Here is a 114,475-nt window from a genome sequence, read left to right as displayed (position 1 = left end):
TCGTCCATAATCAAATCATGGACGAGGGAGGTTTTATTATGTACCGATCTGGCATTAAAAAGCAGCAACTGGAGATCTGAGAGTTGGCTGAGAGGACAACCAACAACCCTGCGGATATGAGAAGGACCGGAACGAGGTACAGCCACTACATGTCTGGGCCGCGTTCCCCTTACCTGGCACGTCCTTCTCATAACACCATACCTCCCTCTGCCCGTCACTACGGCAATTGGGGCCCCCTCAAGTCTCCCCGCTTGATGGAAAAACCTCTTCCCCAGGCACATTGTAAACTATAAATGCAAAAAACTCATACACTTAAAAATACACACTCACTCATAACATATATTCATACAAATACCCACACATCCAATTCAAATCCGCACAGTAAACATAGTCCCGCACTCTGTACGAACGAACGCCAACTCTGGACCTCTCTTCTTCCATGATGTTATTGTGGCTCCGCAGAAGGTTGCAACTCAGTTCTAATTGTTACTTAGATTTTTTTTAACTTCATATGAAGATGTCCATATGTTGGAGGTGTAGAGGTGTCCACCACAGGCTTGGCTGTCTTGATCTTCCCAGTACAAGCAGTTCAATGAGAAGCGCAGCAATGATGACAATCAAGAGAAGACAGGAGCAAACAGCAATAATAGCTCTCACTCCCTGGGCAGCTGGAACAAATGCTGTGTGTAAGAACCAAAGTAGCAGCCACAGCTGCTCTCTTTCTCTAAGCGACAACAATGTTCCTCTTCCTGCAGGCAAAAAGGTCTCCACACGTCCCTCAGTCCGCAGTCAACATATCCCTCCAAAGGGTAGATGGAAAAAATAAACCATGGCTGGTTAAGGTTCCTGGGACCCAATCCTGCAGGATATAGTGCAAATCAAACAACAGCAATCCAACAGGGAGGGATGATGATCTTGTTTTACATTTCTTTATTGCTGTCGCTAAACTACAGATGCAAAGAGAGACACATCTATGTGGCATTGTTCTTCAAAGTAGAATCATTTTCTTGGTTTTGGTTTTACCTTGATATTGTTGTTCATGTCCTGTTTAAGATGGATAATGCTCCTTTCACTGCCAATAACCGCTTGTAAGTTAAGGCCGTTCGGCTTCCCACGCACAGCTGCTGATAAGGAAAGTTGCCGGGGACGCTGGAGAGATTAGGCCTTTCAAAGCTTTTAAGATTCACAAGGTTAGCAAATGAGTAGCAAATAAATTCCTTGGAAGCCTTAGATCCTCAAAAAATAATTGGATTAAACAGGTGAACAGTCCAGTGAAAAAAAGAGCTGGATAGCTGGTTAAACACTCGGTCGGCCGGGAGAAATTAGAGCCTGGTTATGCCTCCGGCCGCCATCTTTTTCTTTTTCTTTTGTATGGTAGAGCACCTACATTATGTGCAGAAAGTCCCAGGTTCAGTCCCTGGCATTTCCAGTTTTTAAAACGATCAGGTAGCACCTGATGGACAAGACTTAAGCTGGAGAGCTGCTGCCAGGAAGAGCAGGTAATATTTGACAAGATGAACAAAGAGCGTGTTCTGGTATAAGGGAGTTTTTTATGTTCATGTGTCATTGGAAGCCTCTTTTTGTGTTTGATGGATCCTGTTTATACATGCAAGTTAATTATTTGCAGCATGCAATATCGAGAGATGACCTGCACTTGTGATTGACCATCACAGATATAACACCTCTTTCCTATCATCAACCGCAGTGTCATTCAATACTTTTTCATATGCCAGTTCACATATTCTGTTTCCAATTTATAGACTACAAAGAAGATGAACTTTTGTGAATTTGAAAAAAACATTTCTAAAAGGGACCCAAAAGCATTTTACCAGTTTCAAGACAGATGGTGTGAGGAGAGGAGAGACAAAGAGAATGGGGGTGACAGGGTTGGATGTGTGTAAGAAAGGAGTATGCTTGTGACCTTGACCCTGCACACATTTCAGATTTGCCTCACCTATCTTTGGATTTGGCCCCACTCACTGCAGGTATGCAGCTCTTGAAGGGTTGGCCACAAGGGAATGCAGCCCTTGGGCTGAAAGGGATTCCCCACCCCGGTACAGATTAATCAACTGATGTGCTATTGTGCCTGTAAGACCCAGGCCCTAGATCAGACCATGTTCAGTGTCACAATAGAAACACAGGAAACTGCCTCATATTTGTCCATGTAGGCACAGTATTGTCTCTTGCAGAGATGGGGAACCTGTGGCCCTCCAGAAGTTGTTGGACAACTACCATCAGCCCTAGACAGCATTACCAATGATCAGGGAGCGATAGTCCAAGGAGCTTTTACCCTCACCTACCTGTTTCCAATGCAAATATCAAGGGTTGAACCTGGGACCTTCTGCAAGCAAAGCATGTGCTCTCCCACTGAGCTATGCATCTCTCCCCTAAGCCCATCAGTTTCTCCCTTTCAGACTGGCTCATCATTTATCTTCTTCCATAAGCAGGAGGGCAGATTCTCTGGGCTAGGAAATGTACTCATGTTAAGAAGGGCAACCTGTTTGCTTAAAAAAGGAAAGGGGGGGAGGAAGTATCAATACGGCTTTCAGATGCATCTGCCATCTGGTCACATGCAGATGGATTATCACTCTGAATCCTGTTTTTCTCATTAAACCTCATGCAAAGTTAAATTTCTCGGCCGTCACACAGAATGGCAATCACACAGAATGATGTAGCCTAGGACAGTGTGTGAATGCCGAAAACTGTCAAGGTAGAAAACAGTGCAAACTATGTGATGCAAGCAGAAACTGAAGTGTATTTAACTCTTCATGGGCTTTGTACCGCCTCAGGCAGCACATCTCTCACTTTCTTCAAATTTCTTCTCAGAAGCCACCCTGTGACACATCTTCCTAGTTTCCAGGCCCTGCATCAGAGATGGACAACTTGAGGCTGTCCAGATGTTGCCAGACTACAACTCCCATAATCCTTGCCTGGGGTGGGAAATCTTTTTTAGCCCAAGGGTCACATTCCCTTCTAGACAATCTTCCAGGGGGGCACATGGCAGTGATGGGTAGGGTTGCCAGATATCTGGTTTTTGCCCAGAGACTTTGGATTTTGGGGGTCCTCTCCAGGTTCTTGGGTGAATCACCTTAATCCCTGAACTCTCAGCTTTCATTTAAAAGAGAAATTAAGTTTATAGGTGGTCTGGTTCAAGAGATATACAACAAAATGTTGACTGCCCCAGCCGCAACTTCTGTTAAATGAGCTTGTAGCTGACTGCTCTAAGCCTACCCTTTCAGGTTTGTAGCCAAAAAGTGAAGTTGTGATTGACAAGGCAGTAGCTAGACCCCATTGCAATGCCAGAAAACTTGTTTATTCCTGCTGCACACCTTAACGTGGTGAGGGGAGTTAAGAGTGTCGAAGAAGCTGAGAGCAATGCTGTCAGGAGTCTAGACCAAGAGGCTAGACTCCTAGCAGGGGCACTCAAGGTAGAATGGTCAAAGCTGAAACATGCATCCACACTCAGAGAAGGCAATGGTGAACCACCTCGGAATACCTCTTACCATGAAAATCCTATGAATAGACTATCCAAAATACAACACGAGATAGTGCTAGAAGAGGAGACCCCCAGGTCAGAAGGCCACTCAATGAGCTACTGGGGAAGAACAATGGACACATACGAGTAGTGCTGTGATGTAATGACACCACTGGATCAAAGCCGAATGGAAGCCCAGAGGCTGATGCGCACAGATGCGAAAGGAGAGCCCAGAGTTGTATGAAGCACACAATAGGAACATGGAATGTGAGAAGCATGAACCAGGGAAAGTTAGAAATTGTCAAGCAAGAAATGGAGTGTATCAACATTACAATACTTGGCGTGAGTGAATTAAAATGGACGGGAATGGGACATTTTCAGTCAGGCAACTATAAAATATTTTATGCAGGAAATGAGAACTCAAAAAGAAACGGGGTTGCTTTAATAGTGAGAAATGATGTAGCAAAAGCAATTAGGAGCTATAATGCAAGGTCTGAGCGAGTGATATCAATGAGATTAAATGGGAAACCTATTAACATAACCATCATCCAAGTCTATGCTCCAACGGCAAACACAGAAGAAGAGGAATTGGAAAGATTTTATGCAAAAATACAGGAAGAAATTGATCACACACGAAAACAAGATGTGCTGATAATCATGGGGGACTGGAATGCAAAAGCAGGGAACAGAGAAGAACTAGGAATTGTGAGAAAATGGGGCTTAGGAGATAGAAATGAAGAAGGAGAAAGACTTATTGAATACTATGAAGCCAATAATTTGTTTCTTGCAAACACATTTTTTCAGCAACCTAAAAGACGACTGTATATGTGGACATCACCAAATGGTCAATATAGGAATCAAATTGATTATATAATTAGTAGCAGAAGATGGAGAAGTTCCATACTTTCTGCGAAAACAAGACCAGGAGCAGATCACGAACTAGTCAAACCAAAAATCAGAGTAAAGCTAAAGAAGAGCAACAAAGCAATCACAATGCCAAAATACAATTTAAATACCCAGGGCCAGCCCCAGGCATGCCGGAGCCCTTGGGTACCAGCCTGCCTTGGGTCCCTCTGCTCCCCCTCCACGATCCGCGGAAGTTAAGCATCCACAGACCACAAGACAGGAGCTTCCGTGCCGCCCAACATCCCCCGCTATCCCCACACTTCACCTACGTTTCCGTTGTTTTTTGTGGAGCACACAGGTTTGCCATCAATCAAGATGGCGGCCGAGGTTTCCCTAAAGGGCTGAAGCCTCTGCCGCCATCTTTGTTGATGGCAGCAACGCGCATGTGTAGCACACATGTGTGCCATCAGCCAAGATGGCGGCAGAGGCTTCAGCCCCTTAAGGAAACCTCGGCTGCCATCTTGATTGATGGCAAATCTGCACACCACAAAAAACAACAGAAAGGTAGGTAAAGCAGGGGGATAGCAGGAGGATGGCGGTCCATGGATGCTTCCGCTAATCGCGGAATGAGAATGGAGGGCCCCCTGTAGCTCCAGGGGCCCTCAGGCCAGTGCCCCACCTGGCAGTCCTTTAGAACCGGCCCTGTAAATGCCATCCCAGAAGAATATAAAGATCAAATAAGAAACAGATTTGAGGCTTTAAACTTAGTTGATAGAGAACCAGAACTATGGATTGAAGTCACAGACATTATCAGGGAAGAATGCAAAAAGACAATACCTCTAGTTAAAAAGAAAGACCTCAATGGATGACTGAAGAAACTCTTAAAATGGTTAAAGAGAGAAGGAAAGCAAAAGGAGACAGAAACACAGTTAGAACCCTAAATGCAACTATACAGTGACTAGTACGTAGGGACAAAGAGAACTATTACAATAGTATAGAAATAGAAGAGGACAACAAAAAGGGTAGAACAAGAGCCCTATTCCAAAAGATTAGAGAAATGAAAGGGAAATTTATACCAAGAGTAGGGATGTTGAATAATCAACAGGAGAGCACACTGACTGACTGAGATGAAATAAAAGGAAGATGGAAGCAATACATGGAAAAACTCTATAAAAGAGATGCAAAGATGACAGATTCATTCACAGAGGAACCATATGATGAAAAACCAGAAATTTTAGAATGTGAAGTCAAAGCTGCTCTTAAAATACTTGGAAGAAACAAATCATCAGGAACAGATGGCATACCAATAGAGTTGCTACAAGCTACTGAGATTGAACCTGTCCAAATGTTGACAAAAATTTGTCAAGAAATATGGAAAACTAAACAATGCCCAACAGATTGGAAGCATTCAATATATATCCCAATTCCAAAGAAAGGGAATCCCAGGGAATGCAGTAATTATCAAACTACTGCCTTAATATCCCATGCAAGTTAGTAAAGTAATGCTCAAGATTCTACAACAAAGGCTCTTACCATATGGAAAAATGGACTGCCTTCAAGTCGATCCCGACTTATGGCAACCCTATGAATAGGGTTTTCAGAGGTGGTTTACCATTGCCTTCCTCTGATTTACCATATATTGAGTGAGAAATGCCAGATGTTCAAGCTGGATTTAGAAAGGGAAGAGGTACCAGATATCATATTGCAAACATATGTTGGATAATGGAACGGACCAAGGAATTTCAGAAGGAAATCAAATTGTGCTTTAGAGATTACAACAAAGCCTTAGACTGTGTAGATCATGAAAAACTATGGAATGCTTTAAAAGAAATAGGGGTGCCACAGCATCTGTCCTGATGCGCAACCTATACTCTGGACAAGAGGCTACTGTAAGGACAGAATATGTGAGACAGGAGTGTATTTTATCACCCTATTTGTTTAATCTATATGCAGACTATATCATACAGAAAGCAGGATTGGACCATGATGAAGGAGGTATGAAAACTGAAGGGAGAAATATCAATAATTTAAGATATGCAGACGATACGATACCATACTACTAGCAGAAACCAGTAATGATTTGAAACGAATGCTGATAAAAGTTAAAGAGGAAAGCACAAAAGCAGGACTACAGCTGAATGTCAAGAAAACTAAAGTAATGACAACAGAAGATTTATGTAACTTTAAAGTTGACAATAAGGACATTGAACTTGTCAAGGATTATCAATACCTTGGCACAGTCATTGTCCAAAATGGAGACAATAGTCAAGAAATCAGAAGAAGGCTAGGACTGGCAAGGACAGCTATGAGAGAACTAGAAAAGGTCCTCAAATGCAAAGATGTATCACTGAGCACTAAAGCCACGATCATTCAGGCCATGGTATTCCCGATCTCTAGGTATGGATGTGAAAGTTGGACAGTGAAAAAAGCGGGTAAGAGAAAAATCGACTCATTTGAAATGTGGTGTTGGAGGAGAGCTTTGCACATGCCATGGACTGCAAAAAAAGACAAATAATTGGGTGTTAGAACAAATTAAACCAGAACTATCACTAGAAGCTAAAATGATGAGACTGAGGATATCATACTTTGGACACATAATGAGAAGGCATGATTCACAAGAAGGCATGATTCGGTAGTCGGGGAGGGGGAGTGGCGGTTATTTACTGAAGGTCCTTGGTTCTCACCAGACCCTCACTCTATGAGACCAAGGTGGCAGATTGCATGTACTGGAGGTTGGGACCAAAGGGCAGTTTAGGGATTCTGCTCGTGTACCGTCCACCCCGCTGCACGACGGACTCTCTGGCCGAGGTGCTGGGGGTGGTCTCTGATGTACGGGTGCAGTCCCCAAACCTTTTGGTATTGGGGGACTTTGTGATGTTCCTATATTAATGTATATATGGTAAGTGTTGTTGTTTTAGAAGATACATGGTAAGTGGAGTGAAAGAGGAGGGAGAGTGAATGGGCAGTTAGAATGCGAGATGATTGGCTGAGTGTTTAAAATGGCTGAAGGTATAAAAGGAAGAGTGAGAGTGGAATCGGGGGGGAGAAGAGAACTGAGTGGGTTGGTTGGTGGGGTTTAGAGAGTTGTTTGCCAGGAGGGAGGTGGAGTTCGGATTAGTATTGAGTAAAACCATATGCTTATGTGCTTTAAGAAGAAATCTTGTTAATCTTGTTAGCTTTGTTATCTGTAATAAATACTTAATTTGGTTTACCAAAGGCCTGATCCTTGGCTGGGGTTTCACAGACCAGAAGGGAGGGTAAGGTAATGACCAAGGCTGAAGGGGAACTGTAACAAATGGTGGCAGCGGTGAAGAGAATAACAATACCAGTATTCAGAGTCTCTGGGAATACTAGTATTGGGACGTTACTGGTGGTTGCCTAGCAGGGGGATCTGTTGAGATCTGTGCTAGAGCGGGGAGAGAAACCATAAGAGAGAGCGGTCCGGACTGGTGGAGTCCCTGGTGGTGCCTAGAGACAGGCAGTAACCACGAGCAGGTAGGAACCTGACAGGGAGAGCCAGGGAAGGACGCATCACATGTGGTGGCAGTAGCGGTGGGATACGAACAAAGGAGACTACGTCACATGTGGTGGCAGTAGCGGTGGGATACGAACAAAGGAGACTACGTCACACGTGGTGTCAGTAGCGGTGGGATACGAACAACAGAGAATCCAGATACAGTGGTGTGGCAAACAGAAATAACAAAACAAGATTTCTTGTGAGAGTGACTGGCAAAGAGTGTGTGGCAAAGAGTGAGTGAACTCAAACACCATGGCTGAATATATAAAAATGAAAAGAGAGGAGCTGGTGGAGAAGTGCATAACATTCAATTTACCTCACGAGGGTAAAGGGGTAGATGAATTGAGGGTAGCACTTATAGGATTTGCAACTGCCCAGCAAAAACAACCTGTCAGAGAAGAGACCCCAGAAGGATATTTAAGCAATCCCGCTTATATAGAGTACTTGAGAGAGAAGTTAAGATGGGAGGCTGAGGAAAAAGACAAGCAGAGGGAGTTGGAAGCTGAGAGATTGAGGAGGGAGGCTGATGAGAAAGAAAAGCAGCGGGTCTTTGAGGCTGAGGAAAAAGATAAACAGCGAGAGTTGGAAGCTGAGAGATTGAGGATGGAAGCTGAGAAGTTGAAGATGGAAACTGAGAGAATGAGAATGGGGTTTGAGGAGAGGGAGAAGCAACGAGCAGTGGATGCCGAATTACAAGTAGAAAAGTTAAAATTTGAAAGAGAGAAGTTTCATTCTGATGAAACAAGAAAGGACAGAGATGGAGCAAAAATAAAAATTACTCCAAAGGACTTTGCTGTCTATGAGCCTGGTCAAGATCCTCAAATTTACCTCAGCACCTTTGAAAAAGCAGCTCAGTTGTGGGGGCTACCTGAAGATAAATACATGCAGTATTTATCAAATCTGATTAAAGGGGAATTGGCTGAGGTATACCAATATTTCCCCTCAGACAGGCCCGTCACCTATGCTGAATTCAAAGAAGCAGTGTTTAAAAGATTCAGACTGGGGCCTGATTATTTTAGAAAGCTTTTCAGAAATTGCCAGATACAGACAGGGAGGTCTTTTGTGGAACTGGGAGCAAAGTTGATGGATATATTTGGAAAGTGGATGAGTAGTGCCAAAGCTCAGTCAGTGGAAGAGGTGAAAAGCCTCATGATACTGGATCAATTATACCATCAGTTACCACCAGAAATAAGGCTCCTGGTCAAAGACCGTTCCCCTACATCTGTGCAGGAGGCCGCAGAGATGGCGGATCACTTCGCCTCCAATAGAACTGGCTGGGTGGGGAAAACATCAAGAGAGTTTAAACCCAGACCATATAGTGCTGGCAGAAGGGATGTGGTACCACAGCGAGTGAGTCCTCCATTAAAATCTGAAGGGCACAGGACACCCCAGAGTGGATCTGTGTACCCTAAAAGTGAGGAGAAATTATGCTACAAATGTGGTAGACCGGGGCACCTACGTTTTCAATGTGAGGTTGCCAACTCCATTAGTAATCCTGCTCAGACAAGGACAGTGAAAACAGAGCCCAAGGCTTTAGAAACAGCGAAAAAGGTTCAGTTCTGCCAGATAAACTGGACAGAAGTAACAGACCTTGATTCAAGTCTGAGAGAGGAAGTGAGTGTACAAGGGGCAAATTATTGGGCATTGCTTGATACTGGTGCCGCTCAGACATTACTGAGGCCAGATTTAATAAAATCTGAGGTAATATTACCTCAGGAAACTGTGACTATCCAAGGAGTGAGAGGTCAACCAGAAAGTTTGCCTGTGGCCCTGGTGGATATGACTTGGAGAGGCCGAGAGGGCCGATATAAAGTAGGCATTAATGCCCAGCAACAAGAACCAGTAATACTGGGAAGGGATGTAATGGGCGCCCAAGGAAAGATCTATGTAGTGACCAGACAGCAACTTGGCAGAGAAAAAGAAGCCATATTAAGGGGGGCTGAAACAAACAGGGTGGAATCTGTTAACCAGCCTCAGGTCACCATAGCAACCACTAGCAGGCCTGCTGAAGGAGACAAACTGTATCAAGTGGTCTCTGGGGAAGAAGCAGATCAATTCAGGGAAGAGCTGCATAAAGATATAAGTTTGAAGCAGATAAAGGAACAAGCCCTGACCCAACAGATTCCTTTCACTGACAAACTGAGGAATCAAGTTGTGTGTGAGAATGGGATTTTATATAGACTGTGGATGCCTGCTGAGAGAAAGGATGAATGTGAACCAGTGAAGCAATTGATAGTACCTAGCAAATACAGAACCAGATTGCTAGAGGTAGCCCACGATGTCCCATGTGCAGGACATCTGGGAATAAAAAAGACCAAGAGGAGATTGGCTGCACATTATTATTGGCCAAATATCTCCAAGGATGTAAAACAACATTGTCTATCTTGTGGAATATGCCAAAAGGTGGGAAAGAGTGGAGTAAAGACCAAGGCACCCTTAAAGCCCCTTCCTATAATTGGACAACCCTTTTATAGAGTGGGAATAGATTTGGTGGGCCCTTTTTCCAAACCCACAAGGTATGGCAAGAAATATCTAGTGGTGGTGGTGGATTTTGCCACCGGGTACCCAGACGCAGAAGCACTGAGATCTGTAGAAGCCCCTGTCGTGGCAGAGGCTTTATTAAAAATCTTTATGAGGCTGGGTTTCCCTCATGAAGTGCTGACAGATCAAGGCAGTGTATTCATGGGAGAAGTTATGCAATGTATGTGGAAATGTTGTGGTCTAAAACATCTAAAGACCACTACTTACCATCCCGCCACTAATGGGCTAACTGAGAGATTCAATGGCGTTTTGAAGGGCATGATAAGAAGCTATGTTCAAGATCACCCACAAGACTGGGATGAACGTTTGGGATGCTTCTTATTTGCATACAGAGAAGTCCCTGAGGAGTCAACAGGCTTCTCACCCTTTGAACTAATGTTTACTAGAAAAGTGAGGGGACCTTTGGAACTGCTAAAAAATTCATGGGAAGGAACTCTGGGAGAGTACAAAACTTCTGTAGTAGATTTTGTATTGGAATTCCGCAATAAATTAACATCAATGATGGAAGTAGTGAAAGAGAATTTGAGTCATGCACAGGAGAAGCAAAGTTACTGGTATGACAGAACAGCCAAAGAATGTGTGTATGATGTGGGAGATATGGTTATGGCGTTCATACCCAGGAAACATGACAAATTACAGGCTAACTGGGAAGGACCATATACCATCAGAGAAAGGCTTGACACAGTGACATATGTAATCACCACAGACCAATTAAACAAAAGCAAAGTGGTTCATGTAAATATGTTAAAGCCTTACCATACCAGGGATGCAAAGGTGTTGCAAGTTACCTTATTCCCTGAGGGAAGTGGGCCTGAACTTCCAGATTTGGTACAGGAAAGCAAAGACAAAGGAGGGGTAGATCAAGTGGAATGGTCAGAGGAGGTAGAGGAGGAAGTAAAAGAAGAGATTCTGAGAGTTTTGAAAACCTATAGGAATCTCTTTAGCAACAAACCTGGCCGAACCAGTATAGTTATACATTCCATTGATACTGGAGATCATGCCCCAATCAGATCTGTTCCGTACCGTGTGAATGGGAAAGTTTTGAATGAGATCAAAAAGGAGGTGGAAGAGATGCTGGAATTAGGAGTGATCAGGGAATCCATCAGTCCCTGGGCCTCAAGTATTGTCCTGGTTCCGAAAAAAGATGGAACGACAAGGTTTTGCATTGATTGTCGGCTAATCAATAAAATTACTGTCCCAGATGCGTATCCTATGCCTAGGGTAGACGCAATGTTAGAGTTATTGGGGGCAGCAACCATTATCTCTACACTAGATCTCTGTAAAGGATTTTGGCAAATGGAACTAGACGAGCAATCCAGAGCCAAAACTGCCTTCAGTACACCAGATGGGTTATATGAGTTTGTGACCTTACCCATGGGACTAAGGAACTCACCAAGTTCATTTCAGAGGCTAATCAATACTGTGTTGCGAGGCATGTCAGATTTTGCAGTGGCCTATATCGATGACGTGGCCATATTTAGCAAGTCGGTGCCTGAGCATGTCCAACACCTGACAACAGTATTGGAGGCCTTAAGAAAAGCAGGCCTCACAATAAAAGCTAAGAAATGCCAGTTTGGACTAAAGGAAGTAATCTATTTAGGACATAAGGTGGGGAGCGGGAAAATCACCCCCTTATGGAGCAAGGTGGAGGCAATACAAGCGTGGCCAATCCCCTTAACCAAAAAACAAGTAAGGGCATTTCTGGGTGTGGCTGGATTTTATAGGAAGTTTGTGAGAAATTTTGGGGAAATAGCAACCCCCTTGCATGAATTAACAAAGAAGTGTTCTGAGCGTGTGGTATGGACGGATGAATGTCAGAAGGCTTTTGATCTACTGAAGCAAGCCTTGTGCCAAGGACCCATATTAATAGCACCAGACTATGAGAAACCATTCATCGTGGCTACAGATGCGTCGGACCTGGCGCTGGGAGTCGTCTTGCTACAGGAGAGAGAAGGCACCAGACATCCAGTGGCGTACCTGAGTCGCAAGCTGACGCCGAGGGAGAAAAACTATTCGTTGGTCCAGAAGGAGTGCCTAGCGGTCGTGTGGGGACTGAACAAGTTGCGCCCATACGTGTGGGGACGAAGATTCACAGTGACTACGGATCATCGGGCCTTGTTATGGTTGCAGACTATGAAAAACCATAACACTATGCTGCAGAGGTGGTCCTGGGCCCTACAGGACTATCAAGTGGACTTCCAGTTCATCAAAGGCAAGGACAATGTACTGGCCGATGGACTTTCCAGGCAAGTGGCTGGGACTGCAGTGACGTGACCAGACAGAGGAACAAAGAAAGACATTTTCCCCATAGAGACTTTTATTTGTTAACGCGACGTATAAATCCTGGAACAGGAATAATACTCTGCTGTTGTTTAAGGGGGGGGAAATGTGATGTTCCTATATTAATGTATATATGGTAAGTGTTGTTGTTTTAGAAGATACATGGTAAGTGGAGTGAAAGAGGAGGGGGAGTGAATGGGTAGTAGAATGCGAGATGATTGGCTGAGTGTTTAAAATGGCTGAAGGTATAAAAGGAAGAGTGAGAGTGGAATCGGGGGGGGGGGAGAAGAGAACTGAGTGGGTTGATTGGTGGGGTTTAGAGAGTTGTTTGCCAGGAGGGAGGTGGAGTTCGGATTAGTATTGAGTAAAACCATATGCTTATGTGCCTTAAGAAGAAATCTTGTTAATCTTGTTAGCTTTGTTATCTGTAATAAATACTTAATTTGGTTTACCAAAGGCCTGATCCTTGGCTGGGGTTTCACAGACCAGAAGGGAGGGTAAGGTAATGACCAAGGCTGAAGGGGAACTGTAACAAATGGTGGCAGCGGTGAAGAGAATAACAATACCAGTATTCAGAGTCTCTGGGAATACTAGTATTGGGACGTTACTGGTGGTTGCCTAGCAGGGGGATCTGTTGAGATCTGTGCTAGAGCGGGGAGAGAAACCATAAGAGAGAGCGGTCCGGACTGGTGGAGTCCCTGGTGGTGCCTAGAGACAGGCAGTAACCACGAGCAGGTAGGAACCTGACAGGGAGAGCCAGGGAAGGACGCATCACAGACTTCAACGTGCATTCGGAGACCAGTCTCACTGGAGCACCTCGGGACTTCTTGGAAACCATGGCTTCCTGGGAGCTGCACCTTATTTCAATGGGTCCCACCCATGTAGCCGGTCATGCACTCGACCTTGTGTTTGTCTCGGGAGAAGAGGGGAGTGGACTGAAAATTGGGGATACATCCATCATCCCCTTGTCATGGTCAGATCACTACCTGGTGAGGATGGACCTTTCGTTGCCGCAAACCCTCTGTGGGGTTGAAGGGCCCATTAAGATGGTCCGCCCCAGGCATCTGATGGATCCTGAAGGATTCCTGAATGCGCTTGGGGATACTTTGGAGCAAGCACACAGCCACTCGGCTGAAGCCCTGGTGGAGGGCTGGAATGCCGCGATCACCGGGGCACTAAACCGAGTGGCTCCAAAACACCCTCTCCCCCTGAATAGAACTCAGACGGCACCGTGGGTTACCCCACGGTTGCGAACTCTGAGGCGGGAGGTGAGACGGCTAGAGCTCTGGTGGCGAAAGTCTCGCTCTGAGGACGATCGAACACTGGTTAGAGCTGCTGCTGCAGCCTATCATGTGGCAATAAGGGCAACAAAAAAGGATTTTTATGCTGCCTCTATTGCATCTGCAGAGTGCTGTCCCAGGAGACTATTCCAAGTGGTCCGGAGCCTGGTCGGTCCAGTTGCTCCGGAACCGAAGGAACATGATAAGGTCTCCTGTGACGAGTTTGCTAAACACTTTGCGGATAAAATCGATTGTATTAAAAGCGATATTCCGTACACTGTGGATACAGGGAGTGAGCCAAAGGTGATCAGTGTTGCGTCGGTGGCATGGGATCAGTTCCAGCTTCTTCCTTCTGATGAAGTGGACAAGGTGCTTTCAACTCTAAAGGCAACCACCTGCCTACTTGACCCTTGCCCTTCGTGGCTCATTATGAGCTGCAAAGATAGACTGGGAGAGAGGATCAAGCTGATGGTAAATGCATCGCTTGAAGAGGGAGTAATGCCATCTGCGCTCAAGGAGGCGACAATAAAACCAATCTTAAAAAAGCCCTCCTTGAACCCTCAAGATTTGAACAACTTTCGCCCAGTCTCAAATGTGCCATTCTTAGGCAAGGCAGTTGAGCGGGTGGTGGCTAAACAGCTGCAAGCACACTTGGAAGAAGCGGATTATCTGGATCCATTTCAGTTGGGCTTCAGACCAGGACATGGGACTGAAACAGCCTTGGTCGCCTTGGTAGATGATATGAGAAGGGCATGGGATAGAGGCAAATGCACCTTCCTTGTCCTCCTCGATCTCTCAGCGGCTTTTGATACCGCTGACCACGCTATCCTCTTGGACCGCCTGCAGAGGTTAGGTATCGGGGGCACTGTATTGCAGTGGTTCCATTCCTTCCTCTCTGGGAGATACCAAAGAGTAGCTCTGGAGGAGGAGGTTTCAGATCCCTGGCCCCTCACTTGTGGGGTGCCACAGGGTTCTATCCTTTCTCCAATGCTTTTTAACATCTATATAAAGCCGCTGGGAGCAATCATCAGGAGATTTGGGCTGCAGTGTCATCAGTATGCGGATGACACGCAGCTCTATCTCTCATTTAAATCTTCACCAAGGTTGGCTGTGGAAACCATGTCCAAGTGTCTGGAGTTGGTGAGTGGCTGGATGGGAAGGAATAAGCTGAAGCTGAATCCTGACAAAACCAAAGTGCTGTTTGTGGGAGACAAGGGAAGGCTGGGAGATATAGACCTGGTGCTTAACGGGGTACGACTGCCCCTGAAAGACCAGGTCCGTAGCCTGGGGGTCATTCTTGACTCCCAGCTGTCCATGGAGGCTCAAGTGTCAGCTGTGAGCCGGGCAGCTCTGTATCAACTTCATCTGATACGGAGGCTACGCCCCTACCTTCCCAATCACCTGCTCCCACCGGTGGTGCATGCCCTGATCACCACTCGCCTAGACTACTGTAATGCGCTCTATGTGGGGTTACCCTTGAAAACGGTTTGGAAGTTACAGCTGGTACAGAATGCAGCGGCGCGTCTGATTGCAGGCAGCCGCCGTAGAGATCACATCACTCCTGTGCTGAAGGAGTTGCACTGGTTACCGGTTGTGTACCAAGCCCAATTCAAAGTGTTGGTCTTAACCTTTAAAACCCTATACGGTTGTGACCCAGCTTATCTGAAAGAGCGCCTCCAGCTCAACAAGATCAGCCTCAGAAGACCTTCTCTGGATCCCACCAGTCAAAACAGCTAGACAGGTGAGGACTCGAGAGAGGGCCTTCTCAATAATAGCCCCCACCCTATGGAATTTTCTCCCAAATGATCTACGCCATGCCCCATCTATAATGAGCTTCTGCCGGACCCTGAAGACCTGGTTTTTTAGGCAGGCTTTTGGGATGGATTAGTTTTTACTGTTTTTTAAATTTTTAACTGTTTATGTACTGTTTTATCTTGTACGTCGCCCAGACAACTAGCCAGATGGACGACTAACAAATTTAATAATAAATAAAATAAATAAATAAAAAAGACAATTATACGGGGAAAAACAGAAGGGAGTAGAAAAAGAGGAAGACCAAACAAGAGATGGATTGATTCCATCAAGAAAGCCACAGACCTGAAGATCTGAACAGGGTGGTTTATAGCAGATGCTATTAGAGGTCGCTGATTCATATGGTTGCCATAACTGTTCTCTCTTGTGTGCAGGAGTCAAACAAGTTTATACTTTCTAAGGCTGTTGAAGAGGGCAGTGTTTTGAAAACCTTCCCAATATGAAGCTTTAATCCTATACTCGCTTTTCTGGGAGTAAAGCTGCAGTGCTAATCCCACAAACCTCTGCAGTAAACCCCATTGAATTCAATAGGACTTACTTTTGAGTAGACATGGAGTGGGGGCAGATGCAAAATGGGCGGAGCCAGTAATGCTAATTTTACCGTTCCCCAATAGACTTAATTCTATACACGTCCACCATCCAGGCAAGCAAGGGGCATTCTCAGAGTTCAAGGACACATTCTAACCAGGCAAAAACACTCAAGCAAGGTGCAAAGTAGGGCCAGTGAGTGACCTCCGGAGATGCCAGAGGGCCACATTCAGGTTCCCGATTCCTGACTTTAACCATTGGCCATGCTGGATGGGGCTGATGGGAGATGTAGACCCAACAATACTCCTACAGCATCTCCAATCAACTCCCATTTTTCTCCATTCTGCAAAGAAGTGCTGCTTCTTAAACAGTCAGCAGGGGTCGGAGGAAATCCCAGCAAGCAGATGTCCCCCCAGAAAGTGGTCTTCTCCTTTCTTGCCCACCCCCCTGGTGCGACACAGGCGCAGCCCTGGCGTGGGCTCCCTGAGGGTCCTAATTATCCATCCACCCCTAGAGAGGAGAGGAGAGAAGGAAGAGGTTCTGCCCAGAACGCCGTGTATCCATCTGATTCACTCCCTAGCCAATAGCGGGAGAAGGTTTCGAGCTCTCAGCCAATGAGTGAGCGGCTCTTGATGGCCCGGATTTCCTCGTTCTCCAGCTCGCGTTTTTTGCAGAAGCAGCGGCAGGACCCGTGAGCTGTTTCAGCCGCCGCCGCCGCGCCGGACGTGGAAGCAAAACAAGGCGATCGGGCAGGACGATCAGGTAAAAAGGTTAGACCCGGAAAGACCTGGAGTGAGTCTTAACAGATCTTGGCGAGGGCACGTCCCTAGTTTTTGGAGGGGGTATAAAATTACAGGTCGCTGCTCCAGTTGGGCCCCTCCATGGGCACAGCTTTCACTTCTGTTGTTGTCGTTAACCTTTGATTTTTAAAAGATGCAATTGCACATGACCATTGTCGTCTTTGTTGTAGTAGCTGACCGCGCAGTTCTGTGCGTGCCTACTCAGAAGTAAGTCCTATTGAGTGTGGTGGAGCTTACTCTCAGGCAAGGGTGTGCAGGATTGCAATTTAAGATCAGCCCCTCTGTATCCTGTTTCAAAATCTAGCTTTGCTGATATCTGCTTTCCTTTGCCAACAGACTCTCCCCCCCCCCCGTTGACGTTCTTTCCCCAAAAGTAAGTTAAAAACATGAGGATGGGGGTATACCACAGAGGGATGGTCCAGCCACTAAGAAGAGTCTGAGAAGATCAGGTCAAAAGGAACGCCTCCAGTATCACCAGTTATGCCGCCAGACAAGATCAGCCTCACAAGACCTTCTCTCGGCCCCACCAGTCAAAACAGCTAGGCTGGTGCGGACCAGAGAGAGGGCATTTTCAATTGTGGCCCCCACCCTTTGGAATTCACTTCCTTTTGACCTTCGACATGCCTCCTCCCTGATGGGTTTTCGCCGAGCCTTAAAGACCTGGCTATTCAGGCAGGCCTATAGGATTTCTGGGGTGGATTAGTTTTTATGATGTATTAATTGAAGGATGGTTTTAGATTAATTGATAATTGTGGCTTTTTGATTGTATATTGTATTTATATTGTTGTACGTCGCCTAGAGTGTCCGTTAGCTCGGACAGATAGGCGACTAACAAATAAAATTTTATTATTATTATTATTATTATTATTATCCAGTCCAGCATCCTATTCTCACAGTGACCAACCAGATGCCTCTAGGAAGCCCACAAAAAGGACCTGATTGCTATAGTATTCTCCCTACTTGTGATTCTTATTCCTAGTAACTAGTTTTCAGAGGAATACTGCTTCCAACAGTGAAGTCATCATGGCTAGTAGCCACTGATAGCCCAATCCTCCATGAATTTGTCGTCATGAATCATCTTTTAAAGCTAGAGGACCCCCAAGGTGCCCTTCCGACTCTAAAATTCTGTTTTTGCCCTGTATGACCAAAAATAAGATTTCACATCCTAAATGCATGCTGTAGGGAGTAAGGCCCATGAAATTCTATATGAACTGCTTCTGAGAAAGCATGCTGTTGTAAATGTGGTAGCATACATTTGATTTACAGAGCAATCCTAACTGTAACAGCATAATTTAGGCCGTCATAAGTTACCCTATACCAAATCCTTTCAGGAGCCTGTGGGAGGGGGTATTGCCAGCTGAGCTGGTAGGTGAGTGTGGTTCTGTGTTTTGAGGATTGGGCCCAAGGTGACATGACTGAGCGGAACAGTTTGCAATAGGTATAAATCTCCTCTTGCCCCATCCTGCCTCCACCACTCCACTGGAATGCCCCTTTTTGGGGATTTATGCCAGCATAAATTGCACCAGCTTAAGTTCCACTGACAGAGCCCCAGATCAGCTGGGAAGAGGGATTTACACCAACGTAGCCCTGGCTTTCATCCTGGTGGGTTTGGATTGCACTGTATTTAGGTAATATGTAATAATGTATAAAATGTACATAAATATGTAATAATGTAACCCCACCAAGCATCTTAAGGCAGCATGCAACATTCTCTTTCCTGCCCCCATTTTATCCCAAAGTAAGTCAGACCGTAGTACCAGTGGCCCAAGGCTGCCCAGCGAACTCTGTGGCTGAGTGGGGATCAGAATATGTGTTTGTTTTTTAATTAATAACTAAAATCTGAACTGCCTACTCCACTGCAGAATGTCCCACAAAGAACGTATAAGCGGCTGCTTAAAACTTGCAAAATAGCATTTTTAAAGAAAAATAAAATAATATCACTATAAGTATACAAATAAACAAGGAGAGCATTAAAAACAGCAATTGCAATAACAATTCAAAGACAGATTAAAATAATGAGTATAATGCTTGCTGCCTTAGTTTATCATTTTATATTTTAATGTGCTATCAAAATATCAGCCACAGTGAATGGGTATCTGAAAGGCTGCCTATGAAATGAGTGAGTGAGTGAATGAATGAAGTAAATAAAGATACTTGGCATCCTCTCTGATACTTGGTCAGCGTTGCCTTAAATTGTTTGTAATCTTCAAACTGCTTGTTCTGTGGTGTGGCCAGCAGTGTATTGGCAAATTCAGAAGTGCAGGGTCCCTTCATAATAGCCACAGCCATGCCCCCTTCAAAGATTATACAACCTTCTAAGATTATAGAATAATCTGACAAGGTTTGAATACTGCTTCTGCGTCACTGTCATTTAACTGTCCTTTCTCATTGTCAGAGATATTGCTTTAATTACTGAATTCCTGAGAAAGAAGGGGGTGGCAGAGAGAGAGAGAATGGGAGGGAGAGGGAGAGAGGGGGTGATCCTGGTGACAGATGATGTGCAACCCCCAACAGATTACCCCCAGTAGACTGTGGCCTTCAACAGAAAAAGGTTGCTCATCCCTGCATGCATGTCTATTGAAAAGTAAGCCCCACTGAGCTCAATGAGGCTTACTCCCAGGTAAACATGTATAGGATTTCAGCCTTAAACCTTTTGTATTGCAGGCTGCAGCCTTCAATACTCAGCCTGAAGTGGGGAATTGGACAGGCTTTCCAGAAACTGGATTAGACCCGTGTAAATGCTTCTTTCCCTCCCCCTTTGTCTTTCAGCCATGACCACGTCCAGTTCTGTCCTGTGGGCAGTCGATATCTTTGGCAGAGTCTACACGCTTTCCACCACTGGCCAGTACTGGGAACTCTGTAGAGATGGGGAGCTGGAGTTTAAGCGGGTTTCTGCTATCAAGCAGTGCTGCTGGGGAATTGCGTGCGATCATCATGTTTATGTCTACATCCACTTCAGTGATGTCCCTATCCGATACCAGGAGGAAACCTATGAGAATCAGGTATGTAGAGACAAAGTGTGAGTGCTGCTCTAGAAGCTAGCAGTTAAAGATAAGAACATAAGAAGAGCCCTGCTGGATCAGACCAAAGGCCTATCAAGTCCAATATCCTGTTTCCCACAGCGGCCAATCAAATGCCTCTGGGAAGCTCACAAGCAGGGCCTGAGCGCAAAAAGGCCTGTCCTACTGTTCCCCAGCAACTTGTATTCAAAGATGCTGGTGCTGGAGGTAAAATTTTATTGTTTTTATTGTTATTTATCAGTTTATATATGACTTAATGCCAAAATAGTTTCTGAGCTGTTTATTATAAAAACCCATTTCACAAGCATTAAAATATAAGCATCCATAATTAAAATACACAATAAAATATATCGCAGTTCATGTACAGACAAAAGGTAGGACTTACTGCTTCATACAACACATGGTTAAACTGTGGAATCCTCTATCACAAGAAGTAGTGATGACCACCAACTTGGATGGCTTTAAAAGAGGATTAGACACATTCATGGGAGATCAGGCTACCATTAGCTACTAGCCGCTATGGCTCTGCTCTCCCTCCACTGTCGAATGCAGCGTGCCTCCACATGCCAGTTGCTGGGAATCACCAGGAGGGAGAGAGCTGTTGCACTCGGGTCCTACTTTCAGGCTTCCCATCGGCATCTGGCTGGCCACTGTGAGAACAGGATGCTGGACTAGATTGGCCTGATCCAGCAGGGCTCTTCTTGTATAGGAATAGCTAGAAGCCATTGATAGCCTTATCCTCCATGGGTGTGGCTAGGGACAGGGTGTGGAGTGATGTTGGCCATATAGACAGGCTTGGAGGGCCATATTTGGCCCTTGGACCTGAGGTTCCCCACACCTGTCCTAGTCTATCCACTATACCTTCCTGGCTGTGAGGATCCGAGCTGTTCCATTCCTAACAACATCAACCACTTCACCTTCTTCACTTAGTAACATCTACCATCTATCTAATAGCGCTTCCCTTTCCCTTCAGTACTATGTTCTGAACAATCTTATGTTCAATACAATGTCATCTGAGTGCAGAATGGGTTGAGTTTTAATTTGGCATTCCTCAATCTCTCTTGTGATGGGGGGAAAACCTTCAGTATGCTACTCGAAAGCACTCCACAAACCATGGATGGCCTGAGAACTGCAACTAGGAATTGCCACTCTGTTTTTAGAATCCAAATCTCTGCTATAATTTTATTTTTAGAATCATTTTGAATGACAACATGGTGAATTTGACTCTGGAAGCTGAAATCTTCTTTGAAAGAGGCTCTGAGCTACAACAACAACACTTTATTTGCTTTTAGCCATAGGCCATTGCACAGTGTAAAACAAACGATTAAAACCATACAGCTTAAAACATGCAGTCCTGTTGGATTTATAGTCTTTAGGCTCGTACATAATTTGCTCTTGTTTGCGGCTAGAGCAAAATTCGCCACCGCAATAGTAACCTGGTTATGGTTATCGGCCAGGAGCTCAACCACCAAGTTGCCGCAAGGTGTCCCCACTCTGGAGCTAATCAGAGGCGCTAAAAATTTATGTCTGGGGTTCCTGAACAAGGGGCAAATGAACATGTAGTGCACAACATCTTCGGGTACCTTACAGCCAAAAATGCAACAGCGCTCCTTGGTTGGGATACCTAAATACCTGCCTTCCAGGTAGGCCGTGGGCATTGTTTGGAATCTAAGTTCCGTGAACGCTCTTCGTAAAGAGGTGCATGTCAAGGTATCGAAGTACTGTGGCTTAGCGTGATTGGGTTTAAAGAGGGGGAACCAGGGTGAAAAAGGGGCCCCAACTATCGTTGCCCTGTCTTGGTTCGCATCATGGTCGAACACCCAATTTCGGAGCTCAGAAGGGTTGAGGCCTATAAATTTCCTTTGTGGGAGATCATAAGTTTCTAGTATTGCCTGACCCCCTTGAGCCCATCCCCCAATCTGATGTTGCTCCTGCCAGCAAAGCTTTGTGAGGGAGGTGTCCTCCATGGTAGAGATCTTCCTCCAGTACCTTAAGTGGGCCAGATCAATTTTGGCTGTCAATGAGGGGAGGCCTAATTCGGCTCTTAGATCGGCAGCCACTATGCCTCAAGGGAGGCCCAAAATCTGTCTCATAAATGTGTTTTATAGGGGCTCAAGCCTGGATTTAAGTGAGCAACCCCAGAGCTCCGATCCAAATAAAATTTTCGGCAGGACTTTGGCCCTGAAGATTTTCAGCATTGGGTTGATCAGCTGGCCCTCCCCAGGTATAGAAAAACCTTTTTATTTGACCAGTCACTCTAGCGCCCAATACTTTGGTGGCCTCCAAATGGGATCTCCACGAGAGCTTATCACTAAAATTTATACCTAAATATTTAAAGGTGTGGACCTGATCTAGGGGTTGCCCATTTAGGGTCCAGTTTGATTTTGTCTTCTTATGCTTCCCACAGATCATTATTTTAGTTTTGGAGTGGTTAACCTGCAGCCGGTGGTCTTTGCAGTATTCCTCCAGGCGGGTCAGCATTCTTTTTAAGCCAATTTTATTTAGGGAGAGCAGGGCCAGGTCGTCAGCGTATAATAAGGACAATATTTTCCTGGACCCCACCGCTGGGGGGGAAAAGGAAGGAGAGGCCAATGCTGTGACGATATCATTTATGAAAAAATTGAAGAGGAAAGGGGCCAGTATGCACCCTTGTTTGACTCCTCTCTCTACTGGAATTGCTCGCGAGAGAATTCCATTCCTCCCCAGTTGGACTCGTAACAAGTTTGCCTGGTGAAGAGACCGGATGAGCCATAATAGTCTTTTGTCAATATTAGATTGGCTTAATTTATGCCATAGCAGGTTTCTATCGATTGAGTCGAAGGTGGTGGTAAAGTCCACAAAAGCCACGTAGAGGGACCTGCTTCGCCCTGATACGGACTTTTTTATTAAATGGCAGAGGACAAAGGCCTGGTCTATTGTGCTCCTGCCTTTCCTGAAACCAGCCTGTTCTTGATGAATGATGGAGTACTTGGAGTCCCAATCAAGCAGTTTGTTTAACAAGTAACGACCATACATTTTAGATGTCATGTCTAATAGACTAATGGGTCTGTAGTTACGGGGGTCTGAAGGGTCGCCTTTCTTGAGTATGGGCACCAATATACTGGTGCGCTAGCCTGTGGGAATAGCGCCAGTAGAATTGATGTGTGTGAAAAGTATTGCTAAGAGAGGACCCCACCAGGTGATTTCAGAAAGAAATAATTCTGGGGGCAGCATGTCTTCCCCTGGGGCTTTGCCGGCTCGGAGGGTCATAATTAGATCCCCAATATCCACGCTAGTGATGAGGGGCCATGCTGGAAGAAGGGCTGGATCGTCAGGGGGAGACACCAAGGCAGATGCCGTGCTCCCAAAGGTAGCACGACAGTGCGCAACCCATGTTTCCGGGAGAATGGGGGGGATTGGCACAAAGTAATTTTGTGCCAGCCCCCCCTGAATTAGCCTCCAGAATTCAGAATCATTTCCTTGACGTGAAGCCCGGCCCAGGGCCCGCCAGTTATTAGAGAAAAATGCCTGCTTTTTCTCTTTAAGTAATCTTTTATATGCCCTTTTTAATAAGAGCAGTTGGGAAATTGCTTCATCAGTATTATCTCTCCTGGTGGTTCTAATTTGGGTGCATAGTTCTCTTTTCTTAATTCTACAGTCCCTATCAAACCATGATTTAGGGCCATTTGGACTCCTGCCTAGAGCTGTTGAAGTCACCAACGGTTTGAGGGCCTTAATAGTATCTTCATATACCCTGTGGATATCCTCCGGGGTGTCTAGAGCTGACTGGTGAAGCTCTCTCAGAGTGCTCGACTCTAATAATTGTCTTGTTGCATACCCAATATCTATAGACCATTTGAGGCGCTTTGTCCCTTGCAAACTGTCCAACAGCGAGGCAAATGTGTGTGAATGAGGGAGATGGGAAAAGCCACAGAAGGTTAGTCTCAAAGGGAGATGATCGCTGTCCGGTCTGGCTTCGACAGAAAATTCCTTGACAAAGGCGGCTAAGGGAGGCGACCCAAGAATATAGTCCACTACACTTACTCCCTTTCCTGTAATGGAGGTGTAATATCCATTAGAGATGTCCAAGTACGATCCATTGAAACAGATTAGTTGGGATTTAACAATCAAATGGAAAAGAGCATGCCCATTTTTGTTTACGGTCTTATCCCGGGATGACCGTGATAGGGTGGCCATATCATTTGTTAGGGCCCCAAGATTATTTTCTATGCTGGGATAACTAGCACCCATTCTGGCGTTGAAATCGCCACCGATGAGCAGGAGATGGGAAGGGTAGTCGCATAAAAGCTTGTCCAGATAAGTCTCCAATTCCAACCAGATAGGCATTGCGAGGTGATGACATATGAAGGGGGGGAAATCGGGGGTATGCATTATTAAGGCCAAACAGATGTCGGGGGCCGCGGTCTGAGGTTCGGTGACATGAACGTCCAGAGTTGTGGCAATCAAGATTGCTAAGCCGCCACTTCCGCGGCCCATGTTTTCTGTTCTCTTTGCCGGTTTTTCCCAAGCCTTGTAGCCCTGGAGACAAAGAGAGTTGGTGTCTAAGAGCCAAGACTCTTGGAGGCAAATGATATCAAAAGATTGTAAAAAGGCAGCGAACTCTAAATCAGCCTGCTTGTTTTTCCATCTGGCGATATTCCATGAAAGAAAATTAGTGTAAAGTCCCGGGGATTTAGGATGTCTTATAGAAGGTGTTTTTGGTGCTGATAACAGCCCCGAGGAGACGGTCGGGGGAGGTGGTAACCCGTTTGGTTTTTGGCTCTGTCATTCCGTAGAATTTCCCAGAGCTGTAATTTGCTCTATGTCTAGAATCAGGGTGTTTACATTGGAGGAGATTGGGCCCTCCTGGCATGCCGGTCTAATAGGTTGGGGTGCTGGCTTCCCAGGAGATCCCAGTTCCTCCGTGTCCAGATAGCACATTTCTAGCCAGGAGGGACCAGCCGCGGGCTTATCCCTATTGCTAGGGAGCCTGGCCGAAGCCGTGCTCCCCTCATTTTGAGCTGCATTGTTGGAAGGAATCAAGTTAATTTCAGCCGTTACCTGATGGGTGGAGTGACTTATAAAGGTTGACCTGGATTGATTGGCCGGCCACCCAGTTTGTAGGGCCGTATGTGCAGCCAATGGTTTGGGATTCTGGGGCCCTCCATTATTGACAGGAATATGGTTACCGTCTTGCAATTTTCCTAAAAGTGATTTTAGGCGAGTCAACCTCAGGACAATTGCACTTTGCTCATTCTTTGGTAATCCGCAGAAGGATTCAGTCAGCTGGGTTTCTTCTGGTTGCAGTGAGTCATCGAGAGAGATTGTTATACCTTCCAGATCTTCTAGTGGGGGAGAAGTCCGATGGGCCGAAACCCTGGGCAGAGTATGACATAACGGGCTTCTCGGAGCTGAAGAGGCTATGCCTTGCCTGCTGGTAGTTGAGTCCAAGCGGGTGGGGTCTAAGGATTGGGGTGGAGCCGCATTCTCAAAAAATCTCCTGATTGAAATCCCACATCCTGCCCAAGCGCCCCTGCTGTCATAAACCAGTGTGGCTAGACTTGCATTCTTGAAAGAGACAATGGCGCGTGCGGTCCTATAGTTGTTGAAAAGATAGTCAATATGTTTAATGTGGAATGCGCGAATCTGTCCAGGGAGAATAGGCTCCAATAAGTCCAAGAAATGGAGTTTCCGATGGTACTGTGATTGGAAACCACGTGGCTTTGGGTAATTTATGAAGGCCAACTTATCCTGGATCAGGGTCAAATTCCAGACTGCTTTGGGTGGGTGCCTCTGGACCTCCCCCCTGTGTAGTCCAGTAGTGGAAGAGGAACAGTAGCCTTGAGAGTGCCTCGAGTCATTGTCAGTTGATGTGGGGGGGGGCAGGCATCTGAGAAAATAGTGTAGGAGTGGCTGCCACCATGGGCTCGATTGCCCTCTTTCCCTTTGGTGGCTCTTTGGAAGCCTCGGCTGTGTACGTCTCAGGGGTCTGAGTAGAAGAATCGAGTAATTTAAAAAGCGGCTTGTAATTCAATTTCTTATACTGGGGAAATCTTGGGTTTTTTATGTTCTTAGTCTTTTTTGCAACTGTCCCCTGCCGTCTAGGAATGATTTTTATGCTTAGGAACTTCTTTCCTTGTCTGGGGGAACTGGCTAGTGGTGGGGTCCACCTCTTTGTCTCCTTTCCCTTGGAGAGCCTTCCCCATGCCATTCACCAGGGTACTCAGTAGACTGTTGCATTCAGAGATGAAGGATTTAATGAGATCGAGTTCCTCCAGGATCAGAAAGGACCAGCCTGCTAGGGAGATGTTATTTGTGCAAGGCGAAGGAGAATCCGGTGGTTTTTTTTGTGGTTTCGATATTCAAATTTCTCCTTTCAGGTGCAGAGACAATTGATTCCAAGACTTCTGGCTGTACAATCTCCTTGGACTGTATGGAAGCCTGGTAATCTGCATCCGCTAGTTCTTTTGCTAAATTTGAAGGGGGGGGATCTTCTCTTAGCCATAGATGTTGCTTTTAGTGTCTAGGGACCAATCGAGAATGGGTCCCACTGGCGATAGAAAATCCTGCGACACCTCCTGGGGCTGGGTCTCGCCCTGCTTGGGCCAGAAGAATTGCGTAATCTTTGCCTGAGAGTCATTTAAAGGAGCCTCTTCAATTTGAGGTGTTATACCTAGTTCTTTACACCTCTTCCTTGTAAATACCATGATAGTGGTGGTGGTCCCGAGACCCTCAACCAGAGCTCAATGAGGGGTGCATCGGGGTGAGGAAGAAGAGGCTACTTGGAATACGGCAAGCCTTTATCTATAGTTGTCTTTTATCAGTGGGAGGACAAGATCCTCCCTAGTCTTTCCGCGGTCTGGTGACTTTAATCCCTCTCCTCTCTCTTCGGAGTGAGGCCAAGTTGCTTCTGTTTTGTCTTTTCTTATCCTCAGGTCTTCCCCCCACCGCGTTGAATAATGACAAGGGGGGGGAGAACTTCAAGCACTTTAACGAGGGGCCATTAAGTTAATAGCCTTGGGGCTAACAATAAACAAGCAAACGAGCGAGCAATCAGGACTACAGCTGTTCCCAGGGCAGGGCTGGTGTATATCAGTGCTTTAAAAAGTAAGCGAGTTAAGACTATAGGAACTGTTAACACTATTAAGACTGATAAAACTGTTAAAAACTGTTAAAAACATCCAAACCTCGGGGAGGAAGTAAAACAGCCTGTGTTACTTGCCGCCATCTTGCCATGTCCCTCGGCTCTGAACTCTAAACGGTTGCATACCAGGCTTTAAAACTGTATTATGCTAAGATGTTTCGTAAAAGTGGCAGAATGGCTTCGACTGCTGTAATTTGCTGTCTGTGAGGTTGTCCTTGGACAGTTCAGAATCTGCTTCTGAAACACTATTGGTGCATGTGGGTTGGTGAGAACACATTCCATCTGTTCTGAATATCTCTGAAGCAGTTGGTTACTAGTTTGATTCTGGGTTTAATTCAGGTGGCTGGTTTTGATCTTTTAAGTCTGCAATCCTGTACACATTTACCTGGGAGAAAGTCCCATTGAACTCTGTGGGCCTTACATTTAAGTGAGCATATATAGTAAGTGTGCTGTAAGTATGTGGGGAGGGAGATCAAGATGGCTTGAATTGCATTTTGGGGACAAATATATTTTGGAGGCTTCACTCAAGATTTTGCCTTTTAAAGGCCTGTATATTTTATGCTTGTATTTAAAAAATAATCATCTGGGGAGGGGGGGAATCTACTGGCTGACTATTAGAGGTACATGTTCAGTTGTTCAAATGGTTTGTTAATTGATTTGATCTATTAAACGTTGGAGCCCTAAAACAGAGCATCCAAATAGGCTGTAATGGCCAGCATCGAAATCAGGAATGGAGAACCTGGTGCCGTCCAGATGTTGTTGGACTACAATGCCCATCATCCCTTGCCATTGGCCACACTGGCAAGGGACAATGGAAGTTGTAGTCCAACAATGTGTGGGGGCCTGGGGTTGGGAGAGACTGCTCAAGAGCAGAGGTTCCCAAACAGTATTCTGCTAGCTTCTGCAACATGTCGGGATGTAGACGGGAGACAGTACATCCATCACATTAAATGTTCGTCTTGATTTTTAATTGCATTTTTATTGCTTCTCTTATTTCTCATATTGTTTTTTATTTATTATTGTATTTTATACTGTATTCTGTAGAATTCAAATTGTAATGCAATAAACTCCAAGAAGCAACAGAAATGCAATTGAAGATCATACAACATCTACCATATAGTGCATTACAGTTGCTACAACACCCAGAAAAATCATTAAGTGGTCCGTCAAGACCCTCAGCAATTTTCAAGTTGGAGGGGGAAGTTTGAGAACCACTGCTCTAGTGTGCAATATTTATTTTATTTATTTGTATTTATTATTACATTTATATCCCACCTTTCCTCCAATGAACTCAAGGCAATATATATGGTTCTCCTCCCTCTCCATTTTATCCTCACAACAACCCTGTGAGGTAGGTTTAGACTGAGAGGCAGTGACAGGCTCAAGGTCACCCAGCCAGCTTGGCTGAATGGGGATTTGAACCCTGGTCTTCCAGGTCCCAGTCCAACACCCTAACCACTACACCATGCTGGCTGTTAATATGATGGATGATTGTTTTCTTTTTCACTCCCTGGCAGCGCTGGAATCCAGTGATCGGCTTCTGTGAAAAATTATTACCCAGTGATCGCTGGCAGTGGAGCAATGTGAGTGGGCTGAAGCATCAGAAGCTCGAAAGCTTTGAGTTGCCGTCGCCTCACTGGGAATGGGAATCTGATTGGTATGTGGATGAGAATTTTGGAGGGGACCCCACAGAGAAAGGGGTAGGTGAATAATATTCACAAGAGATCTACATCCTCTTGGTGGTGGGGGGGGATGTTAAAGGAGAGGGATTGCTTATTGGTCAGATCACCTTTTACACTTGGTACCAAGGGGGTGAAAGTTTGAACTGTGGTGGTATTTGTAATAGAAACCAGAGATCACTATGTCAAGAGTGGGTGCCCCAAAGGCCTTTCCAAGGAACTGTGAATGGAAGATGTTGTTCCAGCCAGTGGATCTGTTCCTGGAACACAGGAAGCTGCCCAATACTGAGTCAAACCATTGGTCCATCTAACTTCAGGGATCTCTCCCAGCCCTACTTGGAGATGCCCAGGATTGCACCTAGGACCTTTTGTATGCAAAGCAGACACTCTGCCACTCAGCTGTGGACATCTCCCTTGCACTCAAACCTCGGTCTTGAGTTGCTGGGGGAAATGCAGTCCCACCCTGCCATGGCAGCAGTAAGGACTGCATTGATAATAGCTGTACTGCTATATGGTCACCACCTGTGCCATCACTGCAGACTTGTGTCTCCTAGTACTATTTATGTCATTTTGAGGAGATTACTGTTACCATTTCAGTTACCCTTTCTTGTTCTCTTATCCCCTTTTTTGGTTATAACTGATTAATCTTTAGTTGTTGGATACACTCGAATATTTACAAAAAAGGAATTTTCTGCTTCTGTCCTTTTTTTCCCCTCCCCCTTTTTTTTAAGGGCTGGACATATGCTATAGATTTCCCAGCCACCTACACCAAAGACAAGAGGTGGAATTCCTGTGTGCGACGTAGACGGTGGATTCGGTACAGGAGATACAAGTCACGAGATACATGGGCAAAGGTGTCTGTCTCTTTTTCCCCCATTTCTTAAACGTCCGAGGTGCTCAGGGTCATCTCAAGACCTTTCGCAGTGGCCGTCCTGCATAATCTGCGAGGTGCCCCTCTGGATCCCTTGCAACTGGGCCTTTTTCAGTGGTGGCACCCTGGTTGTGATAATGCCAGGTGAAGATGATTTTATTCTTCCAGGCTCTTAAGGAATACTGTTTCTTGTTTTATTGTTGCATTACATTTGAGGTAAGATATTCAGTGTCTTGAACAGATTTTTCTTGGGTGTTTTTAATGGTTCCCTCCCACTTTTTCTGAGCTGCCTTGCAAGTTAATGCAGAAAGGTTTTTTAAAAATCTAAATATAATGAGTGGGAGTTGTCTGTTTCATTCCCCCTTGTATGCACCAAACGTCAGGCAGCACCCTCAGTCCTCATTGGGCTATTTTGTAGTCCCCGTCCCACCCACCTTAGAGGTGCATTTTGTATTATTTTTTATGTATAAATAATATATTTATGTATAATAATTATATTACATTATTTATGCATATATTTTTACTTCTGCAAACCTCCCAAGCCTGCTGGTACTTTATACAGAGGTAACTCCATTTTGGCTACAGCGTGGAAAACGGAAGTAGCGGGCATTCGCGGATAAGCTGATGCAGCGATGTACACTCACCAGAGGAGCAAAACTCAAAGCACTTTTGAAACTGATTGGCTTTCTTTTATTTTATACCAACTGATTGGTAACTCCCAGGAGAGCTTCAACCTCCTAATCTTCAGAGATCTTTTTGGAGGGATTATTTGTCCTGATATATTTGATGCACATTGTCTGCCTCTTTGTAAACTGCTCTTACTACTGTAGATATGGCCTTGCAGAGAGTGGCTGGTTACTGGCCTCTTGATTTGTTACTGTGGTCATGCAATGTGACCTGTTATTATTTTGTGGCACGTAACTTGTAATCTCTGTTGTATGCTTCTTATGTTTGGATTGTTATGGGGGGAAATAGGTTGCAATTTATCAGAAACAGAGGGACTGTTGCCACCAATCCCATGCAGAAAAATTAAATGTATGTGGAGTTTAGTGAGGAGAAATGTCAATTTAAAACAACTATCAATGCCAATAGGAGAATAATGCCTAACCTTTTTTTCTCTCTCTCTCTCCTGCTATAGATTCCATCCCATGAGGACCCCAAGCAATTGCCCGATCCTTTCAATGATCTCTCAGTTGGAGGATGGGAGATTACTGATGAGCCTGTGGGGCGGTTATCGGTCTGGGCTGTCTCTTTGCAAGGGAAGGTAACACCTTTTTGTTTGACGGGTGTACATATTGATTTCTTTAATTTTTGCATATGGCAAAGAAGTGTTCATTCATCCAGTTGGTCACTCTAGATCAGGGTAGAGAACCTTTTTTCAGCCCAAGAACCACATTCTCTTATGGGCAGCTTTCCAGAGATAATATCTCAATGGTGGGTGGGGCCAGAGGCAAAAGTAGGTGGAACAACCAGTGTGACTCTTACCTTCATGCACTACATTCCAGCCATTCAATAGCCAGACACCCATGCACACTCACACCTCTCTATCCAGGCAAGCAAGTGACTTTATCACAGTTCAAGGACACATTCTAGCAAGGCAAAAGCCCTTGAGGAGGGCATGGAACAGAGCCAAAAAGAGTATGTGGCTCAGGAGAGCCCCAAGGGTCAGATAGAGAGGTCTAGAGGGCCACATTCAACCTGGCTCCCCACCCCTGATCTAGATCTTTCATGGTGGAAGGAAGAAATCCTAAGGAGGGGGCACGGCAAGGGAATCAAGGCCAGCTAGCAAGGGAATGAAGACACTGATTGTCTTCTAGCTGCCTTGCTTGTGCAAAGCATAATTTAAGTGAACAAATTCTCTGACACAAGATCTGATGATGGTCACTGTCCTATACAGCTTTTTAAAAGGGATTGGACAAACTCGTGAAGGAGGCTAGGTCTATCAACAATTATTAGCCATGATGGCTCAGTGGAACCTCAAGTTTCGGAGTAGTGTATCTCTGAGTACCAGTTGCTGGGGAGCAGCAACAGGAGAAGGCTTTTGACTTGCATGTGTGCTTCCCAAAAGCATCTGGCTGACCTCTGAGGTAAACAGGATGTTGAGCCAGATGTCAGTGCTCTGTCTTGCATGCTAATGCCTTGACTTGTTTGTCAGTGACCCAGTTTAAGCCACATTTCAGTCAGCACTTGCGTTTGCAGTTTGCTATTAGAGGGAGCGATCACCAGCCAAAGACAGCCAATTCATACAAAAATAACAGTTTGACCTGGCATGGGGGCTCTATACCACTTGGCTATGTGTGTTCGCTTCCCAGCAGCAATTTCCAAAGGCTTCCTTTCTTGCCTCAGGTCTGGTACAGGAATGATGTCTGTCATCACAATCCAGAAGGTTCTTCATGGTCCTTTATTGCCACCCCTGGCGAAGCTGTGCAGATCAGCTGTGGACCGTACGATCTCCTCTGGGCAACCCTTTGGGAAGGACAGGCAATCGTGAGGGAAGGGATCGACAGGAACAGCCCTCAAGGTAAGTCTTGTTTGAGGTCACAGATGACCTTTGAAGGATGACCTTCAAGCCCTGAATGGTTTGAGACCAGGGTATTTAAAGGCAGTAGTGGTGGCCAGAGCAGGATTGCCCCCATCATATCCCAACCCCATGTAATCCCTCGGTTACCGTGAAGGAGCTTGGTGTAGTGCAAGCACAGCACCAGGGTCAATCCAGTGCTCCTACCACTGTGCCCACACATGCTCAGTATCACCTCTTCTTCTCAGTAACCAACAACAAAATGCAGCATTGGGAAGGCAAGTGAGCAGCACTACCCTGCCCATCATTGCTGCTTAAAGGACCACCTGCACTTAAGCCTGTTCCTTAAGACCTACTTCATAGCCGCTGCTTAGATGCTTAGTTGTGAAGATCATTGATCTGGTGGACACATGGAATAGGGCAGCCTTTCCCAACCTTTGGGTTCCCAGATGTTGCTGGACTACAATTCCTGTCGTTTCTGACCATTGGCCATGCTGGGCTGGGAGTTGTAGTCCAGCAACATCTGGGGACCCAAAGGTTGGGAAATGATTGAAAAGGGTCTTTTTGGTGGTGGCCCTGCCCAATTCAATCCTGCAAGCTTTTAAGACCCATCTTTTTCTGTGGCTTTCAGCAGCTAATTCTAAATTGAGCTATGGAAACAGTGCTTTGGTCTGGGCTTTGTATTTATTGTTATATAAATTTGCTAAGTAAGTAGGAGCATCCTTTTTCTTGTTTGGAGGTGAACAAGGGTTTAAACTGTTTGCTTGCTTTCACTTCTGACAGGAATTTCTTGGACAATTGTGGAACCTCCAGTCCCAGATAACGGAATCTTACATGTGTCTGTGGGTGTGAATGTGGTCTGGGCAGTTACCAAAGACAGAAAAGTACGTAGCTTTGAGCTACAGTTGTGGTACTGGTTTCCTTTCATTTTTTGCTGGCTGTGTTTCAAGTCCTCATGACAGAAGAGAGAAGAACTTTTAAAAAGAATTTAGGATCATTGTCAGCCGCTCCACATCACCCCAGGCATTATCTCCTTACTCTAACAACTTGTTCCGTCCCCTAATCCACACTTAGAAAGACTGAATAAATTTTCATTCCAAGTTAAATATAGAATAAAAATATGTACAGATAAACAAAAGTAAGTACTACTTCATGTCCAGTTAACTTTAGAGAACTTCTTCCCACAAGATGATGTGATTACTACTTAGATTTTTTTTAAAAAAAGGTTTTGGACATGGTTATGGATGACCAAATTGCCACTATAGCAATGTTTGCATCTTTAAAAAAACAGGAGGAATATATTAGTGATTATCCGGTGCTGGGGACTGAGACCAAGAGGAAATTAGCACAGTTGTGCTATACTTGACATTTTCTCATTGGCAGCTGTTTGGCTGACAGTTCTTGCAAAAATATTAATAAATAAAACCCTATCATCACCTGAACAAGTTATGCAACTTGCACAAAGGGCCAAAGATCTGTGGTAGAACACTTGTTTTGCATGCATAAGGTCCTGGATTCAAACTGGCATTGCTGGTAGTGCTGAGAAAGACTTGCTTGGTGAGCTGCTGTCAGTCAGTATCAGGGTCAGGGAACCTTTTTCATCCCAAGGGCCGCATTGCCTTCTGACAACCTTCCAATGGCCATATTCTGGAGACAAAAGCAGGCAGAGCAACAAATGTAAATCTTACTTTTTTACTGTAGGCTAGTTTCCACACACACTCATCTACCCCTTTCTATTATCCATTTATACAAGCAAGGGGCATTATCAGAGATCAAGCACACTCCAGCCAGGCAAAAATATTTGGGTTGTGAAGCAGCCTTTGGAGAGGGATATGTGACCTGGCGAGAGTTCTGAGGGCTGGAGAGAGAACCCTGAGGGATTTGAAGTTCCCCACCCCTGATGCAGATCATACTTAGTGAGATGGACCAGAGATCTGACTCAGTATAAGCAATGGTGGCTGATGCCTGTTTAGGACTGATGGGGCAGAAGACAGGGAGACCAACAACAGCCAGAGCAAGAGCCAATGAGAGGCAGGTCCAGCCAAATCAAGTTGTGTTCCCATCCTCATCCCTGCTGTGTTTTACAAGGATAACATGGAAACTAAGGAAGAGTTAAGCTATGGGCTGACGGGGGAACTGACTGAGGGCAAAATGAAGTTGGTGGGGCAGTGCTCCATTTGCTCCCATGGACCAGTCTCCATTGGGCATAAGGAAGTTTCCTGTATAACCTAGGAAATATTCTGGTATAGGAGTATTGCTACTCTGCATAATTGATTCCAATTGCAAAATCTGGGGGTTTTTTACTAGAGAAATCCAGAGCCTCCAAACATTGATTTGGATATTCTGTCCACAGGTCTGGTTCAGAAGAGGTGTGAATTCACACAATCCATGTGGCACCGGTTGGATTGAGATGGTCGGTGAGATGATGATGGTGAATGTGGGCTTAAATGACCAGGTGAGGCACCTCATAAAATAGTAGAGTTGGAAGGGGCCTATAAGACCATCAAATCCAACCCCCTGCTCAATGCATGAATCCAAATTAAAGTATACCTGACAGGTGGCTATCCAGCTGCTTCTTGAAGGCCTCCAATGTTGGAGAGCCCACCACCTCCCTAGAGAATTGGTTCCATTGTCGTACTGCTCTAATGGTTAGGAAATTTTTGCTGATGTTCAGTTGTACTCTGGCTTGTAACTTGAGCCCATTGTTCCATGTCCTGTACTCTGGAATGATCGAGAAGAGATCCTGGCCCTCCTCTGTGGCAGCCTTTCAAGTACTTGAAGAATGGTATCATATCTTCCCTCACTCTTCTCTTCTCAAGGCTAATCATGCCCAGTTCTTTCAATCTCTCCTCACAGGGCTTTGTTTCCAGTTCTCTGATTGTCCTTGTTGCCATCCTCTGAACCTGCTCCAGTTTGTCTGCATTCTTAATGTGTGGTGTCCAAAACTGGACGCAATACTCAAGATGAGGCCTAACCAGTGCCAAATTGAGGGAAACTAGTACTTCAAACGATTTGGCAACTATACTTCTGTTTGTTGATGTTATGTGCCTTCAAGCTGATTTCAACTTACGGTGACTCTATGAATCAGCGACCTCCAATAGCATCTGTTATAAACCACCCTGTTCAGATCTGTGGCTTCCTTGATGGAATCAATCCATCTCTTGTTTGGCCTTTCTCTTTTTCTACTCCTTGCTGTTTTTCCCAGCATTATTGTCTTTTCCAGTGAATCATGTCTTCTCATGTCCAACGTACGATAACCTCAGTTTCGTCATTTTAGCTTCTAGTGATAGTTCTGGTTTAATTTGTTCTTTGTTGTTATGTGCCTCCAAGTCGACTGTGACTTATGGCAACCCTATGAATCAGCGACCTCCAAGAGCATCTGCCATGAACCACCCTGTTCAGATCTTGTAAGTTCAAGTCTGTGGCTTCCTTTACGGAATCTATCCATCTCTTCTTTGGCCTCCCTCTTTTCCTACTCCCTTCTGTTTTTCCCAGCATTATCTTTTCTAATGAATCATGTCTTCTCATGATGTGTCCAAAGTAAACCTCAGTTTCATCATTTTAGCTTCTAGTGACAGTTCTGGTTTAATTTGTTCTAACACCCAACTATTTGTCTTTTTCGCAGTTCATGGTATGCTCAAAGCTCTCCTCCAACACCACATTTCAAATGAGCCGATTTTTCTCTTATCCACCTTTTTCACTGTCCAACTTTCACATCCGTACATAGAGATCGGGAATACCATGGTCTGAATGAGCCTGACTTTAGTGTTCCATTTGTATTTGAGGACCTTTTGTAGTTCTCTCATAGCTGCCCTCCCAAGTCCTAGCCTTCTTCTCATTTCTTGACTATTGTCTCCATTTTGGTTAATGACTGTGTCAAGATATTGGTAATCCTTGACAAGTTCAATGCCCTCATTGTCAACTTTAAAGTTACATAAATCTTCTCTTTGTCATTTAGTTTTCTTAATATTCAGTTGTAGTCCTGCTTTTGTGCTTTCCTCTTTAGCCTTCATCAGCATTCGTTTCAAATCATTACTGGTTTCTGCTAGTAGTATAGTATCATCTGCATATCTTAAACTATTGATATTTCTCCCTCCAATTTTCACACCTCCTTCATCTTGGTCCAATCCCACTTTCCGTATATGTTCTGCATACAGATTAAACAAATAAGGTGATAAAATACACCCCTATCTCACACCCTTTCCGAATGGGAACCAATTGGTTTCTCCATATTCTGTCCTTGCAGTAGCCTCTTGTCCAGAGTATAGGTTGCGCATCAGGACAATCGGATGCTACTTTTAAAAAAAATCTGTTTACACAGACATTCCCTTTATTTTTTGACTGGAGAGATCTCCTGTTTGAATTACTGTGTTTTTTAAATAGGATTGTTTTATTGTGTATTTTGTTTGTGTGTTTTAATTATGGATGTTTATGTTTGTAATGCTTGTGTAATTGTCATTTATTTATTTATTTAATTTTATATCCCACCTGTCATGCCAGTTTGATTCCCTTAATTATTTTCCTGGGTCCCTGGTCATAGATAGTTAAATCCTTTGATATTTTTCCATCCCGGTGACCCGGTGATTTTTATAGCCCCAGCTGTATCAGCTTACAGCAAATTGGCACCTCTTTATCAGCAAGAGGGGCCTGGTTCCGTCAAGGCCGTAAAAACTCCTACGGCTTGTTATGGGAAACCAGGAGGGACGGGGCCTGGTACGGTGGGAACATCGTTTCCTCATTCCTGTGATGGAACTGCTAAATTAGTTGATTGCTCCCAGCTGAGGCAGGGATTTTCTCTATAAGAGAAGGCCTCAGTCTCTGGGCTGTGTTCCACTTGTGGGCACCACCTTGCTTATGGTGATGCTCTGCGGTGGCTCCAATATACTTCCTGACTGGCCGTCCCTGAGGGGAAGGGTGCTAACTACTGAGACCGAGCTGAGGCTTTGTAAGTACAACTGAGGCAGTTAGCTTTATTATTTTCATTTGTGCCAAGAACCTTTATAACCTGTTTATTTATACCTTGCCCCTTTTAGGTGTGGGTTTTAGGATTTGATTTGCTGTTCCAAACTATTTTGTATGTACCTTTTTATCTTTTGTATCCTTTATCCTTTTTTTTTATTTTTCTTTCTTTTAATAAACTTTACCTAATTTTTAAAGCCACGTGTGTTTATTCCAGAGAAGGGGTTCAGTTACTAAGTTCAGTCCTGGCTGCTTGACCAAACTACCGTGTACTAGAGGAACGTTTTCACTTAAGACTTCTGAAGGGCCAGGAGGGTATCGAGCCTCTGGTCCTGAGAGGCTTAGGTGTTCAGTGGGCTCTGGGGGTCCCTTCACCCCAGAGTGGATAACCAATAGAAGGGTGGTGGCAGTACTACCGTGCAGGGTTGGTGTAAGCATACACAGCCCTAGCAGACCAGGTTTGCTAGGATCAATTGCCCAAGGTTGGGGATTGATTCCTGGGACAGTAAAAGTAGGAGGAGGGGAACTCCCTGCTTTCACTACATGTTGGCAGCGTTTGGGGTCGAAAAAGACTGAACCTATCTCTGGTTAAACATAGTTGTGGAAAAGGTACAATTGGATAAATTACAATTATTAAAGATTCTGGCACAAAGGTTTGTTGTTTTGGAAAGTCAGGATGGATACAAGATCTAAACAAAAGAAGGCATTAGATCAGGTTTCTACTGAGAGTAGTGATGAGGAACAAATAGAGATGTTACCTCAAGGCAATTTTGAAGCAGCAGGAGGCAGCGCAGAGGGGCTGCCAGTCCAAAGCTTTACTCCGGAGGGAGAACGAGCACCGTCACCGGTACGGGGTCGACGGAGTATGGATAGCCAAATTAGCCAGAGTGGGGGTGTGCCACCCATGGATATGTGGGCAGAAATGCACAACTTCTTCTCGAAACAGATGGCTCTTATGACTACCCTTGTACAACAACAACAAGCTTTTGCCCCACCAAGCCAAGGACTGAGGTCTGGCAGAGTGTGTTTGGGAGGAGCAGATCCAGCAGATTTTCCGTTTTATCAAGCGGGAGAGGATATCTCCGAGTATTTTTTAATCTTTGAGCAAGCGTGTGTGGACCAGTCTTTAGATAAAAAGTACTGGATGAAAATTCTACGCACTCAAGGAAAGGGAGAGTTAAGAAGTCTAATGTGTAAACTCCCGAGAGAGCTAGCTGATGATTATGAAAACTTTGTAAAATTGGCAACAGCCCAGTTTGCGCTATCCACCAGGGCATGTTACCAAAAGTTTGAGACTTTGACAAAAAAATCAAAAGAGACGTTTTCAGCATTAAGCGCTCGTACTGCTCAAGCTATGGACTTGTGGATTGCAGCTGCAAAAGCTAATACTTTTGAGCAGTTAAGGATTGTGTATACTCTGGAGAAATTTTACAAAATGCTGCCAAAAGAGCTTGCCGCGGCGGTGCGAGGCAAAAAGCCAAAAAACTTGCAAGAAGCAGGTCATTATGCTGATGAACTAGATTCCTTTCAGGACAAAGAGGAATTGCCTAAGGCATATGTTAAAAAACCGGGCAATTACAAAGGGAATCAACCAGCGGGCGGAGGAAGTGAGTGGAAGAAAAAAACGTGGCCATCTGTAGTTAAGTCGGAGGACAGAGGGGAGAGCTCTGTTTCTACTGCTGTTCCCGTGCGTTCGTCAGTTTACCAACCGAGTAAAGCAGTTTTGGAGAATTTATGCTTTCTATGTAAACAACCGGGGCACAGAAAGGACCAGTGTTCCCAACTGATTAAGAAGCAGAATGTGAGCGTCAGCAAAGGGACTAAAATAGCGGTAGTACAGAGAGCCCGTGATTATGAAGAACCAGGAGGGCAGTCATCTCCAGAAATTTCCCGTTGGTCGTCTTCTGATTCTAATTCCGACCAGGACTGGGAGTTTTCGGCTCCTAGTACTGAGAATAGTCCCATTCCCCAAAGGAGAGGAAGTAAACAGACTCCTGTGGTGAGTGTTATTCAACCGGGAGAAAAGAAGGGGGGTGGAAAGAAAAAACCAACCCAGGAACTACTCCAAAGCGGGGAGGGAGAGAAGGAACGACTCCCTGCAGACAACGTTAACTATTCCTGTTTGCCTGGCCAGATTGCTTGGTCCAACAAAATGTTTAAAGAGACTATTTTTGTGAATTATGTTAAGTTAACGGCCTTTCGCGATTCGGGCAGTGAGGCATCGAGTTTATCTCGCCATTTAATTCCGCCTGAATTAATTTTACCAGGGATTAAAGCGTCAGTACATGTTTATGGGATGTCTAATAAACTTTGTGATGTGGCTGATGTCTGGATTTCATATAAAAACTGGTCGGGAAAACATAGAGTATTAATTCATGATTACTCTGACCAGTTTTTTGATTTCCTGTTGGGGAATGATATTGCCTATGCATATTATTTACATAATCAGAAGGCTGGAGACGTGAATGTAAATGTTTTAACTAGACGTGCAGTTAAGAAATTAGAGCAAGAACCTGATATTGAAATTTTGCCACTAGATGGTGCTGGGATACAAGAAGTTGATGATTTAAACAAGCCGCTGCCAAACGGAGCTGGGAATAGGGCTGATGTTGAATCTCCTGAGGAAGAGTTGAAATTAAATTCTGTTCGTTCTAAGGCGTTTAGGGAAGCTCTCCTACAAGATGAAAGTTTGCAAAAATGTAGGGAAGCTGCAGATAATGCTCCCTTGAAATTGTCTAAATCTGTGACCGTAAGATTCTATTGGAAAAATGGTTTGTTATACAGAGAGCATGTGCCGCAGGGTGCATCTGTGGATTGGAAACCTGTTAAACAATTGGTAGTTCCATCAGCGCATAGGCTGGAAGTGTTACAATTGGCTCATGATGCTATTAGTGGAGGCCATTTGGGAATAAAAAGAACTTTAGCACGAGTAACTCGTTGCTTTTATTGGCCCCAGATTGCAAAAGGGGTGCAGGATTTTTGTAAAAGCTGTTTAACCTGTCAGTTAGTAGGACATGCTAGGGATCACCCTAAAATGCCTATGCAAGTTTCTGAAATCATAGCAGAACCATTTGCCCGAGTCGCAGTGGATATTCTTGGTCCACTGAATGTGACGCCTAGTGGGAAGAAATTTATTTTGACTTATATAGATTATGCAACACGATTTGCTGAAGCAGTAGCTCTAAGCAGCATTACTGCCACGGCTATTTCAAAGGCTCTATTAGAGATTTTTTCTCGGTGGGGATGCCCAAAAGTTATCTTATCGGATCAAGGCCCAGGTTTTGTAGCTAAACTCACTAAAAAGTTATGGGAGGTTGCTGGGATAGAACATGTGATGTCTGTGCCTGGACAGCATGAATCCAATGGACTTTGTGAACGTCTGAACCTGATTCTGGGAAGAATGCTAAGGGCACATGCTGTAAAACATTCAAGTAACTGGGATGTGGCCTTGCCGTTTCTTATGTTTGCCTATAGAGATACTCCCCAGGCCAGTTTAAAATCTTCTCCAAATCAGTTGGTATTTGGCAGGGATATTGCAGGCCCCCTGTCTTTGTTAAAGGCAGATTGGGAAGGAAAGATGGAATTTTCTTCGGTACCAGTAACTACGTATTTGCAAAACTTGCGTGAAACCCTAAAAGATGCATTGGAGACTGCCCATGAGAATTTAGCAGAAGCCCAGCAACAGCAAAAGGCTTATTATGATTCTCATACTAAGGCACGTCGTTTTGCAGTGGGTTCTGAGGTGCTGGTGTTAAAACCACAATCAGGATCCAAGTTGTCAGTAGCCTGGACTGGGCCCATGCTGGTTAAGGCACAACTGAGTGATACCAATTACTTATTGGCCTATCCTGATTCGAAAAAGAAACCAAGGGTTTACCATATTAATACCCTTAAGCAATTTTGGTCTAGGGCAAAGCTGGTTTTGGCCTGCACTAGGGCGAAAGAGCAGGAAGAAGGGTTTGTGGACCTAGTGGCAGAAAGTCAACAAGACGGGGGTATTGATGAGGTTTTTTTTTCCTGATAACTTGGAATATGAACAATGTTCACAACTACGCCAAGTTTTGGTAGATTTTCAATCTTTGTTTTCTAGTAAGCCAGGAAAAACACATTTGGCACAACATTCTATTTTGACAGGTGATCATCCACCAAGGCAGTCCTCCCCTTAAAGGGTAACTGGACCACATGCTAAAGTGGTGGAAAAAGAAATACAGGCCATGTTAGACTTAGGGGTTATTGAACCTTCTGTTAGCCCTGGTCTTCCCCCTGTGCTGGTTGTCCAGAATGAAGAATTTAAACCAAAAACTATTGAGGTGGGCTCTGTTATTACAAGATTTTGATTTTATCATAAATCATGTGGCTGGGAAGGATAATAAAGCCGCAGATGCTCTATCTCGTATGTATCATTTAGATGACTGATGCTGATCCTGTGATTTGTAACTGATCTTGTCATGTTATGCCTGAAATTTTTTTTAATAGGTGTATAATTCAGTTTTGTAATTTTTATTGTGATAATTCTTTTCTTGATGTCTTTTAGAGCGATGATATCAAAGGTGTTCAACCTTTGATGTCATCTTCCTCAAAAGGGGGCGTGTCATGCCAGTTTGATTCCCTTAATTATTTTCCTGGGTCCCTGGTCATAGATAGTTAAATCCTTTGATATTTTTCCATCCCGGTGACCCGGTGATTTTTATAGCCCCAGCTGTATCAGCTTACAGCAAATTGGCACCTCTTTATCAGCAAGAGGGGCCTGGTTCCGTCAAGGCCGTAAAAACTCCTACGGCTTGTTATGGGAAACCAGGAGGGACGGGGCCTGGTACGGTGGGAACATCGTTTCCTCATTCCTGTGATGGAACTGCTAAATTAGTTGATTGCTCCCAGCTGAGGCAGGGATTTTCTCTATAAGAGAAGGCCTCAGTCTCTGGGCTGTGTTCCACTTGTGGGCACCACCTTGCTTATGGTGATGCTCTGCGGTGGCTCCAATATACTTCCTGACTGGCCGTCCCTGAGGGGAAGGGTGCTAACTACTGAGACCGAGCTGAGGCTTTGTAAGTACAACTGAGGCAGTTAGCTTTATTATTTTCATTTGTGCCAAGAACCTTTATAACCTGTTTATTTATACCTTGCCCCTTTTAGGTGTGGGTTTTAGGATTTGATTTGCTGTTCCAAACTATTTTGTATGTACCTTTTTATCTTTTGTATCCTTTATCCTTTTTTTTTATTTTTCTTTCTTTTAATAAACTTTACCTAATTTTTAAAGCCACGTGTGTTTATTCCAGAGAAGGGGTTCAGTTACTAAGTTCAGTCCTGGCTGCTTGACCAAACTACCGTGTACTAGAGGAACGTTTTCACTTAAGACTTCTGAAGGGGCCAGGAGGGTATCGAGCCTCTGGTCCTGAGAGGCTTAGGTGTTCAGTGGGCTCTGGGGGTCCCTTCACCCCAGAGTGGATAACCAATAGAAGGGTGGTGGCAGTACTACCGTGCAGGGTTGGTGTAAGCATACACAGCCCTAGCAGACCAGGTTTGCTAGGATCAATTGCCCAAGGTTGGGGATTGATTCCTGGGACAGTAAAAGTAGGAGGAGGGGAACTCCCTGCTTTCACTACACCACCCTTCCTAAGAAGCCTAGGACAGCAAACACATTAGTGATAAAACTATATTTTTTAAAAGCATTCTAAAAATAGTTCAAAAACATTCTTAAACAGTAATTTCAGGATTGCCCTGAACAATGTTTTTCAGCCATCGAATCACTTAAAGGGGAATGCTTTTAAATTTATCCTGAAAGTCAGTAATAGCTTTTTATACTTGTAAACAGCTTTGAAGCCTATTTTGGTATTAAACAGTATGTAAATTAATAAATAATGATGTAAATTTATTATTGAGAAATAAATAAATAAGCTCTCCCAAGGTAGCCGCACAATCCCAGGCTTCTTTTACAGTGTCAGCCACAAGCGAACTAGCTGGACATCTATTTCATCCTCCCACTTTTAGCCTTTATCTTCTTCTCTCCACCCAGGTCTGGGGGATCAGCAGTGAGGACAGAGCCGTTTATTTCCGTCAAGGTGTCACACCAAGCGAGCTGAGTGGAAAAACATGGAAGGCAATTGTTTGCAGCCGAGACAGTGACCGATCACAGACTGGCAGCTCAACAAGTCTCCTCAGGTAACCAAAACCCCTGACAACATTTAAAATAACATCAACATATGAAAATATATCACACAACCCTGATATAAAATATATCACGTGGGATGTAATCTAAAATAACAAGAGTATATGTATGAAAAGGAAAGAAAAGGAAAGAAAACTGAATAATCAAGAATAGCAGAAGGTTTCCTTGGATATGAGCATAAAAGAATTCCGAAACATACATCAGATATGTACCAGGATGGCTAACCTGTGACACTCCAGATATTGTTGGACTCCAACTTCCAGCCAGCCAGCATGCCAGTGACAAGGGATGATGGGAGCTGTAGTCCAACTGGGAATGGAATGACTTGTCAATTTCAGTTCTGCTTCTCATTTTTCCAATCTTAAATCCAGTTCTCCACGTTTGTGCAGCAATTTGCATTTTTTTTTAAAAAAAACCGTCATTAAATTTCTCTAGCATTTTAGTGAGAATTTCTTCTACTAAATGCATTTTGGGAGGGATGGAAAAGTAGGAGGGGAAATGGAATAGAATATTCTGAAAGGAAGCAAGGTTTTGGCTGGCTGGAACACTGAGCAAGGCTGCTCCACACTGCCACATTTTGTTGCAGCCCTCACTTGTATATATTGCAATCAGTAAAGTGTTATTGAAGATAATCTGAATAGTCTTTTGTATTTTCAGTTAGCTGAGTTGATTACATGGAAAAATAAAAATTTCCCTGCTGCCCAAGGGCAATCTGACACAATATGGGAAATACTAACACTAGATAAGATAGGAGGATTTTTATTTTTCCATGTAATTGACTCAGCAAGCTTGCTAATGCTTTTGCTTGAGTGAATGGTAACGGGCTTGGATTCAGTGCAAGACCTTTCTCTTCCCTCCTCTTTCCCAAGTGCTGGCTGTTTCTTTACGGATGACATCAAGGAACAAAACAGTTCCATATTCCGAAGTGATGGAGACCTTCCATCTGATACCGAGGTACCTCTGGTTCTAGACAATGTTTTCCTTCCCGGATCTGCGGCTGGTGACAACAGGTCCCACCAGGTAGCAGAATTGGATGCAGACCCAGTTGTGACTCTTGTACCCTCCCCTCTTGAAGAAGCCACCCCTTCTACAGATAAAGGGCTTAATGACGTCCCAGAAACACAAATCTCGGATCCAGATTCTCAACCAGCTGAATTGCAATGGACTAATATTGACTTGAAGGGGGCAAAGAAGCCAGCTGCGACGTCTGCCAGTGCTTTAGCTGAGGCATCCAGCCTGTCCTCTTTTAGCACATTATCGATTGGCATAGAGGATCATTTTGTAGCTGATGAGCATCCATTGTGGGCCTGGGTCTGTGGCGGAGGCTGCTTTGTGGATTCACACAGCTCTCTTAAGTGGTTCACAGTACAGTCAGGTGTGTGAGATTTCCATCATTTGAACTAGCTCCATGTCCTGTTACCCTGTCAGAATGTGTACATTGCAATCTTTCCTTCCCATTAGTTCAGTCCTGTGAGGTGGCTTTTTAAACTGGGTATCCTTGTACCTAGGCTTAGGGTTGAGACACACCTAATTTTCATGCATAGCTGTGTGTGTTAAACCTTTGCCTGCCTTGTACTACTTTGGACTGCAGGTGAGAACTGACATGATTGAATGCTCCTCCATACAAAATAATTCAGTGCGCATGGAAAAATTACCCTGTCGGGGAGACAAATCCTAACTCTGTGTGTGTGTGTGTGAGAGAGAGAGAGAGAGAGAGAGAGACAGAGAGGGAGGGAGGGAGAGTAGTGAGCCTTCAGTAGTAGCCTAAAGTGGTACGGTCTACTACCTCATCTGTTTATGGGAATTTGGCTAGACAAGTCTCTGAGTTAAGGATTTTAATTTTTATTATTACTAGATTTCTATCCCACCTTTCCTCCAAGAAACTCAAGGTGGCATACATTGTCCTCCCCCTTCCTCATTTCATCTTCACAAGAATCCTCTGAGGCCAGTTAAGTTAAGAGACAGTAACTGGCTCAAGGTTACCCACTGAACTTCATGGCCAAGTAAGGGCTTTGAACCTGAGTCTCCCAAGTTCTAGTCCAGGACTCTAACCACTAAACCATACTGGATCTTCCCCCAAGGATTGCAAGAACACTGCCATTTATAGGGCTCTCTTGTTGCTTTAAGATACCCTCCTCCAACCTTGAGTCCCTTGATGCTGTTGGGGTTCAGGCAGAGCTATCTCCCAGTCCTACCTAGACATGCCAAGGATTGAACCTGGGACCTTCTGCATGCAAGACAGATGCTGTACCACTGAGCTGCTGTCCTTCCCGACATGGATGTGGCTGTTTGTCCATCTAAGCCAATCTTCTCTCTTTTGACTTACAGTGGCTCTCCAGGATTTCAGTCAGGGGTTTTTCACATCACCCGGTTTCTGGCCCTTTTTGAACTGGAGATGCCAGGGATTAAACTTGGGATCTTCTGTGTGCCAAACATGTGTTCTAGCACTGAGCGGTGGCCCTTCTCCAAGGGATATTGCCTGTCATGTCCTAGGTAGCAATGTTTGCAGGTCCTGAGTTTACTGGGTGCTTGATCATGTGGTCCTTTTTTTCTGCCATAGCTTTATCATCTTCTGGGCCGTCTCTCTCTCTGTCCATCACCCCAGCACAGAACGCCATGTGGCGGAAACAGATCTTCCAGCAACTCACGGAAAGGACTCGTCGGGAATTGGAGAACTTCCGACACTATGAACAGGCTGTCGAGCAGGTAGAATGAAGAGAAAAGCAAACATTGGACTTACCATGATAGAGAAGTTGTTTTTCTGCAGGGGAGTCATGGATGGGTTGCCACCATCCACTCACTCCACTGGCAGGAAGTTGATCTTTTGGAGGGGTTGCCCAAGTGGGCTGGGACTCCAGACTCCAGCTATCTGACTGAAGCCACATTCTCTGTATGGCAACCCAGATAAAGGAAACGGGAGTGTAGCTCCTGTGCCAAGGTTGAAAAAGAATGGGAGAGGAAAGATAAAGATGAAAATTGGTAGGTCAGTGAAGTCTTCCCTCATGAAGCCAGTGTCCAACTGGGTGGGTTTCTTCCCCTGCAGAAAAGCAACTTATCACGGTAAGTCCAATAATAATAATAATAATAATAAATTTAATTTCTGTGTCGCCGATCTGGCCAATGGCCACTCTAGGCGATGTACAAAATCGTTAAAACACAATATAATAGAATACAGTAATACAATATAAAAACAGTATAAAAAGCAATGTTTGCTTTTTCTGCAGTGGAGGAGGTGAGTCATGGATGGAACATACCTCAGCAGCTACCAGCCAGGTTGGGATCACTGCAGGCAGAGACCTACTGCTCTGTCACCTGTTGCAGGACCCATCTGCCAAAGGAGGCCTCCATAGGTGCATATGTATCCAGCCTGTAGTGCTTGGCAGAGGAGGAGGTAGAGGACTGGGTGGGTGCCTGCAAATCTCCGCTAGGGGAGCCCTGGTGCCAAAGCTCCTGAGGTGGAGGCACCTCTGGTCAAGCGAGCAGTGATGTCCCTGGGCACCGCCAGGTTCGAGGCCTCATAACACCTAGCTATGCGAGCCAGAGTCGCTGAAGAAATCTTGCACACCATGGAGCTGGGTTGGAAGGAGACAAACAAGTCTGACATCCTGAACGCTTTGGTGCACTTGATGTAAGTCCTGAGTGCTCAGCAGACATTTAGGGTATGCCACTCCTTTTCCTTGGGAGCTGCGGGCCTCGGACAGAAGGATGGCAGGGCAGCCTCCTGCACCCTCTGAAACATGGTGTTGACCTTAGGCATGAAGGAGGGATCCAGTCTCAGGGTGACCAAGTCCCTCTGGAATGAGTAGGGCTCTTTCCTTACAGAGAGGGCAGCCATCTCTGAAACCCTCCTGGCCCAGGAGATGGCCACCAAAACCAAGGTCTTCCAGCTCAAGAGTTTGATTAAGGAAGACCTGATGAGCTTGAAGGGCTTTGGTTAGGGCCCCAAGAGCTCTGTGCTGTTCCCAGGACAGGCATCTGTACACTGTTGGGGGGCGCAATAGTGCCGCTCACCTAAGGAAATGTTTGATGAGGGGACTGGACTCCAGAGAGGATGGAGGACAGGTCTCTTTAGTAGACAATATTGATTCTGGATGAACAACTCCCCCTTGGCGCAGAAGGTCTACCCTGGTTGGAAGTGGCCAGGGTTCCCCTGTGGCCATGGAGACTAGGTCTGTGAACCACACCCTCTGGGGCCAGAAGGGGGCCACAACTATCACCTCCTGTCCCAACTCCCTTATCCTTAGGACCCCTGGAGCAAAGTGTGTTGGGGGAAGGTATACAGCAGAACCTGTGATCATCTTGCTGTTAGAGTGTCCACACTCATGGCCCCCTGGGTCCTGAAATGTGAGAAGAATAGATTCACCTTGTTGTTTGCTGGGCTGGCAAACAGATCAGCCACTGGTTGCCTGAATCTGTGTACTATTTGTCTGAAGACCGCCTGCACGCAATATCTGATGGCGGCTGAGCCATTCTACCTGAGTGTTCTCTGCTCCAGAGACGTATTCTGCTGCTAGGAATGTGAGATGGCCCTCTGCCCAGGTTAGCAGAATATTCACTTCATCCATCAGAGCCCTTGATTTTGAGCCCCCCCAATTCAAATGCACTTGGGTAGCCATGTTGTTGGTGCAGACCAAGACGTGCCTGTGGTGGATGAGTGAGAGGATGTTTAGCAGCACTAACCTGAAAGCCCTTAGCTCCAACCAGTTGATGGGCCTCCTGGCCTTCTCTGGGCTCCAGATGCCCTGGGTGAACTGGTTTTCTGTGTGCACCCCCTACCTTGATAGGCTGGCATCCATGGTGATCTGCATCTCCTTCCCTGAAGGAAATCCCCTTGTGGATGGCCGGAGATAGTCCCCAACCTAAGGACTGTCTTACGCTCTCTGCCAACTGCACCCTGAAATGCCTGCGCTCTGCGATCGCTGCCTGGTATGGTAGGAGGGCCCACTGTAGTTCCCTGGAGTGGAACTTCGCCCAGGGAACACAACCTTTTGTGATCGCTTGCAGAAAACCCCCAAAGTGTCCTGCAGTGGGGGTATTGTGACATTGCCATAACACCTTGGCCCGAAGCTTTTTCCCCAGACCTTCACATCTCTATTCAGAACCACACTTCCCCTCCAACTCTTCCAACTGTGGAACTCTCAATCTTGATAACTAACTACCAACTGACTATTTATTTATTTATTTATTTATTTTATTCAATTTCTATACCGCCCACAGCCAACGGCTCTCTGGGCGGTGTACAACATAAATATAAAAATACAGTAATATAATAAAATCACATAGTAAATACAAACATACCACAAAAATTCCCCAGAGCTAAAAACATATTACACAATTTAAATTTAGAATACCAGAATGTGCTAAATATGCTAAAATATGTTAAAATGCCTGGGAAAAGAGGAAGGTTTTAACCTGGCGCCGGAATGATAACAAAGTTGGCGCCAGGCGCACCTCGTCGGTAACACTATTCCATAGTTCGGGGGCCACCACTGAGAAGGCCCTAGTTCTTGTTGTCATCCTCCGGGCCTCCTTATGAGTCGGTACCCGGAGGAGGGCCTTCGATGTTGCACGTAGTGTACGGGTAGGTTCATATTGGGAGAGGCGTTCCACCAGGTATTGCAGACCCGCGCCGTGTAAGGCTTTATAGGTCAAAACCAACACTTTGAATCTTGCCCGGAAACGTATAGGCAACCAGTGCAAACGGGCCAGAACAGGTGTTATATGTTCTGATCGTTTGGTCCTTGTCAACAGTTGAGCCGCTGCGTTTTGCACTAGTTGCAGTTTCCGAACCGTCTTCAAAGGCAGCCCCACATAAAGCGCATTGCAGTAGTCCAATCTTGAGGTTACCAGAGCATGGATAACTGAGGCGAGGTCGTCACTGCCCAGATAGGGACATAGCTGGGCTACCAACCAAAGTTGGTAGAACGCACTTCATGCCACCGAGGCTACCTGGGCCTCAAGTGACAACGAAGGATCTAAAAGAACTCCCAGACTACGAACCTGCTCCTTCAGGGGAAGTGTAACCCCGTCCAGAACAGGTTGAGTATCCACCATCTGATCAGAGAAGCCACTCACTAACAGCATCTCAGTCTTGTCAGGATTGAGTCTCAGTTTATTAGCTCTCATCCAGTCCATTATCGCGGCCAGGCAACGGTTTAGTACATTGACAGCCTCACCTGAAGAAGATGAAAAGGAGAAGTAGAGCTGCGTGTCATCAGCATACTGATGACTACGCACTCCAAAACTCCTGATGACCACCCCCAGCGGCTTCATGTAGATGTTAAAAAGCATGGGGGACAGAACTGACCCCTGCGGGACCCCATACTGGAGAACCCATGGAATCGAGCAATGGTCCCCAAGCACTACCTTCTGGAGCCGACCCACCAAGTAGGAGCGAAGCCACTGCCAAGCGGTACCTCCAACTCCCAACTCCATAAGTCTCTCCAGAAGGATACCATGGTCGATGGTATCAAAAGCTGCTGAGAGATCAAGAAGAATCAACAGAGTTACGCTCTCCCCGTCCCTCTCCCGACATAGGTCATCATACAGGGCGACCAAGGCTGTCTCTGTACCAAAACCGGGCCTGAAACCGGATTGAAATGGATCTAGATAATCGGTTTCATCCAAGAGTGTTTGGAGCTGGCTAGCAACCACCCGCTCTAAGACCTTGCCCAGGAATGGAACATTCGCTACCGGCCTATAGTTATTCAAGTTGTCCAGGTCCAAGGAAGACTTCTTCAGAAGTGGTCTCACCGCCGCCTCTTTCAGGCAGCTGGGGACCACTCCCTCTTGTAAAGAGGCATTTATCACTTCCCCGGCCCAGCCGGCTGTTCCATTCCTGCTAGCTTTTACCAGCCAAGAGGGGCAAGGATCCAGTACAGAAGTGGTCGCACGCACCAGTCCAAGCACCTTGTCAACTTCCTCAAGCTGAACCAACTGAAACTCATCCAATAAATGAGGACAGGACTGTGCTCTGGATGCCTCATTAGGTTCATCTGCTACAATATTGGAGTCCAAGTCCCGGCGGATGCATAAAATCTTGTCCTGGAAGTGCCTAGCAAACTCATTACAGCGGATTTCCGATGGCTCTATAGTGTCCCGAGGACCAGGATGTAATAGCCCTCGGACAACTTTAAAAAGCTCTGCCGGACAGCAGAGGGATGACTTGATAGTAGCAGCAAAATAATGCTTCTTAGCTGCTCTCACCACTTCTGAGTACCGCTTAGTAAAGGCACTTACCAGTGCATGATTGCATCCGTCAGGAGTTCGTCTCCATCTGCACTCAAGCCGCCTCCTCTCTTGATTCATCACTCTTAGCTCCGGGGTATACCACGGAGCTGTATGAGCTCTACATAGGAGGGGGCGCGCAGGGGCAATCGTGTCAGCGGCCCGGGTCATTTCTGTGTTCCACAGGTCGATCAGGGCTTCGACAGGAGCGCCAGTCTTATCAGCCGGAAAACCCCCCAGAGCCCTTTGAAAACCCTCAGGATTCATCAGTCTCCAGGGGTGGACCAACTTAATGGGTCCCCCACCCTTGCAGAGGGGAAAAGCCGCTGTGAGTCTAAACTTCAGCAAGCGGTGATCTGTCCATGACAAAGGAATAGATGAAAAATTCCCCACCTCCAGATCACCATCCCCATGTCCAGTGGCAAAAATCAGATCAAGAGTATGTCCCGACACATGTGTTGGGCCAATAGCAAATTGGGACAGCCCCATGGTTGCCATGGAGGCCATGAAGTCCTGAGCCGCCCCTGATAAAGCAGCCTCGGCATGGATATTGACATCCCCCAGTACCAATAGTCTGGGGGATTTCAACAATACCTCCGAGACCAGTTCTGTCAGCTCAGTTAGGGAAGCCGTTGGGCAGTAGGGTGGGCGGTACACCAACAAGATTCCCAGTCTGTCCCTCTGGCCCAAGACAAGGTACAGGCATTCCAGACCAGTAGTCACATGGACATGGTGCTTGACGAGAGAGAAAGAGCTCTTATAGACCACAGCAACCCCACCTCCCCGACCCTCAGATCTACCATAGTGCTGAACCATATACCCAGGTGGGCAGAGCTGGGAAAGAGTAACTCCTCCCTGCTCACCCACCCAAGTCTCGGTTATGCATGCCAGACCGGCCCCCTCCTCCACAATTAAGTCATGGACGAGGGAGGTTTTATTGTGTACTGATCTGGCGTTTAAAAGCAGCACTTGGAGATCCGAGAGCTGGCTGAGAGGACAACCCGCAATCCTGTGGATGTGAGAAGGGCCAGAACAAGGCACAGCCACTAAATGTCTGGGCCGAGTTCCCCTCACCTGGCATGTCCTTCTCCCACCACCATACCTGCCGCTACCCGTCACTACACTAATTGGGGCCCCCACAAGTCTCCCCGCTCGGTGCAAGGTCCTCTCTCCCAGGCACATAATAAAAACACACGTACACACACACTCACATTCACTCACATCGACACAGGATCTAGCCGCCTATAGACTGGAGGCCAGTCACTCCCCCAGTCAAATAATTGAATCTACCAGCCACTGAGTATTGTAAGGCATCCACCAGGCAAAGCGCCCTGCCATCCCCCAATACTAGCCGTGTCCCAAGAGAGGTTTTCAATAGAGGGGGAGCAGCAGGGAGTCAAGTCACATCCAGTCTCTGGTCGTTCTCCACGGCGTTCTCACTACTCCGAGCCACACCCACTCTCTAATTACACCTCGCGGCATTCTCTTACTCTCCACGGTGTTCTCCCGTCGCTGCCGCCAAGCCGCACCACCAACCTGGCCTCCCTCCTTTTTCGGTGCTCTCACCACCGCTGGGCCAAGATTTTTCCATGGCCCCTCTACACTCGGCCGCTCTTCGCGGCGTTCTCCCAGCACCGCTGAATCACGTCGAGCCGCACCGAGCCGCGCCCAGAACTTAGCCGCCCTCCTCAGTGCTCTCACCACCATCGGGTTGTTCTGCCGCTACAGGACATTCACTCGGGCAGCTCTGCGATGTTCTCCACCCGGCCGCCAGGTCCGTCCCGTTCCTCCAGAGCCTTCTTCCGCTGCGTTCTCCATGCCCAGAGCCTGGCCTCCCTCTGCGGTGCTCTCACCACCGCTGGGCCCAGGCTCTCTATGGCCTCCGCACGCGACGCCCCGAGCTCGGCCGCCTTCCTCAGTGCTCTCACCACTGACTAGAACCTCCAACCATTCAGAGTCTGCTGTCAGCCACACCAGTAACCGAACTAACCCCTTAAGTTACTGACTAAATGGTCCCCACTGTTGTACTTTCAATATTTGGCCCTTGTGGTTTCTCCTTAATGCTGCTGTTGGCGGTTTTTGCCTCTCCAGTCTGTCTGGGTCAAAACTGGAACCTTGCAATGGTGGAGAAGCTGGAAGCCTTACCGATGGATCGATGTGCGGGTGGCCCTCGAGCAATTCACTGGGAATGATGGCACACGGGACAGTATCCTCTTCGTTTATTACCTGCACTATGAGGAGAAGAAGGTACATACACACGGCCATGTTGTCTCTAGAGAAGCCACATTGGGCTTTCTGCACTGTCTGTATTCAGTGATTTGTTTTATATATTTATGAAGTGATGTGGGGTGGATTCCCCCCTGGGAAATTTTAATTGCTCTCTTTCCATGAACATTCCTGAAAAATGCATGATGAACTTAGGTTCATTAATTTCAGTGGGTTTTCTCTGAATAGCACTTATTTATTTATTTATTTATTAAATTTATTAGTCGCCCATCTGGCTGGCTGTCCAGCCACTCTGGGCGACGTACAAAATAAAAACATACAAATACATTAAAACATTAAAAATCTCAACAATAATAATAAAACCTAACCTAACTTAGTTGAATACACCCCATGACAACATAGGGTTATATCCAACATTAGTCTTACTCAGAGTAGACCCAATAAAATGCACTAATAGGCAAAAAGCCTTGCAGTTTAAGAACGTCCCTGTAGCCAACAAATATTTCTATAAAGCTTTAAAAAGCGGGGAAATTGGGCAGCTATAGTGAATGCACCAAGGGAGCAGGAGACCTGACCTCTCTGAGATATTGTACTGCCCTACAAATTTGTAGCATGCAAATGATCAAACCTGATCATATTTCAAATAGCAGTAAGAAAAATTCAGAGAAACCACCCAACATGTAGCTTATTAACTAGAAAAATGTGCATTAGTTAAAAGGACCTGAAGCTGACCTTTGTTGGCACCCAAGCAAAAATCCAGAAGAAAATATTTATACTTGATAAAAAGAAATAGAAATAAATAGCTACTGGCACAAAGATTTGACTGTCAACTGAATCTGGCATCCTTAGAGCTGGCAGTTAATCTGTTCTGTGTCAGGCCCAGGATGTGACTCAGGAACCAGACCAACGGCTGTAGTTAATTCGTGTTTTATTAGGGTAATGTCCAAACAAAGACTGCGTTTTCTCATGAAGCAATACAGGGATACAGGTCCTGCGGCATTGGGAGAAAGTTGACAGAGCAAGGGACTTCTTCCCGCCTGTTCTTTAAGAAGGGGCCAAACGGGCGCGCAATCTTTCGCTCCTCCTTAACTGCCCCTCAGGTACTGCCCGCCTTCCCCCCTTCTCTCCTGTCTTTTCAGCTGTCTGCGTGTGCGCGGTGAGGGGGGAAGCATCACCCCCTCCTCTTCTGAAGTTTCCGATTCCAGGATGGGGGATAGGGGAGGGTCTGATGGTAAACTGCCTCCCCGCTTTTCGGCTGTGAGCAGCCCTCCCTCTTTCCCCTCTTGCTCTGAGCCTGAAAGAGGGGGATGCGTGAGAATGTCCAGGGAGGGCTCAGGCTCCCCGTCGCTAAGCAACCTTATCACTGGCAGTTCCTCTGTTTCGTCTTCGCTCCAAAGGGGGGAAGTTCCTCCCCCTTCCCTCTGCCATCCATCCGAATACTCTTCTCCCAACTCTCCGGGATCCAGCTCCCTGGGATTGGGACCCCAGCTCTGCCTTCCGACATTCTGTTTCCATAAGCAGTATTCATGTTAGAATTTGTGCATGTACACAGAGTCACCAGCTAGCACAGCAAAATGTCGCAATGCATAAATATGCATTAGAATATGGTGCAAGGCAAACATTTAGGCACAATCCTCTTGTATTCACTAATCCTCTTATATTCACTAATTGGCACATGTTACCAAATTCTTCCAAGCTACACAGGAAGTGGATTGGACTGTGAAAGACCAACCCAAATTGTGTTTGCATTTTGACAAATTTGTAGGGCAATACAATATCTCAGAGAGATCAGGTTTGATCATTTGCATGCTACAAATTTGTAGGGCAGTACAATATCTCAGAGAGGTCAGGTCTTCTGCTGTCCTGGTGCATTCACTATAGCTGCCCAATTTCCCTGCTTTTTAAAGTTTGATAGAAATATTTGTTGGCTATAGGTACGTTCTTAAACTGCAAGGTTTTTTGCCTATTAGTGAATTCTCTGCTTTTTAATCCGGGAGGTGAGAAATGGGATCCTGTGCAAGTTTGCTAAGAATGGATTGATCATTTGCATGAGATAGTGGGATTTACTCCCCTGCAATCATGCTTAAGATAGGTGAAACTGACCACAGGATGGGGAGGGGAGCAGGCAGGAGGAGGAGGAGGAGGAGGGCAGATCTGATCATTTGCATGTTTATTGAGTTCAGTGGGATTTACTCCCATGCAATCATGCTTAGGATAGGTAAAACTGACCATAAGAAGGGAGGCCTGGAGTGGGCAGGGGAGAAGAAAAAAGGAAGAGGGGAGGGGAGGAAGGGAGAGGAGACACGAAGGAGGGGAAAGGCAGGTCTGATCATTTGCATGCTTACTGAGTTCAGTGGGATTTACTCCCATGCAATCATAGCTAGGATAGGTAAGACTGACTATGGGGGAGGAGGAGGGAGAGGGGAGAGTAGAGGGAAGGAGGAAGGGGGGAGAGGGAAGCAAAAGGATGGGGAGGGGGGGAAGGAGGGGATTGGAAGGGGAGGGGGAAGGGGGAGGGAAGAGGCAAAAGGGAGGTGATGGGAGGGAGGAGGAGGGGATGGCAGGTTTCATCATTTGCATGCTTATTGAGTTCAATGGGATTTACTCCTGTGTAATCATGCTTAGGATAGGTAAAACCATGGGGAATGGGGAAGGAGGAGGGGAGGAAAGGAGGGGGAGGAGGGGAGGTTTGATCATTTGCATGCTTTTTGAGTTCAATGGGATTTATTCCTGTGCAGTCATGCTTAGGATAGGTGAAACTGACCTGGGGGAGGGCAGGGAGGGAGGAGGAGGGCAGGAAGGGGAAAAGGAGGAGATTGGGTGGGTGGGTGGGCACTGGGCAGAAGGAAAGCCCCTTTCCAAAAGGAAACATTGTGAACAGTATTCTTTTTCAGGGTTTCCCCCACCTTTTTATTCTACAGCAGGCACATGTAGCCTCCCACCCAAATTTAAATGAAAGCTGTCCCTGGCCACATACACACCAGACCTTTATTTCACTTTAGACAGTCATGGCTTCTCTCATAGAATCCTGGGAAGTGTAGTTAGTGAAGGGTGCTGAGAGTCAGAGCTTGGAAAAGTTACTTTTTTGAACTACAACTCCCATCAGCCCCAGCCAGCATGGCACTGGCTGGGGCTGATGGGAGTTGTAGTTCAAAAAAGTAACTTTTCCAAGCTGTGCTGAGAGTTGCTAGGAAATGCTCTATTTCCCTCACAGAGCTTCAGTCAGAGCGGCTGACTGTTGAACTATTCTGGTCACTGGAGCTCTGTAAGGGGAATAAGAGTCTCCTCTCAGCACCCTTCACAAACTACACTTCCCAGTATTCTTTGAGGGAAGCCATGACTGTCTAAAGTGAAAGAAATGTCTGGTGTGGGTGTGGCCCCCTGATTAGGCAAGCCCAGCAGCTGGGAGTCTGGCTTTTAGAACGCTGACAGTTGGTTCTTACTGAGCATGCCTGGCGTTATCATTGAGTTCAATGCTAAATTTCTTAATTAAAAATCAGCCAGTCATTTTTAAACTTTTAAACTGCAAAAGATGAAGGTCACGGTATGGAGCAAGGTCAATAATAGGATTACAGGTACTCTGTGAACATGGCTGATTTTTAATGAATTTCAACAGATTATGAGAACATAACAGAAAAAGTCCAAAAGGGGTGTGGTTTCTCTCTCTCTTTTTACACTTTGAACTCTCGATTTTCTGTTTTGTGTACCGCCATGAAAATTTAGAGGGTTGTTAAGCAAGTGTTTCTGAGTTCAGGACTATAGGTTTTGTAAGGTTTTGTTCTGAAATGAGCTTATGGGAATCATCAGAATGGCATGGGGGGTATTTTCAATTTAACATTGCAGAATGTGAAAAATCCATGCTGACTGTAGTGTACAGCCACTCTTGTGGCTGTATAATTAATAGACATCCTAACTTCAGTCCTTTAATTTCAATAAGGTTACTCTGAGTAAAAGGTAATTGGATACAACCAATAGGAAACTGCTTTATTCCGAGTCAGACCGTTGATCCATCATGCGCAATATTGTCTACACTGACTGAGGGCAACTCTCCAGGGTTTCAGACCAGGGACATTCCCAGCTCTAGCTGTAGATGCCAGGGATTGAACCTGGCACCTTCCGCATGCAAAGCAGATGCTCTACCCACTGAATTATGACCTAGGAAGCTGCTTTATACTGAGTCAGTCCATTGGTCCATCTAGCTCAGTATTGTCTGCACTGACTGGTAGTAGCTCTCCAGAGTTTCAGCCAGCAGTTTCTCCCAGTCCTGCCTGGAGATACCAGGGATTGAACCAGGGATCTTCTGCATTCAAGGCAGATGCTGTACTCAATGACCTATGGCCCTTCCCCTTGACTCTTTACCTGGTGCCTTCCGCCAACTTCGCAAAAAATGCTCAGACTCAATTACTATTATCTGTGTTTGTCAGTTAAAAAGCTTGTGTTGTGTGTATTTTTTTGCAAGTACATCCATGTGTTCCTCAACGAAGTCACCATCCTGGTTGAGATCCTCAATGAGGCCAAGCATTCCTTTGCTCTGTATACACCAGAAAAAACCAAGCAACGCTGGCCCATCCGTCTAGCAGCTGCCACCGAGCAAGAAATGCATGACTGGGTAAGTTCAAAGACCTGCTTCATTTCAAAAGAAACAATGCATTTTTAAAAATCCATCCTTGTGCATCAGATTTGAAGCTTGCCTATTTGTTTTAAACTCCCATCTCATTAGAAATGTTTGCCAAGGGCAAGAGTTGGGACCTGGATCCAGTATAGGGCCATAGGAAGCTGCCTTATACAGAGTCAGACCATTGGTTCATCTAGCTCAGAATTGTCTACGTGGACTGGCAGCAACTCTCCAGGATTTTAGGGAGGATCTCTCTCAGCCCTATCTGGAGATGCTGGGGATTGAACCTGGGACCTTTTACATGCAAACCAGATGCTCTGCACTGAGCTATGGCTTTCGCTGTGGGACCTTGCCTCCTCCCTCTGTTGGCCAACTTTGACATATGATGTCTGCTGCAATTTGTCAGTCAAACTGGATTATATGTACTAAATGGTATGATGGGGGACAAGTAGGGTGAATTTACATTTATGTCTCCTAAGGGGTCTAGTGTGTTGGACTGTACTTTGATTTCCAGTGATCTAAGAGACCCTATATTAAATTTTGAGATAGACAAGAGAACTGACAGTGATCATCTGCCCCTGCAGCTAACTTTGGCTTTATCAAAGAAATTCAGATTAAATTTACAGCATTTACCGTCTAAAATGCTCAGTATCAGAGGACAATAAAAGAATCATCCAATGCAACAGAGGAGGCTTTTCTTGAGCTCGTTGATTCACCCCAAATATTGGAATTGTGTAGACAAATAGTTGCTGACTTTGCTCCAGAATTTGGTTTGAATCCTTGGTGTCTAAATTATGTTTAAATTTACAATCCAGACCATGTCATTTGAAACGTCCACAGGGCCATGCTAAGAGCTGGTTTGATAAAGAGTGTGCAAACCTGAGGAGTGAATTACATTGCCTATCTAAATCATTGTATAAATAATGAATGTTGTTTGTCTCTCTTATTGCAAGCTGCGGAAAAAGTATAAAACTCTTTAAGATCCAATAAACTGTACAAAATTCATGACAGCAACTGGTATCTGTCTCCTATTCCGAGAACACTGCAATGTTTTCACACTTAGTTTCTGGTGCTTTAGGACATAATTCAGGTGGCGTTGACTGCCCTATACTAGTTAGTGTTTGGGAGAGGCACTTTACAGCAATCCATCCTTCTCATTTGCCTCCTGACACTCCTGAACGGCCTCCAGTTACTATAAATGAGGTCAAAGCATTAATACAGCAGCTAAAACCTGGAAAAGCTTCAGGTTCAGATGATATCCCTCCGGAACTATTAAAGTAAAATAGTAATGGGTGGACCCCTTTGTTGGCTTTTCTCTTATTAACAAATCAGGTAACATCCCTTCAATATGGTTGAAATCCATTATAACATCACAGAATAGGAGGAGCCTATACGGCCATTGAGTCCAACCCCCAGAAAGAAAAGGTCCCAGGCAGGACCCCAATAACTACCATCCAATAAGTTGACTGTTCATCATAAGAAAAATTTATGCCAGTTTATTATGCAACAAACTGAAAACTTGGATTAGTGACCATAATATCTTTGGCGAAGAGCGAATTGGGTTCAAATCAGAGCATTCTACTCAAGACCACTGTTTGGTATTGTCTCACTTAGCAGAGAAATACACCAAACCAAAAAAAGGCAAGCTTTTATAGAGTTAAAACCAGCTTTCAATCTTATTTCATGCAAGAGATTATGGAGTAAACTGAAGCAGTCGACCATGGACAAGAGATTGTTGTTCTTGATCCAAAGTTTATATCAAAGTATGTCAGCCCAGGTGCGATGCAGTAATAGCGGTAAGTGCTTTTCACACACGGAGTTAGGCAAGGCTGTATCCTAGCTCCTACCTTATTTAATTTATACCTCTCACATCTTCCCACAAATTTGAGCTCTATATCTGCTCACCCTCCTAAATTTAATTCAGGGGGAGCAGCTGCAGCACTAGGTGACTGAAGAAGACCTGCCCTGGGAGTGAGTATCTGAGCATCTGGGTGCTTGCTGCTCGCTCCTTTGGGTTGCTGTCTCTCAAGACAGCTGAAGTCTCTAGTAAGTGCTGCAAGGACTGGGTCCCCCTGCCTGACCCTGGCAAGGGCGCTACCCCCTTCTATTACCTTTTTTTAATTTTGTTTTATTATTTTTCAGTTAAAGAAATCTAGAGGAGATTGGTGGTGGGGAGGGCGTGTGGTTCATGTGTAGTTCCTGCACAGGGTGAGAGCCTGTGCAGTGAACTGAATGATAGGAGAAAGTCGCCAGATGCCTTCAGAGTGAGAGTCTGTAACTGGCAAAAGGCTGGCCCTCCCTGAGTATGAGACAGGAGGGGGAGTAGATGGGCCCTGTGTGAAAAAGTTTGAATGGGTAGGACTGTTCCCAATTCTCGCAGAGGCCTATTGGGATAATTGGCTCAGGCAGGTTTTGTTGGTGGGCTCTTGTTGGGTCCATATCAGGTGTTTAGGACCTTAGTACGGAGGAACATGGGTAATGCCACCTCAATTTCAGTGATCATGGGTAGAGGGAAATATAGCCATGGGGAGGTGGTGAATTACCATAGAAGAGGAGGGCAAGGCTATCTGTGCCTTGTTCCTTGCTGCCACTCCTCTAATGCATGAGTTCCTTGTTGTTCATCTGCTGTGCCCACTGGCCTGTGTGTGTTGTTGTTTAATGCCACATCGGTACACAATAAGACCATACTCATCCATGATTTGCTTGTGGATGAAGGTGCCAATTTGGAGTGCATTACTGAGACCTGGGTGGGTGAGCTGGGAGAAGTTGATCTGACCCAGCTTTGCCCACCTGGATACTCAGTGCAACACCAGCACAGGCTGCAGGGATGGGGGAGAGGAGTTGCTGTGGTCTACAGAACTTCTATCTCTGTCACCAGGAAGCCACTCTATCTTGGAGCTAGCTGTGAGGGCCTGCACCTGGTGTTGGGCTGAGGAGACAGGAAACTATGGTTGCTGCTGATGTACTGTTGACCCTGCTGCCCGGCAGCTTCTATGACCAAGCTGCCAGAGGTCATCCCGGCTGTGGTTTTGGAGGAGCCCAGAACAATAGTGCTGGGTGATTTCAATGTCCATGTTGAGGCCACCTCTAGCGTGCTGGCTCAGGACTTCATGGCCTCCATGACAACCATGGGGCTATCTCAAGTTGTCACTGGCCTGACACTAGGGCAGGGCACACCCTCGACTTGGTTTTTGCTCCAGTTGGAGGAAGAGGTGGTCTGGAGATGGGGAGGGGTGGATGTCACCCCATTGTCATGGTCAGACCACTTCCTGGTGAAGTTTAGACTTATGGCTCCGATCCTTCCCTGCAGGGGTGGTGGACAGATTAAGATGGTCCGTCCCCGGAGACTAATGGAATCCACAGGATTCCTGAATGCCCTGGGGGAGTTCCCAGTAGATAGAGTAGTTGACCCTGTTGAAGCCCTTGTCACGCTGTGGAACAGCGAGGTGCGTCAGGCTCTTGACATAGTTACACCCAAGCGCCCTCTCCGGCATTTTGGAGCCCGGTTTGCACTTTGGTACATCAGTGAGTTTAAGGGCAATGAAACAAGCTGGATGACGGCTTGAGCTCAAGTGGCGAAAGATGTGTTGTGAGGCTGATCGGGCACGAGTAAAACATCATAACTGTGCCTACTGTGTGGCGGTGAAGGCGGCGAAGAAGGCCCACTTCTCTGCCACCATCACATCCTCAAGTAGCCGTCTACTGGAGCTTTTCCATATTGACAAGAGTCTGTTGACATCAACTCCAGGAAATGGAGTTTTAGACCCTTCGGAGGCCCACTGTGAATTGTTTGCAAGGTACTTTGAGGATAAAGTTGCTCGCCTCTGTAGCAGTCTTGATGCCACATCTACATCAGTCCCCAATGAGGTGTCCAGTGCAACATCTGCTGCAACTTCTTGGGAACAGTTTCATTTGATGCAGCCTGATGTTGTAGACAAGGTGCTTGCGTTGATGTGGCCAACAACATGTCCTCTCGACCCTTGCCCTTCTTGGCTTATTAAAGCTTGCCGAGGAGGTTTGAGCGAGTGGATCCAGGGTGTGGCCAACGCATCATTGTGGGAGGGAGTGGTTCCAGTCACCCTGAAAGAGGCAGTGATCCGACCACTCCTGAAAAAGCCCACCCTGGACCCACTGGTCTGCGACAATTGCCAACCAGTCATAAATACCCCCTTTTTAGGGAAGGTGATTGAGAGGGTTGTGGCGCAGCAATTGCAAGTACTCTTGGATGAAACAGATTACCTTGACCCATCCCAGTCTGGGTTCAAGCCTGGTTATGGGACTGAATCGGCCTTGGTCGCCCTGATGAATGACCTTTATCGGGAGAAGGACAGGGGGAGTGCAACCCTGTTACTCTTACTTGATCTCTCAGCAGCTTTTGATACCATTAACCATGGTATCCTTCTAGGCTGACTTGGTGAGATGGAGGCACTGTTTTACAGTGGTTCCGATCCTATCTCCAGGGTCATTTTCAGAGAATAGCATTGGGTGATTTTCTTTCGGCCTCCTGGCAGTTGTGCTGTGGGGTGCTGCAGGGTACCATCTTGTCCCCCATGCTGTTTAACATCTATATGAAGCCCTTGGGAGCAGTCTTCAGGAGATTTGGGGCGAGGTGTGGGCAGTATGCAGATGATATCCAGCTCTATTTCTCTGTAGCATCTGAATCGGGAGAGACCGTGCAAGCCATGGACCACTGCCTGGACTCGGTGGTGTGCTGGATGAGGACTAATAAACTGAGTCTAAATCCTAGCAAGATGGCGGTGCTCTGCGGTGGTGGTTCCCAAGTTCAGATTGGTCAGTTGCCTGCTTTGGATGGGGTCATACTCCCTCTGAAAGAGGAGGTCCGTAGTCTGGGGGTGCTCGTGGATCCATCGTTGTCGCTAGAGGCCCAGGTGACCTCAGTGGCTAGGAGTGCCTTTTACCAGGTTCAGCTGGTAAGACAGCTGCCGCCGTTTCTGGACCAGGATAGCCTGACTACTGTTGTCCACGCACTGGTAACCTCTAGGCTGGATTACTGTGATGTGCTCTATGTGGGGCTGCCCTTGAGGTTGGTGTGGAAGCTGCAGCTGGTGCAAAATGCGGCGGTGAGACTGCTCACTGGGGTAGGGTATCGCCAACATGTCACCCTGCTGCTGAAAGAATTGCACTGGCTGCCCATTTGCTACCAGGCAATGTTCAAGATTCTAGTTTTGGTGTACAAAGCCCTATGCAGCTTGGCACCAGGGTACCTGAAAGACCGCTTTACCCCTTATAGCAGCAGGTTGGCGGGCACTAGAGAGAAGGCCTTTTCAGTGGCGGCCCCCACCCTCTGGAAGTCCCTCCCGCAAGATCTTCGGCACATCTCTTCCCTGAATATGTTCCGCAAGGCCTTAAAGACCTGGCTTTTTCAGCAGGCTTTCGCGACTTCTGGGAAGGCTTAATATTCTTCTGTTTTAAATGCCTCCTATTATGTATTGTTTGCTCTTATAATTTATATATTTCACTGTATTTTTATATTGTATTCTGCCATATTTATTGTATGTATGTCGCCTAGAGTGGCCACTGGCCAGATAGGCGACACATAAATTAAATTTATTATTATTATTATTATTTATTATTATTATTATTATTATATACTCACTGCGCTCTGCAAGTGAGGGCCTCCTGCCGATACCATCTTATCAGGAGGTCCGTACTGCACAACATAGGAAATGGACCTTTAGTGTGGCGGCACCTACCCTGAGTAATTCCCTCTCCTTGAATATTAGGCAGGCGCCATCTCTGTTATCTTTTCGGTGCCTACTGAAGACCTTCCTCTTTCAACAAGCCTTTAAGTTGAGACCTTATCCCAATCTGCCTCTGTGCTGGAATTGCTTTTTAATATGTTTTTAACCTTTTTTTAAAAAAAATAAACTATGTTTTTAACCTTTTTTTAAGATGTCTTCAAAGCTTTTTTAAAGAATGTTGTTAAAATTGTTTTGTTTTAATGTATTTTAAAGTCTGTTTGTATGATGTTTTAAAGTGTCTTTAGTGCGTTTGTTTGCCGCCCTGGGCTCCTGATGGCAGGAAGGGTGAAATATAAATCAAATCAAAACAAACAAACATATACTGTCTCAGGCCCAGTGTAAGTGCAATGCCACCTGTATTTTCAACACACACACAAGCCAAATCTTGCTCATGTGATTGTCCCACATGGCTGACATCACATTTAAACAGAATCTCCAATATGCCTACAACCCCTGGCCTGGGAATATACTGTGCTGGTATGCTAACTCTATACAACTAAACAACCCTGCTTAGATTGGATGCCAACTGTACGGAACCCTGCACAGGTACATTTTATCTTTCTTTTTTTTACGCTTGTGACAAGCAAGCTTCACAAACCACAGGAAAAATTACAGGGATATGTGTCATTCTGGTGGTGTTTCCCTGTAAAGCAGAGATGGGGAGCCCATGACCCTCTAGGTATTGCTAGATTTTAACTCCCATCTTCCCTGGCTGTTGGCCATGATGGCTGATGGGCGTTGGAGTCCAATAACATGTGGAGGGCCACAGGGTCTCCATCCACGCTCTAAAGACTGTTAATAGTGTTAGATAATCACCATCAGGAAAATGATGAGTAGGCCTACCACGAAATGTTGCAGTGTGGAGACTCCAGTTCAGGGTGCCAGCCAGCCAGACGTGCTCCTTTCCAGAATACTCCTTTCCATTCCCATCATCATCACTAACAACAGCAGTCAGTCAGTATTCCATGCCTGTTGAGCACACACAATTATCATTGGTAGGTTTTGGATTCTTCTGTTGGAGTTGTTTCTTTGTTTTCTGTTTTTCAATGGTACTGCTCCAATCCTTGTGATTCCTTCCTCTTGTGCGTAGATGGTTCTGTTTTCACTACATAAAGATGCACACATGAAGAATGAGTTCATGATTAGTTTATAGGACTTTCACATTGTCCCTTAGCAAATGGAGTTTGGGTCTTGGGTGGCAGCAACTAGGACTGGGGTGTTACAAGGAGCAGTGAGGCCATGTTGGCCATAGGCTTCTTTTTTAAAGTGTAGCAAATGCTCAAACCGTTCATGTTTCCCATTACTAACCCTTTGTTCCTTTTGTGCCTCTCAGCTGGCTCTACTGAGCATGTCCTGCTGTGAGAGCCGGCAAATCCAGGCCCCCCCCTCCCAGCGGGCCATCTGGTCAGTGACCTGCAAAGGGGATATCTTCGTGAGTGAGCCAAGTCCCGACATGGAGGCAGCAACAAGCCCAATGTCATGTGACCAAATGTAAGAAAACTTATAATAAGTCTCCCTTGCTAATGGATTGTCTGTGTGGCCAGAAGTGTGTTTGTGCAGGGGGGGGGGATCAAGCACATTGGGGCAAATTTTACTTGGCTAGGGCCTTGAGAGACAAGGAAAGGATAGGTCCAGGCCCATCCCCACAGCTTCAGGGATCTCTGCTGTGGTTGTTTTCTAGCCAAGAAATTGATCCACAACACAATGGCCTCTTTCAGATGCAACACTAAAGTATAGTTTAGCCTTTATTGAATGAACCTCAAGCTTGTGTACTCCCCCTCCCCTTTTCTCTGATGTAGATGTGAGAAGGAGATTGGAAGCTTCCATTTTCAATTAACCACAGTTTAGTGTTATGTCTGTACTCTAAACTGGTTAATCTTAACTCTGGTTAGTTAAATCATGCAAGCCTCAACCCCAGTTTGTCTGGGTTTGGACATAATGGATGGATAAAAATGGGTGTGTGAAAGCTTTCTGTTTCCTTGTGGCCGTGCCAGAGAGAACGAGAGAATACATGAACCTAAGGTTTGTTCACATAATGCTAAACTGTAGTGTCACACACACAAACATATCTTTTTTTTTTTTACAATAATTTTTATTCAAATTTTCATAAAACAAACAAAACAAAATCATAAAACATTCAAAGACAAAAAACAAAACAAAACAAAAATGATTAAACAAAAAAAAAATGTTGACTTCCCATTTGTCGCAGATCAGTTATAGGTCTACAATATATAACAATCCTGTCTCTTAAATTATATTATAAAATCACTTTCCTCCAGTAGTTATCTTAATTAATTATCAAATCTCATAGACATTACTTTATTCTTTCCACAAAAAGTCAAAGAGAGGTTTCAATTCTTTAAGAAATATATCTATCAATTTTTCTCCAAATAAACATATCGATTAATCCATCTCATCAAATCTGTTAAGTCCAATAATTTCAATAGCCATTATTCCATTATCCATATTAATTCCATCTTCCATCTTCAATAGTCCTGTTAAGTCCAGTAATTTCAGTGTCCAATCTTCCATTATCAGTATTCCATAATAATCTTGCTGTCATAGCCATAGTCATATAATAAGAGTCTGATGGGAATTTCCTCTATCCCAAATATTGTCTTGCCATCGATTCTGAATAAGTTGCTGAAATATTGTTGTAAAGTCATATCTCTGTTCTTTTTTACAAAGTGCACTGGCTCATCTCTTGAGAGTTTGTCCATTGTCACATGGCTGCAGTTAATTCCATAGATTTTCTCTATATCAAGCTCCATCACGTCATTCCAGTCCAGAAAATTATCCAAGCCATTGATAACTTTATCTCTAATATCTTCATTAATTTCTTCAGAGATAACGTTAAATTCCAAACAGTAGATTTTATTTCTAATATCCATAAACTCCAGATCTTTTTCCAATTCCACATTTGTTCCAATCTCCAGGGCTTGTATCTTCCCTTTATTTTTTCTTTTCTCATCTCTGATCTCATTCTCCTCTCTCACAGGATCCCCTATTTCTTTAAGCTCCTGCGTCATTTTGCTCAGTTCAATTTTCAGTTCCTTACTGCCCTGTCGCAGGGTTTGTTTCGTTATCTCAATCTCATCCATTATTTTCTGAAACATAATTACTTCCAGATTCTCAGCCACTTTCTTGATTGCCATTTTTAAAACCACGAAAACAAAACAAAACAAAAATAAAGAAGAACCACTTCTTATTTCAGCAACAATTGGGTTAATATTCCAGGCTTGATGACATCACAGTATAAACAGAGCAGCCTGCCTTATCTCTCTATGTTCAAGAATACAAAACAAATTTAGTTCCCAGCATCAAAACAGTTAGTGGCGTCGTGAAGAAGCAGATTCGTCAAAATAAAATAGACCAAAAAGAGAATAGTCCCAGACAATATAATGTTCCAAAGTTCATATTTTTTATTTTTTTCTCCTTGGAATAGAAATCCCTCTTCTGTTTATATCTTTAGAATGCACTTCCAGGACAGCTTTTTGCAATAGAAACAGAGATAAGCTGTTAATTTCGTGAATAACAGAGAAGAGTTATAGCTCACCCAGAAGTTCTTTAAAGCTGATTCATTTGACAAATCTCTTTTTGCTGCAACAATTTAAACCAAGTTAAAAAAAAAAAATAGAAAGAAGAGTGCTTGCCTGTTAGTCCGTTTTCTCTTTGAAGAAAAGATAAACGTATCGCATTAATCAGATAGAGCTTGTTTGGAAGTCCGTCCGGCATTGCTGGCTGGACCTTTTCTCATAAATTAATGAAATCCAGTCCTCCCAACAAAAACAGGCTTTTGAGGTTGATCTCTACGTTTCTCCCTGCCCGGGAGAAATTTCATCAGTGAAAAAAAAAATGTTCTGACTGATTTATATCTGAATAAGCTTCTTCTGAGGCGGGAGCCCGTCTCAAAAGCAGGCACAAGCGAAGTCACCCTTCCCGGAAGTCCACACACAAACATATCTGAACGTGAGAGTGTGTCCTGATCTTTCACACTATGGGGAAAGTGCTGTGCTGCCTCTTAGGCAGGATGGATGGAAGATGGCCAACAGTTTTCCCCAATTGGAAAGAGCCACACAGCCTCTAGTTTTATGGCACTTGTCTATCATAATAAGCAGCAAAGGAACTAAACAACAATTTAAACAATAAATTAATTAAAACATTAAAACAAAAATGTTAGAACAGCAGCATCTTAGTAGCATTACTAAAATTTCCAGCAAAAAGCGAAACTAAAATGGAAAATCAGCAGATTGCAGCTTAAGTGTCATCTCCAATAAAAAGGTCTTTACCAGCTGCCTAAAGATGGACAAAGGGGGGAGGATCTTGGCTCATCTGCACCAGGAGGGAGTTCCACAATTGTGGCGCCATCACTGAGAGGGCCCCATCCTCTAGGCTTAGAATCATAGAAGAGTAGAGTTGGACGGGTCCTATAAAGCCACCAAGTCCAACCCCATGCTCAATGCAGGAATCCAATTTAACACATACCCAACAGGTAGCTGTCCAGCTGCCTCTTGAAGGCCTCCAGTGCTGGAGAGCCCACCCACCTCCCTAGAGAATTGGTTCCATTGGTGTACCACTCTAACAGTTAGGACGTTTTTCATGATGTTAAGCCGAAATCTGGCTTCTTGTAACTTGAGCCCATTACTGTGTGTCCTGCACTCTGGGACAATCAAGAAGAGATCCTGGCCCTCCTTTGTGTGGCAACCTTTCAAGTACTTGAAGAGTGCTATCATATCTCCCCTCAGTCTTCTCTTCTCAGGGCTAATCATGCCCAATTCTTCCAGTCTCTCCTCACAGGGCTTTGTTTCCAGTTCTCTGATTGTCCTTGTTGCCATCCCCTGAACCTGTTCCAGTTTGTCTGCATTCTTAAAGTGTGGTGTCCAAAACTGGACACAGTAGGCTAACCAGTGCTTAATAGAGGGGAACTAGTACTTCATGTGATTTGGAAACTATACTTCTGTTAATGAAGCATCAAATAGCATTTGCCTTTTTTGCAGCCACATCACACCTCATATTCAGCTTGTGATCAACAACAATTCCAAGATCCTTCTCGCATGTAGTATTGCTGAGCCAAATATCCCCCATCTTATAACTCTGCATTTGGTTTCTTTTTCCTAGGTGTAGAACCTTGCACTTATCCCTGTTAAATTTCATTGTGTTATTTTCAGCCTATCAAGATCCATTTGAATTTTGTTTGTCTTCCGGAGTATTAGCTATTCCTCCCTATTTATTAGCTATTCCTCCCTATTTTGTATTATCTGCAAATGTGATGAGCATTCCCTGCATCTCCTTACCCAAGTGATTAATAAAAATATTGATGAGCATTGGGCCCAGGACTGAGCCCTGAGGTACGCCGCTCATTACCGCCCCCAACTTTGAGAAGGAACCATTAATAAGCACTCTTTGACTACAATTGCATAGCCAACTATGGATCCACCTGATAGTTGTTGCATCCAGTACCACCATTTCTTTTCTCTGTCTTTTACTATGGACGTACGTAAAGAAAGCTTTTTTGTTGCTTTTAGCATCCCTCAGTAACCTCAGCTCATTCTGAGCTTTAGCCTTCCTGGCGCCATCCCTGCCATCCCATGCTACCTGTCTGTATTCTTCCTTTGTGGTCTGGCCTTCCTTCCACTTCCTATAAGCGTCCTTTTTTGTTTTCAGGTCATCTTTAAACTTTTTGTGGCACCACATTGGCTTCTTCTGCTTTCTTCTCCCCTTTTCCCTTGTGGAATTGTTTGCCATTGTGCCTTTAGAATTACCCTTTTTAGAAACTCCCACCCATCTTGGACTCCTTTTCTCATTAGGGTCGCTTGCCACAGAACCTCACTTACCATTGTTCTGAGTTTATTAAAATCAACTTTCCTGAAGTCCAGGGTATGTGTATGGCTACACGTAGCTTTTGCTTCCTTTAAAATCAAGAACTCAAGTATAACATGATCAAGAACTCAAGTATAACCCAGAGTTCCCATAACTCCCAGTTTATCCACTAAATCATTTCTATTGATTAGAATCAAATCAGAGATATCTGATCCTTTAGTTCTCTCCTCCACTTTCTGTAGGAGAAAGTTATCAGCAATATAAGTCAGGAATTTCTTGAAGGGGCTGTGTTTGGCAGAATTTGTTTCCCAACAGATATCAGAGTAATTGAACTCATCCATTACTATTACATCATGCCTCCTTGAAATATTGGTAGTTTGCTTTTCAAAAGTTTCATCCTCATCTTTTCCTTGATTGGGTGGTCAGTAGTAGACTCCAGCCACTAGCTAACTAATTATCCTGGGAGCTTGTCCTAGTTCAGTGAAAAGCAGGCGAGTGAGGAAACTGGAGTTCCCAGGTATCAGTCTGACCCTCCAGGGCTCCGTACTTCTCTGGAGGCTTTTTGTCATTTGATGTTTACAGTAAGTAAACTAGGAGTGGGTAGCCATTTTCATCCTGAAGGCCACATTCTCTTCGCTGGGGGCCACATGTTAGTGGTGGGTGGGGTCAGATGCAAAAGTGGGCAGAGCAGCTAAAGCAAATTTTTACCTTTGTACAGCAGACTAGTTTCTGCCCACATGCGCACACCCCTCCCTGTTCTCCATCCTATTCTCTCAATCAAGAGACATTCGTAGAGTTCAAGGGCACATTTCAGCCAGGCAAAAACACACAAGAAGGATGCAAAGCAGGACTAGGGAGGGTTGTGGTTGGGAGAGCCCAAAGGATCAGACAGAGTGGCCTAGAAGTGAGCCCTGGCCTGAGTTCCTCATCCCTGCAATAAACTAACAATGAGAGCCAGCGTGGTGAAGTGGTTACAGTGTCATGCTGGGACCAGAGAGTCAGAGTCCCAAGTCCCTACTCAGCCCTGAAGCTCAACTGGTGACCTTTGGAGGTATCTCACTCTCCTTAGCTTACCTTACAGAGTTGTGAGAATAAAGAGGGCTCCAGGTATGTCTCTCCTAATTCCTTGGAGGAAGGATGGGATAAAAAATGTAACAAGTATGTCTTCCTTTTATAGGATAGATAGGTTGGTTTCTGCATCCTGGGTGAATGCTGAGCAGATTCTTCTGTCCCCATAGGTTCTGGCGCCAGATAGGTGGGCATCTCCGATTGATTGAATGCAACGGCCGTGGCATAGTATGGGGCGTGGGGTACGATCATACTGCCTGGGTTTATACTGGCGGATACGGAGGAAGCTTCTTCTCAGGTAACAAGTATTTCTGCACCTTCGTATCTGTACAGTCACATGTCTGGGATTTTGTACCTGCACAGAGCAGCATTTTGGAAATGCCTATGTGTGGGGCAGGTAAGGACGTGGATCTAGAGGAACAGTCGGGAGCTTAAAATGAGCTCCTGATTGCTCCTTTGCAAGTGGGTGGTGCTGACGAGAGAGACCCCCTCCCCTTGACTGCCCTTCAGGAGCTCTGTAGTGCAGCCAATCCCAGCAGGGTTTGCTGTCTGCGTTGATCGGCTGATGAACCAGCAACATCAGGACAGATGCATGTTTCGTATCCCTGACTCAATATAAGAAGCAAATAAAGACCATGAAAGAGGCTAGTTTGTGCTACCCTTTAACTCTGCAGTCCCAGAATATTCCTCCCGCCTGGCACCCACGTTATCTTTTTTCTAGCAAGAATGTTTTTATTCACCCAGACATTTTGAATTTTACTGGCTGCGGTGTCTTATCTGCTGTTTTTATGCTGTTATGTAATGTATTTACTGTTATTATATAGTAACGGGCTCCTACTGGGAGGAACGGTGGGATACAAATTTAATTAATAATAATAAAGTATGTGTGTAAAATATACATATATATGATTCTGTTTTATGAATCACGTCCCATTATTGTGAAATCACATTAAAGTGATTTCACAGTAAAAAGCATCAATAATAAAAACAATTTGAAATCCTATACAAATACAGGCTGATATTCTACATGGTATTATAATATTATGTGTGTATATATACAGAGGGAGAGATAAAAACAGAGTCGCTGGTCCCATGCTGTGGAACACTCTTCCAGCAGAGATTCGGCAGGCATCCTCATTTTTTACTTTCAGGCCATCCTTTTTATGCCAGCTGGACTTTGCAACTGTTTTAATTTTTAGATTAGCTAGTCACCTTAATGATTATCTGTGTTTTTATTTTTTAAATTGTGTTTTGTGTTTTAATCTTGTATGCACCACCTTGATAACGTTATTATTTGGTGGTACAGAAATACTTTTCTTTGTTTATAAGGAAAGAAAGAAATAATAAGGGAGGTGTATCAATATTTTAAATAAATACATGGGAAATGCATGAAAAACAATAGAGTATTAATGATCTGGGTCTTGTTGGTTTAGTAAGCAGCACAGACAACATTTATGCACAGTCGGATGTGAAGTGTGTCTATATTTACGAGAATCAGCGGTGGAATCCTGTTACTGGATACAGCAGCAGGTAAGTAGTGCTGAGGTGTAAACTGCAGAGCGATTGTCTTGTGTGCCACCCGTTGTGATCACTGGGTTTTGCATGAAAATGTTGTTTGGCTGACTGTACTTTTTTTTTTAGAAAATAACAGCAAACAACTATTTAAATTTGCTCTGAAAGCTAGCATCAAAACCACACTTCCAGTTCTAGTTTCTAGATGACCATTCCGCATCAGTCTGGCAGTTGACCAAGGCTGCATCTGCAACACACTATTATACCACTTTAAACTGTTCCCCAAAGAGTCCAGGGTATTTGTAAAGGGTGCTGAGAATTTTAGGAGACCCGTATTCCCCTCACAATCCCCAGAGTTCCTTGGGATGAGGGACTGATTGATAAACCACTCTGAGAATTGTAGCCGTGTAAGGAGAATAGCAGTCTCTTCCCAGCACCCTTTACAAACTACAATTCCCATGATTTTTTGGTGGGAAGCCATGACTGTTTAAAGTGTTATAAGAATGTTTTAAATGTCTAGTGCAGAGGGAGACCAAGCTCTGGAAGCTTAGGAAGTTCTCCCTGTTGTAAATACCAGATTTTACCACTTGAGGGAGCATTTATTGTAAACCTTCAGCAGGGAACAGCAAGAATAGGCTGGACTCTTCTGATGTCCTTATAACTTTTCATTTTTTTCTCTTTTAGCAGCCACTCTTAGAAGACTTCCTTTAACCCAACTTTTGTCTCCAGGCTGGTCTGGCCCTTGGGTCTAAAGCCTTGGGTTCCTGCAGTGTATCCTCCATTTTGTACATCAGGTATCCTCCAGCTGTTGCTGAACTCCAACTACCATCGTCCCTGGCCATTGGCCATGCTTGATGGGGCCGATGCGAGTTGCAATTCAGCAACAGCTGGAGGGACAAAGGTCCCACACATCTGAAGTAACTAAAGGAGTTCCATCCACTCCTCACCTAGTATGACTTCCTTGTTTGGGCAAAACGTAGTCTGCCATGTTGTCCGTTTGCACTTGCACATGCCTTTCCAACCAGAATTGGTAACCCACTTCAGACGGTGGTCTCTAATGTTGGTTGGGAGGGCAAGCAGAAACAGAATTTTCTGATCGTTTATGGTGGGATGAGGGGAGCTTCAGGCCCCGGGGCCAAATGCAGCCCTCTAGGCCGCTCTCTGCTGTCTGGCCCCTGGGACTCTTCCGCAGGCCACACCCCTCACTGGCTTTGTTTCACTCCCTCCTGGAGTGTTTTTGCCTGGCTAGAATGTGTCCTTGAACTCTGATCATGCCTTTTGCTTGCCTGGATAGAGGACAGAGAGGGCTGTATGAGCATGTGTAAAACTAACCTCTGAACTGTACAAAGGTCAAAGTTTACATTTGTTGCTCCGCCCACTTTTGTCTCTGGCCCCAGTCACCACTGGCATGTGGCCCCCTGAAGTTTCCCCAGAAGGGAATGTGGCCCTCAGGCTGGAAAAGGTTCCCCACCCTTGGTTTATTTTCTCAAACAAGGAAGTCAGGGAGAGAATTTACACGAATGAGTGGAGGAGTAGAAGTAGGAGCTCAAGGACAGCCAAACCATGGTTGGGTGTTGCATGTGAACCAACTCAGTAGTGTCTCAACAGCTACTTTATAATATGTAGTTATGCAAATAAGGCATTTCTGGTGTAAACTGATTTCTTTTAGGCTGCAACAAGGGAGTAAATTCCTCTGAGCTGAGTGTGATTACTTCCAAGTAAACATGCGTAGGATAAGACATTGAGCGTCCTCTGAATGTTTATTTTATTGTTGCTTACAGGGGCCTCCCCACAGATCGGTATATGTGGAGTGATGCATCTGGCTTGCAGGAGTGTACAAAAACCAACACAAAGCCTCTGTCGCCACAGTGGTCTTGGGTAAGGAAGGACTGAGTTCCTTCTTCCTCAGCATCGTAGCTGTATTTGTGACCCCCCCCCACTCCTGACTCCACTGCAGAAGCTGGTTTTTAAGATTTAAAAAAGATAGCCAAAGACCCTTTGTGACGGCTAGTTTGTCCCTGACATGCTGTTCTCCACTGGGAATGCTTCACTGGGGCGGGGGTGGTTGGTAATGGCACCCATGGGCAGCCCATTCCCCCAGCAGCAGCACCACGATCAGGGAAGCCACTTGCCATTTTTAAATTTCCCACAGTGCCCAAAGCATCCAATCATAGCTTTTGCTCCAGGTCATTGTGGGAACTTTAGCATGGTGAATGGCTTCCCAGAACCAGCTGCTACTACTGGGGGAGACCACGGCAGGGGCAGAGGAACCTTGCTGAAAGCCTTCTCAAACTTGGTGCTGCTGGCCCTGACAAGAGACGAGCGTTTCTGCTTTTGAATTTTGTATCTGTTTGCATGATCCAGGTGTCTGATTGGTACATCGATTTTAGCGTTTGTGGTGGCACTGATCGAGAAGGCTGGCAGTACGCAGCTGACTTTCCAGCGTAAGGATGTCTTTATTATGTTTGCTATTACTATTATTTTATTACGTTTTTATAATAAATATATTTTATAATAAATATATTATTTTATATTTTATTATAAACACATTTTTCAACAAATATGGAAAACTAAACAATGGCCCACAGACTGGAAGCGTTCCATATATACCAATTCCAAAGAAAGGGGATCCCAGGGAATGCAGTAATTATTGAGCTATTGCCTTAATATCCCATGCAAGTAAAGTTATGCTCAAGATTCTACAACAAAGGCTCTTCAGCATATATGGAGCAAGAAATGCCAGATGTCCAAGCTGGATTTAGAAAGGGAAGAGGCACCAGAGATCATATCGCAAACATACGTTGGATAATGGAACGGACCAAGGAATTTCAGAAGGAAATCACCCTGTGGTTAACAGATTACAGCAAAGCTTTTGATTGTGTAAAAAAGGTAAAGGTGTCCCCGCACTTATAGTGTGAGTCGTTTCCGACTCTTAGGGTGACGTCTTGGGACGTTTACTAGGCAGACCGTATATATGGGGTGGATTGTGTAGATCATGAAAAACTATGGAATGCTTTAAAAGAAATGGGGGTGCCACAGCACAGCCAGCTCATCTGAGGCTTGCGTAAGTCCCCAAAAGGGGCATTCTGGGGTCGTGGCGCGACCAAAGGGTGGGCTTATACTGGATCCTAACTCCATTCAGCTCAGTCACATGACCTGGCAGCTCAGTGGAGCTTACACTGGCCATAAGGCTGGGGTAAGTCAAACTCTATTGTGAAGGCTTGTTTTCCCTCTGCTAGCCCAGTAGCCTGATTGTCCTGATGCACGACCTATACTCTGGCTACTGTAAAGAATATGGAGAAACCAATTGGTTCCCCATCGGAAAGGTTGTGAGACAGGGATGTATTTTATATCATACGGAAAGCGGGATTTGACCAAGACGGAGGTGTGAAAATTGGAGGAAGAAGTAATAATTTAAGATATGCAGATAATACCATACTCTTAGCAGAAACCAGTAATGATTTGAAATGAATGCTGATGAAAGTTAAAGAGGAAAGCACAAAAGCAGGACTACAGTTGAATGTCAAGAAGACTAAAGTAATGACAACAGAAGATTTAGGTAACTTTAAAGTTGACAAAGAGGACATTGAACTTGTCAAGGATTATCAATATCTAGGCACAGTCATTAACCAAAATGGAGACAATAGTCAAGAAATCAGAAGAAGGCTAGGACTGGCGAGGGCAGCTATGAGAGAACTAGAAAAAGTCCTCAAATGCAAAGATGTATCACCGAACACTAAAGTCAGGATCATTCAGACCATGGTATTCCCAATCTCTATGGATGGATGTGAAAGTTGGACAGTGAAAAAAGCAGATAAGAGAAAAATCACGACAGATGGTTCACGACAGATGCTATTGGAGGTCGCTGATTCATAGGGTCGCCATAAGTTGTAATTGACTTGAAGGCACATAACAACAATTACTATTATTAATGCTACTGCTACTACTACATGACTTGACTTGTGTATGTTGCCTCCCCTTGTCTGAAGTGTGAACATGAAGTCTTAGGACAGCAACGGAAACAGGATCACCACATCCCCAGCGTAGAGAGGAAAAACTCATTGAGTTATATCCAACTAAATCCTCCTTGATGTAGACCCATTTACATAAATCGACCTAAGTAAGCTCTGTTCATTAATTTCAATGGGTCTACTCTGAGAATCCTCAAGGGAGCCATTCCAATCCCAAGATCCGCTGGGATCTGCGAGGTAGGAGCTAGTGAATCTCCAGCTCAGCCAGGGCTATGCCGGCATAAATAGCTTATTCAGTCTCAGCTGAAGCCATCTCATCTGAGGCTGGTGTAAGTCCCCAAAAGGGGCATTCTGGGGTTGTGGCACAACCAGGGTGGGCTTATGCTGGATCCTAACTCCATTCAGCTCAGTCGCATGACCTGGCAGCTCAGTGGACCTTACACTGGCCATAAGGGTGGGGTAAGTCAAACTCTATTCTGAATGCTTGTTTTCCCTCTGCTAATCCAGTAGCCTCACTCCTGAATGAGGTTTAGATCTGGCGTGCTTTACACTCTTAAATTAAGGTGGCATAAATTGCATTGGCTTCCCATAGTTAGGGTTGTTCCCTTAATTGGATACAACCAAATGCCTCATATTTCAGGTTTATACAAAAGAAACTTGCTCTTTATTTTAAAATGAAAGGTGAGAATCTGGGGATTATGCATCCTGGGTGGAGGGGGGCTGCCCCCCACCCTCATAGATGTCCGTGTGTACAAGTCATCCATTGCTGGTCACAGTGCAACTCCTACCACTGCCACCAGATTAAGCCCACCAAGGGCCCCTTCGAATCTGGAGCAGGTCCTGATTGCAGGGTTGTTGTTAGGTTAAAAGAAAAGGGACCAGCCTGAGCACCTTGGAGGGAAGAGAGAGATTAAAGTAAACTTAAAGAAATATGGCACGAGATGCTACTTTGCTGCTTAGCAAAAGTTCAGTATTGGCAAGCAGTGATAACAGTGGCAGATCCAGATGAGATGCTGCCAGCTGGAAACCTTATCCAATGACCCCAACCCTAGCCCCCAATGTAGGACCCGCTCGGTCCCACAAACTGCCCTTTGTTCAAGAGAAGCAAAGGGCCAAAACCTTTTATCTTTTTTTGCTGGCAGGCAGCACATGTAAAAACAGTGTGTCTCTCCTTTTCCGGCAGGTCTTATCATGACCACAAGACAATGAAGGACTTTGTGCGACGGAGGCGCTGGGCCAGGTAGAGCATGTTGCATTCCAATATGCTTTTGGTACCTTTCAAGCATATGAGGTTTTGATTTTTCCTCTTCCTTTGCACGTACATTACTCTTCTCATTCCATTCTAGGGGCAATTTCTGCTTGAAGTGTAGTTAACAGCCTTACAGAGGCAATGACAGCTGTTAAAGGATGGCAAATGTGCAATCCTTCTGATCGCTTATAACTAGGGATGTTTTTTGTTACTTTTGTATGACTAACGCAACAAGAGAACACAAAAATAAAATGTGAAACCCCAGGGGACAATGAAAATGATCAAGAGGCACACTCCAAAAGTAGCCTTATGTGTCAGAAGTTAAGCACAAGAAGTTGAAGGTAGTTTAAGCATTCCAGACCTTGAGATACTGCTGGTAATTGATGATGTAAATTATTGCTAATCAATGGTGGCTGTTGTCTCCATGTCAGTGGGGCAGTAGAATCTGCTCCAGGTTTTAGTCCAAACCCAGAGTGGATTCCACTGTCCCACTGACATGGAGCCACCAAGCACCATTGTTGCTAATGACATACGTAATAATTAGGGACATTTGAGGAATTGGTCTTGTGAGTTTCAGTATTAACTGACCTGATCTGCTCCCATCCTCTAAACTAGTGTGAGGATTGTGACTCGGTTTATTATTTCCTTCATTTGTGAATTGCATCTCGAAGCAATTTTACAATACAATTAAAACATATATAAAACAGTAATGTATCTAAAAACAGTTAAAACAATTGCATATATAAAAGCAAAGAGAGTTATCCACTGTCTTTTGCACTTCCAGCGTTCCCATGCATGTCTCCAATCAAAAAGTGCACGCGCATTTTTGTGCAGATTTCTTTTTATAAAAAATCCCACATCATTGTGAAAATGGGACAGAAATGGCAAAAGTGACTAGGACCAGAAAAGATCAGTTCACCCATCCCTACTTATAACCATGGTTTAGAGATCAGAAGTGGGCCGCAGGAATGTGTGTTGCTCTCCACCCTTCATATTCTATCTGCCCTTCGAGCTTTATCGTTAAGGCTTCTACCAGCACCGATCTTCATTGTGGCTAGTGCTAACCATAGTTGCTTTTAAAAAGGGTTTTAGAACTGGCTTTCAGATCCTTGTTTTCCATTTTTGGGTAATAGCGAAATTTAGTTTTTGTTAAGGTTGTCGCTGATGTAAATCGTGCAATGCGATCCTGAACGCATTTACTCAGATGTAAACCCCACTATGTTCAGTGGGAGCTTCTAAACAGGATTGTAGCCTGAAGCACAGTTCAGGCTAATGAGGGCAAGTCAAAGGAAATTTGCACCAGAAGAAAGGGTGTGCACAATTTTGCAGTCCATTCCTTATCTCTTAAATGTGGTTACATTTGTGGGAATGTTTATGCTTGTAACCTAAGGGGCAGTATGCACCCATAATGATATAGGAAGCGGCCTTATACCAAGTCAGATAATTGATCCATCTACATCAGTATACACCAAGGGTGGGGAATTGGTCCAGCAAATGGTACGCCCACACACCCTATGGGCCATGTTTGACAAGTTGGTGGAGCTGTCAGTGGAGCCTGCAAAGCTCCTGTCATCTAAGCTCCACCTTTACCTGCCCCACACCTGTTGTCATATATTTTTATAGGGCAGGTGGGCATGACTAGGCCAAAACAGTCTCCCAGGACTAATTAGGCCCACAGGCTGGAGGTTCCCCACTTCTGCCCTACAGTGACTGGCAGTGGGTCCCCAGAGTTTCAGACCGGGGTCTCTACCAGGAGATGCTGAGGATCAAAACTGGGACTTCTTTGTATGCAAAGCATGTTCTCTACCACTGAGCCACGGTCCTTCCCGCTAATCCCCTCCTCCTACTTGGTATTTCCATGATAGAGAGCAGCACCCTCTACTGGTCGGTGCAATACCAGCATCTCTGTGAAAGGGTAAGCAATAATCGTGATCAGAATGAGCGTGCGTATGTTTGTGGAAGCACAGAAAAGTCAAAGTATTTGTGATCTTAACCATATTGCAATTTGATAATGGACATTGTGATATCAGCTAATGTATACCCTCTTTCTGAGTCAAGTTGGGCTCTCTTTGAATGAGCACCACAATAAAATTGTGTTTTATTTTGATGTTTTATTATTGCAGTCCTATAAAGAACCTTGCAGCTATGTCTGCAGCTATGCACTATGGAACAAAAATCTTTGAAAACTCAAGAGCAGAGCTAATAGTTAAAAAGAAAGAAAAAAGAAATTGGTTCTGAGTGCAGAATTCAGCATACTTGGCTTTCATTGTAAGAGTTAAAACTAATTTAAGGTTCTTATCCTTATGGATACAAAGAATGGGTTGGAAATGTATGATCAAGACTTAGAAATGTAGGAGAAAGAAGCTGGATGTTTGTATTTTGTTTTTTGCCTACAAGGAGAGCTTCAGTGCCATGATCAGTTTCTTTGCCCCTTTAACTCCACACCCCCCCTCGCTACCACCCCAGATCCTTTTTAGCTTGGCTTTCAAAAGTGCTGTTTCAATGTTCATCCAGGCCCAACATTGCATCATGCCCATTTGGCCATGCTAATCAGTAAAATACACAGACATTCACATTAACTGCTATAAGCCTACAAATTGAATCCTTGCCCATCCCAGTGTTTGTCTCCGTTGGCAGCAGATCCAGCTTTCTGGGCCCTGAAGCACCAGTTCCTGGTGTTAAGCAAAGCTCCTCAGATGTCCAACCGCTCTATATCCTGTAGCTAAACATGGGTTCTGAAAGAACTGTGGTAGCGTTCCCATCAGGCTCAAAAGTATTCCCCGCTACAACAACCTGAGTCAAGTTTGAATATTTGCATACCATTATCTACCCCCCTGTCATCAAGGTTCTGACAGTGGTTCATAATATTAATAAAATAACCATTTTTAAAAATAAAACTAATTCTTATTTTTATGGGTTTTAAAACTAGAAACCATTGATTATTGAACCAAAGGGAACGGGCAAGTAAAATAGCCCATTATCAACACTTCAGAGTTGCTGGGTTAAAAATGGACAGAAAAGGCCCATTCTGAAGTGAAGGGAAAGGGTTTGCCAATCTCAAGGGGGAGAGGAATTCTGCAGCTTGGGAGCCACCACCGAAAAGACCCTCCTTCTCCTCAGTTATGACTAGGATTGGGGGAGGGGGCTTGCTTGATGCAGGAAATGCAGTGCTAAAGCGTTCCCAAGAAATCTGTCCAGTCTCTGATTGAAGACCTCCAGCCAGAGAGAGCCCTCTACCCATTTAGGTCTTTCGTTCCATTGTCGAACTGTTGCTGAACCACTCTTCTTGGTCTGGACCTTGATTTTTAAAAATGCCACAATAAAATGTTGCAGCGTGGAATGCTTCTATTCAGGATTCCCACAAGCCCTGATTATGCAAAGACTGAGGACACAGAATCAGTAGCCGTGGGGGTGGGTAGTGACAGTTCCCTGACCTCCCACCACCAGTCACTGCAGCTTAGCAGGAGAGGTGAGATCAGCACAGTGCAAACACACTTGCAGAACCACTCCAGTGCTCCCATTAAGGCAGCTTTGCACTGCATCTTGTTGCCCTGCCCCTCTCTCTCCCGGTAAGTCGCCGTGGCACTGGTGTCAAGAGGTCAGTAAGCACCTCCACTGACCACGATTGCACAGGATTGAGTGGGTTGTTGTGGCCCTTTTATAAACCATGTTATAAGGAAACAGCAACTGGAAATGATCCCATCAGCCCTACAAGAAAGAAACAGGAACATCTGAAACAGGAATATCTCCTCCTTTTCCCTTCCACCCTGGATGTACAGGTTCCCTCTTTGTACCATAGTCAAAAGAGTGAGTAGTCAAGGAACCTAGGAAGCTGCCTTGTACTGAATCAGACCATTGGTCCACGTAGCTCAGTGTTGTCTACACTGACTGGTAGCAGCTCTCCAGGATTTCAAAAATGAAGTCTCTCCCACCCTACCTGGAGACGGCGGGGATTGAATCTGTGACTGTCTGATGGAAGGCAGATGCTCCACTACTGAGTCATAGCCTTTCTGTTCTTCTTTCTCTCTCCCCTGCTTTCGTAGGAAATGCAGATTCGTCACTAGTGGTCCATGGCTAGAAGTCCCTCCAATAGCCTTGTGGGATATTTCCATAATTCCTCAGTCACCGGCTGCCGAGGACAAGTTTGTGGCTCTCTGGGCCATCAGCGACAAGGGAGATGTGCTCTGCCGATTATACATCACACCCCAAAACCCAGCTGTGAGATTCCCTCCTCCCCCTCATTTGTGTGAACGTGTCTGTGTGTGGATTTTTTGGGTAAACTGGGCACCTGAGATGAATCTCAGTAACCTAACTTGCGTACTTCGTTAGTTTGTATGTGCTTGTTTTGCTGAAAACAATAAAAATCAATTAAAAGTAAATAAATAAAATGGTTCATGCTGATTCCCTTTTCAGCATTGGTCCTGTATGCATCCATTTAGTTCAGGGATGGGGAACCTATGACCTTCCAGATGTTGTTGGGCCCCAACTCCCATAAGCTCCAGCCAGAATGGCCAGTGCTCAGAGATTATGGGAGTTGTAGTCCAGCAACATCTGGGAGGCCAGAGGTTACCCAGGCCTGTTCTACAATCTGAAGTATTTGATCCTGGATAAAGGCAGCATGGTGAAATATAAATCAGACCTGAGAAAAGGGGATTCTGCAGCTTCCTTGGGCAAATTCTAGAATTCAGTGCTAACAGCCAGGCTTTGTTGTACCTGGAACCCGTTGCTTTTATGGGAAAGTCCTGTAGGATTTTTAATAGGCAGCTGCTGGCTTGCTATCCACTCAGGATGTGATCATGCGGGTTTGCTCATTCTAGGAATCACTTTGCAGAAGAATGAAATATCTAGTATGTTTACCTTTTTTAGGAATAGCTGAGGTTTTGTAACTAGTGCATTCTGTCTTTTCCTCATTAGGGAACATCCTGGCTGCACGTGGGGACAGACCAGCCCTTTGTTTCAGTCTCCATTGGAGCATTTCACCAGGTCTGGGCTGTTGCTCGAGATGGCTCCGTCTTCTATCGTGGCTCAGTATCACCAAAGAAACCTGAAGGTAAGACTGTGATTGCTGCCTGTTGACCTCTGCTGATGCTGTAGAATTCTGTATACCTTCAGATAGTCTGGCCTTAGTTGTCCATGCTCTGGTGACCTCCTGTCTGGTCTACCATAATGGGTTGTATGTGGGACTACCCTTGAAGATGGCCTGGAGGCTACAGCTAGTGCAGCATGTGGCTGCTAGGCTGCTAAGTGGAACAACTAGATGGGGCCATGTGTCACTGGTCCTGGAAGTGCTGCGCTGGCTGTCAGTGAATTACCAGGTCCAATTCAAAGAGCACTATAGCATGTATAGGCCTAAATGGCTTGGACCCAAGTACCTAAAAGAATGCCTTCCCTAGTATCAACCATCTCAGACCCTTCAATAAGCAGGTGAGTCCTTGGTGGTGCTGCCACTGGGGGCGGCCCAGTTGCCTTTGACATTGACCTGGGACAGGGCCTTTTCAGTGGCAGTTCTCCATTTGTGGAATGCCCTCCCTGGGGAGGTGCATCTATCTCCCTCATTATTGACTTTTAGGAGGAAGTTATTTCTGTGTACCCAGGCGTTTGATGGCTGAAAGATACTAGGCTCACACCCTAGGAAGGGGCCCACCTCTGACATTTGGACTCCCAGGCCTCCTCTTTCTCCTCCTCGCTATGGCTGCCCCTTTTGAAACATCCAAGCTGCAACAAATGAGGAGATTGTGCAGCAGACTGGGATCGCCTTGCCCATGGCGATGCAGGTTAGAACTTAACAGAAGAAGGCAAGCTAATGGGCATCAGTGACAGTGGCAAGGAGGTGGGTCCACTGAGGAAGGGAGCCCCACTGGGGGCATCTTTCCCAGGTCCCATATCTAGAGCCAACACTGATTATCGTGAGGATAGCATGAAATAAGGCTATGTATAGCTGCTCCATTGGAAAAGTACCCAAAACAGGAGCTCTGGGAGAGAAGCTGTCTCCTGTGTTGACTTCTGCATATGGATGTTTCTGAAGGTTTGGGCTTTTGTAATTGAAAACAAAGTGTGCTTCTTTTTTAAAGCCACTTGTACTGTCATTCAATGTTCAATGGTATTTTTTTAAATGAATATACTAGACTGTCCTTTATGAACCACCTACGAACTTGAGAGGTCTTTTTTTTTTGAGTGAGCAATATATACATTTTGTTAAATCAGTGGTTAGTATTTGTGTCATTACTCTGTGCATATCCATCATGCAGGTGATTGCTGGTACCACATTCCTTCTCCTCTGAAGCAGAAGATAAAACAAGTCTCTGTAGGGCGAACGTCTGTGTTTGCAGTGGATAAAAATGGTGAGAAAACTACTTGCTGTTTCCAGAGGGGTAGCCAAGAGCTGCCTTAGATCTGTTGCACCAAAACCAGCAAGGAATCTTGTGGCTCCTTGACTATGTTCTGCCTCCACTCCCAGAGCGGTATACCTCTGGGTATCAGTCTGGGGAGAGCTCTGTTATGCCCAGGTCCTGTTTGCAGGCTTCCCATCAGCATATGGTTGGCCACTGTGAGAATAGGATGCTGGACTAGATGGGCCATTGGCCTGATCCAAGAGGTCCTTCTTACGTTCTTATGATTACCAAATGTTGTTATGGCACATAAGCTTTTATAGACTCCAGTCCACTTCATCAAAAGTGAGAAAACCCTTCAGCAAAGGTTGTAATAAATATCTGAAACCTACAAAAAGCGAAACGCTGTCTTTATAGTAAGTGAATGTAGTTATCCATTTTTTTCTTCCTCTCAGGAAGAGATGTAATCTTTCCCTTTTGTGACTTGTTCCTGTTTACCAAAATTCACCAAGTTTGATAAAGGGCCACAGTTCAGTGGTAGAGCATCTGCTTTGCATGCAGAAGTTCATGGGTTCAATCCCCAGCATCTCCACGCAGGGTTGGGAAAGATACCCTGCCTGAAACCCTGAAGAGCCACTGCCAGTCAGAGTAGGCAGTACTGAACTAACTGGACCAATTGGTCTGACTCAGTATAAGGCAGCTTCCTCTGTCTTGTATGCCCACAACATATATGAAATCATTTGTTATGTGCCTTCAGGTCGATTTCAACTTAGGGCAACCCTATGAATCAGTGACCTCCAACAGCATCTGTCATGAACCACCCTGTTCAGATCTTGAAAGTTCAGGGCTGTGGCTTCCTTTATGGAATCAATCCATCTCTTGTTTGGCCTTCCTCTTTTTCTACTCCCTACTGTTTTTCCCAGCATTATGGTCTTTTCTAGTGAATCATGTCTTCTCAATATGTGTCCAAAGTATGATAATCTCAGTTTCATCATTTTGGCTTCTAGTGACAGTTCTGGTTTAATTTGTTCTAACACACAATTATTTGTCTTTTTCGCAGTCCATGGTATGTGCAAAGCTCTCCTCCAACACCACTTTTCAAATGAGTTGATTTTTCTCTTACCCGCTTTTTTCACTCTCCAACTTTCACATCCATACATAGAGATCAGGAATACCATGGTCTGAATGAGCCTGACTTTAGTGTTCAGTGATACATCTTTGCATTTGAGGACCTTTTCTAGTTATCTCATAGCTGCCCTCCCCAGTCCTAGACTTATTATTTAATTATACCTATATATTATGCTGTGTAATTATTTATTGAAAATTGTTATAGGTTAAAAACCTAGTAAAAATATTTTGTTAAAGGAAAAAAACCATGAAGTTTAACCCTCAGTTACAAGTATATATGCACATGATTGCAAGTATGTATGTATGCACAGGCAACCATATGAATTACAGTATACCTACAACTGAGGCATCTGATGAAGTGGACTCTAGTTCAAGAAGACTTATGACACACTGGAATGTGTTAGTCTTTAAGGCGCCATAAGACCTTAAATAATGAACTTATTAGTCATTTGGTAAACAAAAAAGGTCTCCAAGCAACTTAGGAAAAGAATTAAGAGCATGAAGCATAACTAAAAGAATACATTAGAATAAACCCAATAACAGTTATTTCAAAATGCACCTAAGAAACCCCCCTTCAATGAAACAGCAGCAAAAACTTTTTGGGAGCATCAGTTGGTGGATGTTTCAGGTGCATCTATTCATTTCTTCTTCTTCGAAGTTGCTGACTAGATCTTCTAAGGATGGAAAATTAGAGGATTGTCTTTAAAACATTTTTTAAATGATCTCAATAAACATAAGAACTGAGTGGATCATTTCATGCCAATATCAATCTTGTCCTTTATAGGCAATCTGTGGTATCGTCAGGGAATCACGCCAAGCTACCCTCAAGGATCCAGCTGGGACCACATTTCAAACAACATCCGCAAAGTGTCCGTCGGGCCTTTGGACCAGGTCTGAGTGAACCATCAAAAGTGTCTCTGAAGTGGATATAGGATAAACTTTTTAGAAAAGGCTTGTTACTAGTACTTTTTTATTTATTTATTTATTTAAAGAAAAGACATTTGGCATCCTGGTACTGCCATGGAGAGAGAGAAAGGTTGTAGGAAATTGTATTGTGGTTACTACCACTTGTTAGTTTTAGTAGTAATCAATTTGACAGTTTTCATGGATTAATCAACTAAGATTTCTTTAACTGGTCAATAATTCCGATTAACACTGCTCTGTTGTGACATTGGAACAGTCCTCATGATGTGATCACCTGCACATCAATGTAATGTGTGGCTCTCCCCCTCCCTCCCCCTCTCCCCCCCTCTCTTTTACTTGCTCACTCACTCACTCTCTTCTTTGAATGTTTGAAGCTACAATTAGCTGCAGCTCACCAGCTCCCAGGCTGCATACAGAATGAAAAACCCGTCTGCACACCTGACTGGCTACCCTTGGGATGCATGTAAAACCCTATATAGATGTGCCTCCTTCTGCCAGTGGTGGCTGGTGGCTCCATGGCAGTGAGGCTGAAGTACTTTGGACCACTCATTGAAAGTTCAGACTAAAACCCAGAGCAGATTCCACTGCTCCACTGACATGGAACCACCAGGCGCGACTGCCTTTTGCACTGGACGGTGGTTGTTTTAATACAGATGATAAATGATGTAGGAGAGAAATAACAAGGTGTGTATACCTGCTTTCCAGGTCTGGGTGATAGCTGACAAAGTCCAAGGGAGCCACAGCTTGAGTTGCGGAACAGTCTGTCATCGGACAGGAGTCCAACCGATGGAACCAAAGGGACTTTCCTGGGACTATGGCATTGGGGTTAGTACCATATGTGAACCAACCCATACCCTGCAATCATTATCTGAGGCCTTTCTTCATGTGCAGGAGGTTCAGAGAGTGGCAACATGAAAGGGGGCCTTTTCAGTGGTGGCTTCCTGCTCATATAATGCTCTCCTCAGGGAGGCATGTCTGGCATCATCTTTTATCTAGTTTTAGGCACCAGGGAAAGCCTTTTCTGTTTATCCAAGCTTTTGGCCCTTAATGTGTGGGTCACAGCTATTGGTGGCCTCTTTAGAGGGGCAGGACCTGTAGCACTTTGTTTTGATGTGCTTTTGTTTTTAGGTTTTTATTGATTGTGTTTGTTTTTAACTGATGTTTAATAATAATAATAATAATAAAATGGAATTTGTTGGGGCCTGCTGCTATTCCTAGCACTATCTGAAGACAATTTCTAAGCAGAGCCCATAGAACATCCATCCATATTGTTGACAGGTACCTTGATAGATGTCTGCATGCGCATGCACAATATGCACAAACACATATACAAAAACACATACACACAGCAGGGGTCACCAACATGGTTCCTCCCTGTAGTCAATAGAATAGGTTGCAGTGTGTGTTATTGTGCCTAAGACAGTTTATGTGATTTCCAAATGTGCCCACGGGTCCAAAAAGGTTGGAGACCCCGATATAAACATATCCTGATAATGCACAGAAAAACTGTTAATTTGGACACACAGCCTCCAAAGGTTTCAGGTATTGAATGAGATTGTACAAAGGTACATTTGAATCTTTTGTGGATCAGTTTCTGCAACTGGCAAAGCTTTGTGTTTTCTCTTTATACTTGCAAATCTGGTTCCCTTTGAACTGTTGCAGCATACTTGGGTTTGCTTGGGTTTTTTTCCTTCACAAAACAGCTTTTGCCAGGAGGAATACCTCCCTGCCTTCCCTGTTAATTAAGGCTTATAAAGTCTTCATTCATGTGTGTGTGTGTTTCACATGCAAATTGCCACTGTGAGACACACCGAGCGAGCATAGCAGTACAAATATTTTTATTGGAAAAGGCTGTTTTCTGTATTAGGAACATTTTCAGCATTCAGTGTTTAAAAAAAGGTGTGTGAGCACAAATCCTGGGCACTATACTAACGTTGACAGGGCAACACCTGGTGTTAGTGTTCAATAGTGTACAATAGTGTTCATTCTCCAGGGCAAGCTCCACCCCATCTCACTCCATCCTGACCTTAAGATCTGCTAGTGAGCCTGTGCCAAGTTCCTTCCATAGGAAGGTACGACTGTCATCTACCAGGATCAGTGCCTTTTTTTGTAGTGGCTTCCTTGGGAAGTCCATATATGATCTTCCCTGGTCTCCCTTCTTAGACAGATGAAAACACTTTTATTCCATCAGATAGAGAATTAATGGAGATTTTTCCTGATTTATTTGTTTCTAATGCAGTTTTATCTTGGATTTTCTATGTTTTTTGGGGGGGTTGTATTTTTAAACTGTCGTAAACTGCCTTGTGTTACAGTCATTTCTCTTGCGCGCATGCACGCGCACACACACACAGTTGCCTCATCCATTTCCTCATGACACATACATATCTTGCCTTGCAGTTCCTGCTTCCCCATCTAGTGTAGCTGCTGAACAGCAGACTCTTTTCCAAACGTTTCTTTAACCATTCTGTCATATTGCTGATTTTTGTAGGGAGGATGGGAGCACATCACAGTAAGAGCAAACACAATGGAAGGCGTGAAGATCATATCCCAGGAAACCTCGGCAGAGCATCCTGCTGAGCCCAACAGATTCAAAGTTGGAGAGAGCAAAGGACAAGGAGACTCTTCCCAAAACACCATCTTAGTGGACACGGCTCAGGGCTTGGACCGAAATGCTGTTCAGTGTTAATACACTCCATTCTCTAGAGATCAGGCATTGCATGTGCTCCCTTCCCACTCACTTCACACCCACCTGATTAATGTAAAGGTTCAGTGGAACTGTGCCTGTTTCTGAACACTCATCTTGCCCAGACGGAAGAGGGAGTCTTGTTTGTGAGTGCTTAAAGACTCCAGTCTGCCTAATGTTGTGGTTGCCTGTAGACCTTTGTTCATTTCAGAGTGTGTCTTCAGGGGCTGGAGGAGCCTACCCAAGCCTCCTTGAAACTGTCAGAGATTGCACAGCTCCAGAGCTCTGCAGATCAAGCCCTAGATCAGGGGGAGCCCTTGCAGAAGTTGCTGGACTACAACTCCCATCAGCCCCAGTCAATGTGGCCAGTGGTCATGGATGATGGGAGTTGTAGCCCAACAACCTCTGGAGCTTGCATTGTCTACCCCTGCCATAGATGCATTGTTGGTTCGAACTGGAATTTTCTGTGTGAACATTTTTGAGGTTTCTCAGGGCTTTTCTTTTAAAAAGCAACATTTTAATTTATTATCTTAGTAATATTTATTAGGCACAGTGCTGCCAAATACCCTACAATAACACTGGATCTGTCTGCTTAAGCTGAGCCTTTTGTTAGGTAGTTGCTATGTAAACTGACCTGACTGTGCATGGATCTCTGGTGTCTTCATCTTTTTGCTGTTAATATTATTTTCTGCAAATCCTCTCATGGTGTACACTAAATCAAACCCATAAAATGGTGAATTCCACAGACTGTTGCATCTGCTGTGTGAGGTCAAGTTCTTGACCACTGGGAGCCCCTATCCTTTTTAAAGATGTGAGGGCCTGGGGGAAAAAACATATATTTTTTTCATTTTTTCTGATTTTCTTTTTTCAAAAAATTGGGGAAAAACTGAGGAAAACTTTTTTCCTTTGGCCTTCACATCTCTTATCCTTTCAGGGACAATTTTGCTGAAACTAAATCACTTAGAACTAACTCTACATAAAACAACCACTCTCTTCTTCTTTTTTCTTTTGCAGTGCCCTTTCAATCTGCTCAGAAAGCGTAGCCAAACAATGAGAGTCAGGACAGTTGTAGCAGAGTGTACAGCACTGGTCAGCAACTGACCAGCCAGTATCAATTTCAGCGCATGAAATATCCAGTATGCTTCTAACAGCTCTGAGTGAGGAGGGTTTTTTTGTGTTTCTTGCCATCTGGCTGCTGGGGGGGGGGGAGGAACCAAATAGAAAAACCACCATGTTCCACCAACCCATTTTCATACAGTTCCTCCCTTCCCTGCCTACCCCCAAGTTTGGGTAGTGCAGCATTTGCCAACCTGGCAGCAGCCCCAGCCTGCATGCTGGGAGTTGTGGTCCAACAACAGCTGGCGGGGCACCAGGTTGGCAAAAGCTGGGATAGTGCAACATGGTGAGTGATTGAGGCAGAGAAGGGAAGGGGCTTGCTTGACTCCTTACCCCTTTTGCCCTGCCCTACCAGCCAATCTAGTTGCTGACCACAATCATTTTCCTGTGCTTTGCATCTAGGCAGTCAGGCTGATCTGAGGCAAAAAAAACGAGAGAAGGGGGTTACCCCCCCTCTCTCTTTAAGTACTTTTCTTCATGTATACAATTTAGTAAAAGAAAAATGGAGAACAACTGACAAAATCCTCACGCTCCTTTCATCGTTCAAAGTATCTGTCACTTAACACCAAGTGTTACATTTCAAGAGCTCTTGCTGTGCCCTCCCCACTTCCCTCCACCTCTTTCCAGTGTGCACTTCAGCATTTGAACCTCCCCCCTTTTTTCCCCTTTTTTTGGAGGAGAAGGAGAGAGAAAAGGAAAATATTTTGTTCCTGCTGCAGATGCAAATCTGTTCACGGGAGCACTGCAGGCAAGAACCAGTATACTGTCAAAGCATTTGTGATGGATCAATCCGTCACAGAGCTAGGAGGTCTCTATTGCCAAGATTAAGGGATTAACCAGTCGTGTAGGCTATCCTTGCAAGTTTTGATGAAGAGTCATCCATAGCACATTTAGAGAAAGCTTAAACCCTTTTCTCAATACCCTTGTTTTCTGTGTCAGTTTTTTTTTTATATGGGGGAATGTTTTGAAACCAGTGTGGGGACAACGTGACTCTCCAGATGTTGCTGAACTGCAACTCCCATCAGCCCCAGCCAGCATGGCCAATGGCCAGGGATGATGGGAATTGTAGTTCAGCAACAACTGGAGAGCCAAAGGTTCCCCACACCTGTTTTAAAGCAAACCTGTGATTGCTTCCTCCTCCACATACATCAATACTGCAGATGGTGTCATGCAGTATTTTTATGCATGTGGAGGGTTTTTTTTTTTTTTTTTACTAAGCAGACCCTGCTAAGATTGGGACTTACTCCAAAGTGTTTGTGCCTCAGACTTTATCCTGGGATGCAAGTTAAATTCTAAAGCAGAAAAAAGGTCAAGAGTTAAAGCTTATAGCTAGGACTTTGCAGGTTGCTCCACTAGCTCACTTTCCTGATTGCAACTCTTGTTTTAACAGCCTCATTGCTAGGAAAGTATTCAAAAGGCACAGCCTTTTGCCTTCACTGCAGCCCCATCACAGGAAAAAGATACATATGTTGCATTGTGCACCTATTAAAGGCACAGCAACCTTAGGAAAGGAGGTATTTATTGGGCATCTGAGCTGGGCAGGTGGAGCCTAGAAGAATTTAATAGGTATGAGATCGATGGGTAGTATGAGTTGCCGTATGTATGTAATAATCTCTGTGGGTTTTTTATGTACACTAGACTAAAGTTTGTGGGAATAGGTCTTGGTTGAAGAGAACGGCTTTGGTGAAAAGCCAATTCAGCATCTAGGAAATTCTGATTACTTTCATTGAAAGCATGAATCAGAGCATGGTCACTTTGCAAGGGGGAGGTTTATGGTCTGTATCTTTCTCTTTTTGTATCTTTCTCTTTTCAGCCCTGTGTGATGATATATATATATATTGCCATGTATGTATGTATGTATGTATATATATATATATAGTGCCGTGGCATGGTTTTAGAGCAATTCTATATTTGGAGTAAATCTGTTAATGTTGCATGTCCTTCCATTTTAGAGCTTATATATGTAAATGAATTTGATGCCAAGTAAAAATAATGTTTCACAATCAGAGGTGAAGAATAGAGCTCTTTCTTTTCCTTCCTTCTTCTTTTTTTCTTTTTCTCCTCTTTCTAGATACTTTGGAGCAATGCTGTTGTTTGGGAGCTCCCCCTCCAATGGGGGGGGGAATCCAAAGTGATGTCATGTTTTTAGTCCTATGGTTATAAAGAAAGATCTATGGCAATTGCCCAAGTCTTGGTTTTAATGTGATGGATTCAAATTTCTGTATCGGGGGGGGCTCAGGCATGGGGCCCATATGTGGCCCTCCAGGCCTCTCAGTCGGTTCATTGGAACTCTCTCCAGGCCCTGCTTTGCACCCTGTGTGTGTTTGCCTGGTTGGAACTCTGATAATGCTTCCTGCTTTCCCAGATGGATGACAGAGAGAGGTTAATGTGTGTGTGCGGAAATTATTAATTAATGTTGTTGTTATTATTATGATTAATAATAACTAGTCTACTGTGCAAAGGTAAAATCTACATTTGTTGCTCTGCCCACTTTTGCCTTTGGCACCACCCACCATTGGCATGCGGCCCTTGGAAGATTGCCTAGAAGGGAATGTGGCCCTCAGGGTGAAAAGGGTTCTGCACGTCTGATTTTGATCATCTACCTGTTAGGTTTGCCTTCTTTCTCTATTGGGGAGAGTGGGGGAAAGGTTTTTTTCCCTTTCAGACACCAAGGGCGTAATCCAGCAGGAGTCTTTCTGTTTAAGCCCCATTGCAACTGAATGGGGAGTTGCAGAAGGACCTGGTTTACATTCCCCAACAACAGCCATGCATTTTATGGTAAGCACTAATGAATCAATTGAATGAGCTCAAAATGTAAACCTGACACATTTTTATGCTTTGTATGCTTTAGGTATCAAATAGCAGTGCTGTGTGTTTGAGGTGTGCATGTTCCAATATTCCACATTACACCAACTTGAATGAAAAGCCATCAGTGAAAGAAGAAAATGCTCTTGTGAAATATTTAGGGCTTTTGCCCATTTAAAGAAACCTTTGTCAGTTTACTTGATTTAAGTAACTTGCATATGAATAAAAATAATAGTTTTTGGAAGCAGAAAGCTTACTTTGTTTCTAAAGTAGGGATGGAAGAACAACTGTTCAGATGCTATTGGACTCCAGCTCCTGTCATCCTTATCAGACATACCCTTTGTTAAGGAATGATGGGAATTGTAGTCTGATGACATCTGGAGGGCCACAGGTTCTCCCACCTGTTTTAGAGTACATGCTATTAGGAGGCATCATCTTAGAAAAGGCATTCCTTCCTGTTTCTCAGAGAAGGGGGAATGCCTTCTTTTAAATGGTGTTTCCCAACTGCACTTTTTAATCTGCTGCCCGATTTGATGAGAGCACCGTGTTTCTTGGTTGATTTAAAAGTTATCTTAAACAATTCATTACATTGTTTTTTAAAAAAATGTTGCAGCCCTAGCAATACCCTATACCACTCCTTTTCAACTTTACTTTGATTATTTATTGTGAATTTGCTTATTCTGTGGCTATTCACAAATTTACTGTGAAGCTCCTTATTTGAACAATTTAATGTGGGGAAGGGACATAGCTCAGTGGTAGAGCATCTGCCTTGCATGCAGAAAGTCCCAGATTCAACTCCCGGCATCTCCAGGTAAGGCTGGGAGACAGCCCTGCCTGAAACCTTGGAGAGCCACTGCCAGTCAGTGTAGGCAATACTGAGCTAGATGGACTGTTAGTCTGATTTGGTGTAAGGCAGCTTCCTATGCTCCTCCTCTTTTTATTCTGACCCCCGACCTCAATGCATTGTACTGAGAAAACCCTGCTTGTCTGCCATGGGACCTCTGCCTCTTGCAAAGGTGTCTGGGTTATGTTATAGGGCACACAGCTAGTTCATGCATCCACAATTGAGTATTTGGTCTTCAGTGTGTGAGTTTAGACCTATAAGCATATCATGCACCACAGCAGTGTCATTATCATTGAGCTACTGGATCCAATTCAGGGCATTAGCATATAAAGTCCTAAATGGCTTGGGCCCAAGTACCTAAAAACACCTTCCCTGAAATCAACCATCTCAAATCCTGCAATCAGCAGGTGAGGCCTCTGTGGTGGTACTGCCACCGGGGGCTACCCGTTTGGCATTGACCCATGACAGGGCCTTTTCAGTGGTAGTTTCCTGTTTGTGGAATGACCTCCCTGGTGAGGCGTGTCTGTCTCCCTCATTACTGACTAATTTAAAAACATTTACCCAGGCATTTCATGGCCGAAAGACACCGATCTTGGCAACCCTGAGATCACTGTGTTTGGAATGTTTTAAATTGTCTTTGGATTTTTTAAAAAAATGTTATTGATGTGTTTGCCACACTTGGATCCTTCAGGAGGAAGGTGGGATATTGAATGAATAAATGAATGACAGTACCACCATCCCAGAAGCGGGCTTGTTCTAAGTTCTCACTCCCAGCCACTACTCCCTCTGGCTGAGTTAAAAAAAAAAAAAAAAAAAAAGGACTGGTCTCCCATATCTTGAATATTAGAAGAGTGAAGATCGGCAGCTGTTCTTTTCTCATTCTTGCGCCTGCTGAGATTTCCTTCTTCTGAACAGATCTTAAAAAGGGAAGGGTCATTGCTCAGTGGCAGAGTGTGCTTTGCATAGAGAAGGCTCCCATGTTCAATCTCTGGCACCTCTGCTTGAAAGGATATTGGGTAAGAAGGTTGGGGACAACTGTGGTCAATCTCAGAAGTGTTGCTGCCAGTCAGAGTAGACGGCACTGGGTGAGAATGGACCAATATATGTACCATTTCCAACCCCAGACCATCAGTGAGAGGGGGAGATGAGGCCACTGCCCAGAGAAAGAAAGGAGGCAATGAACATAGGAAGCTGCTTTATACTGAGTGAGGCCATTGGTCTGTCTAGTTCAGTACTGTCTACACTGACTGACAGCATCTCTCCAGAATTTCAGACAAGGTTCTCTCCTAGCCCTACCTGAAGCTGCAGGGGACTGAACCAGGAACCTTCTGCACACAAGGCAGATTATCTTACCATTGAGCTACAACCTTTCACCTAAAGCAGGGCTGGGGAACCTTTGACCCTCCAGATGTTGCTGGACTACAACTCCCATCATCCCTAACCATTGTCTGTGCTGGCTGGAACTGATGGGAATTGGAGTCCAACAACACCTGGAGGGCTCTGACCCAAAGCATCTACATAGAGCTGTAGGGTCCCAGCCAGGGGTCTTTCCCAGCCATACCTGGAGATGCCAGGGGTTGAACCCAGGACTTTCTTCATGTAAAGCATGTGCTCTAAAGCTGGGCCTTAAGTAGATCACAGTCTTTTTCTAGAAGATGCCCAATGTTCTTTCCTATGTCTTCTAGTCCAGCATCCTGTTCTCACAATGGCCAACCAGATGCCCCACTGGAAAGCCCGCAAGCAGCCCCTGAGCACAAGAGCACTCTCTCCTCATGCGGTTTCCTGCAACTGGTATTCAGAAGTATACTGCTTCCAAGGTGGACATAGATCGAAGCCATCAGGATTAGTAGCCACCAATAGCGTTACCTTCCATGAATTTGTCCAATCCTCTTTTAAAGCCATCCAAGTTGGTGGCCATCATTGCTTCCTGTGGGATCAAGTGACATAGTTTAACTCTGCACTGCATGAAGAAGTCTTTTCTTTTGTCTGTCCTGAATCTTCCAACATTCAGCTTCATTGGATGTCCACAGATTTTAGTGTCATGTGAGAGGGACAGAATCTTCTCTCGATCCACTCTCTCGATTCCATGCATAATTCTATACGCCTCTATAATGTCACCTCTTCCTCACCTCTATAATGTCACCTCTTCCTCCTCTTTTCTGTAAACTAAAGAGCCTCTTCATATGGCACTCCTGCTTTACTTAATTGAACAAATATCTTTCCTCCAGACTTGGCATTCTTAAAAGGAGTCCAATCTCGTAGCACCAAAAAAAGCCCAACCTATTTTCCCCTTCAATGCCATTAAGAAGCAGAGCACAATAAAGCCAGAGCTGATATTTACTCAAGGTAGGTGTACACTTTAAGAAGTACGCTCTGTACCACTGTTAGCCTAGTGATCACTTTGCCAAATGCATTAATAACTTTGTCTTCCCCCAGCACAAGGACACTGTTATAAATTAGGTAAGGTGATACCTTTTTTTCCCTTTGATCCTCTGGACTAAATTCCTGCCCATGAGAACAAGTCAACTTCTCAAATTTCACAAAGCAGTCTTTTAAAAAAGAAAAAAAATACAAAAAGAGAACGTGTAGATTGCTTGGAACTAGGGATGGGGTTTGCTTGCCTAGTTCCAATCCTCTTGAATTCTGAGAGTCCAGCGTTCATTGCCAATCTGACCTTTTTTTGCTCCCACTTGCTTTTGCAATTGCCAGTCTGCTGTTTTTTTAAGTGAAAAAAATAACAATGTGGAATGAAAATGGTTATGAAAATGCTTATGCTGTTTCATTTCTTTTTTTCTATTTACATATCAATTAGGCAGATAATCGCCTCCAATTGGAGGTAAATGGCAATCATTCTCACCTAGACAGCAATTAGGAATGCATCAGCTTAGAGGAAAGCAAATTATGAAGATAATAACGTAAAATTCAGAGTGGTGTTTTTTAAGTGCCTATGTCAGTGGTGACCCACCACAAGAAATCAATGGCAGTCCGAAAAGATAGTGGATTGTTGGATTATGTCAAAATCTGGTACTAAGTCCGATTTAGCAGATATTCTCTCCCATCCCTACTTGGAACAATGAGCTTTGGAACCTAACATTCAGGTTAGACTTGTGGGTGCTGAGTTCAAGTTCCACTTGTTTGGATCTGCCTGCACTTGGCAGGCATTACAAATTTCAGACCTTGAAACCCTCAGGAGAGAAAGGAAAATCCATATTAGGTCAAGAGTAGCCACTGTGGTGCCCTCCAAAACAATTCCCATCAGCCCCATCCAGCATGGCCAATGAGGCAGGAAGAATAGGGGATGTCACCCAACAACATCAGGAGGGCACCACGTTGGCTACCCCTGCATTAATGTATGCCCCAAAGTTGTGGAAAGTTGTCAGATTTGTAATGTGGCAAATTTCTCTGCCTTTAATAGCATGTCCATTGCGCAATCGCTTCTTGGCCTTAGATTAAAATAATACTTGGCATTTTGAATAGTGATTTCAAGTGTACAAGCCCATCTTGTGCATTATCTAGTTGTAATCCTTATAGCAACCCCATATGGTAAAATCACATGGGCCCCCCATATTGCAGATGGGAGGAATGAGGCAGAGAGAGAGAGGCAGGCTTACTTAAGGTGGGCTAATGAATTCATATGCCAGCTTTGAACTGGAACTTCCTGATTAGCTGCATCTCTTAACTGCTTTGCTACACCAGTGAGTGAGTGACAGGAGACAGGGTTGTATTCAAGCTAGTGTTAAAGCAAGCATTCCATCAGTGCAAGGAATTTTCCTTGCCTAATGGACCATTCTCCCCTTCATGCAACCCCAATCCCCCCAGAGCAGATTTGGGGATGACATGGGCACATGGGAGGAGGAAACAGAAGGCCCATTGCACTAGCTGTAATCCTTGCACTCGATAGTTGTGATTATAATTTGTTTTAACTCTTTTTAATGTTGTACTTTTCATTACTGTGACCTGCCCTGGGACCTTATTGTGAAGGGTGGGTAATAAATTGTTATTATCATTATCATTACTACTAGTAGTAGTAGCAGTAGCATACTACTGACACCTGCCTAAAACATTTCTGTCCAGGCAAGCCTATCCAGACACATATATGTTGATGTGTTTTAATCTCTTTTTAGCTTACTATTTTAATAATTTTTGAAATGTTTTAATGACCTATTTTAACTTTTTATTGATAATTTTAATGTTGTAAATTGCAATCAAGCAGTATATAAATTTTGTTTTAATTATTATTGATGATAATAATGTTGAATAACACCCAAAGGCTGATATTGCTATCCGCCCATCAGCCCCCCCCCCACTAACAACCTACATGCTGTGAATTACAGTGGATGGCATCAAGACCTTTGCAGAAGCTAGCAAGGGTTATTTATGCATGCGCAGAGGATGCAACCGAGTCTACCCATTCCACATGCTCCCAAGGAAAGGCATTGTAAAATAACACACAGGCCCCAATCTAGCAAAAGGAAGAGGAACAATTCAACCCTATGCAAGTCTTCTCAGAAGTAAAGTTGTAAAGATCTATTCAGTTTAATGGAATGTGTTCTCCTGGGAAAGTGGATCCCACTGAAAGGGACTCCTTAGTTGCTGCTCAGTGGCTTAATGTTCCATCACATTCAATGAGACATTAGCTCTGGAACTCACTCGCTCTCTTCCTGGAGTGTATCCAGAGGGTTATATTGGCCAATCAGATGTGACATTTGAACTTAAAATGCCACTCGAATACAATCCAAGGTTCTGTGTGTGCGTGAATATAGACAGACAGTGTCTATAGGAAAGGATCAAACACTTGGGGGCAGATCAAGTTCCCTGCAGATCCTATTAAAACCATTTTGCCCGTAGTGAGGGCAGCATTGTTTGAATTCGTTTTGCAGTCTAATATCCTTTATCCTGTTCTTCTTAAATGATGCAGATGATTTGACTTACAAAGGTGCCTTTGCCATAATCTCTTGAGAGCAAACAATAGTGACCTTTCTGAACGATTCTTCATCCGGTGCTCTCTCTCGCTCCCTCCCTTTTTCTGCAGCACACACAGCAGTGCAGAAGATGTTGTTTGTTGGACTACAACTCTCACCTGACCCAGCCACCATGGCCAGTCATCAGGCATTGTGGGAGTTGCAATGTGGCAACACATGGAGGGCCCATTACATTAAAAAAAGAACACTTCAGTAAATCTATGGTACCATGAAAGCTTCTGTTTATTTGATCCCATTTCATTATAACAGACCATCATATCTGCTATCATTTGTTTCTTTGTCAAAGAAACTTTGCAGAGGGAATGGAACTAAAGCCTTAGATTTTTCTTTTTAAAAAATTAAGCTTCTAGTCTTCATAAAGGTTGGGGAAAATGTGAAACCTAGTGTATCACAATAAAAGCAGAAAACATGAGAACTATCTTTTTAAAGAATGGGGCTACCTCTCTCACACACTTCTCCATCACTTCCAAATAGTATTTAACAGGTTGCGTGATCACAGTGATTTGTATTAGCAAAGATGAAAGCAACTGTCGGTAAATTAATTCAGTACACCGAAAAGGTCTCTGTGTTAATCTTTGTATTAGCTTATGAAAATGGTGGCTTCACACTCTCCTGAATCCATACTGTAATGCATTATGTGGACATGGGGGGAGGGCTTGGAATATTTTTGCCAGTTATTCTTAGTCTGGAGTGCTATATCTATTCAATTAATCAGGCAGTAGAGTTGGAAGGGGGAGGCAAATATTAATGCAAGTGTTTGTTTAAAAAGTGACATATAGATGGCAAGGAACACCTTAGAAGCAGCATTCCCTCACCTCTAGCATAGGAAGGAATGCCTCTTCTAAGGCACGGAAGCACCTCTTTAAAATGAGAAGAAGGCATGAGTCTTCTAAGACAAGTCTATTACAATGCCTGTGCTCATTGTCTAAACAAAAAGCACATGCTTTTTGTTTCAAAACTATTTTTCTTACTTCCATGCAAATTTAAGGGGGTTTTTTTGGATGGGGGGGGAGCCCTGACGATTTAAAGTGGTATAATAGTGGTTTGCACCAATGTGTGGTACAGATGGAGACCTGCTTCCTCTGTAGGTCTGCTGCTACTTTGGCCAATGGCTGAGGGTCAGCTGGTCTTCCCCATGCCGCTGTGCTCTTCCAGGGGCATGTTTAGCAAGTGGCAAAGGCCAGAGCAACTTTAGGAACACAGAAAGCTGCCTTATACTGAGACTACTGCTCCGTCCAGCTCAGTATTGTCTACACAGACTGGCAGTGGCTCTCCAGGATTTCAGGCAGGACTCTCTCCCAGCCCTACCTAGAGATGCGGGAGATTGATCCAGGGTTCTGCATGCAAAGTGGATACTCTAGAACTAAACTACCGTAGTCTCTACAGTGAAAATGGAGGCACGGGGGTATGAGGATGGAATAGCACTGGGAGCAAAAGGACTGAGCTGTGAATCGGGGTGTGCTCATTCAACTCTCACCTCTTCCAGGAATTAGGGGGGGCCTTAGGCTAGCAGGTAGGGAACTGCCAGCCCTCCCCATTTGGCCTGCTAGACTGTTTCAATCAAGCCACACCCACCTGCCCTAAACATGTCAACTATGGCGTCAGGTGTGGGGCAGATAAAGATGCGGTTTCCAGGCTTAGCTGATCTCCAGTGCTTGGAAAGTCCTGCCCTTTGCCTATGTTGTTTAAAGCCATGATAGCAAAGGAAAATGGATCACCTGTTGTCATTGTGTGTCATTGTCAAAGGTGGCCAGTTTGAGGTAGGCCAGATCAGGTCCCCACACCTGACTTAGGCCATGGCTCAGTGGTCAAGCACATGCTTTGCATGCTGACGGCCCCAGGTTCAATCCCCAGCATCTTCAAGCAGAGCTGAGAAAGAGCCCTTCCCCAAAGCCCCTGCCAGTCAGTGTAGACAATGCTGAGCTAAACAGACCAATGGTGTTACTCGGCATAAGGTAGTTTCCTATATTGGGAAGCCACTTGCTCTCTCAGCTCCAAATCCCCCTGATCTGCAGTATTGAGATACTGACTTATCTAAAAAGAGTGTTGCAAGGATAATGCACATGGAGACTTTGACCACCTAGGAGTGTTGTCGTAATCTAAGGCTACTGAGTTAGTCCATGACAGAGATGAGCTTTCAGACTGGGCCTTCTGACTTCTTACTCCTTCTCTTCGGCACAATACTATGCCAAACAGCTTTGCACATTGCTCTTGGGTAAGCCTAAGTAAGGTCAAAGGGTCAGGGGTAGGGAACCTGTGACCTTGCAAGTGCTGTTGAATGACAATTCCCACCATCCCTGCACTGTTGGCCGTGTTAGCTGAGGCTGATGGGAGCTGCAGTCCAACAGCATCTGGAGGGCCACAGGTTCCCCATTTCTGGGATACATTAACAATGCAACATACGAAAGTGGCAAACTCTCAAGTGCATGCAATGAGGCAGGTACACCTGGCTGCACACACACAGAGCAGCGGTATGCTTTGGCCAAGTAATATGGGATGGACCCCCCCCCCAATATCCCATTCCAGTTTGATTTTTTGGCATAAGTTTTTCACATCACCATTACAACATTGTGTGACGCTACAGTCTCTCTCTCCCTCTCCCCCCGCTTCAAAAGAAGCCAATGTCTGTTTACTTTGCAAGTAAAGACCTCCAGAATTGGTTTAGCCTTTTATTTGTCTTTCCAGAGGCTCTGGGAGGGAGGTTTTTGTGTGTGTGTTTTGGCCTTTTCACAAGCATTGTTGCAATCTGTTGGGTTCTGCCAACAGACAATTGAAAAATCCAGGAATGGAGCTTTGCCACAAAGGCTACCTTGTACCTGGACACCAAACCACCTGAGCACTGAAATCAGGAGTTCTCCATCCTTTCTAATTTTGGGGAACTTGTTCCATATTGACTCATGTGCAGCGAGACAGCCCAGGATCTGCTGTATTTAAACACAGTGAGTAAATAGTACCTGGTCCCCTTCAGTACAGGCCAACAGCTCTTCCCTTGGAGTCCACTAGTTAGGGGTGGGGGAGAAATTTAATTCAGTTTGCATTTAAAACATAAACCTACATAATTTGCACAAATAGTATGTGAACCGACGCACAGCCATCCTTCAAAATGTGTACATCTCCGAATTTTGCAGTGCAGTTCTCCAACCAAATAAAGTGTACAAAAATGTATATACTAGGTAGTATGAAAAGAACGTACAAAAAGGAAGCAAAATTGCTATGCAAAAATGCATACATTACGAGAAATTTGCATGAAAATGCTGATGAATTTTCATGAGGACTGATGTAGGGAATTGGAAGAATGAGAAATGGAGACAATCTGTCCATTTCTGCCCACCCCTCCCAACAATAGCAGGAGAGTGACATCAGCACCAGCCTTAGAACCTGGAGGACTGGAGGCACCCCATTCTTGGGCTAGGAAAACCTCTGCTTAATCCTGCATTATAGACCTGATCTGCTACCAGCACCAATGTGGCATTTGGATCGGCAGCTAAAAAATGCTCAAGAAACAAGTGGCATCAAGTTAAAAACAATCACCAACACCCCATCCTTACCAAACAAAACAAATTCTTAATTTAATAGTTACTTTTTATTCATTTATTATATTTCACATGGTTTTATTTTTGACAAAAAATCATATTGGCTCAGAATTAGTTTAATCAATCACTCTCTTGTTTCAATCAAAGAGGTTAAATGTACAAAAATCCCTATTTCTCTCCAGATCACGGAACATGCAAGAAAATGCTAGCTGGCATTGTTTATCATCATTATTTACAGTTTATAACAAGGCAGCATCCCGCACTTTCAGGACTAAGGCCCCATCTGCACTATATATTTAAAGCAGTATCATGCCACTTTAAACTGTCATGGTTTCCTCAAAGAATCCTGGGAACTGTAGTTATGAGAGTTACAATTCTCAGAGTGGCTTAACAATCCGTCTTCCCAGGGAATTCTGGGAATGGTAGTTCTGTGAGGGGAATAGTGGTCTCCTAACAACTCTTAGCTCCATTAACAAACTATACCTCCCAGGCTTCTTTGGAGAAGCCATCATAAAGTGTTATGTGACTGCTTTAAATGTCTAGTGCAGAAGGGGCCTTAGTTGTGCTAGGTGCCGTTACACAGGTAAATGCAAAAGTCCTTTCAAACATTATAAATTCACCCCAGGGCAAATAAATACGATGACAAAGCCAAGTGTTAAGATCTACAGTGTTTCAATTCAGAGGTTCCCAAAATGTGGTCCACAAACTTCATTCAGGTGGCCCATATTAAATAGCTAAACTAGTTTTCATTGTATTTTTCTTGCTTCTTTTCTTGCCTATATTATATTCCCATTTGAATTCTATGGCATGCAAGCTGTAACATAAGGTAAAAAGATAAAAGAAGCAATTAAAATTCAATTCAAAACCATACAGCAGCTAGCACAGCGCATGACAATTGCTAGAACAGGCAGGAAAATCATTCAGTCATTCGCCAAGCCCATCAATGATTTTTCAAGTGGTCCATGGGGAAGTTTGAGAACCACTGTTTTACTTCATTAGCATAACATGCGAAGGCTTCTAGCTCTGGCAGAGCGCGTGCTTTGCATGCAGACGGTCCCAGGTGTAGATTTTGCCATTTCTAGGTAGAGCTGGGAAACACCCTTGAGTTAAAGCCCTGGAGAGCTGCTGACAGCCAGTGAAGACTGTAGACCATGCTGAGCTACATGGGCCAATGGTCAGACTTCTTTCAGGCAGCTTCTTAAAAAGCTATTTGTCAGTGGCACAGATTGCCTCATGAGGTTATTGGATTATCTTCATTGGTGGCGTTTAAACACAGGAACACAGGAAACGGCCACAAGACACTGAGTCAGACCATAGTTCCATCTAGCTCAGTAGTGACTGACAGTGGCCCGCCAGGATTTCAGATGTGGTTCTCTCACAGTCCTTCCAGGAAATTCCAGGGATTGAACCTGTAGCTTTTTGCATGCAAAGCAGCTGCTCTGTCACTGAACCACAGCCCTTCCCAGCAATCAGATGGCTACCTTTCAAGGATGCTGTAGTCGCATCCTGTGGTGCAGATTCTCCATTGGGCTAGACCATTCCCTAGGTCCCTTCCAACTCCATGTTTCTATGATTTGATGTTCCTGTGTGAAAGTACCTTAAGCTGAATCAGTCCAGTGATCCATCTAACCTAGTATTGTCTACAAGCTCTCCAGGGTTCTATCTTTGTGCTACTCGACCCCCTTTTTAATTGGAAGTGAATGTTCTGCATGCAGAGCAAGTGTTTTCTACCCACTAACTCAGGTACAAGGAACCTTTAACCCTCCAGATGTTGCTGAACTACAACTCCCATTAGTCCCAGCAAGCATGGCCAAGAATGACGGGAGTGCAGTTTAGCAACATTTGGAGGGCCATACCTGCACTAAATTATAGCTCCTCCCTGGGCTGGGCATGTGTGGGTTACAATATTTCATCCTGAATTTTTTTTTTCATTTTTGGCAGAACAAATTTCAAATAGTATTCAAATACTAAAGAGCTCATAGGAAAATTAAAATTAATTTTATTTATTTTTTAAATTTACTGAGAGATCTCCGTTTCCCAAAGGGTTGAAAGCTAAGCAAACACAACAATAAGCTAAAACCTGGTGAAGGGAGAGGGGTGGGATAAAGGAGTGGATATACCCAACGCTGGGAAAAATAGATTTTTAAAGTATGTACTCTAGTGCAGTTTCTATGCACTTCCTAGTGTGATAAAACAATTGCACACTCAAATGTCTTCTTACACACAGTTCCTGCCCCAATGCAGCTGCTTCTCTTATAGTAAAGGAAGCTTTGGGGCATTGCTACAGTTTACCAGACAAACATATATGCAAAAATTTCTGGATGTGCCTAACACATTTAGAAATCACTCTAATAGCAAACTCAGTTACTGAGTGCAGGCAAAAATGTTGCCGAAAACAAAGACCACAAAGAGGTATCAAGGATACATACCACTGCAAGGGAAGTCTCCGCATGCTCAGAGGGTGTGCAGAAATAATAATAATAAAAAACAGGGGGGCAAACCTCCTCCAAATGACACCCTAATGAGAGCTGAGCAGCCCCCAAAGCCACAGAATGTTAGTTCGAAGAGAGAGAGAAAAAATGGGGGTGGAGGGTGTAATGACCTGCTGGAGGAGGACATGTTGAGGGGGCTGGAGCTCTGAACAGCAGCCCTCCTGTAAGAAGGCAAGGACAAACTGCAGCATTTTGTTGCAGATCCCCACTTGTGCATAATATAGTCCACTCTTAGAATCGTTAGGTGTGTGAATTCACAGATGCTTTCAAACAAACAGGGAGCACAAAACCAGCCCTTCCTAAATCTTTCACAAGGAACTGGAGAAAAGTCACATCTCTTTGCTTGACCGTTTCACGGATTTCCCAGGAATAGAAAACAACCGAGGAAGACCCATCGCTTTAGCTGCCTTGCCTGAAGCTGTGGATCTGGGTGGAGTATTTCTGAAGCTGCTCTGCAGGCTCCGCATCCTCCCCGCAGTGCTGCTGATAGTGTTCATACAGCTTGGATCTGCCGCCAGAACCAGAGCCCTCGACAGTAGGGAAGTGTCCATTGGACATCCTGAGAATTGTCGAGGTGAGAGATTTAATATAGTTCTTGGCCAACGTGAGGGTCTCAATTTTGGAGAGTTTGTTCTCTGCCCTGACATGAGGAATGACTTCCCGCAAGGCCTGGAAGGCGTTATTCAGCTTGTGCATGCGCTGACGCTCGCGCTCGTTGCTTTCCAGCCGCCGCAAACGCCGATCTTTGGTACCCCAAGGGAGCTTTGCTGGCCTGGAGGGAGTCTTCTGGCTCTCTTTATTCCTCTTTTCTTTACGCCGTAAACATTTCAGAAGCTCTTCCCTGCTCTGGGTTGTTTCTTGGCACAAGGCTTCCTCATTGATTGCATGTCGACGTTTCGCACCTTTGCTTTTGGCCTTCATCATCGGCACCCACCAGGAAACAGGATCCCGTCTCTGTGTTTTATCTCCTATTGGAAGAAATTTCTGGCACCAACCAAAGGGCTGTTTTAAAAAGAGGACACCAAATTGGTTGCCAGTAGAACCACAAAGTTCATCCTTATTAGATGCCACTCAACTGGTCTATACATGCAGGAATGCATAGGACCACAGAAGGTCAGGCTAAGGACGCATCTACCTCAGTATTGTCTATACAGTACCGGCAGCAGTTTTCCATGGTTTCAGAAAGGAAGACTCCACTAGCCCTACCTGGAGATGCCAGGAATTGAGCCTCAGCCCTTCTGCATGCAAGGCAGATGCTACACCACTATGGTCCTGCCCAATACAAAGTAGTGGAGTCCTGAGTGGGGCGCAAAGGACTGTGCCACTTTAGGCTGCAGGGGTGAATCTCATTTTCAGAATGTAAAAATATTTTTAAATGTAGCTTTTGTACTCATTGTACTTTTATTGTATATTATTTTTGTATTAGGAAGTGTTCTTATTTCTTACTGAGCTGCTTTGAGCTCAGCTTGGTTGCTGGAAAAACAGCATGCAAGTATTAAACCAAATCAAAATGTTCCTTGTAAGTAGAAAACTGGAAGATCAGGGAAAGGGGCTGAGATAGAACCCCTCCTCCTGGTATGTTGTATTTTGATTTGGAAGGAATTTTTCTCATCAAGGAGTTTTTAAAATCGCATTTTCCACCTTTAGTCTAAAGGTGGTATAGTCCTTTTTACCGCATTCTGCAAACTTAGACCTTGTCACAGCTCCTCAGCCTCATTTGCCCCATCTGTAAGAAGGCAAGAATACATATCTGCTCCTCAAAACCCTGTTGGGAGGATGAATCCTCCATAGCAGTGGTTTCCAAACTTTTTTTCACCCGCAGACCACATGAAAACTTCTAATGGTCTTGGTGGACTAAATGATTTTTCTACCTGTTGTAGCAATTGTAAAGCACTGTGCTAGATGGTGTTTGATTTTGAAAGGCAGTTTTACTATTTTTTATTTTTTATTGTATTACAGTTTGCATTCCATAGAATTCAAATTCTAATGCAATAAAATACAATGTAAGAAATAAGCAATAAGGAGACAACTAAAAATCTAAACTAAACTAAACTGTTTAATGTGGAGATGCTGCATATCACCTACATGAAGCTCGTGGACCACGAACCACAGTTTGGTAATCCCTGCTCTAATGATCTTCCAATTTCCTTAGGCCTTATTGCCTGATCAAGTGCGTGTAAGGACTCCAGTAAGCCCGATGTGCAATTTGCCAGTTGGGTTTTCACCTTGAGCAAACAGTGATTGCCCCTAGACAGGATTTCAAGTGGCACATTGCACCTACTTCTCCCCTCCCCCAGCCTACCTACTTCTATGGAAAGGGTGGAGAACCTGGTGCCCTCCAGATGCCACTGGATTACAACTCCCATCATCCCTGACTGCTGGCTGTGCTTGCTGGCACTGATGGGAGATGGAGTCCAACTTCATCTGGAGCAGGGATGGGGAATCTATAGACCTCTAGATGTTGGGTTTCCAATTCCCATCAGCCCCAGCAAGCATAGCCAACAGTCAGGAATGAGGAGAGTTGTAATCCAGCAACATCTGGAGAACACCAGGTTCCCCATTCCTGTCCTTCTGATAGCAGACTGCCCTTTTGCCCTGGCTGGAAATAGTACCTCTGATGCTCTTATAATCCTCTGATGCTCTTTAAAACCAGGAGAAGAGATGGCATGGCCAGGCAAAGAAGCAATTGAGTACTTTGACAACTGCAGATCCCAAGTCGTCTGACCCATCCCAGGAGAGACAATATAGACAGAGCCAATATTTATCTATCCCATTTGCATCCAACCTGCCTCCAGTTGGGCTCAGGCCAACACATGTGGGTTTATCCCATTCCCTGTCCAGCCCCCTGCAACAACGTTGTAAAGTCAATGAGCCTGAGAAATAACCAAGTTGTCCAGGGCCACCCAGTGAGCTTCTTCACTGAGCAGAGAGTTGAACCCACTTTACAGGGTCCAAGTCCCAACACTTTAGTCCAGGGATGGGAAACCTGTGGCCCTCCAGATGCTGTTGGACTCTTAACTCCCACCAGCCCCAGCAAGCATGACCAACAGTCAGGAATGATGGGAGTTGCAGGAGGACCACAGGTTCCCGAACCCTGGTTCTAGAGTCAGTGTCATTTCTATAGTGCCTATACCCAGCAGATTTCATAAAAGGGGTAGATGGATAGGATTCAAATATAAACTCAACATTTCTGGAGCCATGTCAGCTACAGTGACTTATAGGGCTTAATGCAAGTCAGGCCTCTAGAAAATTTTCTATTGCAACTTATGAATGCATGATAAGAATACTCTCCACCATGAAGCAAACAACACGATTGCCCAAATGACTGTCTCTCCAAGGAAAGGCTTTTAGGCAAGGAGGCAGATTCTGGCCGTGCCCAGCTTCTAATCTGAGAGGTGAAATGTACGCAAGCCATCAAGACTGAGACACCAGGAATAAACTAAGCCACAATTGTCAATATAGAGCAGAGTGGTCAAGTAACTTGTTCCAGTAGACAGGTGTGGGGAACCTTTAGCCCTCCCGAAGTTGCTGAACTACAGCTCTCATCATCCCTGGCCATTGGCCATGCTTGTTCGAGCTGATGGGAGTTGCAGTTTAGCAACATTGGGCCAAAGCTTCCCCACACCTGAATGAGAGGTTAAGTACCAGCAACAACAAAAAAGCAGTGAAGCTGAGATGCCATCCACTTTCAAAATCCTTTGGAAGAGTAAATGGCTGAAGGAGACATCAACCCAAGCTAACCCTGGACAGTAAAGCTCCCTGTACTGTGCCAAGCTTCTTTCCACTTATGGTTCAGTAGCCCTCACACCTCCCTCCCAGACTCCTCTTCACATACAGTATCATTAAAAACATAACGTGTACACAGCAAATTTACAAATGTGCACCAGGCAATTGCAAAGGGTTGCAATTCCCTGCCGAGTGCACAAACTGTGGCACAACTGGGTGCAAAGAGCCCCTTGGAGATTTCCCCTCCCGATAGGAAGTTGTCCTATACCAAGTAAGACCATTGATGCCATCAAGCTCAATATTGTCTACACCAATTGGCAGTAAGTTTCAGGCTGGGAACATTCCTAACCCTACCTGGAAATGCTAGGGATTAATCTGGGGACCTTCAGCATGTAAAGCAAAATGCTTTATCACTAAGCAATGGCCCCTTGTTACTTTCTTCTCTATTTATGACTTACACTGTTGCTACTGTCTCCCCCAGGAGCTCCATCAAAAAGCAATATATTCAGGGCTTCCTCTTTCATCCTATTTATGATTAAATTTATATTCCATATTTTCTCAAAGAAGCCCAAGGGTTGCATGCATAAAATTTCCCCCTCCATATCTTATGCATCAGGTAAGCTAGGCTGGGAGTGAGCTTCATGGCTGAGCTGACATTTGAACCCTGGTCTCCCAAGTCCTAGTCCAAAGCACTAACCACTACACCACAATGGTTCCCTTATGGGAGCGAGTATGGATCTTAAAAATGCAATCATATATGCTGCTAATAGTTTTAGAGCATATCTGGGATCCGCTATGAATGACCCTCTTATTGTCCTGTTCAGATTCCAACCTTGCCACCAAATATTTTGATAGTGGCGATTCTGAATAAAATGCCAAAAATGTGAGGCAGATGCCTACCTAGCGATGGAGCAGATGCCAGCAGCATCCTTAACAACTCTGAGCAGGTACAGACAATGAGCAAGTGAGTCGCATCCAGGACAGCAAGTGGTTTGAATTCCTCAGCCTCTTGCAGACTGCTTACTAGGGCTAGGACACGTCACTTTAATGCACAAACAAGTGAGAGAAAGGAGGAGTTTGGCTTGGCCAAGTCTTCTGCAAATAAGCCAAGGTGTGTGTGGCAGTTGTGAGATTATGACAGAGGATAGTGTTTTGTCATGTTGCTGGCTCTTTGCAAGGATTTAACAACATGGGCAGGGATCTCAGCAACTTTGGCATTGCCGCCTCCCTTCTGTTGCACAAAAGAGACTGGGGCTGGGGAGGAAGAGAGAGGCTGGTAACTGTACAGCCATTAAATGTGTTATTGTTTCAGTCAGTCGAGTTAAGTAAAGCAATCAAGGGTCCTTCTGTCTGATTCACAAACTTGCTCTCCTTTCTCCAGTGTGGGAAGAAAATCTGCAAACTGTCACGGGGAATCTGTACACAATCACATATGAGTGTTTCTTTTTTGTTATAATCCACTGGGGAAGCAGCAATCAATGCATCTTCCCCTTGCATCAAGGTATACAGATTCACAACAACCACACATGGCTTGCATACAGAGGTGCTTTCAATATAGCTAAAGATAAATGGGAGTTAACTGTTGTCTGAGGTTGGCTAGAATGAGCATATTACTGTGGCATTATTTGATCTTCATCAGCTACCCATCCATTAGGAAGTTCAGGTTCAATTCAAGGTGCTGTTCTTACATGTAAAAGCACAAGTGGGGAAACTGTGGCTCTCAAGATGCTGCTAGACTACTACTCCAACTATCCCTGACGATTGGCCATGCTATCAGGAAGTGGTGGGAGTTGGAGTTCGACAACTTTTGGAGGGCCACAGGTTTCCCCACCCCTGCTGTAAAGTCTTAAATAGCCTGGGACCTTAAAGCAGAGATAGGCAGACTTCAGGAACTACTTTGCCTTTTTTTGTGTGAGAATGCCAAGTTCCACCAACTGGATCCAGATGCAAAAACACGGTGACTTGCAGGTAGAACCCCAAGCAAAATGATGGATCATGGTGGAGAGCCAATTACTGCCGGCATCCTATGAGGCACATAAACTAAAATGTCCTGCAAATGCAAGGGCAAACCTACCTCTAAGTTACTACATATCAGGAATGTAAAACATAAATCACTAAAGTGGCCAGCAGGCAAATTTGTTTTCTGTATGGTTCCCATTTAAAGCTTATGTTTATATGAAAGAGAACAATCAAAGCCCACCGTGCCATTATGCTAGTATTTGGAACAAATAACATATGTATGTTAAGTCTCTTCACAGGTAACCCAGACAATCCTTACATATTACAGGTTCCAGCAGCTATGAATGATAATACATTTTCAAAGTTATACCACCTTGAGGGATAGAGGGAGGGTAGCCGAGGGAGGGGAGATTGTTAATATTTTATCTCATATATACTGAATACTCAAATCGGTACAAGAGTTATATCTATTTGATTTGTAATGTCTGCAAATTGTCTCTGAGGTTAACATGTACTTTATTTTCAAAATCAATAAAAATATTTACAAAGAAAGTGGCCAGCAGAGCTGCACACCATTCTGGTCAAAGATAATATAATTAATCCATTTTACATTTACAGATCACAGAGGATGAACACAAGGCTGGTCCAGCGAGATAATTTTTGTCTTGCTGTTGTTAAAACTATTGGCGACCTACTGCAAATCACCCCATGAGCTACCAGTGGATCGCTATCTATCTTCGGTCCCGCCTTGTCTTGAGGATTGCCTTCTCACCTATGCACCCCAATCAAATAAGGTCTTGCTCCAGGGGGCAAGGGGCAGGACTTCTTTCAGTTGTGTCATCTACAATGGCTTCTCCAAGAAAGCCTACCTTTCATCTTTAAATTCATCTCCTCTCTTGCCAATATGTGGCTTTTTAAGGAAGGCTCATGGTTGCTAAATTTTGCTTCCACTGCTTTGATAGGGATTGCAGCATCCCCTTATCGCCAGTTAAGGCTGAATGTTCTCTGGAGCTCTAATGAACAGCCTTAACTACATCACAAGATTCTATGACTGAAATTTAATCCACAAGTGGCACCTCAGAAGTGATGTACCTTTAAGCAGCCGACAACAATGTGTGCCATCACACCAATGGCATCTGGCCTGAGAAATGGCAGCTATGGCAAATCCAAGGGGCAGAATACCAGTCAGGATGGAAGCAGAAATATTTTTTGTAGTATTCCATTCATACCAGGGACAAGCTTCAAAACCTGTCAGTCCAGTTGTTTATTTCTAGCTGTGTCGCCTATGATCAAATCCCATATTTACTTAAAGAACCTGTCCTATTCACCCTAGCAAGCTGTCCCACTGGTGTTTGGTTAACTGTACTTTTTAAAACAATCTAATTCTAAAACTCTTTGCATCAACAAATAAGAAGTGGGAAGAATGCAATGTGATTGTGACAACCACCCCTCTCATCACCAGGGCTGTGGAGTCGGAGTCGTGGAGTCGGAAGCAATTTTGGGTGGAGTTGGAGATGACTCCTTCATAAATGGCAAATGTATATTAACCAGTAATAACAAATTTACTGTAGTAAAATGGTAGCACAAGGCATTTCATCACCACCACGTGAATCCAGAGCTTGGAAAAGTTACTTTTTTAAACTACAACTGCCATCAGCCCCAGGGATTGGGCTCGTGGGAGTTGTAGTTCAAAAAATTAACTTTTCCAAGCTCTGGATTCACGTGGTGGTGATGAAATGCCTTGTGCTACCATTTTACTACAGTAAATTTGTTATTACTAGTTAATATACATTTGTCATTTATGAAGGAGTCAGAGTCGGACAGTGGAAAAATAGAGGAGTTGGAGTCGAAGGTCTGGCGTACCGACTCCACAGCTCTGCTTATCACAAAACCTATGGCAGAGAGGGGCCATAACTCAGTGGTGGAGCGCCTGCTTTGCATGCACAGTCTTAGAATGGATGGCAAAATGAAATACAGAAGAACACCAAGAGTTATAAATATATACCTTTATTTTATTTTGAATATTAAATAAGGTTCTTTAAATTACAAGTCTTGAATCACACTATGCATGATCAATGTACAGTAGAAATATTACAGTTTTAAAATGTACACAATTTAAAGACAAATTCGACCTGAAATTTCTTTAATTAGGATATTGCCATAAACCTCATACCTGTATTAAATTCCAATAGGAAAACCTCTCCCCTATGATTTTGTTACATAAATTCCCTCATTTACAAATAGGGTAAAAGATTGTATATACACATAAATCAGTACCATTTACCATTAGGTTACGCCTACCACTGTGCAAGATCAGACAATTTATTAAACAGAACTGAACATCTTAAACTCATTCAAGTTTCATTTGAAAATAAAAACAAAAACAAGGCTGGTGGCATTGAACACTTACTGCTCACTTCTGTACTCATCTTCTCAACAATTTCCCCTTAATTCTTTTTTAAAGAAAGGATATTTTATACAACTTAAAGCTGATTTTTAAATATTCCATTCTTATTTTTAAGGCTGATATGTTTCCAATTCCATCTTCCATCGAAAGAGCCATTTTGCCACCCCAATTTTAGCCAAGTGCTTGTTTCTCCCCCTCTAAAACCTTACTGAGCTGTCTCTCTCTTTCTCAAAGAAAGAAAATCAGAACTCCATACAAATAAATCTAAAATACTGATTTTTAAAAAGTAAGCATGAATGGCTCTCATTAGTGCTTTATTAAGTATTTTTTTTAAAAAAAGAATGTGCTCGTTTCCAATAAAAGTGGTGTTTTTCGCCTCACATATGTATAAAGAACTTGGAAAATTATTTAGCAATTAAAAAGATCTCTTCATTTTGTTTCACCTCATTGCAAATGCGTCTTTCCCTTACCTAGAACCCACCCCATAAAGTATGACCTTTGGCCTTTCAGCCTGATCCTATGGCTCTTGATCTCTGACCTGCTACACTACAGTGAAGTAGTGCAAGCATCATCCTGGACATTAAGTCCAGTTCCAATTTACAAACACGCACAGATACCCCATCACCCTTGCAGGGAGCAGCAAAAGCTCAGCCACACTGGTGCAGTTCTGCTGTTGCTGCTTCCAGCTCCAGGGCTCATAATGGCCCTGTAATATTTAGTGTTAACAAGCCACTGCTAACTTTTTGCTCCCTTCTCCAATTAACTCCCCCTCCTCACCTTTGTGCAGCAAAGATGACAGACACCTTTGACTGACATGGGCAGGACTTGGGTGCCTTCAAAAGCTTCACAACAGGCAGAACTTAACATGAAGCTTTCCCTACTAATTCATCCCTACACTGGGATAAGATTTCCTCAGGTTTATTCTGGGGCCCTGCACATCTGGCCCTACAAGCTGCTGCACTCAGATAAAAACCACAGGTTTTTAAGCCCTGAAGAAAATGTACAAAAAAACAACCTAGAACGGAACTGCTCCTTACAACCATCACACTGACTGCTAACATGCAAGTGCGCACACGCACACACACCTGTCATCTTGGTAACTATGGTGCAAAAAGGACAAAGTAAGTTTGTGGAGTTTACAATAAAGAAGCCTCTCCATGATTTAAAAAGGTATAAAACTGTCCTTCAAGTGACAGGAAATGGGACTGACCTGGATGTGTGATTTTTTTAAAAAAAGTGTATGCATAAGCTGAAGCAAAACCACAGTTCAGAGTTTAAACTACACTCATTGTAAATGCTTTTGGTAACTACAGGTGCATCACAGGACCATTTTGCCCACTATGAGAGGGTTTTATGTTCTGATGTACTCTGAAACTCTGTCTTGCCAATGAGAGTTTGGGAAGGACAAACCTCAGAAACAGAAGCTTGCAATTCATATGATGGCCAAAGCAACAAAGGCATCTTAGAATCAATGACAATCTGGGGAGTTTTTTTCCCATAAAACCTCCCTCATGATTGGTACCACCCAAATGACTCCAAGCCAGGAAGAGTTTTCTAACACTTCAAAATAGATAAAGCCTCACACACCCAGTCCTGAGAAGCCATATAGTGCTCGTTGTTGGCTGCAGCATCTCAATGTGAATCTTAAACAGGGATAAAGTAAGTGAGCTCTGATCTGCGACATAAAACTATCATTCTTTGGCAAAAGGGGATGGGGGAGAAGCCTCATGTACCCAGAGAAAATCCTGACTGATGAATGCGCATCAGGCTATTCATAATTTTCATACTTAAAAAGACTCTGGGAAAAAGCAAAAAGGAGTATCAATACATCACAACCCTGGAAACCAGATGGATCTCCAGATATTGCTGACTTGGGCTGATAGGAACTACAGTACAACAACAACTGGAGGGCCACAGATTAGCCACCCCTACTATACACTACCTGTCCAAAGTCAAAGTTACAGGCCTATGCTTTCAGCTGTACAATTCCACATGTTGTTGCAAAGTCTGTATAGCAACCTCAGTTTTGAGTTTTCTTGCTTTTATATTTATCACATTATGAAATAGCATAGAAAGATCGCCTACTTCAGACTCAAACCTACCCAAGAACAGAGCAGTCATTTCAAATAGACCCAACTGAAAATGCATTCAGTGCACTTTAAAATTTGCTCTTTCAAAACACCCATTGCAGGAGCCTCCAAAGTGACAGTACAGCTTTATAGATACATTGGCACGTGAAGGCACTTTGCAGGCAAGTGTTTTGAAGCAATATGTGTTTCAAGCTGTTCTATTTTTTCATTTTATTTTTAGACCATTGGAGCTCCTTGCATAATGAGGCTCCATCACACACAATTTTATTGCACTTCAATGTCTGCCTTCCACATGGCTCACAAGAGCCAGTCTGGCTTAAAGACAAGGGGGAAAAGAAAATAACCCAATACTTTCATACATTCTTTTGTGAGAGGGTTTTAAAGCTACCTGTTTTCATGCTATTTGCAGATGTTCTCAGTCAGACCTGAAGCAGAAGCCTGTATAGGTCAGCTGGATAGCTTTAAAAAACATCAATATTTTACACATTTGTTTCTTTGCCAAGGTTGTGGCTGCAAAATACAGTTTACAGCTCAAATGCTAATTTTTAGAGTGAGGTAAACAAGAAAAATGCATGTTTTACTGAGCGTGCGC

At 44.5% G+C, this 114,475-nt stretch overlaps 2 protein-coding genes across 7 annotated transcripts; one reads left to right on the top strand and one right to left on the bottom strand.

Annotated features, from left to right (window-relative positions):
- Positions 1-1,433: 1,433 nt before the first annotated feature.
- On the top strand, positions 1,434-92,010 carry TECPR1 (tectonin beta-propeller repeat containing 1). 6 transcript variants are annotated; one of them, XM_061599349.1, is made up of 26 exons: positions 16,927-17,041; positions 17,416-17,452; positions 19,849-20,081; positions 28,740-28,922; positions 29,633-29,755; positions 30,911-31,036; positions 32,119-32,293; positions 33,074-33,174; positions 34,644-34,745; positions 43,263-43,408; positions 44,285-44,790; positions 45,976-46,121; positions 52,734-52,889; positions 57,328-57,477; positions 64,579-64,736; positions 70,304-70,431; positions 71,567-71,663; positions 73,427-73,523; positions 74,010-74,089; positions 76,800-76,856; positions 80,909-81,083; positions 81,780-81,915; positions 83,114-83,206; positions 85,107-85,213; positions 85,952-86,071; positions 87,735-92,010. In XM_061599349.1, the coding sequence occupies exons 3-26, from the start codon at positions 19,851-19,853 to the stop codon at positions 87,930-87,932; spliced, it is 3,591 nt and encodes a 1,196-aa protein (XP_061455333.1). In that variant the 5' UTR covers positions 16,927-17,041; positions 17,416-17,452; positions 19,849-19,850; the 3' UTR covers positions 87,933-92,010. The 6 variants fall into 6 exon arrangements, with proteins under 6 accessions (XP_061455334.1, XP_061455333.1, XP_061455332.1 ...); XM_061599350.1 differs by lacking the exons at positions 16,927-17,041; positions 17,416-17,452 and adding an exon at positions 1,434-1,499; XM_061599348.1 differs by lacking the exon at positions 17,416-17,452 and having other exon boundaries at positions 16,928-17,041.
- Positions 92,011-101,299: 9,289 nt separating this feature from the next.
- On the bottom strand, positions 101,300-110,923 carry BHLHA15 (basic helix-loop-helix family member a15). The gene is made up of 2 exons (XM_061599944.1): positions 108,328-110,923; positions 101,300-104,703 (listed from the first exon to the last, which is right to left on the bottom strand). The coding sequence occupies exon 2, from the start codon at positions 104,623-104,625 to the stop codon at positions 104,101-104,103; it is 525 nt and encodes a 174-aa protein (XP_061455928.1). The 5' UTR covers positions 104,626-104,703; positions 108,328-110,923; the 3' UTR covers positions 101,300-104,100.
- Between the last annotated feature and the right edge of the window lie 3,552 nt (positions 110,924-114,475).

Source organism: Rhineura floridana, chromosome 17 (assembly GCF_030035675.1).
Source record: "Rhineura floridana isolate rRhiFlo1 chromosome 17, rRhiFlo1.hap2, whole genome shotgun sequence".
NCBI lineage: Eukaryota > Metazoa > Chordata > Lepidosauria > Squamata > Rhineuridae > Rhineura > Rhineura floridana.
The sequence above is the reverse complement of the archived record's forward strand: the minus strand, read 5'-3'. Positions and strand labels throughout refer to the sequence as shown.

Coding starts and splice junctions, on each gene's coding strand:
- TECPR1 (XM_061599347.1), top strand. CDS start 18,149: ATGAATCATCTTTTAAAGCTAGAGGACCCCCAAG. Junction 32,294..33,073: donor CGACAGGAACAGCCCTCAAG/GTAAGTCTTGTT, acceptor CACTTCTGACAG/GAATTTCTTGGACAATTGTG. Junction 86,072..87,734: donor CCTGGGACTATGGCATTGGG/GTTAGTACCATA, acceptor TGATTTTTGTAG/GGAGGATGGGAGCACATCAC.
- BHLHA15 (XM_061599944.1), bottom strand. CDS start 104,625: ATGATGAAGGCCAAAAGCAAAGGTGCGAAACGTCGACATGCAATCAAT.